The sequence below is a fragment of the Carcharhinus amblyrhynchos genome, chromosome 10, assembly GCF_965287045.1.
Source record: "Carcharhinus amblyrhynchos chromosome 10, sCarAmb.v2.hapA, whole genome shotgun sequence".
Classification (NCBI taxonomy): Eukaryota; Metazoa; Chordata; class Chondrichthyes; order Carcharhiniformes; family Carcharhinidae; genus Carcharhinus; species Carcharhinus amblyrhynchos.
In genome coordinates, this window is record NC_137333.1 from 24,173,551 (window position 1) to 24,317,729 (window position 144,179).

General features: G+C 44.6%; 1 protein-coding gene and 1 long non-coding RNA gene across 2 annotated transcripts; one reads left to right on the forward strand and one right to left on the reverse strand.

Annotated features, from left to right (window-relative positions):
• Positions 1-3,145: 3,145 nt before the first annotated feature.
• Positions 3,146-63,058, reverse strand: LOC145349550 (uncharacterized). Its single transcript, XR_013888086.1, has 3 exons — positions 62,999-63,058; positions 60,120-60,167; positions 3,146-3,258 (listed from the first exon to the last, which is right to left on the reverse strand). It is a non-coding gene; the product is annotated as an uncharacterized LOC145349550 (long non-coding RNA).
• Positions 62,331-118,754, forward strand: LOC145349549 (uncharacterized). The gene is made up of 3 exons (XM_080198139.1): positions 62,331-63,149; positions 108,192-108,455; positions 116,604-118,754. Exons 1-3 carry the CDS (start codon positions 62,722-62,724, stop codon positions 116,608-116,610), a joined length of 699 nt encoding a protein of 232 aa, XP_080054265.1. The 5' UTR covers positions 62,331-62,721; the 3' UTR covers positions 116,611-118,754.
• Positions 118,755-144,179: the final 25,425 nt, after the last annotated feature.

Genomic DNA, 144,179 nt, shown 5'->3' on the forward strand with positions numbered 1-144,179 from the left:
AGAATGCTTGGGCAGCAGGATTTTCTGACATCTCTGGAATGCTCCAGGTCCAGGGGGCAATCAATGGCACCCTTATCACCCTAAGAGCATCATTTTAAAATGAGTATCTTTCATTAACATGAAGGAGTTTCTCTCCCTTAACATTCAGATAGTGTGTGACCAGCAGCTTAACAACATGAACATCTGTGCATAATATCCTGGGAGTGTGCACAATCCCTACATCCTGGAGCACTCAGAGATACTAGGCATCTTCAACAGTCAACCTTGGCTAAAGGGTTATCCAATGGGGTACAAGGGTTACCATTAATATCATGGCCAATGAGATTAGTGTGGAGGCCTGAGGCCGAGGGGGAAACCTGATACAATAAGACTTTCTTTGCCACAAGAAATATCAAGCAGTGCATAGGGCTTCTCACGATGCACTGCTGTCTAGACTGCTCTGCAGAACACTCTAATGCAGTCACCAAAAGGTCTCATGGATAATGGTCACATATTTTGTTCTACACAACCTGGCATAGCAGTGGGGCACATTATGGAGGAGGAGAAGGAACATGTGGCCTTATGGTAAGAGGAGGATAAGAATGGGGTGAAAGAGGAGCCTAAGGAAGACCTAAAAGCGGTGGCCATAGTCAAACAGGGCCGGAAGACCAGGATGGCCTTCATAGCCTCCTGATTCACCACCTAGAAGGCAGGTTATCTGCAGCTCAAACCCTGCCTTGCTCAATTCCTTGTTCCCACTTTCCAAAGATATATTCTATTCCACTCTCTGAACCTTGCCACCCCTTTCCTTCATCCTTTTCTCCCTTCACACAACCAGTGCTCCCCCTCTCCCCTTCAAGGGTTCATATATATTTACAGCAGGATGATGGGCCTGGGTCTCTTTTCAAGGCAAAAGGGTGATAATGACTCACTGTGAGGACAACTATGGAGCTCCTCAGATTCTGCTGAAATCTTTTTCCTGTTTTTGTCTTGGCAACCCACTGACTCATACCTGACAATGGGATGGCGGCACACTTATCTAGGCCACAGTGAAAGAGGGGAAGAGATTCAGGTGACGCTATCTGGGCTCATGGACTGGCAAGGTTGATCTGCAAGGATGTCCGCGACTGGTTGTATCACAACCTCTCACTTCTGGGTGAGGATTGTAGATGTAGAAAGAATGGCCGCAACAATTATTTAACAATATTGGCAATAGAGGCTTGAAAATGGCTATTCTGGCTGAGAGTTACGTAAGCTAGGATTTTTGGTCAACTTATAATTAAAACCAGATGCAAGTCATAAAGTTACTCTGGTCTGGGAGCTGTGATCTGAAGCTTGCTTTGTTGGCCAAATAAGGGAAGTTGTTTACATTCAAACAGACATCGTACCCTTGACTTTTATTGCTGTTACGTGTGGTACATGTCATGTGAAGAAAGCATAATAGCATTGTTCACAAATAATTTTATTGGATGTTCAAGCCATGTGATCAGTTTCTGATTACACATCTGGATGAGAGAGAATGGAGAATGTGTGGATTAAAGTCATTGCAGTCCTTTGTTTGCCAATGAAAACTTCATAGAGACTAAACATTGTAAGATATGTGCCCTGAAGGATGCTTCAGCGAAGAAGCTAGATTCTACATCGGGGATATTTCTTGGCCAAGATTTGTTCCTAAACTCAGTAGTATCTATTTTCAGTTAAATAATTAAAGTTAATGTTCAGTTAAAGTTAATGTGTAGCTAAGAGTTAAAGTTCAGTAAAAGAGTTAAATGAGTTACAATTGTTTATGTTTGAGCTGGTATTGGAAGTGTTAAATAAATAAACTGTTGAATTAATTAAAGAGATGACTAATGTTGTTATCTCATTAAACTGGAAAGCTTGGAAAGTGTTTAAATTAAAGGTCAAATAACAGGATGTTTGGGAGGTTCAGAGGTGAAAAGGAGAAAACTGCTCTCCTCCACTCCCCCATCCCACTTATTAACAATCAGTGCCCTCATCTCCCTAACTACACCTGCGTGCCTTTACACATGCCAACTCAGTGGTCCTCTATTTTCTTCATTTTCCATGACCTCCTACTCTTTCTAGGTACAGTCACAGAAAACACAGAGGTGGAGGGGACCTGCTGCTTTCTGCATCCTCTGGCCTGTGATGTCCTAGCTGGGCATCCTCTGGAGGGCCTAGGTCGTCGACCTAGAAAGGCTAGGGATTTCTGGGGCCTTCTTGGCAAAAAGTCTCAGAATGGTCCCAGTGCATCTTCTCTCTCTAGGTGCTCACTGATCCTTGAGCTACATATGGGTTGGGCGGGACAACTGGAGTGAGCTCCAGAAGCCACTTTGTCGTCATCTGACACTGCCCATCAAGAAGATCCATCAATTTCTGAAACATGGCAATGAAACCCTCACATATGGTCTTCTATGACTGGGCTATGCTCGTGATGCCCTCAGCCATGAACCTCAGTTGCTGGGTCACGGTCCTGTGTGACTGGGCAACTCTGGAGCACCGCACAAATACCCACCAGTCCCTGGGAGATATCCTTATGTGACTGGACTCTGCGGTCTTGCATATCAGCTACAGACATCATAAAGTGGGCCAAGCCTTGAACGTTGTCAGACATGGCACAGATATCTTCCAAGGCTTTCCACTGTGATCACCACCCTTGCAGTGTTGGCCTAATTTCTAAGCAATGCCGGCACCATCTCCTGCAAAAGAAGGCTTTGGGTTCCTTCAGCTGGTCTTGCATCTGTTGGAAAGTCACAAAACCTGGCTCTACATTTGCATCTCTACCACTGATGGGATAACCTTTTCTAGTGGGCTGACATCTGCCTTGGTATCAACTAGTTCCTAGGAACAGGGAGACCTTTGATTGCTCACTCTCTTGGAAATTCCTGCTCCGCCTGATGTGTTTCAGCAGCTGTGTAATGTCCACCAGATAGCAACCCCAGGACTCTGTGCTCCGAGATGTGCGTGTCAGCTCTGGTGGATGGTGCTGGTGAAAGTAGTGACACGATTTTAGTGTCCTTCCCGGAGCTGTGAGGGGCTGGGCAGGGGATGGCGGGGGGTGGGGTGGTGCAAATGCAAATTGGCTGGCCTCATCTGATGCAGATCCTGAAAGACAGCATATGGGATCAGCATCTGGCTAAGACAAGGGAATGGGAGAACAGCAACTCACTTGAGACAAGGCCCAGCTTGCTTCAAGGGATCCCTCTTCAAAAAGTGAATCAGCACCCTGATTTGTGGCATCCTGGCCTCTCTTCTCCCACTCTCGTGGATGATCTTCACCTACAGGGACAGTAAGAAGACATTGTGAGGCATATGTCTAGCAGGTATGGGGGGGGGAGGGGAATGTTAACATCAGGTGATATTTGTGTGGGCTTGGTGCCCAGCAAAGAGGGATTGTGAGGGCATGTGATGAATGGGGGATGGTGTTTCTGAGGTGGGTTCTGAGCTGGTTGGTGAGAACGTGGGATAGCTGTTAGATGGCACGGAAGAGGTTAATGGTGAGACACTAGGGTTCAGGGCCAGGATTGATGCCAGGAATAGACAAGTGGATACCTACCCTTGCAGCTCTAAGGAGGTCATTCATCTTCCAGAGAACTCGAGGCTGACTTCCTTGCTGCCATCTTGTTGCCTGCAGTGATAAGACAGTGCTGTGAGGAGCATTTAAACGGTGCTCCTGCTTGTTAGGGGCTCACAGTTGACTCCCAATTTCAGCGAATCACTTGCCTGAGAAGTCAGGGACAGTGGGACTCACATGGAAGGGGATGGCCTATTTAAATATGTTGAATTGGGCCTCTGCAGCACTGCCAGTATCAGCAGGAAACACTCCGGGCTTCTAACTGGCAACAAGTCTTCTGTTTTTATTCCAGAGTATTACAATCTATTTTCAGGAATAAAATGTCTTACTCCTTCGACCGGTAACAAATGCTTTTCAAGTGAAGAGAATCATTTGAATTGCAAACTATTCTTTGCTTATAAGTTTTAAAATGCAATATTCCCATGAGTGAGTGCGTGAGTGATGCGGTTTTAGATTTTAGATGAACACATGAATAAATAAACCCAAGAGAAGCTTGCTGCTGTTATTCAAATTGTCCACGTGCTCAGAGGTTAAGAAATACACACCTCTTCTTTTTCAAAAACAGCACTGATTACAATATTAAGGGAACAGAGGTTTCAATTCTCTCACATCCCTCTCTTTAACAGGAAACCAGAAATAAAACAGGCTCAGGTTTTCACCTGTGATTAGTGACATGCAGAGAGACACGAAGCACCTTCGGATAATTCTTTTGTGTCTTAATATAACGATATTGGATATCATTTTAGCTGATGAAAAAATGCTTTCTAGCCAGTCACCTTTACACAACTCACAGACAACGTAGCAGGGTTGACAATCTCATCATCTGCTGAATTGAGGATGAAAACCTCTTTCTTTATGTTCCATGGATGAATACACTACTAAACAGTTTATACATTGTTGGTATGCCTAATAATGTCTCACAACACTGGATTAAACTGAATGTCTTTTTTTTTCCACACAAAACCCAAACGTGTCTCTGAGAAAGATTTCTGTACAGAAATCCTCAATCCACCTGAAATATTTCAGGCCTAACTCCTCCAGCCTAACAAGTTAATTTTCAATGATCAATCAACTCCTAATTGGTATTATTTTAACCCTAACTTCTTTCTTCCTCGTTACGATGACTAAGGCCTTTTAGGATGGTGGGAGCTCTGCCATCAGAAGAATCAGACTCAGAATCTCACTGGCATTTTACATCTTAACATGCATTGGTTGGCATAAGGCAGCACTTACTCCCTTAGTTGGGAGGATGTCCCTCTTTGGAGAGCTATTGAACAATTAAGATTGGTTAGAAGAGACACTGCTCGGAGTTGCCAGAGCTTAATCTTGGAAACAGGGATACCCAGGTAAGTGTCAGGTTCTCAGAGAAGGAATGGGATTTGTGAAGGGTGGGATCAGAGTCTCAAGGGATAGGCTGGGGTGGGGGGGGGTGGAATCCAGAGGCCACCTGATTTTAGGGGGATGGTGCCTCCAGTCAGAAAGGGGCTTCTGATGGAAGTGCCTCTCACCCGATCCCTTCTCACCCCAGTCAAATTCCTTCGTTTCCAGTTTCCCCCCCAAACACCCTGAGCTGTCATCCACCTGCCCATGAGCCTAAAAATTGAGGCTAGGCAGGAAACAGCCATGAATTGGCCACTTAAGGGCCTTATCTGGGGCAAGAGTGAGTTTCACCTCTGAGGCCCTGCCCAACCCAGCATAAAATTGCTGCAAGGTCAGGATGGGTGTGAACCTGAGGGGGGAGGGAGGGAGGGAGGGAGGGAGGGGAGGGAGGGAGGGAGGGAGGGGAGGGGGGGGGGGGGGGGAGGGGGGGGGGGAGGGGGGGAGGGGGGGGAGGGGGGGGGGGAGGGGGGGGGGGGGAGGGGGGGGGGGGAGGGGGGTGGGGGGGAGGGAGGGGGGGAAATCTCATGTCCAATTTCATGTTCCCACTATCAGGCATCCCTCTAAGCCTCTCGCCATGAAAGAAGTTTTGGGCCAACAATCACTTGTTCCATAATGGCTGCTGATTCAGTTTTAATGCATCTATTAAATGCCAATTGTTTCCCACAAAGCCGTCCATGCTTCAATTCAAATTTCTCTTCAGGCTCTCCCTTTGTCCCTCTTCCTTACCATCCCTTCAATGCTTCATTCCATGTCTTCACCCTACTCCCTCTGTTGCAGGACTGCCATCAATTCCTGCATCCCCTCCACTTTGCCACCATTAGTTTCCACATTCTAATCTTGCTTGACCTGAAAAGAAATCAAACTGGTCTGATGACCCTTTTCTCAAATATCAGAGACCAGATAATACTATTCGTCTTAGCATCACTGTGTACTCTCCATGTTTGAAGACATTTTATTGTTACATATGTTATACTGTGTCAAATTTCAATGTCTGTATTTATGATAGACCAGAACATCAGGTGGCACAGTGGTTAGCACTGCTGCCTCACAGCACCAAGGACCCAGGTTCAATTCTGGCTTCGGGTCACTCTCTATGTGGAGTTTGCATATTTTCCTCGTGTCTGTGTGGGTTTCCTCCGGGTGCTCCAGTTTCCTCCCACACTCTAAAGATGTGTGGGTTAGTTTGACTGGCCATGCTAAATTGACCCTAGTGTCAGGGGATTAGCAGGATAAATATGTGTCGTTATTGGAATAAAGCCTGAGTGGGATCGTGGTCAGTGCAGACTCAATGGGCCAAATGGCCTCCTTCTGCACTGGAGGGATTCTATTCTATTGCTGTCAAAATAGCAGTGAGGCTAATGGCACTTGTCATTAATTATGAGTAAATAGCACCAAAATTTTAGGCAAGGGACAGGTGTGCTGTTAAACTCAAATATCCTAAATTGCTGTTTGAGAGGCATTTCTCCATCATTGCTTTCACAAAAAAAAAATTTTGGAGCAGAATTCTCCCAAAAAAATTCTAAGTGTTGAATTCATGAGAAAACTAGAGTAATTCATGCTGTTTTTTAACTGGGAGTTCAGACAAGAATGTCCCACACTCTGTGCACTGCAGAGGCCACCAGCCTGCATATCATTAAATTTCAGGGGGCCTATTCCAGCTGACATCAGCATGATGAGTGGGCCACTACATATAAAAATAGGAGCAGGAGTAGGCCATCTAGCCCCTCGAGCCTGCCCCGCCATTCAATAAGATCATGGCTGATCTGTCGTGGTTTAGTTCCACTTTCCCGCCCTCTCCCCATAACCCTTAATCCCCTCGCTTATCAAAAACCCATCAACCCGTGTCTTAAAAATATTTAGTGAGGCAGCCTCCACCACTTCAATGGGCAGGGAATTCCAGAGATTCACCACCCTTTGAGTGAAGAAGTTCCTCCTCAACTCCGTTCTAAACCGCCCCCCCTTTATCTTGAGGCTGTGCCCCCTAGTCCTACTGTCTTTTCTGAGCGGGAAGAGTCTCTCCACCTCTATCCTATCCATCCCATTCATCATCTTATATGTCTCAATGAGATCTCCCCTCATTCTTCTAAACTCTAACGAGTACAAGCCTAGTTTATTCAGCCTCTCCTCATAGCTCAACCCCCTCAACTCTGGCATCAGCCTAGTAAACTTCCTCTGCACTCCCTCCAAGGCCAAAATATCCTTGCGTAATACCCTCCCCCCTCAGGTTCACACCCATCCTGACCTTGCAGCAATTTTATGCTGGGTTGGGCAGGGCCTCAGAGGTGAAACCCACTCTTGCCCCAGGTAAGGCCCTTAAGTGGCCAATTCATGGCTGTTTCCTGCCTAGCCTCAAAACTGCACACAGTACTCCACCTGCGGCCTCACCAGTGCCCTATACAGCTGCAGCAAGACTCCCTACTTTTATATTCAATCCCCCTCACTATGAAGGCCAGCATCCCATTCGCCTTCCTGACCACCTGCTGCACCTGCAGGCTGGGTTTTTGCGACTCATGCACAAGGACCCCGAGGTCCCTCTGCACCGTCGCCTGCTGCAGTTTTTTGCCAAGTAAGTAATAGTCCTTCCTACCAAAGTGGACAACCTCGCAGTTGCCAACATTAAATTCCATTTGCCAGTTCCTGGCCCATTCGCCCAGCCTATCTAGATCCTTCTGCAGACTCTCCACACCCTCTGCGCAATTTGCTGTTCCACCAATCTTGGTGTCATCAGCAAATTTCGACACCATACACTCGGTTCCCTCCTCCAGATCATCTCTATAAATGGTAAATAGCTGAGGCCCCAGCACTGACCCCTGGGGCACTCCACTAGTCACCAACCGCCAATCCAAATAGCACCCATTGACACCCACTCTCTGCCTCCTATTTGACAACCAATCCTCTATCCACGCTAACACCCTACCCCCAACTCCATGCCCCCTGACCTTCTGCAATAACCTCTTGTGAGGTACCTTGTCAAACGCCTTCTGAAAATCAAGAAAGACCACATCCACCGGCTCTCCTCTATCCACCGCCCTAGACACATCCTCATAGAACTCCAATAAATTTGTCAGACACGACTTCCCCTTAACGAAACCGTGCTGCGTCTGCTCTATCAAGCAATTCCCCTCAAGATGCCTCGCTATTTCCTCCTTGATAACGGATTCTAACATTTCACCTACAACAGACGTTAAACTAACCGGCCTATAATTCCCTGTCTTTTGCCTGCCACCCTTCTTAAACAACGGCGTAACATTAGCCATTTTCCAATCTTCCAGCACTTCCCCGGAATCCAGCGACGTTTGGAAAATAACCGCCAAGGCATCCACTATCACCTCCGCCATTTCTTTCAGAATCCTTGGATCCTTCAGAATCCGGTCCTGGGGACTTGTCCACAATCAGTCCCTCCAGTCTGTCGAGCACTGCCTCTCTAGTAACAATAATGTCATTGAGACCCATATGCACCAATCTGCCAGTGCCAAGATTGGCACATGCGCAGTAACCCCACACTGACAGCTTTGCCAATTGCTGGCCTCACAACAGAGGCTCTCCACCCCCCTCACGGCCCAATCGCTAGCACCCCAATCATTCCTGGGCCCAGCACTGACCCTCCCCTCTCCACTGTAATCTCCGGCCCCTCCACCTCAACAGTAACTGTAACCCCACCTGCAGTCCCAACCCCTCCATGCAGTGCTGACTGTCCCCCCTGCAGGTTTTTCTACTCCCCCATCTTATCCCACCCCCAAGCCCATCCTAATCACTGGTCTCCCACCTTCTCCTACTGATCCCTTAGTAGAGTGGCAGCAGGACCCCTTCCATCCCCACTAATTGCTTCCTAGATTCTGCCCCCAAGGTCCACCCCTCACAGGCCCACCCCCTTGGCACTGACCCATGCCCAATGAGCAGTGCCAAGGTGCCCTTTGGGCAGGTCAGGGGCACAGGCCAGTACTGCTAAGGTGCCCATACCCTGGGGGCACCAACCCCGTGTGGCCCAATCCCCTGGATGCCCTGAGTGGGGAACTAGTGCAATTCTTGCTGAAATGAAACACTCTGGTGGGGCTGAAGATTCTAACAGACCAGGAGACTCCTGTACTTACCCCACTAATCTCACCTAAATTACATGGATATATTTAAATCATTTTGATTCTCCCCGATAATTTCTGGAGCACAGTGCGAACATGCACACAAACCCCACAAATCAGCCGACACAGGGTTCTCCTGTGTCCCCATAGTGGCATGGGAGAATCCTGGCCTTGTTTGTTTTACCGCCAGAAGAAAAAAAATCTGTTTAGACCAGTTCAATGCTCATTCACCATTGAAATGGCCTGAACTGGGAAAAATTTGTTTTGGTTAAGTCTCAGCTGGATTCTACTGGAGCTGTCCACCTAACTGGTAGGTCTACTGGAATGATCAGAAATCCAGCTGGGACTCCCAGTTACAGAATTGGCACTAGTACTTTTCAGTCAACTTCATTTTGAACCAGTTCACCTGTTCTCCATTGTACTAAAACCAGTTCACCCATGCAAAGTTCTCTCGCTCGTATGCCTCCAGGTCTCTCTCTCTCTCTCTTTCACCAATCACCGAACAACACCTCCCCCACCGTCATTTCATTTGCTCCTTCATTCACTCCCCTCTATCTCCCCCTCAACTTCATTTTATATTGTCATTCCTTGTTTTGGAGTATTCTCTTAATTAAAATCCATTTGAAAGGATATGTTCATTTCTTTATTTTTTGTGCAGCAGCAAAAGTGCATGAATTACATCGGGAACAATTTCAATGGACATATTCACATGTTGAAATATATACCTGGCATTTATACAAACTGAAACGTTAGCAAGATTCCAGCGGAATTTTTTGATTGTTTTCTAAGTGTTGCCTCTGGCAGGAGAAACAGAGAACAACTCACCAGCTGCCTTGCTAGGTTTTCCCACTGTATTTTCAACACTTAGAAAAAACACTTCAAAATATTTATTCAAGTGACAATACCAGCATGCCACCGCCTTCCTGGCATGGGGCAGGCATCATTTCAATGGGAAATCCCAACACGTCAGTTTGGTTTTCTGTCCGAAACTCTCCCACATACATTCTCATCTTGGACTTAGAATTTTTTTGGTAAAATTCCCCCCATGGGGGTCAGTAGAATCATAGAATCCCTACAGTACAGAAGGAGATCATTTGGCCATTGAGACTGCACTGACTCTCTGACAAAGAATTTTATCCAGGCACCCTATACCTTTATCCCCATTTATTTATTCCTCTAATCCCCCTAATCTACACATCCTGGGACACTAAGGGGCAATTTAGCATGACCAATTCGCCTAACTTGCATATATTTGGACTGAAAGATGCCTTTGTAAGAAGGGGATATGGCGCCTGATTCATCGATTGACAGTTCCAACATGCCACAGCGAAAAACCACACTGACCTCTTCAGAAGACAAATACATGACGTGACCAACGAAGTATCCTTCGTCATCCTATATTTCTCCAGACTGGAGAAACTACAACATCATCATCTTCTGAGCCTTCAACATGTCATCGATGAAGAAGAACATATCACCAAGGCCATCCACTTCATGCCTTCAAACGTACAACCTCAAACAGACCACTGTATGCAGCAAACTGCCCAGCCTTCAGGAGAACAGTGACCACAACACCACACAACCCTGCCATGCAACCTCTGCCAAGACATGCCAGATCATCGACATGGATATCATCAAAACATGTGAAAACACCACCCATCAGGTATGCGGTACATACTCATGTCACTCAGCCAACGTTGTCTACCTCATAAGCTGCAGGAAAGGATGTCCCAAGGTGTTGAACGTCAGTGAGACCATTCAGACACTACAACAATGGATGAACAGACACCAAGCAACAATTGCCAAGCAGGAGTGTTCCCTTCCAGTCAGGAAGAACTTCACCAGTCAAGGCATTCAGCCTCCAATCTTCAGGTAAGTGTTCTCCATGGCGGCCTTCAAGACACACAACGCAGAATCGCTGAGAGGAAATCGATCACCAAGTTCTGCAAGCTTGAGGACGGCCTCAACTGGGATCTTGAGTTCAATTCACACTACTTGTAATCCCCACCATACCGCCTGGGTTTGCAAAATCCTACTAACTGTCCTGGCTTGAGACAATTCACATCTCTTCAACCTGCAGTTATCCCTTTATCCACACACATTGTTCATACCTGTGAATATTTGATTATTGTAAAGATTCACATTCCAATCATTTCTTACATTCCAATCTGTAATTATCTTACAACTGTGTCTTTGTGTAATAACCTCCACTCAGCTGATGAAGAAGCAGTGCTCCAAAGGCTCGTGATTCCAAATAAACCTGTTGGAATTTAACCTGGTGTTCTGGGATTCTTACTGAGCCCACCCAATCCAACACTGGTATCTCCACATCATGGACATCCGTTTGAGAGGGGAATGACCACAGGGATTCCTGCACTATCTTCTGGGCTCTTTTGCTGTTCCTGATGGTCACCTATTCTCTTTCTGCCTGTGCAATCCTCACCTATGGTGTGACCACAATACTAAACTTGCTATCCACAACTTGCTCAGCATCGCAGATTCTCTACAGTGAGTCTACACGCAACGCTAATTCTGAAATCTGGTTAGCCAGAAGCCGCATTTGAACACACCTCCTGCATACATGGTCACGAGGGATACTGGAAGCATACCTCATTTCCCACATTGTACAGGAAGAATGTGTCATGGGTCAGTAGTCTCCTGCCATGACGTCCTTCTCTATTAAGCTAGTTAATCACTTAAAAAATGTGATCTTATTTATGATGGTTAGGAACCTTGCTTCTTACCAAACACTTGTATTATAATTGTACAGTCCTATTCCACACTTTCGTTTCAGTCTCTACCTCAATGTTGTGCACATGACACAAAGGTTGGCCAGGTGGTTAACAGTGAAGCTGAGCTTGGGCTACAAAAAGATATAGACGGAACGGTCAAATGGGCAGGTAAGTATAGATGGGATTTAATCCTGCAAAGTTTGAAGTGATACACTTTGAATACTTCCTTGTCAAATTACTCCTCCCAATGAATGGCAGGCAACTAGGGCTCTTGGGGTGTTTGTCCATAGATCTCTGAAGGGTAGGGTAATTAAATTAGTAATTAATGTAAAATGTAATTAGTAAGGTAATGAAAAAAGCATTTGAGACACTTGCCTTTATCAATGGATGCATAGATCACAAAAACAGGCAAGTCATGTTGGAGTTGTATGGAGTTGTATTGGTGAAGCCACATCTAGAGTACTGTGTGCAGTTCTCATCAATATAGAAAGGATGTGATTGCATTGGAGGGAGTGCAAAGGAGATTCACTAGGATGCTGCCTGGGATGGAACATTCAAGTTATGAAAAGAGGTTGGATAGGCTTGGATTATTTTCATTGGAGCAGAGGTGTCTTGACAGGGCAGAAGGGGAGGAGCAACCTGATCGAGGTTTACAAGATTCTGAAGGACATGGACAGACTCGATAAAGAGCAGCTGTTCTGTTTAGTTGAAGAGTCACTCATGGGAGGCATAGGTTCAAGGTGAGTGGAGGGAGGTTTAGGGGGGATGCGCGGAAAACTCATTTACCCAGAGGATGATGAGGGTCTGGAATGTGCTGCTTGAGAGAGTGGTAGAGGTGAGTTGCCTCATATCCTTTAAAAAGTACCTGGATGAGCACTTGGCATGTCATAACATTCAAAGCAATAGGCCAAATGCAGATAGATAGGATTATGTGGGAGTTCAGGTGTTTCTAACGTGTCGGGCCAACTCAGTGGACTGAAGGGTCTCTTCTGCATGATTCTATGATTAAGCAATGAATTACTTCAATAGGTTGAAAATACTCACCAGGACATGCTCACCAATGAGCTGCTTTGGGTGATTCCACATTATTTTCTAAATTGTCGTTTGTTTAAACATCAGGTCCTCTGAAATCCTTTCCGTCATTATGGTGACCCAGCTGGGTCTTCTCATATGCTTACAGAGCACGAACTGCACTCTTCAATCTGCTCTCAATCTTGCTGTTTCTCATGCTATTTTATCCTCCCAACTGCTCTATTTAACAGCTCTCTCCCTTGTGTCCTCTACACTTGCAGCAGAGCAAGACCATTCTGAAGATTTAAAAGTTAGAAAACGAGGAGAAAAATGAAAAAGCACCTCTTTCCCCTCTCTTGCAATCTTATCGGTAGCAGATATCTGGCCCATTTCTGGCATGAGGCTGAATAAATTAGTTAAAATTGAACTTAAATAGAATTTACATGGAATGAGTGAGCACAAGACTCAATTTTCGAGCTCACTTGCTGCTGTGGCCTCACCAGGAGGGGCTCTTTCTGGTGAAGAAAATAGTTTTTCAGAGTCAGAGGCCATTGAGGTGCTTGGGAAGGCCCTAGCCTGGCACTCTGGCACTGCCCACCAGGCACCCTGGCATTGCTCATAGGGCAACAGGCAGTGTGTGAGGGGCAGAGCCTTCTGGGAGCATGGCCTACTGGGAACCAGTCTGAGGTGGTGCGGGGACTGCTGCATACTCTGCAGTTGCGATTGATGGAGAAGGGAGGGGTTTGCTCTGCTGTCACTCCATAAGCAATCAATAGGGGAAGAAGAGGGGTCCCACTGCCATTCTGCAACTAATCGGTCTGGGCGGCGGGAAGGGGGAAGCGGGGGCTATATTTCCAGGTGGTGAGAGCTTGCCTGGTTGAAGCGTGGGGTGGGAGGCTGGGTCAAGGCCAGCTGCAGCAGTAGAGGCCTGATAGATCTGTCTCTCAGCCCTGTCAAGCCTAAGTTGTCAAGCCTAAGGATTGGGAGACGTTTAAATGTCCACAAAGAATGACGAAGAAGTTGATAAAGAAGGGTAGGATGAACTATGAAGCTGGGCTAGCGCTTAATATAAAAAAGGATAGCAAGAGTTTTTATAAATACATAAAAAGGAAGAGGCTGGCTAGGGTGAACGTTGGACCCTTAGAGGATGAGAGGGGGGACTTAGTGGTAGGGGATGGGGAAATGGCTGAGGCCCTGAATAACTTTTTTGTTTCGGTCTTCACGGAGGAGGACGTGAATAATTTTCCGGGCGTTAGCGATGGAAAGATGGTAGGAGTGGAGGGCCTGAATGACATTATTGTTACTAGAGAGGCAGTGCTCGACAGACTGGAGGGACTGATTGTGGACAAGTCCCCAGGACCGGATGAAATGCATCCAAGGGTTCTGAAGGAAATGGCGGAGGTGATAGTGGATGCCTTGGTGATTATTTTCCAAACGTCACTGGATTCTGGGGAAGTGCCGGAAGATTGGAAAACGGCTAATGTTACACCGTTGTTTAAGAAGGGTGGCAGACAAAAGCCAGGGAATTATAGGCCGGTTAGTTTAACGTCTGTTGCAGGAAAAATGTTAGAATCCGTGATCAAGGAGGAAATAGCGAAGCATCTTGAGGGGAATTGTTTGGTAGAGCAGACGCAGCACGGATTCGTTAAGGGGAAGTCGTGTCTGACAAATTTATTGGAGTTCTATGAGGATGTGTCTAGGGCGGTGGATAGAGGAGAGCCGGTGGATGTGGTCTTTCTTGATTTTCAGAAGGCGTTTGACAAGGTACCTCACAAGAGGTTATTGCAGAAGGTCAGGGGGCATGGAGTTGGGGGTAGGGTGTTAGCGTGGATAGAGGATTGGCTGTCTAATAGGAGGCAGAGAGTGGGTGTCAATGGGTGCTATTCAGATTGGCGGTTGGTGACTAGTGGAGTGCCCCAGGGATCGGTGCTGGGGCCTCAGCTATTCACCATTTATATTGATGATCTGGAGGACAGAACCGAGTGTATGGTGTCGAAATTTGCTGATGACACCAAGATTGGTGGAACGGCAAATTGTGCGGAAGGTGTGGAGAGTCTGCAGGAGGATCTAGATAGGCTGGGCGAATGGGCCAGGAACTGGCAAATGGAATTTAATGTTGGCAAATGTGAGGTTGTCCACTTTAGTAGGAATAATGGTAGGAAGGACTATTACTTACGTGGCGAAAAACTGCAGCATGCAACGGTCCAGAGGGACCTCGGGGTCCTTGTGCATGAGTCGCAAAAACCCAGCCTGCAGGTGCAGCAGGTGGTCAGGAAGGCGAATGGGATGCTGGCCTTCATAGTGAGGGGGATTGAATATAAAAGTAGGGAGGTCTTGCTGCAGCTGTATAGGGCACTGGTGAGGCCGCAGGTGGAGTACTGTGTGCAGTTTTGGGCACCGCACTTACGCAAGGATATTTTGGCCTTGGAGGGAGTGCAGAGGAGGTTTACTAGGCTGATGCCAGAGTTGAGGGGGTTGAACTATGAGGAGAGGCTGAATAAACTAGGCTTGTACTCGTTAGAGTTTAGAAGAATGAGGGGAGATCTCATTGAGATGTATAAGATGTTGAATGGGATGGATAGGATAGAGGTGGAGAGGCTCTTCCCGCTCAGAAAGGACAGTAGGACTAGACGGCACAGCCTCAGGATAAAGGAGGGGCGGTTTAGAACGGAGTTGAGGAGGAACTTCTTCACTCAAAGGGTGGTGAATCTCTGGAATTCTCTGCCCGTTGAAGTGGTGGAGGCTGCCTCGCTCAATATTTTTATGACGCGGGTTGATAGGTTTTTGATAGGCAAGGGGATTAAGGGTTATGGGGAGAGGGCAGGAATGTGGAACTGAGCCACAACAGATCAGCCATGATCTTATTGAATGGCGGGGCAGGCTCGAGGGGCTAGATGGCCTACTCCTGCTCCTATTTCTTATGTTCTTATGTTCTTAAGTTGGTTGCCCTTGCACATGTGCAGACAGAGGTCTGCACATGTGCAATAGTGCTGCCACAGAGGTCTGCACATGTGCAATTGTGCCATCTGCTGCTACAGCAGACTGGCTGACTGGTGATTTAAGTCTCACCCCACCACTACCGCCCCCCCCCCCCTTCCCCTACAGGTGAGGAATGGTTTCGCCCATTTTTTCATGCAATGAGTGCATAAAATTCTGGATTTGAACTTGCCCAAAAATCGGGTGAGAAACTCTCCCGTTTTCCACCCTGCCTGGATTTAGAATTTTTTTGGTAAGATCATCTCCAAAGTTTATATCTTGTTTCACAACTATACATTTTATTTGATAAAGTTACAAAAATTTAACCAAGCAAAAGTCAATATAAGTACAGGTAGTATTGATAGGATTTAAACATCACAGAATCATAATAACTCAATGCTTATGTTTCTCCTCCTTCTTATTCTCAGCCTTTAACTCAGCAAAGTATGTTTTGCTTCAGTCTATAGTACAATTGTCCTTTTCATTAGCTCTAAGCTCATTATTCTTTTCATGATGAAGCTTTAACGGTTCATCAATTTTGGTTTTTAATTTATCATTCAACCAACTGTTCTCATTCATCAGGAATTTCTTTTTACATTCAAGACAATAATTCATAAAGATTTCTGATGCTTGAAATTCATCAAGATTAAACCAAATACCTGCCTTTGTTTAATTTGCTTCAATGAGGTTATCATCTAGATATTTCAAATCCTCATTCAAATGTTTTACTTCCTGTGACTGATACTTCAGTGTTCCTACCAGTTCTCATTTTTCACCAGCAGGCTCATCTTTGATGTATGAGATTTAGAGGTGTACACTGAGCAGTTTTTCCTTCAATTGCTTGTTGTTGGAGGGAATGAACAAACTGAGTCTTCAGGGACTGTATAAAACTTCAACAAAAATGGCTTCATTCAACATGCAGGAGGGAGAGCAGAACTTGTGGCTGAAATTCCAGCTTGCTTCCAAGCTACTCCACTACTCATTGGTTCTTACATATTGTAACATGAAAATGTATAACAAAGTGCTCCATTTTGATTAGGTCATCAAATTGTTACTTTGAATTGGTTACAGTTTTGTTTTTGATCACATTATATGGATCAATTGTCCTTGTGTATGCTTTAGCTTTAATCATTTTCTGGACACCCTGTCTACCTGTCAAACTGTTGTGTTTGTCAAACCAATTTCAATGGTGTGTTAATTATCCCATCTCCCTGACACTTGGTTAGTTTTCCAGAGGCACAATGGCTAATCAAGACATTGTGGAGCCTCAATAAGGTATCGATTCTCTTATTGTTGCTGTAACCTCAGAAAGATCTCACCTAGTGTGCGACTGTATTAGTGCTGTCCAGGGTATGGTAATTTGTCATGTCTGCCCAGTGAGTGTGATTACTATAGTCAGGCTGTCTGTTTAACCCTTTCCATTTATTCCATGCCAGCTGCAGCCCACACTCCCTGGGTTTGCCCTACTATACCTGTTATCGACACAAAGCTTTTTGGGCTGACCACTGTAATTTTTAAAGAGTTGGTAAGATCAGCATGATCAAATGCCTGCTGCAGTCATGATAGCCGCATTACTATCTCTATCTCATTCGCCAATTTAAAATCTACCAATTCTATCGATAATCTCAGATGAATTCCCTTCATAACAATTCTGTTTACTAGGTCATTTCATAAATTGGCCTTACACAAGGGAATAGGTTCATAAATTCCATGAATATCTCGTATCAATACCTTTTCCTGCATAAAACCATCTGGAATGCAAATTGTATCAGCAGCCACCATCAATGACTGATGTGCCCAAGATCTCTCAAGATGTTAATTGGTTTACTTACCTTTTTGGAGGGCTAAGGAAACAGGTCTCCTTGAAATAAAATATTTAGAACACCAAAAGCTTGACTTACTTTGGCAGTAGCCAAGGAAGAATTCTCACAACTATCCAGGGCCATATTATCCTCTCCAGTCTGTTCTAACAGAACACGTTTCACCTGCACCATAAGTTTTTTAGTATCCATTTCCTCTTCTCACAAGGCCTTTTCTAAAGATTATTAAGGTATTTTTACCACTGCCATGGTTTTATCTTTCAGCTTTCAGTAATGAGCTTTGAGATGCCCTGTCTTGTGGCAATAGAAGCATGCTGATGCATCATCACCTCTTATTCTTTCTACCATCAATTTTCTTCACTGGGATATATTCTGCTTCTTCCATAAAGCTGGACCATCCATGTTCCTTCAGATTCCTTGTTGGTTTCCAGATGGAGATCTGCTGCCCCCTAGCTACTGATGTGATATATCATACACACTTCTTTGAAATGTTTCTTGCCGTACTTTAGAAACCGTACAGGATTCCAGGTGCGACAGAACAATGATTTGGATGCTATTTTAAAGTTAATAGAATCATTGCATCCCTGACAGTCTCAAAACCTTGCACAAATTTTAGTGATTGAAACTATCAGCCCCAGAACGTTTCCCTTTCTCTAGCAAATTCAGCAAGCATTTTGTTCGATCTTTTCTTGAAAGCCCAAAATTTCAAGTGATATGCTTCAGGGACAAACTCATAAACATTAAGTATGTAGCTATAGCTATCTCATAATCTGAAAATAGTTCTTCAGAAAGACTAGAATACAAAAACAAAATGTTTTGCTCAATTGGAGTCTATGGGGACAATTCTCAAACCTCACTGTGCCATTACTAGATCACACCGGTCCCAGACAATAGTGCATGGGCCTGAAAGTCCATTTTACACCCAGTGCCAAACAGGCCCCTTCCTCATGGTACAAACTGGATCATGCCCAGAAAGAGCACGAGGCCTACTAGCATACTTAAAGTAGCATTTAAATCTGCGTAGCCTGTTCAAGTCCCAGTGCACAGAATTCACCGACCTTGGGGCACAGCAAAATAATGGTGCGAATCACAGCCACGATGGTCACACTGGGGCACTTGGAGGCCACTGAAGCCACCGGGCAGTCAGGAGCATGGCTGGATGGCACCCATCAGGCACTATCCACCTGCACTCAACATTCTGAAAAACACACAAGGTGGTACGGGAGGCGGAGCTGTTTTATTGGTTAAAGATGACATCAAGGTTGCATTAAGAAATGACGTTGGTACTAAGGGCCAACATGTTGAATCAATCTGGGTGGAAATAAAAAACAAAGGAAAAAATATCTTAGTAGGTGTAATTTACAGGCCCCCCAAGCAATACTTTTGAAGTGGGGCACAGTACAAATCAAGAAATAATGAGAGCTTCAGAGAAGGGTACATCGGTAATCATGGGTGATTTTAACATGCAAATTGACTGCATTAATCAAATTGGCAAAGGAAGTCTTAAGGGAGATTTCATATAGTGCATAAGGGATTGTTTTTTAGAGCAATATATAATGGAACCAACCTGAGAGCAAGCTATTTTAGATTTAGTACTATGTAATGAAGGACACTTGATAAATAGTCTTGTTATCAAAGATCCTCTTAGAAAGAGTGATCACAGCATGCTAAAATTTCAGATTCAGGTTGAAGAAGAGAGTGCCTTACCAGAGTTTTGGCATTGGATAGAGGTTAGTACATAGACCTGAGGAAAGAGGTGGCCCAAATAAACTGGGCACAAATAATTGAGGGCAGGACTGTTGAAGAACGATGGGGGATGTTCAGAGAGATATTGAATACCTCACAATTGAAGTATATTCCTGAGATGAAGAGGAATTGTAAAAGGAAGAAGAACATTCCATGGCTAGACAAGGAAGTCAAAGAGGACAAAAAAGGTGAAAACTAAGGCATACCAAACGCAAAAGCTCATGGCAAACTGGAGGATTAGGAGAACTTTAAGGTTCAGCAAAAGGATATTCAAAATAAAAATAGAATCAAAAGATGAATTATGAAAAGAAACATAGCAGAAAACATAAACGCAGATACCAAAAGCTTCTACAAGTATACAACGAGGAAGAAAATAATTAAAGCAAAATTTGGCCTTTCAGAGGATGATGCATACTCATGAGGTATTAACAGGAAAGCCATAATGTGGCGATGCCAGCGTTGGACCGGAGTAAGCACAATAAGGAGTCTCTCAACACCAGATTAAAGTCCAACAGGTTTATTTGGTAGCACAAGCTTTCAGAATGTCGCTCCTTCTTCAGGTGAGTGAAGGGTTGTGTTCACAAACAGGACACAAATAAATAGACGCAATTTACAAGATAATAGTTGGAATGCAAGTATTTACAGGTAATCAAGTCTTAAAGATACAGACAATGTGCGTGGAGAGAGGGTTAAGCACAAGTTAAAGGGGTGTGTATTGTCTCCAGTCAGGACAGTTAGTGAGACTTTGCAAGCCCAGTTAAGTCGTGGGGGTTACAGATAGTGTGACATGAACCCAACATCCCGGTTGAGGCCATCCTCATGTGTGCGGAATTTGACTATCAGTTTTTGCTTGGCAATTCTGTGTTGTCGTGTGTTGTGAAGACCGCCTTGGAGAAAGCTTACCCGAAGATCAGAGGCTGAATGCTCCTGACTACTGAAGTACTCCCTGACAAGAAGAGAACAATCCTGCCTGGTGATTGTCGAGGTGTTCATTCATCTGTTGTGACCAGTGACCACATCACACAACCCTGCCACAGCAACCTCGAGGACATGCCAGATCATCAACATGGATGCCATCATCTCTCATGAGAACACCATCCAACCGATACACGGCACATACTCTTGCAACTCAGCAAAGGTTGTCTATCTGATACACTACAGGAAAGGATGGCATGGTACATTGGTGAGACCATGCAGATGCTATGGCAACGGATGAATGAACACCGCTCAACAATCACCAGGCAGGAGTGTCCTCTTCCTGTCGGGGAACACTTCAGCAGTCACAGTCATTCAGCCTCTGATCTTTGGGTAAGCGATCTCCAAGGTGGCCTTCACAACACATGACAATGCAGAATCGCCAATCAAAAACTGATAGCCAAGTTCCGCACACATGAGGACAGCCTCAACTGGGATCTTGGGTTCATGTCACTGTCTGTAATCCCCACGACTTGCCTGGACTTGCAAAATCTCACTAACTATCCTGGCTGGAGACAATACACACCTCTTCAACCCGTGCTTAACTCTCTCTCCATTCACATTAAGAACATAAGAAACAGGAGCAGGAGTAGGCCATCTAACCCTTCGAGCCTGCCCCGCCATTCAATAAGATCATGGCTGATCTGAAGTGGATCAGGTCCACTTTCCCACTTTCTCCCCATAACCCTTAATTCCCTAGTCTGTCAAAAACCTATCTACCTGTGACTCAAATATATTTAGCGAGGTAGCCTCCACCACTTCAACGGGCAGAGAATTCCAGAGATTCACCACCCTTTGAGTGAAGAAGTTCCTCCTCAACTCTGTTTTAAACTGCTCCCTCCCCCTTATCTTGAGGCTGTGCCCTCTAGTCCTGCTGTCCTTTCTGAGTGGGAAGAATCTTTCTACCTCTACCCTATCCATCCCTTTCATTATCTTATATGTCTCTATAAGATCCCCCCTCATTCTTCTAAACTCCAACGAGTACAAGACCCAGTCTATTCAGTCTCTCTTCATAGTCTAACCCCCTCATCTCTGGTATCAGCCTAGTGAACCTCCTCTGCACTCCCTCCAAGGCCAAAATATCCTTGCGCAAGTGTGGCGACCAAAACTGCACACAGTACTCCAGCTGCGGCCTCACCAGTGCCCTGTACAGTTGCAGCAAGACCTCCCTACTTTTATATTCAATCCCCCTCGCTATAAAGGCCAGCCTCCCATTCGCCTTCTTGATCACCTGCTGCACCTGCAGACTGGGTTTTTGCGACTCATGCACAAGGACCCCCAGGTCCCTCTGCACCGTAGCATGCTGCAGCTTTTCGCCCTTTAAATAGTAATCCCTCCTACTATTCCTGCCAAAGTGGATAACCTCACACTTGCTAACATTGTACTCCATCTGCCAGGTCCTCGCCCACTCGCTCAGCCTATCCAGATCCCTCTGCAGACTTTCCACACCCTCCACACAATTTGCTTTTCCACTCATCTTCATGTCATCAGCAAATTTTGTTACCCTACACAGCCCCCTCCTCCAGATCATCTATACAAATGGGAAATAGCTGAGGCCCCAGCACCAATTCCTGCGGCACTCCACTAGTCACCAACCGCCAATCAGAATAGCACCCATTGATACCAACTCTCTGCCTCCTATTAGACAACCAATCCTCTATCCACGCTAACACCTTACCCCCAACTCCATGTCCCCTAACCTTCTGAAGCAACCTTTTGTGCGGCACCTAATCAAATGCCTTTTGAAAATCGAGAAACACCACATCCACCGGTTCCCCTCTCTCTACCACACTAGTCACATCCTCATAGAAATCCAATAAATTTGTCCAACACGACTTCCCCTTAACGAATCCATGCTGCGTCTGCTCTATCAAACCATTCTTTTCTAGGTGCCTCGCTATTTCTTCTTTGATGATGGATTCAAACATTTTTCCAACTACAGACGTTAAACTAACCGGCCTATAATTCCCTCTCTTTTGCCTGCTACCTTTTTAAAACAGCGGCGTAACATTAGCCGTTTTCCAATCTTCTGGCACTTCCCCTGAATCCAGCGAGGTTTGGTAAATAATCACTAAAGCATCTACTATCACCTCTGCCATTTCCTTCAGAACCCTGGGATGCATTCCATCATCAGTCCCGTTAGTCGGTCAAGCACTACCTCTCTAGTGACAGTAATCGCATTCAGGCCCTCAACTCCTACCATCCTTCTATCTTTAATATCCGGCAAACTATTCGCGTCCTCCTCCGTGAAGACCGAGGCAAAAAACTTATTTAAGGCCTCCGCCATTTCCTCATCTCCCACCACTAAGTTCCCCCTCTCATCCTCCAAGGGTCCAACATTCACCCTAGCCAACTTCCTCTTCTTTATATATTACTGCAGACATGGTCACTTCCAAGTGACCATGTCTGCAGTAAGTGCTGTTTGCTTGAAGAGCTCCAGCTCAAATTAGATGAGCTGAACTCCGAGCTTCAGACACTGAGGCTCATCAGGGAGAGGGAGTGTAACCTGGATAATGGGTTGCAAGAGAGATTCACACCCCCTAGTCTGGCTCACTCTGAGGGTCAGGAACAGGAGGGTGCTGCTGAGGAAGGAGGAAGGAGGAAGGAGGGGGGCAGTGGGGAGAGGAAGGAGGGGGGGAGTGGGGAGAGGAAGGAGGGGGGGAGTGGGGAGAGGAAGGAGGGGGGGAGTGGGGAGAGGAAGGAGGGGGGGAGTGGGGAGAGGAAGGAGGGGGGGAGTGGGGAGAGGAAGGAGGGGGGGAGTGGGGAGAGGAAGGAGGGGGGGAGTGGGGAGAGGAAGGAGGGGGGGAGTGGGGAGAGGAAGGAGGGGGGGAGTGGGGAGAGGAAGGAGGGGGGAGGGGGGAGGGGGAGTGGGGAGAGGAAGGAGGGGGGAGGGGGGAGGGGGGGAGGGGGGAGTGGGGAGAGGAAGGAGGGGGGGAGTGGGGAGAGGAAGGAGGGGGGGAGTGGGGAGAGGAAGGAGGGGGGGAGTGGGGAGAGGAAGGAGGGGGGAGTGGGGAGAGGAAGGAGGGGGGGAGTGGGGAGAGGAAGGAGGGGGGGAGTGGGGAGAGGAAGGAGAGGAAGGAGAGGGGAGTGGGGAGAGGAAGGAGGGGAGAGGAAGGAGAGGGGAGTGGGGAGAGGAAGGAGGGGAGAGGAAGGAGAGGGGAGTGGGGAGAGGAAGGAGGGGAGAGGAAGGAGGGGGGAGGGGGGAGAGGAAGGAGGGGGGGAGGGGGGGAGTGGGGAGAGGAAGGAGGGGGGAGTGGGGAGAGGAAGGAGGGGGGGAGTGGGGAGAGGAAGGAGGGGGGGAGTGGGGAGAGGAAGGAGAGGAAGGAGAGGGGAGTGGGGAGAGGAAGGAGGGGAGAGGAAGGAGGGGGGGAGGGAGGGGGGAGAGGGGGGAGGGGGGGGAGGGGGGAGAGGAAGGAGGGGGGGAGTGGGGAGAGGAAGGAGAGGGGAGTGGGGAGAGGAAGGAGGGGAGAGGAAGGAGGGGGGAGGGGGGAGAGGGGGGAGGGGGGAGGGGAAGGAGGGGGGAGTGGGGAGAGGAAGGAGGGGGGAGTGGGGAGAGGAAGGAGGGGGGAGGGGGGAGTGGGGAGGAAGGAGGGGGGAGTGGGGAGGAAGGAGGGGGGAGTGGGGAGGAAGGAGGAAGGAGGGGGGAGGGGGGAGGGGGGAGGGTGGAGGGGGGAGGAAGGAGAGGGGAGGGTGGAGGGGGGAGGGTGGAGGGGGGACGGGGGAGTGGGGAGGACCCAAAGGCCTCAGCCTCTCAATCTGCACAACAGGTTTGAGGTTCTTGCTCCCAGTGTGGACAAGAATGAGGGCTGTAAGGTTGATGAGCAAACTGCCCACGGTACAGTGATGCAGACACAGGACAAAGGGGAAGAAATAAAGCCGAATGTAGTGGTAAATGGGGATTGTACAGTTAGGGGTATAGACACTGTCTTTTGTCACAATGATAAAGAATACAGAAGGGTGTGTTGTCTGCCTGGTGCTCGGGTCCAGGATGTCTCATCTGGGCTGCAGAGGAACCTGGAGTGGGAGGGTGAGAATCCGGTCGTTGTGGTACATGTGGGTGCCAACGACATAGGCAAAATGGGAACTAAGGATCTGCAGAGGGAGTATACAAAGCTGGGAATCAAATTAAAAAGCAGAACCGACAAGGTAGTTATCTCTGGATTACTACCTGAACAGCGTGCAGATGGGCGTAGGGTAAATAGGATTAAAGAGATGAATGGGTGGCTCAGGGATTGATGTGGGAGGAATAGGTTTGAATTTATGGGGCATTGGCACCAGTATTGGGGCAGGTGGGACTTGTTCAGATGGGATGGTCTACGTCTGAACCGTGCTAGGACCAGAGTCCTGGCGAATCGTATAACTAGGACTGTAGATAGGGCTTTAAACTAATTGGGGGGGGGGGGGGGAGAAATTACGATATCTAAAGTAAAAGAGAGGGTACGGGCGCGGGAAAATGTTGAGGATGTCCCAGTAATAAAGGGAGTAGGGGGCATGAGAAAGGTTGGTAGCGTTCCTTCAAATAGGGTACAGATAAAGGCTGGAATAAAGACACTTTACCTGAATGCACGTAGCATTCGGAACAAAGTGAATGAGCCGGTGGCGCAGATCAGCACAAATGGATATGATCTGGTGGCCATTACGGAAACATGGTTGCAGGGTGACAGGGACTGGGAGCTGAATGTCCAGGGGTATCAAGTGTTTAGGAAGGATAGACAGGAGGAAAAAGGGGGTGGGGTGGGGTAGCTCTGCTGATTAAGGATAATATCAGGGCAGTAGTAAGGGAAGATATAGGCTCCAAAGGGCAGAATGTGGAATCGTTGTGGGTGGAGATAAGGAACAGTAAGGGGAGGAAGACGCTGGTGGGGGTGGTCATAGGCCTCCAAATAATAACTTGGAGGTGGGGCGGGCTATAAACAAGCAAATAAATGATGCATGCAGAACTGGAGCGGCGATAATTATGGGGGATTTCAATCCGCATATTGATTGGTTGACCCAAGTCGGACGCGGTGGGCTTGAGGAAGAGTTCTTGGAATGCTGTTGGGATAGTTTCCTTGAACAGTGTGTGACGGAACCAACAAGGGAGCGAGCTATCTTAGATCTGGTGTTGTGTAACGAGGCAGGAAGAATTGGGGATCTTGTTGTGAGGGATCCTCTTGAGACGAGCGATCATTGTATGGTTGAGCTTTTGATACAGGTGAAGGATGAGAAAGTAGGGTCCCGAACCTGTGTCCTCCATTTGAACAGAGGGGAGTACGATAGGATGACAGAGGAATTGGCAAATGTAGATTGGGGATGCAGATTGGTCAGTAGGACTGCTGAAGAACAGTGGAGGGTCTTTAAGGAGATCTTATTCAGTGCTCAGAAGAAATAAATTCCGACGGTAAAGAAGGAATGTAGGAGAAGGGATAACCAGCCGTGGTTATCAAAGGAAATGAAGGAGAGTATTAAATTAAAAGCTGATGCGTTTAGAGTGGCTAAAAGTAGTGGGCAATTAGAAGATTGGGAGAGGTTTAAAAATCAACAAAGAATGACTAAGAAGTTGATAAAGAAAGGAAGGATAGACTATGAAGCTAAACTAGCACTAAATATAAAAAAGGACAGTAAGAGTTTTTACAAATATATAAAGAGGATGAGGCTGGTGCCGGATATTAAAGATAGAAGGATGGTAGGAGTTGAGGGCCTGAATGCGATTACTCACATTGTCTGCACCTTTAAGACTTGATTACCTGTAAAGACTTGCATTCCAACTATTATCTTGTAAACTGAGTCTGTATCTATGTATGCCCTGTTTGTGAACACAACTCTTCACTCATCTGAAGAAGGAGCGACACTCTGAAAGCTTATTGGACTTTACCTGGTGTTGTGAGACTTCTTACATTAACAGGGAACACAGAGATGATAGACAATAATGAAGAAGATTTTCCAAAAACTGTAGTTAATGCAGAGTAAACTGGTGCAACAACCAACACGACAGAGAGGGCTTTGATTAACCAGCAGGATTAAAGGCAGACAAGTCTTCGGGACTTGATGACCTGGGCCCAAGGGCATGAAAGAAGACAGCAACAGAGATAATGGATGCACGAGTGCAATATTTCAAAATTCCTTGGATCCTCATCAGGTCCCAGTAGATTGGAAACTCGTTAATGTGACACCCCTGTTCAAAAAGAGAGAGAGGCAAGAAGTAACTAACTATAGGCCAGTTAGCTTGACCTCTGAGATGAGGAAGTTGCTGAAATCTATCATTGATGACTGAGCATTTGGAAAGACAAAGCTCAATCCACCATTTGAGTGGATTTTATGAAGGGAAAGTCGTGTTTGACAAACTTGCTTGAATTCTTTGAGGGTATAACCAGCAAGTTGGATAGTCGAGAATCTATGGATGAGATTTATCTATACTTCCAGAAGGCATTTGACAAGACACTGCATAAAAGATGAATCCAGAAGGTGAGATTGCAAGGGGTTGAGGGTAGAGTACTAGATTGGATTGAGGATTGGCTGACTGATAGAAAGCAGAGGGTTGGGATACATTAGTCCTGGTGAATTGTAACTAGCGGGATGCCGCAGGGGTCCGTCCTTGGACCTCAACAGTTTACAATCTATTTAAATGATCTGCAAACAGGGACAAAGTACAACATATTAAAATTTGCAGACAAAACTAAAATAGATGGGAAAACAGGCAGTGAAAAGGATCTTAAGATTCTACAGGTAGATATAGAAAGGCTAGGAGAATGGACCAAAACTTGGCAGATGCAGTTTATTTGATTTGATTTGGTTTGATTCATTATTGTCACATGTATTAACATAGTGAAAAGTGTTGTTTCTTGCATACTATAGAGACAAAACATACCTTTCATAGAGAAGGAAACAAGAGAATGTAGTGTTATAATCATAGCTAAGGTGCAGAGAAAGATCAATTTAATGCAAGATAAGTCCATTCAAAAGTCTGACAGCAGCAGGGAAGAAACTGTTCTTGAGTTGGTTGATACGTGACCTCAGACTTTTGTATCTTTTTCCCAAAGGAAGAAGGTGGAAGAGAAAATGTCCAGGGTGCATGGGGTCCTTAATTATGCTTGCTGCTTTGCTGAGGCAGTGGGAAGTGCAAACAGTCAATTGATGGGAGGCTGGTTTGCATGATGGATTGGGCTACATTCATGTCTTTCACTACATTTATAGTTTCTCGCATTCTTGGGCAAAGCAGGAGCTGTGATACAACCAGAAAGAATGCTTCCTATGATACATCTGTAAAGGTTGATGAAAGTCGTAGCTGACAGGCCAAATTTCCTGAGTCTTCTGAGAAAGTCAGTGGATAGGTTTTCTCAATTATAATGTCGGCATGGGGGGACCAGGACAGCTTATTGCTGATCTGGACACTAAAAACTTGAAGCTCTCGACCCTTTCTACTTCGCCCCCATTGATGTAGACAGGGGCATGTTCTCCTTTACACTTCCTGAAGTTGATGACATGGGGATACGTGTAAGGTTATCCATTTTGGTAGGAAAAATAGAAAGGCAAATTATTACTTAAGTGGAAAGCAGATTCAGGTAGAGAGCTCTGGGTGTCCATGTTCATAATTTGCAAAAAGTCAGTATGCAGGTGCAGCACATAGTAAAAAGGCAAATGGGATGTTGGCATTTATGCAAAAGGACTGGAGTATAAAAGTAGAGAAATATTGTTGCAATTGTATAGGGCGTGATGGGAGCACATCTGGAGTACTGTGTCCAGTTTTGGTTGTCTGACTTGAGGAAGGATTCTGATGGCATTGAAGGCAGTTCAAAGGAGGTGCACCAGATTGATTCCGGGGATGAAGGGGTTGATGTATGAGGAGAGATTAAACAGGTTCATAGAATCCTAGAATCTTGTGGTACAGAAGGAGGCCATTCACCCCATTGAGTCCGCATAGACCACAATCCCACCCATGCCCCATCCCATGTATTTACCCTGATGCTAAGGGGCAATTAATTTAGCATCACCAATGCACCTAACATCTTTGGATTGTGGGACAAAACCAGAAGACCTGGAGGAAACTCATGTAGACACGGAGAGAACTTGCAGACTCCCACAGTGATCCAAGCTGGGAATCAAACCTGGGTCCCTGGTACTGTGAGACAACAGTGCTTGCTAATCACTATGTCATCATGCCGCCCTTGGGCTTGTACTCGCTGGAGTTTAGAAGGATGAGTGGGGATCTGATTGAGGTATATAAAATTTTGAAAGGGATTAACAAAGTAAATGTAGACCAAATGTCTCTTCCTATGGGGGAATCTAGGTATAGGTTGTGAGGCGGTAAAGTTAAAACTGAGATGAGGAGAAACTTCTCGTAGAACATGGCGAATTTGTGGAACTCACTGCCCCATAGCACGGTGGAGTCTGAATTGTTGAATGATTTCAAGAAATAGATAAACATAATTCGAATGAAAAGGGAAAGAGGGATATGGGGAATGGGGGGAGATGGATTTGAGACCAGCCATGATCTAATTGAATGGTGGGGCAGGCTTGATGCGATGAACTTGCCTACTTCTGCTCACAATTCCTTTGTTCCAATGTTCACCTGTCACACTGAAGTTGCCAAACTGGCAGCGTCCACCAAGCAGTGTCAGTTGGATACTGCCAGTGAGCCAGGTGGGCATTGCCAATATGTAAGGACAGCAACACAGGGTTATGACCTGAGTAGGGGGAGGGCTATCTGCGGGGGTGGGGAGGGCATCTGATGGAGGGAGGATGCATGCAGAAATGGAACGGCGATAATTATGGCAGATTTCAATCTACATAATGATTGGTTGACCCATGTCGGACGCGGTGGGCTTGAGGAAGAGTTCTTGGAATGCTGCTGGGATAGTTTCCTTGAACAGTGTGTGATGGAACCGACGAGGGAGTGAGCTATCTTAGATCTGGTGTTATGTAACGAAGCAGGTAGAATTAGGGACCTTGTTGTGAGGGATCCTCTTGGGATGAGCGATCATTGTATGGTTGAGTTTTTGATGCAGATGGAGGATGAGAAAGTAAGGTCCCAGACATGTGTCCTCGATTGAACAGAGGGGAGTATGATAGGATGAGAGAGGAATTGGCAAATGTAGATTGGGGGCGCAGATTGGTCAGTAGGACTGCTGAGGAACAGTGGAGGATCTTTAAGGAGATCTTTTTCAGTGCTCAGCAGAAATTTATTCCAATGGTAAAGGATCGCAGGAGAAGGGGTAATCAGCCGTGGTTATCGAAGGAAATAAAGGAAAGTATTAAATTAAAAGCTGATGCGTTTAGAGTGGCTAAAAGTAGTGGGAGGGTAGAAGTTTGGGAGAGGTTTAAAAATCAACAAAGATTGACAAAGAAGATGATAAAGAAAGGAAGGATAGACTATGAAGCTAAACTAGCACTAAATTTAAAAAAGGATGGTAAGAGTTTTTATAAATATTTAAAGAGGAGGAGGCTGGCTAGAGTGAATGTTGGACCCTTAGAGGATGAATTTAGTGGTGGGGGATGAAGGAAATGGCTGAGGCCTTAAAGAAGTTTTTTGCTTCGGTCTTCACGGAGGAGGACGCGAATAGTTTGCCGGGTATTAAAGATAGAAGGATGGTAGGAGTTGAGGGCCTGAATGTAATTACTGTCACTAGAGAGGTAGTGCTTGATCGACGAGCGGGACTAATGGTGGACAAGTCCCCAGGACCGGATGGAATGCATCCCAGGGTTCTGAAGGAAATGGCAGAGGTGATAGTAGATACCTTAGTGATTATTTTCCAAACCTCGCTGGGTTCCAGGGAAGTGCCAGAAGATTGGAAAACAGCTAATGTTACGCTGCTGTTTAAAAAGGGTAGCAGGCAAAAGGCAGGAAATTATAGGCCGGTTAGTTTAACATCTGTTGTGGGAAAAATGCTTGAATCCGTCAAAGAAATAGCGAGGCACCTAGAAAAGTATGGTTTGATAGACCAGACGCAGCATGGATTCGTTAAGGGGAAGTCGTGTCTGACAAATTTATTGGAATTCTATGAGGATGTGACTAGTGCGGTAGACAGAGGGGAACCGGTGGATGTGGTGTTTCTCGATTTTCAGAAGGCGTTTGATAAGGCGCCGCACAAAAGGTTGCTTCAGAAGGTTAGGGGGCATGGAGTTGGGGGTAAGGTGTTGGCGTGGATAGAGGATTGGTTGTCTAGTAGCAGGCAGAGAGTTGGTATCAATGGGTGCTATTCTGATTGGCGGTTGGTGCCGCAGGGATCGGTGCTGGGGTCTCAGCTATTTACCATTTATATAGATGATCTGGAGGAGGGAGCTGAGTGTAGGGTAACAAAATTTGCTGATGACACAAAGATAAGTGGAAAAGCAAATTGTACGGAGGGTGTGGAAAGTCTGCAGAGGGATCTAGATAGGGTAAGCAAGTGGGCGAGGACCTGGCAGATGGAGTACAATGTTAGCAAGTGTGAGGTTATCCACTTTGGCAGGAATAATAGTAAGAGGGATTACTATTTAAAGGGCGAAAAGCTGCAGCATGCCACGGCGCAGAGGGACCTGGGGGTCCTTGCGCATGAGTCGCAAAAACCCAGTCTGCAGGTGCAGCAGGTGATCAGGAAAGCAAATGAGATGCTGGCCTTTATAGCGAGGGGGATTGAATATAAAAGTAGGGAGGTCTTGCTGCAACTGTACAGGGCACTGGTGAGGCTGCAGCTGGACTAGTGTGCAGTTTTGGTCGCCGCACTTGCACAAGGATATTTTGGCCTTGGGAGGAGTGCAGAGGAGGTTCACTAGGCTGATACCGGAGATGAAGGGGTTGAACTATGAAGAGAGGCTGAATAGACTGGGTTTGTACTCGTTGGGAGTTTAGAAGGATGAGGGGGGATCTTATAGAGACATATAAGATAATGAAGGGGATGGATAGGGTAGAGGTAGAGAGATTCTTCCCCCTCAGAAAGGACAGCAGGACTAGAGGGCACAGCCTCAAGATAAGGGGGGGGTGCAGTTTAGAACGGAGTTGAGGAGGAACTTCTTCACTCAAAGGGTGGTGAATCTCTGGAGTTCTCTGCCCATTGAAGTGGTGGAGGCTACCTTGCTAAATATATTTAAGACACGGGTAGATAGGTTTTTGGTAGGCAAGGGAATTAAGGGTTATGGGGAGAAAGCGGGAAAGTGGAACTGATCCACTTCAGATCAACCATGATCTTACTGAATGGCGGGGCAGGCTCAAAGGGCTAGATGGCCTACTCCTGCTCCTATTTCTTATGTTCTTATGAGGTCAGGTAGCGATGGATCATGAAGGCATTTGTGATGAGGGGCCATGTTGAGAACCCTGATTGGGGACAGGCATGCCATGGGTCAGGCAGAGGGACCCACTGAGAGGGCCCCAACAACCTGTGTCAGGGAAAGGTGGAGGTATATGCGCCAATGAGAGAGGGAATCTGTGGGGGGAGGAAGGGATCGTCCCAGTGTACTCTGAGATCAGGGCAACACTTGCAAAATGGCACCCAAGTGATCAAGGGCCGCTGTTATGAAATAGACTGGATCTCCCTTTCTGAGAAAGGACAGCTAACCACTCAAAAAGGAATACCTTGCCCCATAATCTGTAAAGAGTGAGTGTGAAGTGGTATGATCTGCTCTTCAACAGCGTTTAGTGGTTAAATCAAAATAACTTCTTGGCACTCGCTGTTCCTGGATTACGCATATGCACTTAATCACTCAGACGTGCACCTAGACTTCAAAACCAACTGAGCCAGGAACTGAATGCTGCCTATTCCAGGTCTGTTAGTTTAAACCAGTGGAGAGGAACAGCTAGCACATATATTATGCTACACAGCAGAGAACCCGCTCTCCCATCTGACTCCAGGTCTGTAGCCAACTATGTTCATTCCACAATGCAGAAGGCTTCTTCATGTGAATGTATTGGGGTTTGCACAGAATGTTTGAATTAGTCAAACCATTCCTGCAGGTCAGATAGTGGATGTGAAGTTAGGGTGTAACAGCAGATAATGGAAGGCCTTACCACACGCTGGACTAGAAAGATCATTTGCGCCAACTAGTTGAGTTTAAATAAAATGTTTCTCCTTTAAAGTTGTAGCCTTGACCTTGGGTCCTTGATCCTGTATAAATGAATTTTTGACCTCCAAATGAAACAAATAGCATAATATTCCAAACTAACTAACCCACTAGAGTATAATAATCAAGGAAAACAAATTACTATTGCAGAACCTAAGATAAAGGACCTTCAAAACTGACTATCTTCCACTAGAATACCTTCTTCAAGCATACTGTAGAATCAGAGCAGCAGACTGGTCAACCTGATACTGAATCACCTTCTCTTCTGAATATTCTACCAGCAGCAGTCTAAAGCTAGTCGTATACAGGAAAGATTATTAAAAGGACCTTCCTCAATTTTCTTCTCCTGGTAGCTGAAGAGCTTCTTCCAGAGTTGCAGTGCAGTTTTCACCTAACAAAAGGCACCAGAGACATAGGGCGAAATTTTCCCGTACCACTTAGCACGGGAATCGTAGCGGGTGGGACTGAACCATGCAAAAGTCCATAGACTTTTCCAGTTTTGGGAGAAGTGAGGGCAGAAAATCCCACCCATAGAATGATAGAATCCCTGCAGTGCAGAAAGAGGCTATTCTGCCTATCACATCTGCATCAACTCTCTAAAAGAGCATCTTACCTAGGCCCATCCCTCTCATCCTCGTAACCTCTCACAATTACCATGGCTAATCCAGCTAACCTACACATCCTTGAACACCTAGGAGCAATTTACCACGGCCATTCCACTTACCTTGTACATCTTCGGACAGTAGGAGGAAATTGACGTAGACATGAGGAGAACGTGCAAATTCCATCTGACATCTAAAGCTGGAATTGAACCAGGGTACCTGCTACCGTGAGGCACCAGTATTAACTGCTGCACCACCATGCCACCCATTCAATTTTTGGCCAATCCAAGAAAAATGCAAAGAACAGCCCAATTGCTTTGCATTGACCTTTTGTAACTTCACAAAAACCTTTGACTCTGTCAGCCAGAGACATAATGAGTATCCTTCTCGAGTTTGGCTATCTTTTGAAATTTGTCACCTTCCTCTGCCTACTCTTTGATGGCATGCAAGTCATGAGCCTCACTGATAGAACCACAGACTGTGATCAAACAGGGCTATATTATCACACCAGTCCTCTTCTGCAACTTCCTTGTGGCAACACTCCAGCAAATTACCCGCAGGCATGGAGATAATTTACAGAACAGATGGAAAACTGTTTAAATATGCAGACAGAACATAGAACTCAAGAGGGGTAGGCCAGCCTATCAAGCCTGCTCCACCATTCAAAAGATAATTGATCAGATTGTGATCTCAACTCCATTTCCTTTCTTCTCCTCAAATTCTTGAATTCCTTGAATATCAAAAATCTATCTAACTCAGCTTTGAATAAATTGAGAAGTATGAGAAAATGGGCTTTTCACAACACTTGGAAAACTAAGAAACTCTTCCAACCAGTTCCTACAGCAGAATACCTTCCACCATCAATGAAGAATAAGATCAAAAATGAGATTCTGAAAAATGAAGACTATTTCCATATCGTGGAAGCCTCCTCACAATGAAAATCACAACAGAAATTGGCAGAATTCATTACTTCCAACATGTCAACTCAGCCTTCATCCAACTTAAGAAAACAAAGATTTTGAGGACATGCATCTCAAATCTGAGACTAAGGAATAGTCTACCAGGCACTCCTATCTGCTTTGGAGACATGGACATCTTACAGCGGGTACCTCAAAACCACTGGAGAGATGGAGGCAATATCCAGTAGCAAGATGGGCAGCCCAACAGCTTCCTTTTCTCCTAAGCCAGCATGCCTACCATCAAGGCGCTAATTACTCAAAACCATTTTATTTGAGAAAAACACGTTGGGCGCAATTTTCCTTCCCCACTACACTGGATGAGCAATACAACGAGACAGGAAATATAAGCAGGAGTCAGAAAAATCGAATTTTCACCTGGCAACCAGCAGCCAGCAGGTCACAAATCTCCCAGGCTATTTTTTTTTATGCGTAATCAGCCTTTTGCCAAAGAATGGCACGGGGCTGATATAAACATTCATTCCTTAATTTAAATCATTTTAGCGAGCTTCAGACAGCAATGTCCGGCCTCAGCTGGCTCTCTCACCTTGCCAATGAATGTTCTCACCAGCAGGGGTCACAGCTGGCCCCCAGCAATAGGGACCAGATGTGATGGCCACACTGGTCGAGCCAGAGGCCATTGAGGCCTCCAGGAAGATAGGGACAGGGTGGCAGTGGCTGTTAGATTGTGTCAGCCTGGGACCCTGGCATTGCCCACCAGGCACCCTGGCACAGCCAAGAGATGGGGCCTGATAGGACATGGGCTCATAGGGGCAGCGGCAAATGGAGGGAAAGGGGGAACTCTGCATTCGGGTGGAGGCTTATGCTAGCACTGGCCAAAAGGAGGCCGGTGATTGGGGTGGGGCGAATGTCAACCAATCTCTCAGTATGTCCGATGGCCCTCTGAGCACTGTGCTGCTGGCCTCTCCAGAGGATTTGGACTCTGCCCCCCCACCCCACCACTCCCCCACCCCCTTTTACTGACATGAATCATCTGATGGCTTCTGTATTGCACAGGCTGCTGCAAATTCATGAATCTCAGTTCACCCAACACTTTGATTTTGGGGGGGAAAATCATCCCCTACATTTGCACCACTCCCTGCCACCCGTTCCCCCTGGAGTCCCCAATTGCACCCCCTTCACTCCAGCAGGGTAGGAGATGTTATCAGGCCCAGAGAATTGTGCACCAGGCCAATAATCACATTTAAAATATATTAAAAACAGGTTTAAAAGACATACCTCTCTTCCAGCCAGTTTCCAACTGCGCCTGGGACCAGGGCACCAGGCTCTCAAAACAACTGCAATCGTCAGAATTCAGTCATGGGAAAAGACTCCCAGTAAGACTGTGGAAACGCTTCAGGGATTTCCTCAAAGAATCTCTGAAGAGATCATACAACTCTACCAACTCAAGTGACGCCTTGGTATGTGATCGACCAAAAATGAAGAAGGTTCATTTAGAGAAGAACAGAACATGGAAAGACTTTCTTGAAGAACATTGAGACAAAATCAAATTGTCAGACAGTACGCACAAACCTGCAAACAACTCATCATCTTAACCCTTCAAGCACCACCTGCCATGTGTAAGGCAGAGGCTGCAGCCCATCACCCAACACAGAACCCAACAAATCAGAGTGAAAGCAAGTCATAACATACCCAAGGCACTACCAAAGGAGTAGGGGCAAATTGCAGAGATCTTGAGTTATGCAGTAAACCAGATCAAATTGCACATTCCATACAAACTCAGATGTGTTTTGTCCAAGGAGACCAAACCAGAAATCTGGGGCCCAATTCTCCCATAAGTGCTGAATTGGCTAGACAACTGGTTTAAATCACTTCTTTACAGCTCAACTTCAGACCCGAATCTCCCATACTCTGTGCAATGTAGAGGTCACAATTGTGAATCTCATTAAAAGCTTTGGGGGCGGGGAGTGCTATTCATGCCAGAATCCGACTGTTCCGGAATTCTGCACATGCGCAGTGGCCCCAAACTGTCAGCACTCCCATTTGCTGGCCAGGGCTGCCCCCACAGCCTGATCATGGCCTGCACAAGCATTCCTGGGCCATATCCGACACCCCGCCCCGAAGTGACCCAATCTCCATCCACCCCCACCCGCCCAGCAATGGTGAACCCCCCAACTTCATCCCTGGCAGAACCCATGGGTGGAGGCACCCCTATGGGAGGCAGACCTCCCCTGGCAGGCCATCACCCCGCCAGACCATCACCCCGCCAGACCGCTCTGATCGCTAGCCAGGTGTGACCAATCCCAATGCAGAGTGGTAGCAGGACCCGACCCCCCCCCCCCCCACCCCCCACCAATTGCCCACTAGACCTCACGCACAATAGGCTCCACCCCATTGCCCCACCCACAATAGGCTCCACTCCTCCACTGCCCAACCCCATGGGGGGCTCCCAATTGCCCCCCTTCACTCCGGCAGAGTGGAGAATTCCGTGCTGGGCCCAATAATCACGTTTAAAATACATTAAAAACAGATTTAAATGACTTACCTCTCTTCGCACTGGTTTCCAGCATGGTTCCGACTGCACCTGTTCTCCGGCTTTAGGAGACGCGCGTGCATTGGGAATGCATACACGAATCCAGCAAAATGGCTCACATATGATTCTCCCATCCCGATGCGCTAAAAAACTTGCACGTTGGGATGGAAGAATCCTCTCCCTGGTTCCATTAACTTGCATTATGAATTGAGAATACCGGATAGCCTTCCCAGAGATGAGGTGCTCAAAGCTAAATACAGTACTTCAGATAAGGTCTAATCAGATAATCAGAGCAGATAACGACTTCCAGTCTCCTTTATCAGTGGCTAACAATGAGTCTTGGGCTACAAGAACATGTAGATGGAATGGTCAAATGGGCAGATAAGTGGCAGATGGAATTTAACCCTGAGAATGTGAGATGATACACTTTGAAAGGAGTAATTTGACAAGAAAATACCCAATGAATGTAGAACACTAAGAAATTATGTGAAACAAAGAGGCCTTGGTGTGTTTGTCTACAGATCTCCGAAAGTAGAAGGGAATGTGAGTAGGGTGGTGACAAAGGCATTTGGGACATTTTCCTTTATCAATCGAGGCACGGATTACAAAAGCAGGGGAGTCATGTTGGAGTTGTACGGAACTTGCGGGGACAAAGCTGGAGTATTGTGTGCAGTTCTGCTCAGCACATTATCGGAAGGATGTGATTGCACTGGAGGGGCGCAGACGAGATTCACCAGGATGCTGCATGGAATGGAAAATTTAAGTTGTGAAGAGAGGTTGCATAAGCTTGGGTTGTTTTTGTTGGAGCAGAAAAGATTGAGGGCCAACCTGATTGAGGTGTATAAGATTATGAAAAACATGAACAAAGTAGATAAGGAACAGCTGTTCCCCTTAGTTGAACAGTTAGTCACAGGGGACATAGGTTCAAGGTGAGGGGCCGGAGGTTTAGGGGGAATGCGAGGAAAAACCTTTTTACTCAGAGGGTGATGACAGTCTGAAATGAGCTGCCTAGGAGAGCGGTAGAGGCAGGTTGCCTCACATCCTTTAAAAAGTATCTGGATGAACACATGGCACATCATAACATTCAAAGCTATGGACCAAGTGCTGGCAGATGTGATTAGGTGGGACTTCAGATGTTTCTAATTGTTGGTGCATATTCAATAGGCTGAAGGGCCTCTTCTGCGCCGTATGGTTCTATGATTCTATCTAAAAGGCAATAATCCATTAACCTTAAATTAATTTTTGTACGTGTTCTTGGTGATATTTGCATTTGCACCCATAAATCTCTGCTCATTTACAGATCTAACTTCACCATTTAGAAAATACTCTGATCTATTTTTGGTATGGGAAAGGAGTTAGTGATTTATATGAATAGAGGTTGAGGTGGTGACAGTCCTTGAGAATGTTCAATAGCATGGGGGAATTAGGTTGTCGAAAGTGGACACAGGGATAAAGTGAGCTTGGAGGAGGTACAAGGAGAGATTCGTAGACACATACTCCTTTTTTAGGGAGGCATTTGAGAGAAAAGAGGTAAAGGTAGGAGATGCAGCAAAGACAGCTAAACAGACAGTGTCAATCATAATGACAAATGAAGTCAGTGGATAACTAGCAGGTCCCAGCTGTGGTTCAGTGATAGCACTGCCTTCAGAAGAATGGAGAGGTTCAAGGCCCACTCCAAAGACTGAAAATATAATCCAGGTTGGCATGGATATGTAGCACTGAGGGAATGCTGGAATGTCAGAGACATCATTCTTTTGAATGACACATTAAACTGAGGCTTTGCTTGTCCTCTTGTATGAGTGTAATATGTTCACTGGCATTATTTTGAAGCACCAAAGAATCCATAGAATCTCTACAGTGCAGAAGGAGGCCATTCAGCCCACTGAGTCTGCACTAACTCCATGAGAGAGCATCTGATCCAGCCCCCGGTTGCCTATGAAGCTCTAGCAATCTGGCTTTAAATGGTCTAAACTGATGCTTAAAATTTATTACTGAGGAGTGCTACATTGTTGGAGATGAAATTTTAAACAAGAGCCCCATCTGCCTTTGAAAGTGGTTAAAAGATCTCATGAAGAGCAGCAGAGTAATTCTTCATGTCGTGACCAAGATGCACATCTCAACTAATTACATTAAAACTGATCTGTTGCTTAATTGCATTGCTGATTGTGGTTGTAATCTTTAGAACTAGGTCATTCAAGAGCAAAACCATAAATTATTTGTAGTTTAAAATTCAAATAGTCATTCTTTTTTCCTTCAGAGCCATCGCTGATCAACTAGTCTCAGTGATGATCATAAAATTACCTGATTAGTGAGCCATTGGGAATTACAACGTCCTTTAGAAAAGGAAATCTTGTGTCCTTACTCAGCCTGGTCTATGTTACTCCAGAACCACACCAATGTGGTTCCTCTTCACTATTAATTTGAAATACCATGCAAACTATTCAGTTATATCAAACTGCTCCATAACAGTGGAACAAGAATAAAACCAGACAGCAGATTTCCACTGAAACTTCAACTGCACACCCCACTGGGTTAACCCTTGCTAACATCTGGCAGCTTGTGCTAAAATTGGGAGATTTTTAAAGTTTATTTATTAGTCACAAATGAGGCTTATATTAACACTGCAACAAAGTTACTTTGAAATTCCCCTAGTCGCCACACTCAGGTGCCTGTTCAGGTCAATACACCTAACCAGCACGTCTTTCAGACTGTGGAAGAAAACTGCAGCATCCGGAAGAAACCCACAGAGATATGGCAAGAACATGCAAATTCCATACAGACAGTGACCCAAACTGGGAATCAAACCTGGCTGGGTCCCTGGCACTGTAAGGCAGCAGTGCTAACCACTGTGCTACTGTGCCAACCATATCTGTCCCACAGACTAGCTAATGAATAGCCAGACATAATCATCCTCATTGAATCATATCTTAACAGCCAATATCTCAGACTCATTCATCGCTCTCCATGGAAAATCCTTTACCACCAACAGTACAGGCCAACCAGAGGGAATGGTCAGGTGGTAGACCTTTGGGAGGGAGTGACATTGGAAGTCCTCAACAATGACTCTAGACACCATGAAGTCTCAAGGCATCATGATAAACATGATTACCACCCTTACACCAACCTCAGCTAATGCATCAGTGGTCCTTGATGTTGAACAAAGGACACAGAATGTACTCTGGGCAGAATACTTCAATATCCATCACTAGGTGTGGCTCGCTAACTACTATTGACTCATCTGGCTGAATCCAGAAAGGAATGAAATAAATATCTGCCAGATTTTTTTCTCTTGGGCCTGCTGCAAGAGAACCACTTATTTGACTAGTCTCCCCATTGCAAAAGCATCTGTACATGAGTAGGAGTGACCACAACGCAGTTCATGTGGAAATGGTCCCATCTTCACACTGGGAACATTCTCCATTGTCTTACAAAGAACAAAGAACAACCCAGCACGGGAAACAGGCCCTTCGGCCCAACGAGCCCACGCTGCCGCATCCTCCTACACCTACCCTGCCCTGTGTGTATGTGAGTGGAACCCCTAACTTAGCCAGATTCAGGGGAGAATAGTGTCAATTTGGTATACCAATCAGCCTAAGAGCACATCTTTGGGGTGTGGGAGGAAACCGGAGCGCCCGGAGGAAACCCACGCAACCACAGGGAGAATGCGCAAACTCCCACAGACACAGGCCCAAATCCATGTATCTGCACAGCTAGCAGTGCTGTCACTGAGCTGTTGCGGCGCCCATCTACTGGTCCAGGATTAAGAACACACACAGACACGAAGTACTAGGCCACTCCCGGAACCTCCAAGAGCAGCCCACGCACGACCCACCATGTGCATGCCCCTCATTTGACAACAAGGTGGACCGACACCTGCAGAATAAAAAGACAAAAATGGTAACATGTAATTCTACATTTCTGGTGTCGTCCCGAGGCTCTGACCCTATTTAATACCCTCTACTATAACCCTCCATCCTTGTTTCGCTCATGTGTCTAAGTAAACCTTAAACAAGTCCAACGTGCCTGCCTCCACCACCCTACTCGGTAGTGCGTTCCATACCCCCATGACCCTCTGCGTGAAGAACCTTCCTCTCATATCCAAATTATACTTCTCCCCACTCACCCTTAGATCGTGACCTCTCGTAATTGTCCCCAATCTAGGGAACAGCCTACCACTATTGACTCTATCTATTCCCTTCAGTATTTTACATACCTCTATCATGTCCCCCCCTTAATCTCCGTCTTTCCAAGGAGAAGAGTCCCAGTTTCTCCAACCTTTCCTCGTAACTCAGTCCTTCCACGTCAGGCAACATCCTGGTAAACCTCCTCTGCGCTCTCTCCAGAGTCTCCACGTCCTTCCGGTAGTAAGGTGACCAGAACTGGACGCAGTACTCCAAATGCGGTCTAACCAACGTTCTGTACAACTGAAGCATTAGACGGCAGCTCTTATACTCTATATCCCACTTACGTGGCACATCCACTGAGTGTCAGGCAACACAGCGGGATATAGATAGGCTGGTGTATTGGGCAGATAAATGGCAGATGGAATTTAATCCTGATAAATGCGAGGTGAAGCATTTTGGAAGGAAAAATGTAGAGGGGAGTTACATGATAAAGGGTAGACCTATTAAGAGTATAGAAATGCAGAGGGACCTGGGAGTGCAAGTGCACAAGTTTCTGAAGGTGGCAACACAGGTGGAGAAGGTTGCAAAGAAAGCTTATGGTATGCTAGCCTTTATAGGAAGGGGTATAGAGTACCACAGCTGGCGTCTAATGCTGCAGTTGTACGGAACATTGGTTAGACTGCATTTGGAGTACTGCGTCCAGTTCTGGTCACCTTACTACCGGAAGGACGTGGAGACCCTGGAGAGAGTGCAGAGGAGGTTTATCAGGATGCTGCCTTGTATGGAAGGACTGGGTTATGAGGAAAGATTGAGTAAATTGGGGCTGTTTTCCTTAGAAAGACGGAGATTGAGGGGGATCTAATAGAGGTGTATAAGATAATGAAGGGTATAGATAAACAGTGGCAGGCTTTTTCCTAGATTGGAGACAAATATCACGAGAGGCCACAGGCTTAAGGTGAGGAGGAAGAGGTATAATTTGGATGCTAGAGGGAGGTTTTTCACACAGAAGGTGGTGGGGGTATGGAATGCACTGCCAAGTAAGGTGATGGAGGCAGGCACGCTGGACTTGTTTAAGGTTTACTTAGATAGACACATGAGCGAAATAGGGATGGTTATAGGACACTGTTTTAAATAAGGATCAGAGCCTCGGGATGTTCCTGGAAATCAACTATTACATGTGTTGATGTTTTTCTCTTTTACTCCGCAGGTGCGTTGGTCCACCCTGTTGTCTAACGAGGGGCATACACACGGTGGGTCGTGCGTGGGCTGCTCTTGGATGTTTCGAGAGTAGCCTAGTATGTCGCGTCGTTTGTGTATGCTTAATACTGGACCAGCAGATGGACACCACGACAGCTCAGTGACTATCACTGTTTGCTGTGCAGATACATGGATTTGGGCCAGTGTCTGTGGGAGTTTGCGTATTCTCCCTGTGGTTGCGTGGGTTTCCTCCAGGTGCTCCGGTTTCCTCCCACACCCCAAAGATGTGCTCTTAGGCTGACTGGTGTAACAAATTGTCCCTAAATTATTCTCCCCTTAACCTGGTTTCCAATGGAGGTACCATAAGCATAGACATGGGTCAAGGGTGGAGGAGGAAAAACACATTGTTAAGATAGCAGCGTGGGCTCGTTGGGCCGAAGGGCCTGTTTCCCATGCTGTTGTTTTTTGTTCTTTGAGCAGCTAAAAACTGGGCATCTGAGACACACTGTGGGCCATGAGCAGATCTAATCTCATAGCCCAGCATTTCCCTCATTCTAACGTGACTATTTAAATCAGGGACCAATCCTGGTTCAATGAGGAATGTGGGATGGTAGTCAAGAGCAGCACAAGGCCTTTTTGAAAAAAGGTGAGATGTGTTGTAAAACAATGCTTAGTGGAAAATAGCTATGAACATACTGGCTAGAAATTCCCTGAGTTGTTCAAAAGACTAAAGCCACATTTTAAGTACTTGAGATCACAGTCAATATGACTGCACAATAGCATCACTATCTTTTACATTCCAAAGCCATTATATGGAACAAACCTGTCTGCAAAGCCTCACCAGGAATAACTACCTTGAAGGATTATAAATGGAGGCCATTTCTAATCACCTCATTACTTAATTGGTTGAAGGCAAATAATTAGATATAAATCAATTGTACAATGAGCCCTAACTAAGATGGGAATGCCCACCCATGATTTAATCAAGTTACAACTGGAATACTCTAGACATAACCATATTTGGGTCATGGGACAGTCATTGAGAGAGGGTCACATGACAAGCAAACCCTGTGTCTGTTCAAGTATCTGTTTTCTCTGTAGGCGAGCATAAGATGTTGAAGGAGCAAGCAGGATCACCCTCCCTCTCAGTCTCTCTCCAGCCAGCTTGCAAGTTTGGAACCATGTCAGCTAATTTTGACTATTCATGTGCTCTAGAGATTTTAAAAAAAGAACTCAGCCCTGCAACTCATATTCAGAAGAATAAATAAATCATGCACCTTCATCTTTAAATTGCCCTTACGCCAACCCAAAAGGACAAGTTCAGCCTGAAGCCAGACAAGTCACAAGCTTCAATAACCTCTTGGATGCTAAATTACTTAGTCTATCTTCCCATTCTAATCTATTTGTGTGTGTATATTTTTGTGTGAGAGATAATCACAGTGCCTTTATTTCACATAAACCAGGTTAAGGACAATAAACGCAATTCTCTTTTTCTTTTTAAGAACACAGAGGAAACCTACCTGCATATGTCTGTTGTAGTCACAGAGTGGACATAGTTAAACACTCACTGAACTGATGAGCACATCCTTTTTTTTCCAAAACCTGTTGTGGTCAAATGAGGAGTGGGGAAAGAGGATAGTCATTCAACCCGTCCTCATGTGATCATAAAAGATGCCACCCTGATGAAGTTACAACATAGAACTACTTGCATGCTAAACAGTAGAAGCAGCATTTGATAGAGCAAAGCAATCCTACAACTAACGTATGTTAAAGTTCTATAATGCTACTACATGCAGTCATGAATGGTGAACAATTAAACAACTAATCAGAATGTGATTCTCCACAAACATCTCCATCCATAATTATGAGGCGGCACAGCACATCAGTGCCAAATACAAGATTGACGCATTTGCAACCAACTTCAGCCAGAGTCAAACTATTGAACCAATAGTTTCTTCCCAAGGTGCCATCACAGAAAGCAGTCTTCAGCCAATGTGATTCACTCCACATAATTTCAAGGAACTGAAGACACTGCATAAAGGGTTATTTACTTTGAAACATCCTGACTGTAATACCATTTCAGAAAGAGTTGTTCCCCTATGCAAACTGTTCCAGTATGTCTGCTAGATATTTGCACTATAGCCAATGTAGAAAATGTCAAGATATGTCCTGTCCCCAAGAAGGACTAATCAGTCCTTTGAGCAACCAGGCTAAAGGGTAGCATGGTGCCACAGTGGTTAGCACTGCTGCCTCACAGCGCAAGGGACCCGGGTTCAATTCCAGCCTCAGGTGACTGTGTGTGGAATTTGCACTTCCTCCCTGTGTCTGGGTGGGTTTCCTCTAGGTGATCCCGTTTCCTTCCACACTTCATTGACGAAGGAAGTGCCGTGGACGTAGTGTACATGGACTTCAGCAAGGCGTTTGATAAGGTCCCCCATGCAAGACTTCTTGAGAAGGCGAGAGGGCAAGGGATCCAAGGGCCTTTGGCCTTGTGGATTCAGAACTGGCTTGCCTGCAGAAGGCAGAGAGTGGTTGTGGATGGGGCTTTTTCTGAATGGAGGTCAGTCACCAGCGGAGTGCCTCAAGGATCTGTTCTGGGACCCTTGTTGTTTGTCATTTTCATAAATGACCTGGATGAGGAAGTGGAGGGATGGGTAAGTAAGTTCGCTGATGACACTAAGGTCGGTGGTGTTGTGGATGGTCTGGAAGGATGGCAAAAGTTGCAGCAGGACATAGATAGGATGCAGGACTGGGCGGAGAAGTGGCAGATGGACTTCAACGCGGATAAATGTGTAGTCGTCCATTTTGGCAGAACCAACGGGATGAACGAGTACACTATCAAGGGCAGAAGTCTGAGTAGTGTTGAAGAGCAGAAGGATCTTGGGGTCCGGGTCCACAGGACTCTTAAATCGGCCTCGCAGGTGGAGGAGGTGGTCAAGAAGGCATATGGTGTACTGGCCTTCATTAATCGAGGGATTGAGTTTAGGAGTCGGGAGGTAATGCTGCAACTTTATAAGACCCTTGTCAGGCCTCATTTAGAGTATTGTGCGCAGTTCTGGTCGCCTCACTATAGGAAAGATGTAGAAGCTATTGAGAGGGTACAGAGGAGATTTACAAGGATGTTGCCTGGACTGGGAGGCATGCCTTATGAAGTTAGGTTGAAGGAGCTGGGACTCTTCTCCCTGGAGAGACGAAGGTTGAGAGGCGACCTGATAGAAGTTTACAAAATGTTGAGAGGAATAGATAGGGTGGACTCTCAGAGGCTATTTCCCCGGGTTGAAATGGTTGCTACGTGAGGACACAGATTTAAGGTGCAGGGAGGGAAGTTCAGAAGTGATGTTAGGGGTAAGTTTTTCACTCAGAGGGTGGTGAGTGAATGGAATCGGCTGCCGTCAGTGGTGGTGGAGGCGAACTCGCTGGGGTCTTTTAAAAGACTTCTGGATGAGTATATGGGGTTTAATGAGATTGAGGGTTATAGATAGGTCTGTAGGTTGGTAGGTGTTGATGTGATCGGCGCAACTCGTGAGCCGAAGGGCCTGTCTGTGCTGTAGTGTTCTATGTTCATAGATGTGCATGTTAGGTCAACTGGCTATCTAAATTGAACCTAGAGTGGGAGGATTGTGGTCAGCACAGATTTGTTGAACCAAATGGGCTCCTCCAGAATGTAGGGATTCTATGATTCTAATCCAATCTGGTCAATAATTATCACAATCAGTCTACTCTCAACCAGCAAAATGATGGGCAGTAGCATTGATGCATTATCCATCAGCATTTGCAAAACAAAAACCTGCTCACCAATGTTTCGTGATTTCCACCATGTACTCTGCTCCAGACTTCTTGGTCAAAACATAGACCAAAGAGCTGAACTCATGAAGTGAGACAAAAGTGACTGTCTTTGACATCAGGCAGTATCTGATCCAATGTGACATCAAGGAGCTCTGACAAAATTGATATCAATGGGAATCAGTGAGAGAACTCTCCACTGGTTAAACTAATACCTAGTACAAAGGAAGGTGATTGTAGTTGTTGAGGCCAATCATTTTAGTCCCAGGGCATTGCTGCAAGCATTACTCCAGAAAATGTCCCAGACACAACCACCTTCAGCTGCTTCTATGACCTTCCCTCAGTCATAAGGTCAGTAATGTGATGTTTGCTAATAACTGTATTCCTGGAACCAATCATGTCTGCACTGATAAGTGACAAGTAATGCAAGTCACACAAGCTTTAAGCAAAGACCATCTCATGTAATATAATCATCTAAGGTTCACAATAATTGCAAGAACGTTTTGTGGACTTATTTTTGACCTGAAACTGAATCAGTCATGTAAATCCTGTTTTTATATGGGCAGGTCAGAAAAGCCAGGAATTCTGCAGCGAGTAATTCTCTAAAACCCGTCCATCATCATCTGTGAAGACACAAGTGAGGACTATTGATTCCAATTACCTGTATGAATGTAGCTCCTCCAATACCCAAGAAACTCAACATCATCCGAAAAAAAACAGCTCACTGATGGACACCCCTTTCACCACTAGTGTATAGCAGCAGTCTATACCACCTACAAGATGCACTGCAGCAACTCACCAAAGTACTTCAACGTATTTTCTACCACCTAGGCAAAGAAAAGGACAGCAGACGCATATGAATCATCACCTGCAAGTTCCTCTCTATGTAACATACCATCCTAACTTGGAAATATATTGCCATACTTCATTTTCATTGGGTCAAAACCCTGGAACTCCATCCCTAATAGAACTCGGGTGTGCCTATATAAGCAGACTGCAACAGTGCAATAAGGCAACTCACCACCATTTTCAAGGGCAATTAGGGACGTGCTGCAAATGCTGGTCTTGAGGACGACACTTGTATTGCATGAACAAATAAAGCAAGTTCTCACTATAAGTTGTGTTTGTGTCCCTGATAATTGCAATTTTAAGTGAATCGACTTTGTGAATCGTGGTTTCCATCCATCAGACATTTCTTGCCTGGAAAAAACACTAGAAAAGCTGAAATACTATAATATACATGTGCTGCTCATTCCTGGCTGAAATAACTTGCAAAATAAATTCTTAAATACAAAATAAACCCTGTAAAATTTCAAATTAGGTAACACACACCAGTCTCTCTCTTTTAGACAAGTCCCTTGGCTTTGTGGGTGACTTGCTCCCACTCTGGCTTGATGTGTTGGGAAGACGTTTTACTTCTTCAGAGATGCTTTCAGGACACTCCTAAAGAATTTCAAAACAGGTGACTGAGTAATTTAAAGTCTTGATGCTCTGCATGTTGGCTTGGGGGAAGACCTGGCTATTGCACCACAGAAGGTAACTCAAGCACTCTAGCAATATTGACTGTTCATTCTTCAGCCTCAAGGTATTTTAAAACATTCAATTTCAACTGGTGGGCTGATTGCTTTTTGTTTTGCAGCATCAGCCATGCTACAACCACTTACTGGGTGTTTCTTGCTCATGTTTAAAAGTAATTTAAAAGTCTTACCCATGATAAAACTCCAAGGTTTAATTATTCTTCTTAGGCAGTCACTTGCAGTTCAGGATGACTTTAAATTTAATAAAGTCTGGCTTCAAATGCTTCTTTTTTTTTAAAAAAAGTAGATTGATGTTGCCTTAAATACCACACTATTAACAATGGCACTGACCCAGCAGGACCTGATGATGCATGGAGGGAGCTGACGTACACCACATGATGATGTGTGAAATGAGATTGCACCATGGGCGGCAATAACACATGCTGTGCGATGATGCATGGGATGCAATGATGTGAGAAAAAAAACTTTATACCGAAAATCAAAATTTATAATGGGGAAATGGGGCTTAAAACATCTACTTTATAGCAAATCAACTTAAACCGAGGTATCTTAAAATGGGGACTTACTGTACCAAAAACCGTGTTGGTTAGGACTACTCATCTGAAAGTTGGAAATAAGCCTAATCTCCTGACATTGGTTAGCCTTGCAATAAAATTTGCACCCTAGTTTCAAACTCAACCAATTTGTGCAATTGAGAATGTGCAGTACAAACAGATCATTCAATCCAACTATGGCCCAACAAGCCTCTTCCTGACTTCTTTATCTAGCTTTGTCAACATAACCTTTTATTCTTTTCTTTCTGATGATTATGTAGCTTCTTCATAAATACATTTATGCTATACACTTCAATTACTCATGGTAGCAAGTAAGATGTATTAATTACTCTTAATGGTTAATTCCCCCTTAATTTCCTACTGGATTCATTACTTACAATCCTTAATTTTGGACTTTCTATTCGTGGAAACATTTCTCTATCAAATCTTAAGATCTTTAAAACCTCAATTTGCACATTCCCCAGCACCTCTGTAACTTTTTGCAACATGGAGACCAGAATTGTGCACAATATACCAAGTGTGGTCTAACAAAGATCTGGTATAAGTTTAAAATAACTTTTATTTTGTTATTGTCAATGTGTATATAGACTCAAATTGTTGCTATTGAAATCCATTTCCCAATTATATACCCATTTCCAAATTGATTATTTCTGTATGATCCTCAGTATTAGCAACACTGAATTTGACGCCGCCTACAAATTTTCCAATCGTTTGATTAGAGTACAAATTAATGGTAAATGGTGAACAATAGTCCCAACACCAGGCTCAGTGGAACAGCATTTCCTACCTTTTGCCAGTCTAAGTTCAATACTCTGAACTGTTGTATCCAGCTCATCAATCCTGCTACTTGCCCTAACTCTATTACCTGACTGAAGTCATGACCCCATTAAGAGGTACCTTATTAAAAGACTTCAAGATCTAAAGATTGTACTGTCTTAGTTTGCTATTACTTCCAAGAACTCAGTAAGGTTGTCAAGCATGGCCCTTCCTCTGAAATCCATGCTGACTTGTTTTTGAGGTTTGCTCATCACAGCTTGAAATGGACCAATAGTTCTCAGGACTTGTTACATTAAATATATAAATCATGCTAGCTGCTTGCCAGCTCTATTCCCTTAAATTTTGTGATGTATCTAATAATAATGGCTTTACTATATCTTCCCAGCTTCTGTTTGCATACATGAATGCAAACCACCAGAATGCAAGACACTTGACTAGTACACTTACTTTATCCATGCCACACCCCCACCCCCTGCTCTCATCTTAAAATGTATTGTTCCCTTCTAATACCATGCCCATCTTGTTTGCCTCAATATTTATCCAGGGATTTTCTGCTCCCATTTAAGGTGACCGTTATGGCAGGTGAAAGCAGGAAGTTCCAAGTGATCTCAGAAATCAGGTTTACATTGGCATGAAAACAGTTCATGCTCGTCAGCGCCTCCTGCTGTTGGCAAGTCTTATTTCCCACTTCTGAACATCGGGATCATAATTTCCGTTAACTTGAATGTAATTATAATCACTGCTTGCAGGAATCATCCCACCATGCTGGACGAGGCAAGTCAGCATGTAGTCACAAAGGTGTGTTTCACAAAGGTACATAATTGACGTGCAACTGGAAGCATGCATTTCCCTCCTCCATGCAACTATCTTGTCTTGAGCAGCGTGCATGGAATTCAGTGTCAGGCTTTGTTGGTAGGGGATATGTCAAAAGTCTGATACTATCAGACCAGCAGTAAGGCTGGGGTGTCTTCTCAGCAGCTCAGGACAAGGGTAGGCTTGATGAGTGGAAAGATGTCTCATACAGGTTCAGAGGCTTTAGGGTGAAGACAGGCTTGTTGGAGGGGGGAATATTTTCATTTGTACAACAAATAATTGTTACCAAATATTAACCATATTAAAGAAGCTTTTTTCCAATTTACAACAATCAACTTGGGAACTCAAAAAAAACACAACTGATGTTCAGCCACCATGCAACGTCTGAGGTGTCAGGGTGAAGGCAGACTTAGCAAAGGGAGGGGGAAATGCTACGGTGCTAGGGGCGGGGGGGGGAAATACGTTTAACAGTTTAAGCAGCCTCACACTATTGAGGGCTGAAGTGGAAACGGGGGATAGACCACATCACTTCAGAATACCAGATAAGCACTACAAGAGAAATGTGATCAAGGATACAGGAGGAGTGAGAGGTCTACGAGAGAGGGTAATCTTAAATGTTCATTTCCTTGGTGACAAAGTCAGGTTTCATTCTCACATAGGGTAGGTGCAAGCTGATTTGGCATTGAGAACTATCCACCACCACTATTTTGCCATCAAATGTGATTGTGCTCATGAAAAGTATCAAAACCATGCTGCTGGTGACACTGCAGGTGCCTTGGATGCCAGTTGACTTGAAATCGGTGGAGGTACAATTAAAATGCCATCCAACAAAACTATGCATTCCTACATGAGCAAACAGGCACAGCTGAGATGTTATTGGTCTCTCAGTGATATTGCTGGAAATTATGATTGGAGCCTGTGAAGTGGCACTAAGTGATCTCCTGGGTTTAACTCCTTGCCAACAGCGTGGTAATCTCCATATTGTTGTGGGAAAGTAAGTGGAATTGAACAAACACATAAGCTTTTGAAACATATTGCATTAGTGGTGTTTGATAGATGGTCCTAAGAACACAAGACTCAAACCATGCTTCATGTTGTGCATTGATGGTGTATATCCCTGTATATCCCATATACTGTAATCTCATAGTAATGTGCATGAGGATGCCAACGCCTGGACTGAAAGCAGCACATTCAGGCATGAGCCAAATTAACCTCATCTCAGAAGCTCTTGATTTGGGGAGGGGGAAGTCACCTGGTTATGCACGCCTCAGTGTAGGTAGATCGTTTATATGGCAAGCAGTTGGCAGTATGGAAACCAGGACATTTAATCCACAGGTGTTTGAGTTATTGACAAAAATATTGCAGGCAAGTTCTGACTCCCATGTATTTATCATGTATACTGAGAGGAGGCCACCAGGTAGATGGAGCCTTCATTATTGCAGACAGAAAGGAGAGAAACAGAGGAGGCTGGTTTGCCAAAGGCAGGAGTAAAACCCTGAAGAGCAAGGATCAGCAGTGCCCCTTCTAGGCACAGGGGTTTAGGTAGGCAGAAACATTATGCCTGGACGCCTCATGCTTGGTCAGTGGCTGTGAAAGTCACAGCCACACTCAATGTTTTTACCACTGGCTCCTTCCAGTGTTCAGCTGGGGACGTCTGCAGAATCTCTCAGGCATCCACACGCAAAAGCACCAATGTCCTTTTTTCCAAGACCCACAATTACATCTACTTTGACAGAGATGAAGCACCCCAGGACACCACAGCACTGACCTTTGCTGAGATTTCCAGGTTTCACCAAGTGCTGGGAGCCACTATCAAAGTGGCTAGCAAAGCTTCCTGGGAACAGGCTCCGCAATACATAAACACTCAGGACGCCTCTGCTGTTTGTAACACTCGTCAATGGTGTGCAGTTAAAACAAACAAATTCTACAAATCTGCAACAGATACTCAGAAAGTGTCCACAACTCATATCTTGAATAAATCACAGACCCCGGAAGTCTTTGGCGGGACCATCCAAGGCTGGCTCCTCAAGGGCAAAAGGTACCCGCAAAGAACACAATTGACAATGCCTGTGCAGTGGCTTCAGACTTCCTCAGAGAGAAGGTACAATAAGGTTATGCTACTGCCTGGGTATTGAGCAAGACTACCACAGGAAAGAGACCATTCAGCCCATTGCATCTGCACCAACAATACAGCTCTATTCCCGTAACCCCATGTATGTACCTTAACATTAAAGCGGGAATTTAGCATGGCCAATCAACCCAACCTGCACATCCTTCGACTCTTCAAACGACAAGAATTTCAAAGGGGATGATAGCTATACTGTGGCAATCATCCATGCCAATGGGGGGGTGGGGGGGAAAAGGGGTCAAAAATGGGCTGTGTTCAAAGGAAGGTGATGTGCTTTGAATAAAGGCAAGAAATATACCCAACACAGACAGCTGACTGTGTGTGCCTGACATCAAGCTTTGATTAGATCATTAGTATCCACACACCAAGTGCCCCTATGTGCTGATTTTGATTTGATCTAGTCACATGCATTAGCATACAGTGAAAAGCACTGTCTGTATAATGTGAGAAACAAAACTAACCATTCAGAGAAGTGAGTGCAGAATGTAGCGTTACAGACATAGCTAGGGTGTAGAGAAAGATCAACTTAAGTGCAAGGTAGGTCCATTCAAAAGTCTGGTGGCAGCAGTGAAGAAGCTGTTTTTGTGTTAGTTGGTACATGACCTCAGACTTTTGAATAGACTTACTTTACATTAAGTTGATCTTTCTCTACCCTGGCTATGACTGTAACACTACACTCTGCACTCTTACTTCCTTTTCTATGGTATGCTTTGTCTGCACATCAGGCAAGAAACAATACTTTTCACTGTATGTTAATACATATGACAATAATAAATCAAATTTAAAAATCAAATCCCATCCCCTCCAGAAGAATGAACGTCCAGGGTGCATAGGGTCTTAATTATACTTGCCGAGTTGGCAGTAAGTGTAGACAGAGTCGATGGGTGGGAGGCTGATTTGTGTGATAGGTTGGTTACATTCACGGTCTTTTGTTATTTCTTGTCGTCTTGGGTGGAACAGGAGCCATACCAAGCTGTGATACAACCAGAAAGAATGCTTTCCATGGTGCATCTGTAGAAACTGGAGTCACAGCTGACATGCCAAATTTCCTCAGGTCAGAGAGAGGCATTGGTGGGCTTTCCTAACTATAGTGTTGGCATGGGTGGGGAGGAGTGAGGGGGTGGGTGGTTGGAAAACAGGACACCAAAGAATTTGAGATTTTCAACCCTTTCTACTTTGGCCCCACTGGGATATGCTATGTTTCCCGATGTTGTCGGCACACAAGTTCACCAAATTGAATTCTTGTATGCTGTTTGAGATCTGACCCACTATGGTGATGTCATCAGCAAACTCGAAAATTGAGTTGAAGGGGTGGATAATGAGGTGAGTCATCTGAAAAAAGGAGCAGCACCCATAAAACTCTGATATCAAATAAACCTGCTGGACTTTAACACAGTATTGAGACTTCTTACTTTGCCCACAGTCCAACGCCAGCATCTTCACAAGTATAGTAAGAGGCTCAGAACAGCTTTGTGGGCACTGGTGTTATGATTGTGGAGATTTTATCTATCCCAATGTCACAGATGATGGGTCTGGCCATGCTGCAGTGGTGATGTGGAGATGCCGGTGTTGGACTGGGGTAAATACAGTAAGACGTCTCAACATATCATTGATGAAGACGAACATCTCACTGGGGCCATCCCCACACCCCCATTTCTTGCCTTCAAAACAACCACACAACCTCAAACAGACCACTGTTCGCAGCAAACTACCCAGCCTTTAGGACAGTGACCACACCACCACACAACCCTGCCACAGCAACCTCTGCAAGACATGCCAGATCATTGACATGGATGACACCACAAACGAGAACACCATTCACCAGGTACACGGCCCATACACTTGCAACTTGGCCAATGTCCCAAAGCATGATACATTGGGGAGACCATGCAGATGCTTCGACAACGGATGAATGAACATCGCTCAACAATCACCAGGCAAGACTGTTCCCTTCCTGTTGGCGAACACTTCAGTAGTCACAGGCATTTGGCCTCTGACCTTCGGTTAAGTGTTCTCCAAGGCGACCTTCATGGCGCATGACAGCGCAGAGACTGATAGCCAAGTTCCACACACGAGGCTGGCCTCAACCAGAATCCTGGGTTCATGTTGCACTATTTGTAACCCCCATTATTTGCAAAACCTCACTTACTGTACTGTCTGGAGATAATACACATCTCTTTAACCTATGCCTAATGCTCTTTCCACTCATTGTCTGCAACTTTAAGACTTGAATAGCAGGTAGGTTGTAAAGACTTGCATTCTAATCAGTATTCTGTAAACTGTGTGTGCTCTTATATGCTGAGGCCAGAACTCTCCATTCACCTGATGAAGGGGCAAACCCCAAAAGCTTGTGAGTTTACTATCAAATAAATTGGTTAGACTTTAACCTGGTGTTGTGAGAATTCATGCTGCAATGGAACACTCCAGGTAGCTGGACTATGCTGTAGCACTAGTTCCTCAAAGAAAAATTATACAATACGTTTGACTGCAAACCCACCAAGCAGTGAACTACATGTAATGCCCTAGAAACCCTATATGAAAAGGTGATAAGTTTCTTGAGTAGATGGTCAAGATCATTTGGCAGAATGCCTTGCCACTATTTTCTAACAAGCATCGAAACAGAATTTGTATAGGAGGTAAGAAAGGTCCTTCCTGTCAAATCCTTCCTACATGCCCAGTCTCACTCCATCTGCACGTTGCACTACTCTTGACTGTATTGAAGAACATCAGTGCAGCATACTGTATATAGAATACCTGATTATTGTACTGAGTCACTAAATATCCGCATGTTCTTCCAGCTATTTTACAAAGTACATTTGTGAAAGATACTTTCAAGTTCTGCTGAGTACATTGATCCCTTCCTTACCCTCATGCTTAAGTTTCTCCTTGCTGTACCCATTTCTTCTTGCATGTGATTTTCCTGCAGATTTGCTTCATTGTCCACTAGAAATTACCCCAGTTGCATATTTTTCTTCCAATTCTAAAAAAGTGCCTCAACTTCTCAGAACTCCCTTTCCAACATGCAGCTGGCTTTTTCTGTATTTATGAATATTAAGCATTTAATTCTCCATTATGAAGTCATCTTCCATTATTGAAAGATTGCTGTTTTGCTTTTAGGTAACCACCCTTTTTCCAGCATAGTTTACAAACACATTCTAAATCTTGTCTGTATTTCTTGGGGGTCTCAATACTGTCAAGTCCTTAGTACCAGTTTTTAAACCCTGGACAGCAGTGGCCAGTACTGCTGCATCAATGCCTGGGACTCAGGTTTGATTTCTGGCTTGGGTCACCATGTAGTTGCACGTTTGCTTTATGCCTGCATAGATTTCCTCTGGGTAGTTTGGTTTCCACCCTATTCAAAAGATGGGCTGCTAATGTGCAACAGTTAAATTATTCTCCCAGTGTACCCAAACAGGTACTGTAAATGTGGCAACTAGGGGTTTTCACAGTAACTCCATCGCACTTTCAGTGCAAGTCTACATGCAATTAATTTATACTTTTTCTACAATGTTTTGTCACTCATTTCTCCACCAATTTAGTTTCCATCCTCAAGTGAACCTTGGCAGAACATCTGTCCCAGCCAGGTTGAAGTGCAACTTGTACTTTTCAGATAAGGATTTGGAGCAGGAGGCACCAGCCAGTTAACACCAACATCACCCAATCCCCGATGTCAAATTACTCAATTGTTATGGTTCCCTTCAATTCAACTTAAGCAAAAAAAAAGGGATGCTGTTCCCAGATCAGAATGTTGGGGTTAAACAGAAGTGGTCAAGAGCTTCAAGTTTAGATGCTCAGATCACCAACCTATCCTGGTCCATCCTTGCTGACACTAACGAAAGTTCAAGAAAGCCCACCAATGTGTCTACTTTGAGGCTGAAAAATTCAGTACATCTAGTCAATGTTTACAGATGTAGCATGGAAAGCATTCTCTGGTTGTATCACATCACAACCACAACTTTTGTATGTGCCTACCTTGTTGATCTTTGTATTGTTACTGTCATAGCTAGGGTATAGACAGTGTATTCTTTGCTCTAAATGTTTGTATAGTGCACAAGAAATACATGTGACAATAAATCAAAACTATGAGTTGCAAGACCCTAAACTGGCTCTTAAGTCAGGCAGACCAAATTAACTAACCACTTAACCCAAGGATTTTTGTTCTTGTGTAATCATTCACTTACATGCAATAAAAATGAGCTGAAGTTCAGAAAGGTAAAGCTTGGTTTAAGTTCTTCCCTCCCAGGTGGTAGTTAAAGAGATTTAAATGGGATCTGTTCAGGATTTTTGTTGAATGGCTTCTCAAACTAAACACTGAAAGCTAAACTCATTTCTTCACTGAAGATTTGACACATTCTAAAGCATTTGCAATTTGCCAGCCTGCCCTGAAATAATTCATCCACTGCATATTTCCAAGATTTTGTCCAGTAGTCTTTGATGGATGTCTAGACTATAGGCAATTAGTCTCAAGTTAGGGCATACACTAGGGGTAATGTGACCCAGTCAAGAACAAGCATGCTGCTAGTGCCAGAGTAGATTCTAGAGTTGGAAGTGTGAACACTGCAAGTCTTCACTGCTTGTAAACCATTACTTAGTTGTATACTAACTGGTGGTCACTAGTCCTTCCAATTCACTGGTTAAAATGTAGGACATTAAGATTCTGCTCCAAATAGTCTGCCATTTAACTTTGACCCTGTGACTAAGACCCTAGTTGATCTGTGACCTAATGTGCAAATCCACATTTAACTTCAGGGCCATGTTAAATTTGGTCATACAAATCTGGCTCATTAATGCAATCCCTGGGGCTGTCACGTCCTACCTAAATACAAATTTAGTGGGCTACTCATTCTGAAATTCAAGATTCATGGTGGGAGATGAGGGATGACTGAAGTAGGTTCTTTATTTGGAGTGGTTGGGGTGTGGGATGGACTGCCTGCTGTGATAGTGGAGTCAGATACTTTAGGAACTTAAGTTATTGGATAGGCACATGGAGCATACCAGAATGATAGCAAGTGGGATAGCCTGATCTTGGGTTTGGATAAAGCTCAGCACAGAAGGCTGAAGGGCCTGTGCTATGTTTTAAAATTTAGATTAACAAAACTTTTCAGTCAAATTGCAACTTCCTGTAGTTAAGTGGTTCCTCAGACATCCTCACCAAGGCCAACACAAACTGCTATTAGGTGAGATAACCCAAAAGCTTGCAATGAAATTTCTAGTGCTTCTATTCAAATTTACTTCACTCTAGTTACATTGTCCTCATTCAAGTAGAAAACTTGAAATGGCTTCCATTGCCTCTCCTTGGCTATCTGCTACTTTGCCTTTGTTTTCAGTTGGAGGGATTAGAGCTTCTAATCCAACTGCCCAATTTATGTTGACTAGACTTTGGAAAAATTAGCTTCACTCCCCACAAATTGACTCAAGGTCTGTTCAGTTTCAACCTCAAAATTCCAGGCCATTTCCAGACACCTATGGAGCCAAGTCAAATCAATCCAAATCAGTTTGAGCAGCTGAAACAATTTGGTCACTTGTGATAATAGCCTGAGTACCTTCATGTCAACTTTTAACAACTCAATTCTATAAATTCCTTCTTAAATGTCCATACTTAGTATACCTTTTTGCTTATCCATGGAGTGCAAGATGTGATACCTCTGGATTCTCTCATCAACCGCCCCCCCCCCCCCCCCCCCCATTCTTCAGATGTTTTATAATCTGTCATTGGCCTTCAGAGTAAAGAAAGACTGTTCTATTGCAAAAGATGCTCCCTTGGCTCATTTCCCAGAATTCTCACTTGTTACATCTTACTCACTTTTGCTAGTTCTTTTCAGTTCAATTATAGTATAGGATCTCAGTTTAATGTATTTAGCAATCTCAGGTTTAGTCACCACTACTGGCAAAATATCTGGGTGGCACAAATTAAAAACCAATGGAGGACTTCCTCAAACAAAAATCTCTCCAAACCACTGGATAATAGAAACAAAAGCTGGAAAAGGGCACTGGACAATGTAAAAAGTCTCAGATAAAACAGTAGCTTTGTACAGTAAAAATTATGCCATTGAATTCAATTAATATCTGCTTAGATCAGATCCAAGATTTCTATCTTACAAGTTGCCCAAACATTTAGTCCTAAGAGCACATCTTCCTATTCTACAGCATTGCAGTCCCAAAACTTTTATTTAAACTCTACCCAAATCTTAATTTGCAAAAACTGTGCCAGTCCAATTTCTTTCCTCAAGACACTGCTATATTCAAAAGGCATTTAAATGTACTCCTCAACTAAACAGTGCTGTTAAAAGCCTATTAAAAGATATGGTGCAATTGCACTCCCTCAAATGTTGAGGCTTATTTTGTCTTACGTTTTGGATCAAGCCTCTTGATCTGAGCATCTTTTGCTACTTGTATGCCAGTTTAACTCTAGGACCACATTGCACAACTCCCAAAATCAAGCCCAGAAGAGAGTTAACTGCCAAAATGACATGAATTCCAAGGATTTTAAATGTGTGGCCTCAAAGCAAATACTGTTTTGCAATCTCATTGAATGCAATTACAATTAAAACTGATCAAATGCTTGTGCTTATGAACACCAGTCAGTGTTGCACAGAAATCCACAAGTGTCTTTTAAACAGCGTGGTATCACCCAAGATATTGCATGACTGAAAGAGCCACTTATGAATTCAAAACACCAGTTCTCTAGAACTAGTCTTGTAAATAGTGGGTAAAGTTTTTTGATTTGACTTTTTCAAAAATTGCATACTAATGGTCTTACTGAACTTGTTATTACAAACTTGCCCACTTAATGGTACTAAACAAATACACAATTACACAAGTAGACAGTGATAGCATAGTTTTATTGTATTTAGTCAAGAGGGCATACATGTCAATGAGAACTAATAAAGTCCAAATGAAATGACTGATCTAGTAGGAATGCCCAGGTATTTCACATCTTAAGTGGAGGGAGGTGTATTTTAATATGACAAGCCTTCCCAGCATCTTATTTCTTCAAAGTCACGTGTCTACAAAAACTGATGCAGACCTACTGTATCCAATCATACCTTGTGTTAAGACTCACAGAAATTAATGATAAAAGCTTTTTGTACAAAAATTCGTCAGCAAGGCAGTTAAATTACACAACTTGGAGTATAAAGCAAATTTTAACCCTAGTCATCTATAAGTGTATAATTGCATTAAATGGATGAAAAGCCAGCCATTAAGATTTTGGCTCTGAATTCAGACAACATCCAAATGTGACCAAAAGCAAACAGTTTTACTTGCACTATTACCTTTAAGATTCATCCCAGCATGTGCAATTGACAAGGGGGGGTAGAAAAGGCAAAGAATGTTGCGATGCCTGACCTTCAAAGTGGCCCAACACTGCATCAGTCAAGTTTCATTCATGTGGATTGAGTAGTGTCATTATTCACCTGTGGAATTCAAAACAAGCCAACCAGGAAGTAGGGAGGCTCAGCAAGCATGGTCAAAGCTCAAATGAGGGAAAACTGTCATATGCATTCCTACTAATCAACCCAAGACAGTCACTTTGCAGATTTGCAAGTGGAACAGGGCAACTTGACACCCCAGTTAGCATCTCAAATGCTTGCATCCAACAATAATAAAATGTGCTTTGCAATTCAATTAGATTCCCTACTCAGTAATTCCATACTTGAGATGCAACTGATTGGTGATTTTGGCCTGCAGGCCAAATCACCAATTTCTCCAAATCTCTCCATCCACAAGCATAGAAAGATGAGATTGTTGCTCCAATATTGGATCACCCAGGATAGCAGTCTGCTTGGTTAACACCAAAACACCCCTTGCTAGACAGTACATTGTGCCAGATGATACACCAAACTCCACAGTCCCATGACCCCCACTAACAATTAAGAGCAGTAATGGGACCACCCACAAGTCATTCTTATCTGGCAGAGAGAGCAGCATCAAAACAATAGCATTAATTCAAGCAGCTCCCATCACTGGGCAACAAGCTACAATCCCAAAATCAAAGACTAGGCAACTTACCTAGAGAAAATAGTCTTTAAATACCCTTCAATGAAATGTAACTGCAAACACTTTAGGTTCAGCTATTTGACACTGAAGTTGTTCTTGGTTGTCTTCTTGCTTCCAGAAGCTTGCTGCTATTTCCAACTATGCCCACCATCCTTAACAGGCCGGGACAAGTGCAATACCAAGTGCATTTGTCAGCATTGCAATAAATCCCAACCTATGCAGGACAGGGTTGCATGTAGAGAAGATACATGAATACTAGTTGTATTTTACTTCTATAGTCAGTTTTGCATGGATTTGCACAGCAATATTTACTAACAGCTGGATGCAAACCTGCAAAACTAACTAGAGAAGCTTTCCATGGTTAAAATTTATACAGCTGTAGTCTGTTAGCTAGTAGTACTCAAGTGCTTATATTGCAGTAGATTACTACAACACTACCTGCACTATAAGCACTTTAATACTTCTTGAGCTTTAAACCTCAAACAGCAAGGATTCAGACCACTTAACAGCCAACCCAGTCCACCATCAGTTTTGCATAGATTTGCACAACTAATTTCTTCTTGTGGTGCAACCATGCAAAACTGGTCGAGAACTGCAATACTAAAGATTCAAGAAAAGAATTAGTACACCCAAGCTGATCAGAGTTACTTATGCCAGAAGGAGCACTTAGGGCAGTAGATTCTACTCTACTTCACTATCTGCACTAGATGCACCTTAACACAAGAGACTTTACTAAAGACAAAGTAGCAAGCAAAATATTCTGAAAATGTCAGGTTCAAGGAGGGGTTACTGTCAATATAATGCTTGAAGTGCCTCCACTGCAGTAGATTTTAGACACTACCTGCACTGTAAGCACTTTGACATTACTTCTGACCTGGGCCACAGCAGCAAATAATTCCAGGTTCTTTCAGCCATTTCACACCTGCAGAAAAACAACAGTTAGTTGGCTGCAAAACCATTACAAAAAGTATAACTTACTTCTCAAATACATGGGCTGCACTGGAATTCATACCAACAGGAGACTGAAGTCATAGGGGTCAGCTAATTTGAATGAAGCATTCATTCACCATTTTGGAATTCAACCCATGTAATATAAAAGCAAATTTGAGGGATTTTTGAGATTAAACAATCTCAAAGGGAATCAATAGTCAAGCCTGGCTTTTGCATCCTTAAGTAATGAAATTACAGTACAAATTCAATATTGAACTGATATGCGAGAGATCATTCCCCCAAATTGCTCTGATGTCCTCTTTTCTACTGCATGAAAAATCATGCAACCAGTTTCACTATCAGGTGAAATCATTTTTTCCTGTATTAGATTTGCAAGTCCCATATCATCCATGCTGGTTGGACACAATTTAGCCAGTGAAACATTTGCATTTTATAATGTTTTATTGAAATGCTGGTAGTAAGCCAGGCTATGTGTAAACACTTAAGTGTTAAAGAACCACACAAGTTGATCATGTCCTTACACAAGGCCATAACACTTGAGAATAGCACAAAATGCAGAAAGAAATTTTTTCCAATGATTAGAAGGCCAATTAAAAGGGGCAACTTTTAAAAATGTGCAGGTTAGGTAGATTGGCTAGGCTAAAATTGCCCATTAGTGTCCTGGGACACTTAGGTTAGAGGAATTAGTGGGTAAACGTGTAGGGGTATGGGAATAGGGCCTGGGTGGGATAGTGGTTGGTGCAGACTTGATGGGCCAAAGGGCCTGTTTCTGCACTGTAGGGTTCTATGTTTTAACTCAAACCTGTCGATTTCTTCCATTATAATGGATTGAAAGTAGGTGTTCATTCTGCACAAGTTTTATAAAGACAAGCAGGATGTAGTTGGCTTTTTTTTTTGCATCAGCTAGTGTGTAGAGCAGATAAACTGAAGTTAATCTAGATTTAACATGGAATTTCCATGCACTAATACTTCCTTAGTGGCAAGAACTTGAAACTACAAAATGAAGTGGGCGAAGCTGGCAAAATAGATGCCTTTAAGTAAGGGCTAGAATGAAATCCATCAGTAAGCAGTACAGAAGTAAAGTAGTGGCGTTTATGCTGTAGTGGTGCAACAAATGCAAGTGAAAGATAGGCATACAGCAGACCTATGTACCTCAAACAATAACCAAGTTACATGTTCTCTCCCACATTTGGGAGAGATTGTACTGTCTCTGCTCTGCCCCATACCGCCAGGCAGGGGAGGACATGCAACCTGCGCTCTCGCCGCTTCTGCTCCACGCTACCGGACGGGTGGTGGGGGGAATGTGCCGACGGTGCACCACGCTGCTGGGCAGGGAACAGGCTGTACCCCATGCAGCAGAGGACAGCGTGTGCGGCAGCTGCTCCCACACCGCCAAGCGGGGGGGGGGGAGGGGAGGCTGTACCCCACTCTGTTGGGACGGGGGTGGGCTGGACGAGGGGAGGCTATGTCGCCGCTGCCCCACGCTGCCGCCACATTTCGCAGGAGCCGCCACTCGACGTCGCGGGTCAACGGTCGGTCAGAAATGACGCATTCGCCTAACCTCGAGCACATTTTCTTCATCGCGGTAGCTTGATGAAAAATGCCGGACGACCACAGGTGCCGGAAAAAACATAACAGAATAGCGGCATCAAATCATTGAAAACCCGCGGACAAAAAAAAGGAGACCCCCGACCCGCGAGGCCCGACCCAAAAACCCCGCTCCAAACTGAAAGGCCGGAGGCCTACACGCATGGTGCACGGCGCATGCGTATATACTCTTCCCCCTCCTCGCACAACATGGCGCCGCTGAGGCTAGAAACCTTTTTCTAAAATAAAATGAAAAAGACTCAGACGGCGGGGAGCCCTAAAAAAACCAGAGCCGCGCTCACCTGGCCACCGCCGACGATCGCGGAGCCCAGGAGCACGACCCCCCGCTCAACTCCCCCTCCCCCTGCAGAGCTGCGCGCGCCGCACACGCGCCTGCCGCTCCAACCGTTCAGATTCAAATTTTTCAAGAACCCCCAACACGCGGCCGGGAGCCAGGCGAACCCCGCGGGGCGGGCTTTGGGAGGGGGGGGGGGAAGGAAGGTAGCGCGTACCCCCCCCCCCATAGTCCACTGGACGGAGGGGGGGGCGGAAAGAAACACTTACACCACTCCCGCTGCTCCGCCTCCGGAGCTGCGCGGCCTAGGCCCACTCAGACATGTGGCTTTTTGTTCTGAAGCAATTCAGGAGGGGAGGGTTGGAATAGGATTTTGTTTTTTTCCCCAGGACCAACGCCGCCACCAACCGCCCAACCCAGAGGCCGGCCCGAAATGAGACACCGACCGAAGCAATGTGAAGAAGCAGCAAGCGAGCCATCGGCTCCGAGAGACAGAAGCCCTGAGACCCTCCCCTCCCCCCGCCTCTCCCAGGCTTTTGTGACCCAGTTCATGGAGGCGGCCCGACCCCCATCGCGCTAACTCCGCACCGACCACCGTCTCCCTCTCGCAAACCGGGCTGAAATCTAACTCAATGCGAAAAATATGTTTTCTAAAATGCCAGCGGGATACACTACTATAGTTAGCAGCGGCACCCAACTTGAGGGAGGGGGCGGAAAAAAAACCACACGCGCGAGTAACCGACGCACAAGACGAACAGCCAGGCCCCAGGCTGCAAGGAAAACCCGGAGAGGAGCGGCCCACGAAAGGAGAGAAAGCCGAAAGCGAGAGAGAATGGGGAGGGGAGGGGGAAAAAAAAAGAAAAACGAACCCCCCAACCGACCGGACGGGCCCACCGCACGCAAGCCCTTCCTTCACTCACACTCGGTGCGGCCGACGACCCGGCGCTGCAGCTCGGCTCCGGGGGCGGGGATGGGGGAAGAAGAAGAGGAGGAGGAGGGGGAAGAGAGAGAGAGAGAGAGAGAAGGAAAGCAGCCGGATGGTTTCTGGTCCACGGAGAGCAGCGAGAAGAGGTGAGTCCCTCCCGGGCCCCGCTGCTCACGGTGAGCTCCTCGAGGGAGCCGGAGCGCGGAGACGGTTGAAACTGCTGCGATTTCTCGAAAGTGGCGCGAATGCAGCACCATGTGGGTGAATGAAGGGCGGTTCCCGCTTCAACGTAAATATACTACACACAGGCTCATTAGCATGTGCCGAGTGTCAATCAGAGCCGCTGCTATGCCAACCGCGCAAAAAAACTATCTGCCTGCCTGCAAGTAGCCCCAACCAACTCCAAACTAACTTTAGTTTATTTCAACCTATTTATATTTTGCTTTAAATTTCTCCTTCCCTGTGAATCGGCAGCGACGATCAACGGTCATTAATTAATCCAGTTTATTGAATCGGACCCGTTACAGGAGAAATCGCAAATCGATCGGATTAATTGGGGGACAAAAACTCTTGTTTGCCTGCCGTTTGCGCTTTTATCTTTTAACCTCAGACACATTTTCGGTTAACTCAAACAAAAGTTCAACAATCGCCCGTGAGAGCGTAGGGGTAACTAGGGTAAATTTACTGGAGGTGACTTTAAAGAAACGCTGGTTGCCCTCGTGCTCTGAGTCCTCCCCCCCCCCACCAAATAAAACACATTTACACGTGCCCGCCTTTTTTTAAGGCACTGCCACAACATTGAAGGAACGTAAACATAAAAGTGTATATTTCAACTAAGCGAATGAAAATGTCAAGTTGGTTAATAACAATCTTAATGTAAAATTAATTGCATTCATGGAACACGATTAACATTTCTCTAGGATTATCAATGTACAAATAGACATTTTGTGAAGGCTCTGGAAATTAATAGCATTTAACACATTTCAAAAGAAAAGGCACTTATATATATTTTAGATGTACGGCACCGGCATTGAGTGATAATGAAAGGTAAAATATGCACCTTTTAATACTCAATGAATCACTGAACGTGCATGGTGATCATTACCAATTAGATGCTATTATCAATATATTTTGATTCTATGTTGAGCTGAAGTTACGTTTAAACTGGGAAACAATTCACCTGTTTTGGACAAGATTAAACAGCATTTTGATTCATCGTCCGTAGTATCATTCGTTGAACATTATCAACTATTGATGTCAGCAGGTAATAAGAAAATACCGTTTTTTCAATTTTTTCATCAGTTGAGCAAAGTGTCTTTACCATCTTGGTCCCAAGATATAATAACTAAAATCAAATTGCATAGTAACAAAGATTACATTTTTTACAGCAGCAGTATGACATTTTAATATTCAAACAGTGGCAAAAAAGATCATAAAATATCTACTCAAAGATAACAAAAAGTATTCAGAAACTATAATAAAGAACATCATACTTTCAAAATTACATGACTGATCAACTTTATTTTTTGAAGTGACAGAAAGATTAGACTGAAGTGTTGTCTAATATATTTCGGACTTTCAAAAGGTATTTGATAAGATACCACACAGTAGACTTCAATCTAAAGTTAGAGCGTGTGGAACAAGTAACAAAATCAAGGGAAGAGGTCAGGAATGGCCACTATCAAGTGACAGGAGATTGGGAAGGGTCACTGTCAAGTGAGAGGAATTTGGGAAGGCCGCCATTGAGTGAGAGGAAATCAGGAAAGGCCATCCTCAAGTAAAAGGATGCTGGGAAGTTTGGCCAAGTGTGAATTGTGGACACATGCTGCAGCTGCTTTACCTTATTCACTTCAACCGGGTCTGAGGAAAGAACCCACTGCCACAATGCACAATCAAAACAGAACAATCCACACTTAAGGCAAGAAAGAAAGGAGAGATTAGGAAATCTGGCATGTTGTATTCAGCCAATGATTGCTGCTGTTCTGGCAGTATCCAAAACAGCCAATCTGGCACATAAACCATCATTCCGATTGAAAGGCTACTAGTCCAGATTGTTATTGTTCTGGCAGTGAGCCCAGGGCCTCTTTGAGCACAAGCCCTGGTGTTTTGCACCTTGTGCACCCCCTCATTTGGGCGGACAGGATAGCAAGCTGGCTATATAACAAAGCAGAGAAAGGAGCTAAGAGTACTTACTCAGATTGGCAAAAAGTGGGAAATGATGTTCCACAAGGATATGACATGGCCACTGTTATTCACCATGTACGTAGAGAAATTGGATTGAGGAATTGGGAGAATACTTTCAAAATTTAAGGGTAACACCAAATAGATGGAATAGTTTATACTGATGAAGACCGTGAGAAAATTTAAGAGGATGTTAATAAATTTACAAAATAGGTGTATAATTTTCAGTCCAATTTCTGTTTAGGTAAATTGGAGGTGGTGCATTTCGGTACATAAAATAGGGAAGTAACATATCACTCATAAATTAAGAGTCTAAATGGGATAGAGAGTCAAAGGGCTCTGAGGGTACAAATCAGTAAAAGTTACAACACAGGTAAATAAGACCATTTAAAGCAAACCAAGCACTGGGATTTATTTCTAGAGGGATAGAGTTGTAAAGAGAATTTAAATTTACATTGAACCTTGGTTACACTGCATTTAGAGTACAATGTACTGTTCTGGTTTATAAAAAGAATGTAGCGACACTGGGAAAATGCAAAAAAGATCAACAAGGATGATATTGGAACTGAGAGGTTATACCTTCTTCAGTTCTCTGGCTGAAGGCAGGTGTGTCCTACGGTGCCACAACCTCCACCATGGGTCAGGCAAGGAGGCAGGATCTGAATCCACCCCATGCCAGAATCATAGAATCCCTACGGTCCATCGGTCTATCAAGGCTGTACCGATCACAGTCCCACCCAGACTCTATTCATGTGACCCCACCGACTTACTCTGCTAATCTCCTGACACAAAGATCAATTTAACAGGATCAATCAACCTAACCGACACATCTTTGGACTGTGGGAGGAAACCCACAAAGACACAGTGAGAGTGTGCAAACTCCACACAAACAGTGACCCAAGGCCAGAGTTGAACATGGGACACTGACGCTGTGAGGCAGCAGTGCTAACCACTGTGTCACCGTGCCGCCTGACCTGAATAAGGTTCGAAACTAGTTATACAATCATAGAATCCCTGCAGTGCAGAAGGAGCCATTCGGCCCATCAATTCTGCACCGACCAGAATCCCACTCAGGCCCTACTCCCATAATCCCACATATTTACCCTGATTTGATTTCATTTGATTTTATTATTGTCACATAAGAACATAAGAACATAAGAAATAGGAGCAGGAGTAGGCCATCTGGCCCTTCGAGCCTGCCCCGCCATTCAATAAGATCATGGCTGATCTGTCGTGGCTCAGTTCCACTTTCCCGCCCTCTCCCCATAACCCTTAATCCCCTCTCTTATCAAAAACCCATCAACCCGCTTCTTAAAAATATTTAGCGAGGCAGCCTCCACCACTTCAACGGGCAGAGAATTCCAGAGATTCACCACCCTTTGAGTGAAGAAGTTCCTCCTCAACTCCGTTCTGAACTGCCCCCCCTTTATCTTGAGGCTGTGCCCCCTAGTCCTACTGTCTTTTTTGAGCGGGAAGAGTCTTTCCACCTCTATCCTATCCATCCCATTCATCATCTTATACGTCTCAATGAGATCTCCCCTCATTCTTCTAAACTCTAACGAGTACAAGCCTAGTTTATTCAGCCTCTCCTCATAGCTCAACCCCCTCAACTCCGGTATCAGCCTAGTAAACCAGTGCAAAGTATTGTTTTGTGTGCACTATACAGACGAAGTACACCATTCTTAGAGAAGGAAACGAGAGACTGCAGAATGTAGTATTACAGTCATAGCTAGGATGTAGAGAAGGTCAGCTTAATGCGAGGTAAGTCCATTCAAAAGTTTGATGGCAGCAGGGAAGAAGCTGTTCTTGAGTCAGTACGTGACCTCAGAATTTTGTACCTTTTCCTGACAAAAGAAGTTAGAAGAGAGTATGTCGGGGATGCATGGAGTTCTTAATTATGCTGGGTGCTTTGCTGAGGCAGCGGGAAGTGTAGTCAGAGTCAGTGGATGGGAGACTGGTTTGCGTGATGGATTGGGCTACATTCACGACCTGTTATTAATCCCCCTGACACTAGAGTCAATTTAGCATGGCCAGTCAACCTAACCCACACATATTTGGGATCTTTGGATTTAATGGTTGCCATAAATCTGATCCACACCAACTGTCCTGCCAACTGAGTCAACCAGCCGTCCAAGCAGCCCGAGTTGTGGCAACATGAATTTCTACATTCATGTTGTACACTAGAGCTGTGTATACTGATAGTAGAGGCTCCAATTTTCTATCCATCATATGGCTGACCAGAATGTCTCCAATTCTTAACCTTAGGTTGGAAGGATTCACTACATATAAAAAAAAAGACTTAGAGAGGACTTCATAAAGACCTTTAAGGGAGATGTTTCCACTTATGAAGACAAACAAAACTAGGGGCTGTATAAGCAAGACTAAATAAATCCAATACAGAATTCAAGGAGAAATGTCTTTACATTAAAGAGTGGTTAGAATGTAGAACATGTTACTGCAAGGGGTAGTAAAGTGACTGACATAGATGCATTAAGCAGAAGTCAGATAAACACGTGGGGGAGAAATAAATAAAAGTAATGTTAATTACATTGGAGGAGGTGAAAGGAGGCTCAAGTAGACCTTAAAGACCTATGTGAACCTTTTTGATCTTTTTTCTTGCTCAACATTTTACGTAAGTAATAAAGGTAAAATGCTTACCCCATTGAAATCAGCCACATTGAGAACTAATAATAAGCCTATGAGAATTCTCTGTACAAGATTCTTTTTTGAAAATGTTGTCTAGGTTAGGGAGAAATGGAACATGGCATTATATTTTCACCAATAATCAGTAATTATACTTGGCATTACCAATATCTTTGCACATAAATGCACACCCACATATTCTTCATTTGTGACTTTTTTTAAAAACCTTTTTAAGATTAGTATTTCATAATCTTGCAGACACCATGATTTTCAGCAGTAATATTAAACATATGTGTTAAAACAAAGCTGCCATAAGAAAATGTATGAATATAGTTGAAACATTTTTATTGTTTTACTGCCTATCTTGGCCAACTGACATTTGTGCCCAGCTGTTAATGAAAAACAAATTAAGCAATAATGGATCCACAGGAGTACAATCAATTGTAATTGAAATTAAAACACTCAGTTCAAGTCCTCCAATCAAGCTGTCTGTTCTTAATTTACTATTTATTCCACAATGATAAGTTTACTACTCTTTTTCAGGTATAATCACAGCCTTACCTTAGGTGTTCTCTTGGGTACACTGATACACTCCACTAAGAGGTCTGAGCATCTTTTTGGGTATACTCATGCAAACCAATATCTAGCCAGATGATAGCATAACACAGGATTGTAATAATATTTCAATGATCTATGTTAGATACTTGTGTATTTCTTATATGTTCCATAAACACCTCTAAAATCTCTTGAAGGTAAACTGAGAAAATATTTGATAAGACAAGGTCAGTTATTAATTATTACACAGCTTCATTTTACAGCAAGTGAATGGATGGAGCAATAGTTGGGATTGGGATTAGTTCAATCAGTATAACTTGTCTAATTCATTAGTACAGATTAATCAACGTTCTAGTAATAAAGTAGCTCTGTTTACAACCATGTGTTCGAACCTTTGAATCTTTGTTTAGAAATCTGACTTTATGTCCCTGTCTATCTATTATGATAAAATTATTTCTAATAATGTCTTATTTCACTGTTTTCACAACCAGAACCAAATGTTGGCCGGTCCTCCACCAATTACTCTCATCTCGAGGCATCCCAGCACAATTTATTTCTATTTTTTGCATTCGTTCTTGAGATGTGAGCATTGCTGACAAGGGCAGCATTAATTGCCCATTCCTGATTGCCCTTGAGGGGGTGGTGGTGAGCTGCTACCTTGAACTGCATGCAGACTGTTACTGTTGCTGCTAATCCTATTCCTTGTCTGAGATCCAAAATAAAGTGACATAAGCAGCACCCATGCTGAACTGTTGTTTGACAAAAAGTGAAAATGAGATGTACTCAACTCAGAAGATGTAAAGATGACCTCCAAAGTAATGGCATGCACCTTCCAAGTAGAGAAAGCACATATTCAGAAGAAATCCTTCAAGCTAAGGTCTTTCACCTGAGCAAGGAAAAATAACTTAAATAATGTTTCGCCTGTCATTTGTTCAGGCCCCTCATTCCCACTTTCTTGATCTTGTTGGTGAGTTCCATGAAGTCTAAAAATCTGTGTCTGCACACAGTTAAGGTTCAAATCCGATAAAACAGCCCTTTGTGATCACTTGACATGTTACAATTAGAAACCCGCTTCTCCCATGAGAGTTTCCCACACACAGCCAAAAATGCTGACCTTAAAGGTAGACATCGATGGGTTGCTGCAGGCTTCTTGACAGGCTATCAATTCCAGCTCATTTAACCAGCCACCAGCTCCCAAAACCCACTCTTTTCCAGGTTAAACGTTCCTCCTTATTGTCCAGAATTCAAATTATGAATGTTGTCAGGTTTAAAATACAGTTTCCATACATGTGTGTTTATGCATGATGTGTGGTAAATAAGGTGAGTGAACCATAAGTGCAGATACTCACATGGAACTATAATATTGGAGTGATACCAGGGATCTGTGTCAAAGGTCAGGACTGGATACCAAATATTCCAAGAGACAAGGGCTGGAATCTTCCAAGCCCTCCTGCAGCAAGAAGCTCGGAACCCAGGAGAACCTAATTCAACAGGAGGCCTAAAACTAGTTTCCCAACAGCATTTGCAATTAAGGAAGGAATTTTTCCTCACAAATTCTAAGGGTGTGATCTTACAAAAGACCGAATGAATGAGAAAATGGCAGAGTTTCAGACCTGTTTTTTGAGTGAGTTTAAAAATGCAATCTTATAACACTGACACTTTTTTTTGGACAAAAGTGTGATTCTCACCAGAGGGCAGAACCTAAGCTCACCAGTGAAGTTGGCTGCACTGGGAGAACTCCAGCCATTCCCAACCACCCCTCCCCCTCCCTGTGGACATCACCCCACCTCAACATTTGCAGCTGTGTAACCCTTATGGCAATATTGATCGCCAACATAGCGTTATTGGGACCCTGCTGATGGGTACCCCTTTGTCAGCCCGCCCTGCATGCCCCTACTCCATGCCAGTCTCCTTACCCCACTCCCAATGGCGGTCACTCCTTGTGCTGGTCTCCCCTGCTAATCACTCTCTGTGTAGAGATGCCGGCGTTGGACTGGGGTAAACACAGTAAGAAGTCTCACAACACCAAGTTAAAGTCCAACCAATTTATTTGATAGTAATCCTACAAGCTTTCAGAAACAGTGTTCCTCCATCAGGAGGATGGAACACCGTATCACCGTAACATCAGAAGGAACACCCTATCCGAAAGCTTGTAGGATTACTATCAAATAAATTGGTTGGATTTAACCTGGTGTCGTGAGACTTCTTACTGTAATCACTCTCTGTGCCAGTTTAACTCCTCTCCTGCTGATCATCCTCTAAAGACCCCTACCAATCATCCCCCCCATGCATGCCCATCTCCACCCTCTCACCCCCTTCTGCAGAGCTCATCTCCCTTGCAGTAGTCCCCTCTTTCCTTCCCCACTTACAGATCTTCCCACCCTTGCAGAACTCCCCCCCACAGAACTCCTCTCATGCCTCCCCCCTTGCAGAGCTCCCACTTCCTTCCCCCACCTACAGAGTTGCCTTCTCCCCTGTAGAGCTCCCCCATTGCACCCTCTCACCTTGCAAAGCACCACACCCCTGTGGAGCTCCCTCTTTGCCCCCCTCAAATGCAGAGCTCCCTCCTCACCTTTTCAGGGCTACCTCCCTGGCCTCCTATCCCTCCTTGCCTCCTGCCCTGCGGAGCACCTTGCTCTTGCTTCCCGCCTGCTGAACTCCCCCAACCCTGCAGAGCTCCCCGCCCCTGCAGAGCTCCCCCTTGCCCCTCCCAATGTCATCTAGGACTTGCTAATGACATGCTAAACATGCCATTAATTAGCGATGGCAAAACAGAGCCTATACAACTGCATGAGGTGAAAAATTGAGTGTGAATCCAATTTTTGGTTTCTCACACAATCTTACCGGCTTGCTGCGTCAATCAACCAATGCAGTGAGCCAATAACATCACACTCCAAGTGCCATAAAAATCTGAAAACAGGACTGTTCCACACTGATTCTTGGGCAGGTTCAGCACTGCAATCATCTCACACTGGGAGCTAGGCACCACAAGTAGTGGGTGGAGTATAAGTACACCAGAGAAGCCAACATCTGTGCTTGGGCATCATTGCATAAGGTGCCCTGATCACAGGTGAACTAGAAGATTCATCCCACCTGTCCCTACCCCCTCACGGACATCAAACCCCTGACTCCACTATTCACCCTCATCATTGGTGATGGTGTCACCCCCACTGGTTGCCAGGGTATTGGGATTCTCCCATTTAGTCCTCTGACAAACCCATGGTATGTCCCCCCATCACAAACCCCCCTGCTGATCCACACCGCACCCCCCCCCCCCACCACACTTGCAGAGCTCCCCTCTGCATAAGGCCCTCCCACATATCATAGATCCATCCCCACTCTGGCCACACCCCAACCCAGGCCCCACTCCCTTGGCACTGCCGCAGCAAACTTAATGGTGCCCAACCAGGCACTTTCAGGATGCCAGCCAGGCACTGCCAGATTGACTGCCCGATGGACACTCCCCAGCCATGTTCTCCATCACCCAGGGGCTTGAATAGCCTCCAATCCCAAGTGTGGCCTAGCACCTGGTCGTTGCCACTTATTTTCAGTGGTACAAAGTCTTGCCAGCAAGGAAGAGAGCAGCCATGAGGGTGGAAGCAGCCATCCCAAATGCATAAAATACATTTATATTAAAGCAATTGTATGCTAATAGACTTTGCACCCTTTCTGAGTGCATTCCCACCAGCAGAACCAATCTGGGAAGATGCGAAACCAGTTCACATCTGGCGTGAACTGGACTTTTGGCAATGCACGCATTCTTCCTGGCAAGTCGTGCTGATCTACCAGCGCACAAGCCAGTAATTCGCACCTTACGTTCTTGGGACTTTAACACAGGTCAAGCTTCCCAGTAATCAATGTTTGTAAGCCCTGCTACATGTATTTGTATGTTATGCATGCATGTTAAAAGGCTAGCTCACCTGAATTAAGAGCCCCCTCCAAGCTAAGTTCTCTGCCAGCAAGAAATTCAAAAGTTTACATTTATGACTACGTATAAGTGATATGCACTTGTGCGAGGTAGATTATTCATGATTACCAATGAGTAGCCATGGCATTTTTCTCTTTGGCTAGCATCTGTAAATATCAGCCTATGCTCAAGACCAGGTGGTGGTAGTACAAATTGTGTGGGGATGACCAAGGGAGGAAGGAAGGCAGGCAGACTTAACAGGATTGGTGGAACAGTGGCTGGACCAGGTGAAAGGAATAGCAGAAAAGGGTGGAGCAGTGGACGGATAAGACAGACAAGGTTGGTGAGGTTGTCTGCAGAAGATAGTGCAGGTTGTCCATTGTCAAAAGAGGCAGGCTTACGTGCTGAAGTGGGTATTGGTCATGCTTTTAGTTGTGGAAGGAGCTGCTTGGGTGGAGATGAAGGCAGAGAAAACATCAAAAGTATGATGCCGTGAATGTCGAGCTTTGGGTTCTGAGGGTTAAGATTAAGATACTTGGAAGCCGAGGGTAAGGTCATGGTGACGGTGACAGGGGGAGAGGAGGAACTGGGAAGGTGGCAGTGGCAGGGTCACGGTCAGGTACCATATGGTATCATGGGGTCAGTCAAGGAAAGTCGGATTAACAGGGGCTTCAGGGACAGAAGGGGTCAGAGTCAGAATGTGTATCTGCTCTTGGATGGTTAAGGGCTTAATAAGGAAAGCAGAGATTGAGGCACAAAGCAATGTAAGGTCAAGGGTAACGGAGGAAGGTACAAGGTGAAAAGGAGCATATGAAGGTATTGGTGAGGAAGATGATGGGAGCTTTTTGGGTGAGTAGAATGGGCTGGATCTTCACCAATATAAGACGCACATCACTGTTTTACTTGCTATATCACAATGCAGTCCCACGGTGAGAGCCAGGACTCAATGGGATGAGTGTCTTCAGCAATGGCTAGAGTTACTGGTATACTTAGTCTGCCAACTAAAGGAGCACCCTGATAACCACTAGTCAACTTGGTACAGGGCCATGCTTAGGTGTGTTCTTATCTCTATGGTCAAAGCCCCAAGACAGCTGCATTCCTCCTAACTCATGGGTCTCATTGCAGCATAATTCCAGGGAAGTCTGGAGCAATGATGGAGTTTGATCGGAAGGCAATCTCCTGTTGACTGAGGCAGGGACATCCAAAATGACAGAGGAAAGCGGAGCTCCACATGTCCCAGGTGAGGGATGTTCCCAATCTGCCAGTTAGAGTCTGGAGGCACGTGGATAGATAATAATGGTGGACAAGGAGGTGAATGTTATGTCTCCAATACCAAGTGCAAAGTTTATTAAAAGTGTCAAGAGTTTTGGAGGGTATCTAAATACTGTTTGAGTAAGGGTGCACATTATTTTAATGACCCCAATTCAGTGACATATATCCATGCACATGGATGTCTGAATGAGAGGAGCACTCATCTGTGGTCCTCCAATATAGGCTGGAGAGTGGTAATGGAGAGGGTTTGCAGGGGTAGATTGATGTTAGGTACCAGCCTCACGTTAACGGAATTAGTCAGGAATAGAGGGAAAATTTCAAAGTGTGATGACTACATGGGTCACAGTGTTGACAAAGCACCTCATGCATACCGGATAAATATTGAAGGCAACATTGCTGCTTTGCTAGCAATGGTAAAACTGACAAGGAACTGGCACAGAATGGCCTAGTGCCAGGAACAGTAAAGCCAAAGTAATAAGAAGCAGCAGCTGCAGAAGCCACTCTCATCATCTCTGTCCTAAACTGTCTAACACAGTAAGAAGACTCACAACACCAGGTTAAAGTCCAACCAGTTTAAACTGGCTGGACTTTAACCTGGTGTTGTGAGACTTCTTACTGTGTTTACTCCAGTCCAATGCCAGCATCTCTACATCTAAACTGTCTACCCATTATCCTCAGACTGTGACCCCTGGTTCTGGACACCTCCATCATCTGGAATGTCCTCCTTGCATCTATACTGTCTAGTTCTGTTAGAATTTTATAGGTTTCTATGAGATTCCCTCTCATTCTTATGAACTTCAATGAATACAATCCTAACTGACTCAATCTCCCCTCATACATCAGTTCTGCCATCCCAAGAATCAGTCTGATAAACCTTTTATGCAATCCCTCTCGAACAATAACATCCTGCTGCAGATAAGGAGTCCAAAACTGCACACAGTATTTCAGGTCTGGCCTCATCCAGACCCTGCATAACTCTATACTTGAATCCTCTTGCTATGAAGGCCAACATACCATTTGACTTTTTTACTGCCTGCTGCACCTGAGTGACTAATGAACGAGATACCCCAGGTCTCACTGCTCGTTTCCCTCACCTAGTTTATGGTCAATCAGATAGTAATCTGCCTTCCCATTTTTGCTACCAAAGTGGATAACCTCATATTTTCTCAAATTATGCTGTGTCTGTCAATCATTTGCCCACTCACTCAACTGTCCAAATCACAGTAAAGGATCTCTGCATCCTCCTCACCTCCCACCCAACTTTGTGCCACCTGCAAATTTGGAGATATTATAGCCTCATTTAAATCAGTAATACATGTACCTGGAGCGGAGAAGAAAAATAATTAATGGACGCTTAAACAGGTTCACTTATTAAAACAATATCTCAATGCCAATGCATCTAACAAATTCAGACTGGAGGCAGCCCCAGTGACTTCCTGGTCGGAGGACTGGTGGGAGCGGTGGTTTGGGGGTGGATTCCAGTCTTGCCTTCAGCATCCACAAGTTCATACTCTTCCCAGCCTAGTCCAATGGCTTTCTCTTCAAATGTGGTGAGGAATCTGAAGTCTTGGCCCCTCCGCTGTTGTGAGTTCGCTTGTTCTCTAGCCAGACAGAGGATTGAGTGGCAACCTAATCAGTACATGACCAGTTTGGAACAAACATACCAATGTTAGCTCCTGAGCCCTCCCCGGTAAGTGACTTACAAGCAGATGCCTTGCAACTGATAAAACATTGAGGGAATGAAATGGCTGCCACACATTCAGTGCACATGCTGCCGAATCCTGCAGTCTAAACCTCTTTCTGACAATCCCCTGTATTTGCACACTTACATTGCCTGATGACCTAATCACTTTGAAGTGAGTAGACTTCATTTACCATGGTGGAGGGCATCAGTTCATTCATCCTCTTACTGCTGGGTGGTTGTTTTGTGGACCCACATGGGTGCTAACCTGCACTGCAATTTCAGTCCAAGCTGCCATACTCAGATGGAGGATCTCCTGACATCTCTGGAAAATGGAACCTCCCAATCTTCCTGGACAGCCTGGAGGAGAATCTGCAGGGAAGCATCACTGAACCATGGGGCCATGTGTTGTCTGCTCTGGGAATTCTAGATGAATAATCTAGAGCTCCTGGCTTGCAGTGAGTGAACAGCTGTACAATAGCCCTTTAAATTTGGTGGCAGGATATTAAACCACCTGAGGTAAAGATGGAGACAGCAACTTCCTACCTGCCCCCACTGCAAGATTCTCCAAGCTTCTCATGTATGCATATGTAATGTATATGTATGTAATGTAATGTATATGAACAACACAAGATCATGCATGGCCAACCGTCCTGCCCCCATGCGCAATTCACTCATTTCTGCCACCAAACCTAATACAGAAGATGCCACCCAAGTTGTTCATAAAATATAGGGAAGGAAAGAAAAGAAGAGGAGGAGGAGTGGGATTGATTAAAAAGAGAGGATGTCACAGGAACGTCAAGGACAGAATCAATTTAGTTAGAGCTAAGAAACGATAAACATACTATCACATTGCCAGGTGTATTCTTTAGGCCACCACCTATGGGAAAGATGCAGAGAAGCAGATTTCCTTGAAAATTACAGGGAGTTGCAAGGATTACCGGTCAGAATTTTGCACACACTGTGTGCCTGGACATTGGTGCAGCGTTGCCAATGCACGTGGGAGCTGGGTCTAATGGGGACCAAAAGGGGGAGAGGAGGTGGGTTTAAAAACTGCACATGCAGCTCCCTGAAGTTGTTGAGAACTCTCTGGGACCTGTCCACTAGAGTCTAAAATCTAGCAGCATATATGGCCTCAGCAGTTGCTGAGTGGGTCAAGCAGGCGGGGCACTCTGCCCCATGATTCTCTGAGTGCCTGCACATTCTTGAGGAGGCCATGAGTCTGGACATGATGTTCTTATCCTGCAGGATGGCAAGAGGAAGCCACTTCACCAGATGAAGAAGGCCTGGATTGAGCTGGCTGCCCAGGTGAGTGGGCATGATGTAGTATATTACACATGGATCCAGCGCTGTGAAAAGTTCAATCATCTTCTGCAATCTGCAAGGGTGATACTGACTTTGCATGGAATTGTGTATAGATGTCTTGGAGGGTAGCATTTCATCATGGCACTCAGGTTGTGAGATGAAGTGTGCCAAATGGCACATATTCCTGTGCCATCCAAGGCTGGAAGATGTATCTGCTTTAATTGTGTGTATAGAAGAGTAAGGTATGCTGGCTGACCTGTGGCTTGGTGGAGGGCAGGAGAAAATGGTCAGTGAGGAGACAAGTCTGGTATGGTGTTGCATGTAGAGGCTGGACTAATGAATGCACAGGAGAAGAACAGCCATAATGTGCTGGAGCACACACAAACACCAACATCTTAATCCTCTCCAGGATTGAGATAGATGCCCAGGACATGGAATGTGAGCAAGGAGCAAATCCCACAGGTCATGGCGAAGCAGGGGTCTCAGAGGATGGTAAGAGTCCAATGGACAGATAAGAGATTGAGGGAGTGAGCAAGAAATGTAGGGTTGTGGCATCTGCAGTAGGAAGTTAAAATCCTGAGTACCCATTGATGGTCCAATCACAATGCATCAGAGAGCAGTTGTCCTTTGTAATAAGCAACCATTGTGTACGCACTGTCATCTGATAATGATGCTTGCAACTGACATATTCTATTCCTCCCTTAGGTGTGCCATCCTCACAGTGCACCACACATCCGAGGACCCTTCTTGATCCTGAGAAGGAGTCGCTAACTCGTGTGCCCATGTCAAATCCTCTCTTTCAAGCAACCATACAGGCATGTTGATAGGCAATAGCGGGTCACCTCAGTTGGTAGTGTACAGTGGTAAAGGCACAGTACACTGAAGTGAGGAGCTGACAGAGGCAGAAAGTGCCAAGGGTGCAAGCAGTCAGAAGACTGCTGGAGACCAGGACCATGTTAAATCCAAGACTGGTGATGAAGCCTCGGAGTTGGACATCAAACAGCAGATGCAGCAGTATGTGCATGAAGATCGTCAGTGACCCCTGAAGGTCTGCATGTCATGATCTCTGTCTTGGAGGAGTCCATGCTTAGCACGAACTTTGAATCAGAGCTCCAAGCACGCTACTTCTTCCATTGAGAGAGTGGAGACTGTCATGGAAAGGCAGCCCCAGCAACAAAATCATGGCTTTCTGGAGCTGCACTCAGACCTGCAAGTTCACACATTGGCAGCGATCTTAGTAGGTAATGCTGGTGGATGAGCTTAACGTTGCTCATGCTGATCCAAATGAAGGCAGCAGCTCTTCTGCCCCTCTATCAGTGCCTGTGGCATCTGATAGGCTTCAAAGACTGAGGGGTACCCAGCCATAAGGAGCTGGACACTCGTTACCAGGCAGTGTCTGCACAGGCTGTGCTGGCTAGACAACATCTACCAAGGTCATTACTCCAATGCTTGTGCCAGTGAATAGGGGGCGGTGGCAGCAGTGTTGGGCACACCAAGACACATCACTCATTAGCGGAACTGTAGGCACTGTAAACATTGTTGTCTTCACTGGTGATATAACTTTAGTTGGTATGTCCTATATTCAAAATATGTTATGGCCATTATTTAAAGACATTGGGGTGAATTGATCTGCTTGTCATGACAATTGTGGTGAGCAAGGGGCAGATCATGGAGAGGTCCATTGACCTTGGACAGGATTTTCTGGTTTCAGGGTGAGCATGGCCAGAAAATTCCACCCACCATGTGTCATGTCCTGAATGTGCTTCATGGTTTTCATTGGTGCTGAACATTGGAGTGGCTTGTGACATATGGAAAACATTGCAAATTTTACTTTAGGGGTAGTAACTTGACATAAGCTCACAGGATGGCTTCATCAGGAGCAATCATTAAAGACGCCTTCATCCCTTGCCCTCATCTTCAAGCCATGCCTTGGACACTTGGATACCAGAGAATCCTTGGTTAATTTGCCACCTAGAAGGTTCCTCACTTCTGCATCCGTGTCCTCATCCTGGGGCTCCTCTGCGTCCTTATCAGACCCATCATTTGAGTTGTCCTCTGTGGCCGACACGTACTCTAATGCATCTCCCCCCTTGACAGAGCCAGAGTGTGCAGAGTGCTGAGCACAACAACAAAAGTGAAACCCTTCTGGAGGATGTTGCAGTGCTGATCCTGATTAATCCAGGCAGCAGAACCTTGTCTTGAGCAGCCTAATGGTCCCTTCAATTATTGCCCTTGTAGAGGGATGCCTTTTATTGTACCTCTTCTCAGCTTTGTCCTTGGATGCCAAATTAGTGTTATGAGCCACCTTTTCAGTGGGTAGCCTTTGTCACCCAGGAACCAACTGAGCTGGAGTGATTAAAAGCTTTGGCACCTGGGAGAGTCACAGGATGTACACATCATGAGGGCTGCCAGGATCTCTGGCACAGATTGAAAAATCTGTGTTTTGTATACACAAACAATCTGGATATTCATGGAGTGGAACCCATTTGTATTGACGAAAGCATCTAGCTCACCTGCCAGCACCTTTTATGGCCAAATGTATGACATTTCTGGCACGCAGGATGTCAGGAAACCCAACAATTGCAGTGAAGCCTCTGGCTTGCTTAGCCTCACTGGCATCATTAGCCAGAAATGAATGAAGTTCATGACCCTTCTGAATAGCGTGTCAGTGACCAACTTGATGCACCTGTGGGCAATAGACTGGGAAACACAGAATAGATCTCCCATTGACCTTTGGAAATAACCAAAGACATAAAAGTTCAGGGCCAGTGTAATCATAAGGGCCTCAGGCATTGTGTGCCACCTGCACAGTTTGAGACGATCTCTGGGCCTACTATCTGGCATATGGAAGTAATAATGTCACTAGGGAGACAGTATTTCCTTCGGTACTGGACCTCAGACATGTTAAGGTAATTGGAGTGCTGCTTGTAAACAATGCTTGCAGGATAATGGCATCTTCTGTGGATCATTCTGCCTTGCAGTTCCTGCTGGACCCCTGGCTCCACCTCTCTTCCCACCCATCACTCTCTGGGATGCTGCCTGCAAACATCAGCCCTCTTCTCCCTTCTGGCCCTCTCCCCCTCTTCAGAGGAGGTCCCTCCAGCAGAGTAGACAATCCTCATTTGCTGGAATATAGATGCCACAGAATTGTGTACTGAAGATTGCATTTACAGAATCACAGAATACTACAGTGCAGAAGAGGCCCTTCAGCCCATCAAGTCTGCACCGACACACAAAATGCCCAATCTTCCCCACTTAATCCCACTTGTCAGCACTTACAGAATCACAGAATTTAGCAGGAAGTCGCTAAGAAAGCTTGCAAGCCAGAGTCTTCCTGAAAACAAGATCTATCAGTGATCTATCAGAAAACCACTTGCAAACAATTCTCATCTAAACTCCTAATCTACCCATAATGCCACAGCTTTGGTTGATTTTTATCCCTCCCTGGATTGAATTTGAATTAAAAACAGGAAGACCTCCTGCCCATGTGTCCCATGTGCCAACTGCAAAATCCATGTAAAATTTACATGAGCCACGTAAAATTCAAGACAAATGCTTTTTTAATGGGCTGAATTGACCTTTTAATTGTCAGCGGGCATGTGCACTTGCTGAACATAATGTGGCGCAATAAAATGATGACATTGGGATGCTCACCCAACATCTTGTAGATTGACTCCACGCATGCCCTGTGACTGATATTCTGTAAAAAGTCTGACAACACCAGGTTTTATTCCAACCTATTTATTTGATAATGTACTCACAAGCTTTCGGGGTTAGCCCCTTCATCAGATGAATGGAGAGTTCTGGCCTCAGACAGAGCATATAAAGCACAGACAGTTTAGAGATTACTGATTAGAATGTGAATCCTTACACCTAACCTGCTGTTCAAGACCTGAAGTGGCTGATAATGTGAGTGGAAGGAGCACTGATCACAGGTTAAAGAGATGTGTATTGTCTCCAGACAGTACAGTAAGTGAGGTTTTGCAAACCCAGGCAAGTCACGGGGGTTACAGATAGTGCGACATGAACCCAAGATCCCTGTTGAGACCGTCCTCATGTGTGCGGAACTTGGCTATCAGTCTCTGTTCAGCGACTCTGCGCTGTCGTGTGTTGTGAAGGCCGCCTTGGAGAATGCTTACCCGAAGGTCAGAGGCTGAATGCCCGTGACCACTGAAGTGTTCGCCAACAGGAAGGGAACAGTCTTGCCTGGTGACTGTCGAGCGATGTTCATTCATCCGTTGTCGTAGCGTCTGCATGGTCTCCCCAATGTACCATGCTTCGGGAAATCCTTTCTTGCAACGTATCAGGTAGACAATGTTGGCTGAGTTGCAAGAGTATTTACCATGTACCTGGTGGATGGTATTCTCACGTGTGATGATGGTATCCATGTCGATGATCCGGCATGTCTTGCAGAGGTTGCTGTGGCAGGGTTGTGTGGTATTGTGGTCACTGTTCTCCTGAAGGCTGGGTAGTTTGCTGTGAACAATGGTCTGTTTGAGGTTGTGTGGTTGTCTGAAAGCAAGAAGTGGGGGTGTGGGGATAGCCCTGGCGAGATGTTCGTCTTCATCAATGATATGTTGAAGACTCCGGAGAAGATGTCGTAGCTTCTCCGCTCCGGGGAAGTACTGGACGACGAAGGGTACTCTGTCCACTGTGTCCTGTGTTTGCCTTCTGAGGAGATCGGTGCGGTTTTTCGCTGTGGCGCATCGGAACTGCCGATCTATGAGTTGAGCACCATATCCTGTTCTTATGAGGGCATCTTTCAGGGTCTGGAGGTGTCTGTCACGATCCTCCTCATCTGAGCAAATCCTGTGTATACGGAGGGCTTGTCCATAGGGAATGGCTTCTTTAACATGTTTAGGGTGGAAACTGGAGAAGTGGAGCATTGTGAGATTGTCTGTGGGCTTGCGGTACAGTGAGGTGCTGAGGTGACCGTCCTTAATGGAGATGCGTGTGTCCAAGAATGCAACTGATTCTGGGGAATAGTCCATGGTGAGTCTGATGGTGGGGTGGAATTTGTTGATATCATCATATAGTTGTTTCAGTGATTGTTCACCATGAGGCCAAAGGAAGAAAATGTCATCGATGTATCTAGTGTACAGCATCGGTTGAAGATTCTGTGCAGTGAAGAAGTCTTGTTCGAACCTGTGCATGAAGATGTTGGCATATTGAGGTGCAAATTTCCCTGACTGTTGGCGAACACTTCAGTGGTCACGGGCATTCAGCCTCTGACCTTCGGGTAAGCATTCTCCAAGGCGGCCTTCACAACACACGACAGCGCAGAGTCGCTGAACAGAGACTGATAGCCAAGTTCCGCACACATGAGGACGGTCTCAACAGGGATCTTGGGTTCATGTCGCACTATCTGTAACCCCCGTGACTTGCCTGGGTTTGCAAAACCTCACTTACTGTACTGTCTGGAGACAATACACATCTCTTTAACCTGTGATCAGTGCTCCTTCCACTCACATTATCAGCCACTTCAGGTCTTGAACAGCAGGTTAGGTGTAAGGATTCACATTCTAATCAGTAATCTCTAAACTGTCTGTGCTTTATATGCTCTGTCTGAGGCCAGAACTCTCCATTCACCTGACGAAGGGGCTAACCCCGAAAGCTTGTGAGTATATTATCAAATAAATAGGTTGGATTAAAACCTGGTGTTGTCAGACTTTTTACTGTGTTTACGCCAGTCCAACGCCGGCATACCCACATCATGACTGATATTCTGGCCATTGAGTAGTTGTAATAGGGGATTTTAATTATCCTCATATAAACTGGGATAGTAACAGTGTAAAAGGCAGAGAGGGGCAAGAGTTACCACAGGATATTCAGGAGAATTTTCTGCATCAGTATGTTTCTAGTCCAATGAAGAAGGAGGCATTGCTAGATCACGTTCCAGGGAATGAGGTAGGTAAGATGGATCAAATGCCATTTGGAAATATGTCTCAGATGATGGCCATTATATAAGGTTTAGGTTGGTTATGGACAAAGTCAAGGAGCAAACCAGGATAAGAGTGATTAATTTGGGGAAAGAACAACTTCAGCAAAGTGAGAACCAATCCAGCCTAGCTGAAACAGAATCAAAGATTGCCAAGAAAAATTGTAATTGAGCAATAAGCCTTGAAAGAGGGGATTGCTCATGTACAATCAATGTACCTTTCCATGAGGAGTAAAGATAGGGAAAGTAAGTCAGCTGCTACATGAATGTCGAAAGACAGTAAATTGAAACAGAAAAAGTTTGCATATGACTAATATCAATTGGATAACATTGAATCGGTGGAGTGAAAAAAACAAGAAAGAAAAACAGACAGAATATGAGATGTGAATGGCACCTAAAATGAAAGGAAATCCAAAAGTCTTTTATAGTCATATACATGGGAAAACAGTGATAAAGAAAGGAAGAGGCCTATTATGAACTTAAAAGAAATGTATGCATGGAGGCAGAGGGCATGACTGAAGCACTAAATGAACACTTCATTTGTCTAATCAAGTAAGAAGCTATTTCCCAAAGTAAAGTGAAAATAGGTAGCTGAGACTGCCATTGGAATCACTCGATCACACTGAAGCCCTACTGAATACCCTGTCGCCTTCCCACAGCACCTTTCAATGCAAGGTGGCATGCTGGCACTGTAGTTAGCACTGCTGCCTCACAGCACCAGGAAGCTGGGTTCAATTTCAGTGTCGGTCATTGTCTATGTGGAGATTGCACATTCTCCCCATGTCTGTGTGGGTTTTCTCCTGATACTCAAATGCCACAACCCGAGATAAAATAAATATAAACTTAGAAAAAGAAATTAATACTAGGCAGTCAACATGGTTTTGTCAATGGTAAGTCATGTCTTACAAATTTATCTGAGTTTTTCAGCAAGGTGACTCAGGCAGTGGGTGAGGATAGTGCCATGGATGTTGTATATTTGCACTGTCAGGAAACATTTGATATGGTGCCACACGGCAGATTGGTTAGCAAATTAAAAATGTATGGGATTGATGGGCCTATGGCAGCATGGATTAAAAGTTGGCTAAGAGGTAGGAAACATAAGTTAAATATAGATGGGCATTTGTCAGACTGAAGACAAGTTGAAACTGGTGTTCCTCAGGGATTAGTGTTGGAACCCTTGCTTTTTCTGATTGATACAAATGATTTAGAGATGGATGTTGAGTGCAAAATCTCTAAATTTGCGGATAATGCTAAGCCAGGGAGAGTAGTGAATTGTGAGGATGATCCTCAGTGACTTCAGAGGAAAAATGACAAGTTGGCCAAATGGGCAGATAACTAGCAGATAAAATTAAATGCAGCAAAATGTGAGACAATGCATTTTGGCAGACAAAACATGGGGAGACAATACAGGCTCAATGATACAACTCTGAGGAATGTACAAGAGCAAAGGGACACTGGGGTTCAAGTGCTTAATTCTCTGAAGGTGGTCAGGCAAATGGAACCAGTTGTTAAGAAGGCTTATAGGATCCTTGGGTTTACAAATAAGAGGCATAGAATACAAAAGCAAGGATGTGATGTCACACTTCTACAAATTATTGGTCAGACCACATTAGGACTATTGTGTTCAGTTCTGGGCACCTTATTTAAGGAACAATGATAAAGCCCTGGAGAGAGTGCAAAGGAGATTTATTAGAATGACACCAGGAATGAGGAATTTTAAATACAAGGAAAGGTTAGAGAAATAGAAGATTAAGATGTGACTTTTTGATGCATTCAAAATTATGAACATTTTTGACAGGGTAAGGAAGACATTCTGGTATGTCAGTGACTAAGGGTTCACAATTTCAAGATAGTCAACAGGAGAACTAGGAATGAGATCAGGCTAAACTTCTTTACTCAGAGAATTGTTGGGATCTGGAATGCCCTGCTGGGGAGAGTGGTGGAGGCAGATGCCATAGGAGGTTTCAAAAGCAAGTTGGATACGTATTTGAAATTTAGAGAGCTACGGAGAAGAAGACTGAGAGAAGACTGGAAAAGAAGAAGACTGGAGAAGGGGACTAGCTTGATAGCTCTTTCAGGAGCTAGGGCAGACATAATGGGCCGAATGGCTTCCTTCTGTGCTGTAAAATTCTATGATTCCACAAATAACCTAAACAAACTAGATAGCAGACGCACTACTACATATATGTAATAATTCATTAGAAAAGGGTATAGTGTCAAAGGGCTAGTGGACAGCTAATATAATTCCTAGAGTTTAAAATGGGACAGAAAATGCACAGTATTTATAGAATAGTCATTTTAAAATCTGTGATTTTAATAATAAAATCCCAACCAAAGGAAATAATAGAAGTATATCTGAAAAATAAAAATATGATAATAAATAATCAAGATTTCAAAAGGTAACATCTTATTGGCCAACCCTCTTGAGTTTTTTGAGGCAGTTATAGAGTACAGACAATGGTCATGCAGTTGAGATAATTTATCTTTTCAAAAAGATTTTCAAAAGACTTTCATTAAGGTGGCCCTTAATAGATTAATTAATAAGTTTGGACAATGTGGAGTCAGGGGACAAGTCACAGAATAGTCTTCTAACTTGTTTCAAGATGGAAAGTAGATAGTGGGAGTAAAGGGAAAGTGGTAAGCGGTGTTACACAAGAATCAACGATGGGATCACAACTGTTCACAATTTGCATTTACAATTTGGACTTTGGAATCAAAAACACAGTTTCTGAGATTTCAGATGACACTAACTTGGAGGCTGATCAATAAAGAGAAAGACTGCAACAAATTACAAGAGGACATTATTAAATGTACAAAATGGGCAAGTAATTGGCAAATTAATTTGAACACATAAATGTGAATTAGTACATTTTGGTAGGAAGGTCACTTATTACTTGGAAAGTGCAAGTCTAAATGGGATTGAGGAACAAAGTGATCTCAATACAAATACAGAAGTCAATAAAATTTGCCCCACATAGCAAGGCCACAAAAAAAAACAAACCAATAACGAGGCTACATTTCTAAACCAGTAGAATTAAAACATAGAGATGTTTAACTGTATTAAACCTTTGTTCAACTACACAGAATACTGTATACCATCCTGAACCCCATATTATTAAAAGGGTCTAGAGGCACTGGAGTGGATGTAGAGAAGATTGACAAAGATGCTAGTAAAATATGTGGGTATATATATCAAGAAAGGATTGACAGGCTGGAGTTTTTTGTCTTGAAAGAAGAAGCCTGAGAGATAACCTAATAGAGTTTTTCTTTTTAATTACTAAAGGTTTTGATAGTGTGGTTGCAGACAGAATTGGACCAGAACTTCCATGGGCTGGCATCACCGTTACGCTATCAAAACCTTTTACCAATTACTTGCCCATTCTGTACATTTAATAATGTCCTCTTGTAATTTATTTCAGTCTTTCTCATTATTAATCAGCCCCCAAGTTGGTGTCATATGAAATCTTAGAAACTGTGTTTTTGATTCCAAAATCCAAATTGTAAATGTAAATTGTGAACAGTTGTGATCCCATCGCTGATTCTCGTGTAACACCGCTTACCACTTTTCCTTTACTCCCACCCTGGTACTTTATATTTAACTCAGTCTGCAGCTGCAGACTTCTCAACCAGACATCAGATCCAAGCCTGACGAGAAATGTGCAGAGTACCTGGTTCCCGAATCCTTCCAGTGCACAGCAGTAGCAGATCCCTTTTTAAGGCAATAGCAGCCGTAAGCCAGGTAAGTTTTAAGGACTGAGCCACATTGAGAAGCCAGGGAGAAAGTAGGTGTTAGGATGGTCAGGCTTTAGGCCAGAATGAGGGCAGCATCAGGTGGTTAGGGGGTATCGGGGCAATTGAGTGATCAGGGGAGGTTGGTGGGGTGGTCAGGCAGAGGGTAGTCAGGGTGTCAGGGGTTTGGGAGGGTGGTCACTGAGTAGCAAGATATTCGAAGTAGGTGGGAGAGTATTTGGGGTTTAGGCGGTTTGGGAGGGAAGCCAATGTGTCAAGAGGGTAGTCAGGGTTTTGGATGGAGAGGCAGGGTGTTGGGAGTTTAGTCAGTTGTCAGGCAGGTAGTTGGTATGTTGTGAAGTTTGTCTGTGTGTTAGGAAGGTAGGCAGGGTGTCGGGAGGGGGATCAGGCAGTTGGGAGCATAGGTGGGGGTTGCTTGGGTCATTGGTGTCTTGGAAAGGTAGTTAGTGTGTCAGGAGGGTAGCCAGGGTGTCAGAAGGGGGCCAGGGTGTTGAGAGAGTAGTCAAGTATCAAGATGATAGTTGTGGGTGGAAATTAAAGATTGAGGGTAGAGAGGGTTCATAATTTTCCCTGAAAATGTCAAAGTACAGTATCAGTGTTAAAGACTGGTATTCAACCTGCCAGTCTCAATGGTGGGTTGAACGCCAGATGTGATTCAGGCATCATTAATTATTTATCCATGGGGTTCTTGTCTTATTACGAGCAGGTGACCTGATTCACCCGCCCCGCCGTGATGTCAGAGCTCCTCAACTCCAGGCACACTGTTAACATTCTCCCAGCTGCAGAAAGCTCCACGTAACAGATTGACATGCAGCAACTACATTTGGCAACACCTCATTGAAGCACCTGTTGAACACAGTGGAGGCGCACTGCAATGTCTTCTTGCTCACTCTGGCCGTAGGAGTTCCATTACAATCACCAATCGAGCTTGGGAGGTGGTCACAACACTGATCAGTGCCAATACCCTGCAATAAAAGTCAGCCAACCAAAGCAGGAAGAGAATGAATGATCTCTGTTCCACCAGGGTAAGTAAACATCTGAGCACTTCCAACTCACACACTCAAGAGTCACCATTTTCAAGGATCTCACTCACTGTCACCTCAAGGGATATCACCACTCAGTTTCACAAACACCCTCACATCTCCGTATGCCTCTCTGCAGCTTGTCTTCTTATCCTGTCAATGACACCACTCACATCTGTGCATTTGCATGTATCTTACACTCTCTCAGTCTGACTTCATGCAGGACAAGCTGACTCACAATAAGAAAGAGAAGACCCATACTGGTGTAGGCTTTGCCTAGATCAGGGTTTTGTCAGACTTTGAAAACAGAACCATCCTACTGGATGTGAACATGGACTGTGCCTGTTCTGACAGTGAGGTTGACAACACAAACACAATTGAGGATCTGCAGTAGAACATCCATCAGACAAAAAACTGTGAGTGATTTCTTCTGCTTCACAGTTCCCTGCCATGCACTAATTATCTATCCTTTCTTTCATTGGCACCTCAGGAAATCTTCTGAGATCAGCCAGAAGCCAGGCCATTGACTCCAGCCCCAACAAGACCTTAGATTAGGATTCTAAGAAAAGCAACATTGTAGACCCATCACAGCACTCAACATATGCTCCACCAATACAGAGATGCACACCTCAGTGGGATCTACTGATATTGTGGCATCAGGCTCACAGGCTCTGATGAATACAGCACACACTCTGATCCACAGCAGGTGGAAGCAGGGACATTCCAATTTGCTGGCACTCGGAGGATTACTGCAAGTCGGGAAACGGATGAGTCGGGCCAGATAATGAACCTCTGGACTTGGTCCTAAATGTTGGAGCTCCAAAGATACGGGAACATCCAAAAGGGATGTCAGCTGCACTTCTCAGATTACAAGGCACAATGGAGGAGTCTGTCTGCGTGCAGTCCAAAGTGATCATGCCAACATGGCATTACACCGAGATGAACACTGGCTGTGTGGTGCTGCCATGGAGAACTTGGTCCAGGACATTGGGTCTCCACTGCTCCTTCACTGAGGAACTTGCTGGCATCCATAAATGTCAATGCAAGAGGGCTGTGGAGCATTTCAATCTCACTCCAGTTGCCCGTCTTTCACAAGCAGTAAGCCAGCGATCCTCGGGCACCCATAGGGAGGAGGACCAGCAGCTTGACACCCCGAGGACATCCACCTAGGTGACTCCTGGAGTGCCCAGCCAGTACAAACCCTTCTTCCTGTGATCCCATCAGTTCCAGCTCCATAGCCCACAGCAGGGCACCCAAAGTAGGCCAGGGGCCTCCAGATCTCAGCCCTTCAGAGGATGCCTGCCAATACCAGCACAGACAACAGAGTGTTGCAGCCAGAGGCTGCCTCCACCTCTGCTGTGGATGCACTGGGGGCACCAAGACTGAGCCACCGGGTAAGAAAAGTGAAGAAGATACTGTTGCACACCTGGGCACAGATGTTAACTGCTTGTATATACTGTTCACAAATGTAAATACATTTGCAATTATTTCATGTGTCTTTGTCTATATCTCCTTCTTATGATGAACTGCGTTAAAGACAATCAGGTGTGAACCTTGCTTCAGCCTTCACAAACTAATGGAAATTGCCTGTGTCCTGAGCCCCTCTTCTGTGCAGTGAGTTACCATTTGACCACGGTGAATGTCCCATTTCCACATCACTCTCCACTTCAGTGATGCCTGCTCCTTCATGCGAAGTGTTTTTGCTGCAAGAAACAAACACATGCATCACAGAATCCTATATGCTTTATTGGCTCCATGCCATTGAGGCCAAGGTATCCCCCTATCACATCTGCAATTTTGAAACGAGGTGGTGCAATGTTTAAGGGAAGAGATGATCATGCTTGCAAAAGGCTCATGTACTCTCATCTGCCTGCTGTCTCTCAGCAATGCCTCGATGATACAAGCCTTGTCAAAGAACCTATGTGTGTTGCTATCAGCTAAACAGGTGCCAACGTTCTTAGGTGCCAATATGCTGATCTCAGCTAAAGTTGAGGCATTTTATCACATCAAGTTGATGAAGAAGTGGTACACTCATATGCAGGCATTGAGACACCCAACCTTGAGCGTCTGCAACACTGAAGTTGTGACTATTGCAGGAGAAGGTCTCTTCACTAAATTAGGTGAACAGTGATGTTCTTCCCACTGCCTTGACTCTTCAACAGGTTAGTGGTGTACGTTCCAAATGGTGATTTCTGATGGCCACAACAACCTTTAAGTATACACTGGAATTGCACATTGTCTTTTCATAATGTGCCATAGAGTAATATGATAGGAGCGAGTATGTGATGAACCAGAATAAGGCTCCTCATTAGCAAAGACCCATGCCCCAGAGTGCTTCACATTGTCTGATCATCTTGTAGCTCACTGGGCAAGCACTAACCGTAAGAACATACTACTTGTGTATCAGAGGACACATGCATCCAAGTATCTGGCCATATTATTCTTAGGTGTCCCGCCTCCTTTGTAGAGTTGGGATTAATGTATTTCAAGAACCCATCTGAAACTGCTGGATGTAAATGTTATTTCACAGCGTGTGCCGCAGACAACTGAGGCATATTTAAGGGCAGTCACACCAACATTTCATTGGCTTCTTTGTCCCAAGTGTAATGTTTAAGTTTCACCATTGATGTAACACATTGTGCGTGGCTGCCTGGTCACAATGGATCTCATTATGGAGTCTTTCCAGATGGAGGGTTTGTAGTCAATGTCCCACTCATGATAGTACAAATGGCTATGCATGTTGTAGGGTGATGTTGTAGGGTGCTATTGCAACTAGGAAGCTGGATGAATGTGTAAGGATGCAGGACTTTCTAATGCCTGATGTTAGGATGACCTCCTTGAGGTAGCAGCACCTCATGTTAGGATGGACACATGCCCGTGAGGCATACTTGTTATTCAAAGGATCAGGGCAATATGAGTGAGCTGTGATATAATGCAGTGTCATCTGGAAGCACATGGCAGAAATTCGAGGAGTAGCAATGATCATGTTCATGCTGTCCCTTGATGGAGGAGACTTGTCCAGGAGGGTCTTCAGTGCATCTTGTCACTCTCCTCCTTGAATCTGCTGGCAATGAGTGCCTAACAAATATGCCAGTTTCTCTTTACCTGCCTTCTTGACTTCCAGGAATCATTACCATCAAGAAGTCTTTGCAGGAGACATGGAGCACCTCCAACTCCTCATTTGTCAGGTCATCCTACCTTTGTAGCATCAGGTTGTGTAGAACACAAAAAGCCACACTGATAGTCATACCCTCTGGGGAGCGTACTGGAGTGCTCTGCCAGATCTGTCCAGGCATTGTAATTTGCTTTTCAGGATCCCTAGGGTGTGTCTGGGTTGTGACATTAGCCTTGTCATACCTCCTCTCAGCAAGTGTCTGAGGCCACCACATGAATGTTATCACAGGCAAATCCTTTTTGCAGATAATTCTTGTTACTGAGGAGTTAACCTTGCATCCTGTATGGCCTCTAGAAGATGTCAAGGATCTGAGACCTACTGAGGATGTATTCGTTGATGCTTCAGGGGTATCTGGCACAAACCTGCATGAGACATTTGTTATCACCAGACACTCACTGAACCTTGAGCAAGTGAAAGCCTTTGCGATTGATGTACTGGGCTGTTTGTTGCTGGGGAGCTTTTAGAGCCACAAAGATATAGTCACCCTGCAATTGTGGAAATCCAGAAATATCAGGAAAAGCCCAGTGCCCAGCTTGCCTGATCTCTGTTGACATTGACAAAATTGTGGGCAAAAATAGCAGCTGTGACCCCCTAAATGTATTTGTGGGTGAAGGTTTGCCAAATTCTGCAGATACAGATGTCCCCAATGGAGTCCTGGAAGAAGTCATTGTTGAGTATGATGGTGACTTTCCCTGCGACTGGCAGTAAATGCCCTCCAAGTCCTCAAGACTCAAAATTCTGTAGCAGATGGCATATGTGAGTGACCAGATCGCTTGGCATGAGCTGGTATGGGCAACACTGGTTCTCACTCATCTGCAGGTAGAACTTGTGACATCTATACACCCTTGCTCCAGCAAGACACCTACAAATGACAGCTCTCAGGGGACCATCTTCTGTATCTGGAGGATGCCCTGTTGCTTGTTGGTCTTGGAGGTTCAGCTCCTTCTCTCGGCAAACTAGGTGCCTTCATCTCCTTCGTCTCTCCTCCCTGTAAGCCGTTATGCAGGCAGCAATAACACTAGCCACCATTTTCCTAATGATCTTCTTACTGCAGTATTAATGAGGGAGACAAAAGATTCAGCATTTGTATCCAAAAGTCTCTACTGTAATGCGAACTTCTCCAATACATCGTCACTAACTGTCCCAGGTTCCCAAGTCTTCATGTCTTTCTTCACAGTAAACATAGAAGAGAAATATTCATTGAGAACTTTGCCCATCTCCTGCAGTTCCTCACATGTGTGTCCACTTTGGATCTATTTTCTTTCTAGCTCTTTTTCCTTTAATACACTTAAAGTATCCCTTTGGATTCATCTTAATCCTCACAGCCAAAGCTACTTCATACTCCCTTTTTGCTCTTCTAATTTCCTTCTTGACTGTACTTCTGTATCACCTGTACACCTCCAGAGAATCCCTTGATTCCAGCTATTTTAATACACTCAATGAGTGCCTTATTCGAGTCTTTACGTCGCTCGGCGACGGTTTGGACTACCTCTGGCGAAACCACATTCAAGGGCTCGCTGATCTTAATTGAGGAACGTAAGCTGTTGTCTAAGCTAGAGATGTTATAACTAGCTAACTAGTGTCATCCCGATCTAATAGGGACCTACTGATGAGCCATTTTGTTGGTACCGAGTGCACAAGAACCCTCATAATGATGAGGGTGGAAATTTAGAGGGTTATTTATGCCAGATTAATGGGAATCCAATTACAGGACAATTTATTGTCGCCAATCAGCCTACCCTGCATGTTTTTGGAATGTGGGAGGAAACCGGAGTGCCCGGGGAAAACCCACGAAAACACAGGGAGAATGTGCAAACTCCCACAGACATTAACCCAGGTCGGAATTCATTCCTGGATCTCTGCTACTGCCCAGCATACAGTGCTAATCACTGAGCTGACGTGTTGCCCATTGACCAGTCCAGAATTAGCACACACTAACGGCCATGATGCACTGGGCGCCTCTCGAATCAACACCCAAGAACCATCCAAGTATGACCTGCCGAGTGCACGCCCCTTGTTGGTTAACAAGGTGGACTGCAACACCTGCAGATGGAATTAGGTATTAATCAATGAAATACAAATAGACAGTACACAGACAGTACAAACAAGTATCAAAGCCCACCATATAATTTCATATGGCCTCCATGTGGGCTATAAGCCCGGTGGTCTGACCAGTGGCCATCTTGTCCAATGGTCTCGTGCCTCTCACCTGTTGTTGAAGATCCCCAGTAGCTCCAACGTTAGCGACAAGGTGAGCCGTGAAATTTGTTGGGCGAATGATTGGAATCTCTTTATTCCCAGGAAGGACATGAGGCTGTTGTTCGTTTCCAGCCACTTCCCCCGGGCGCCAACAACAAATCCAAAGAATTGGGGATTCAGGCATCCAGTTAGTTTTTCAACCTCCGGTCCGAGGTGTTGGTATTTTAGGCACTTTTCCTGCCACGCCTTCTCCAGACTGCCGCAATTGTCTTCGAACCGGACTGTCACATCTACCACTGCCACCTTTTGGCCTTTCTCCCTCTTGAAGATGATGTCAGGTTTCCAGAGGGTGCCGTCCTTGGCAATCAGTTGTGGTTCCAGGTAGGATGTCCAGCCGTATTTTCCGACATAGTTGCGCAGCTGTTCTAGGATCTTATTGTGGCGCTTAATCCGGTAGTTCTTTACAAATGGGCACCGTCCTGAAATGTGGCTCAGGGTTTCTAAACCTGCCTCACACCTTCGGCAGGGTTTAGTAGCAAAGGGATTCCCTCTTGACAGGGTCACCCTTGTTGGGTACAGATTGCATCTGAGTAGTATATTGTTTATGAGGCGATGGGATTTAAGCTGGTATGTAGTCTTCATCCAACTGTTTGAGATTTTATCGTTATTGTAATAGTGTGTATCAATGCCTTGTGAGGGTAGCTGTTTCCACTTGCAGAACTCCCATTCCCTCCACCCTGCATACTTGTTTACTGGTTTCTTGCGGCCTGCCTCTTCCGCATTGAGTATGGGTAATGCGGCTCTGATCATGTTCAACTCTGCTTCGGCACTGCTGCCCTCTTTGTTTGCTGGCATGAAGTCCTCGATATCTCTCAACGCCCTGAGAGACCGCAGTCCTTCGATGTTCTCACCAATGTTCTGTTTGCAGAACTGGAAAGAGGCGCGAATGACTCGGCCAGTTGAGGCAGACAGCGATTCCCATTTCCGGATCACCGCAGATGGTATTTGGATCTCCAGCTTGGGAATCCCCAGACCTCCATTCTGAACCCGTGAATAGAGGATGCCATCTGTTGTATGGGGTGGAAGGTGCAGGAACTGCTTGACAGCATTGCGGATCAATTGGTCCAGTTTTATAAGCGTGTTCTGGGACGCTTCCGATAGGATCAAATGAAAGTATAGCCTTGGGATGACGTGGACTGTAAGCAGCTCTACTCGTTGCCTCGGCCTAAGAGCTGCTGCCTGTAAGCTGGAAATCCAGGCCTTCAGCCTCTCTTCCCACGCACCTTCTTCTACGCCAGCCCATGGATTGATTCGGGCTCCCAGGTATTTCTCGGCCTCTCCTGGGGGGATGTATGCTATATCTTCCTTCCGAATCTGCCAGTTTTTGCACTGATTATATATGAAGGTCTTCTTCTTACAGGCAAAGTGGAAGCCTTTGGTCTTGTTGGTGTTGACAGTCAGGCCAGTTGAGTCGCAAAAAGACTGGAGAATCTTCAGGTTACGGGTCATCCCGACGTATGAATCGCTTAGAAGTGCGATGTCATCAGCGAAAGCTAGGGCTGAGCAGTCGACTCTTGCTCCATCTAGCGTCATGCTGACACCAGATCCCGCTTCCTCGAGGCTACATAGGATCCATGGATCCTCGAGGATCCATTGCAATGTTAAATAGTATGGGGGAGAGCGGGTCTCCCTGCTTGACACCCCTCTCAATTTTTATTGGTGCAGTCTTGGATTTGTTGCCCTCGACCACAGTTGTATTGCCAGTGTAGAGGTCCTGAATAAGCTCTACAAAGGCCTTTGGCAGCTTGGTTCTTTGCAATGATTTTATGAGTAGCTTGTGCCCCACCGAATCAAATGTTTTCGCCAGGTCCACAAAAACAACGGCCAGGTCCTTGTGATTTCTCTTAGCTCCCTTCATGATGTTTTGCAACACTGCGATGTTCTCGTTGCATTCGGGAGTGGCTGCTAAAAACCCCTTCTGCCGTGGGTTTATTTCGACTGTCTCACTCAGTCTTTTCACCATGATCTTTGTAAATAGGCGTAGCAGCATTGGACCAATCGTAATAGGGCGCCAGTTGTCTATGTTTTTCAGGCGTTCCATATCCTCGCACTTGGGTATAAGGACAGTCCGACTCTGTTTCATACAGTTCGGGATCTTTCTAGAGGCCAACCACGGTGTGAAGAGGCGAGGTATACGGGTGTCATATGTCTCATGGATATCACGGATGTCCTCCAACCTTTGACCATCCGGACCCGGTGCACTTGCCTCCTTAATACCCTTGATGGCTTGGGTAACCTCTTCAGTAGTGATTGGCTTCATCAACTCTCCGTTATCTATTCTCCCGCTGTATGCAACGAATTTGTTAATGTTTGCCTTATTATCCTGGCTGGAGAGTTTCTGCCGAAAGCTTGCCTCCAGCTCAGTTACGGATAGTGGACAGGTGATCTGTGATGGCGCGCCCATAATCTGTCGGGCCAGCTGACGCCTGTTATTCTTGTAGAGCAGTTGTGTTGCTCTAAAAACGGATTTTTGTTTTGCCTATCTCTTTCTGGCTCTGCTGTTGACCTCGTGCCATTCTTTCCAGCTGTCTTTTTCTGGTACCTTTGCCTTCGGACCGTTCTTTTTCTGCTTGTTTGTCTCACCGCCCATCAGAAGGTCAGTGATGCTCTCAACTATTCCCACTGCTAAGACATGATTGTCGGCATTGTTCCTCGCCTTCAGGAGCTCCTCCGCCTTGACCAGGTGTTCGTCCACGTCCCTATGTTTAGGAACTTGGGCCGGAGGTTTTGCAGCGATACTGACATGAGGGACTGGGCTCCCGACAACTGCCTCTACCGGTTCCTGTTCTTGCTCGGAATCCAGCTGTGCCTCCACACCTTCCTGTGGTGCAGTTTTGCGTGCCATTGCAAGCAGCCTGCGCTTGTCTGAGATTTGCTTGGCAGTTTTAGATGTTAAAATACTGCCAATCTCTTTATTTATGAACCGGGCCCCGGCAAATCTCTTTTCAAGCTCTACAAGGAGTGATTCCTCCTCCTCAGACCATACGCTCTTATGTTTACCCTGTTTGGTGGTGGTTTTAGGCAGTGCTTTCTCCGCACGTTTCTCATTGCGAAGAACTGGATGACGGTGTCTCTCATGTTGGCTGAGCCCACTCTCTGTTGTGAAGGCCAATTCACACGCACTGCACTGGTATTGCCCGACTGTCACGGATCGACCCTCACCCTGACATTTCGGGTAGTGGCAGGCAATAGAGTGGAACTCCCCAGACTTACCGTATCAAGAATATTTGGTCTTAATGTTCTTTGTCTTATGCACTGTTTTGAGGTGGTTTCTAAACGCACCGACCGTGGGGAGTATGGTATTACAGGGCTTGCAATACAACGCATCAGTGGGATAGTGGATCACCACCTCCTTAACCTCTGAGCGGTCATTTGTTGGTTCGATTATTATTGTCTCAATGAAGGTACCTTCATCCTGGGTACCTCCGTTGCTTGCGGTATTGGCGGTGTTAGCCATATCTCCCGTTCCCTTCATTAGGGTTTGGTAGGCTTTGTTATAGAAGGTACAAGTAGTTATCTCTATCTCCTAGGCTGGATGGACAGTCCTAGCCGGCTCTTCTACAACGGCCTTTTCGTCTGCACATATTGGGACGACAAGTTCCTCTGGCCTAGGACCCGAGTCTATCACCCAATAGTGACCAGCGGTTATGTTTTTGTCTCAAGATCATCTCTTCTGTCTGGGTCGAGACTGATCTTGTTACTAACTCTTGTGAGTTAGTTACTGTGTAACCTAGCTTTTTTAACTTTTCACAGAGAGCGGTTACGGACTCGTCTGCGGGGTTGTTGTTTGTCCGGTTTACAACCCATCCGGTAGCATGCCAACTTGACAACACACTCATTTTTTGCGCACGTAGTTTTTTATCGAAAGGGTCTTTGGCCCTCGGTCCTAAAGTACCGAGGTTACCAGCGGGGCCACGGGGAGGCAGACCCAACGCTTTTGATCGCCAAAAGTACACCAAAACGATCAAAAACGGTAAATATCACCGATCGCTCTCAGTGAGAGATCTCACCTCGAACAATTAGTCATAGTTACTCCCGCCAGTCATAGTTACTCCTGCCAAGTCATAGTTACTCCCGCCCTGAGTCATGCCTCCTCCTTTTTCCTGGCCTCAATATGTTTTGTCATCCAGGTTTCCCCACCCCTGCCAGGCTTGCTATTCAACGTAGCAGGAACTTGTAAACCCTGAACTCCAGCTATTTCACTTATAAGGCCTCCCACTTGCCGGAGGTCCCTTTGTCCTCAAGTCAACCCTTGCAAGTTTCTGCCTAATTCCATCAAAATTTACCTTGCCCCAATTTAAAAATTGCACCTGTGGACCAGTTTTGACCCTTTCCAAACTATTTTGAAAATAGTTCTTTACATTATTATAACTGTGATTGGATAAAACTTCAAACTTCCAATTGCAGGTGAATGCAAGCCAAATTTATACAACCTGTCTTCATTGCAGAGGCAGATCGGCGACTCATCCAATACCCAATCAAGCCACTTAAGTAGCAAATTACAGGATACTTTTGCCTCAACAGGAATTTTGTCAAGATCACAAAGGGCATGCAGTTGTGTGATTTGATTGTCCAATGAAGCTGATAGCCGACCAGCAGACTCTGAGGTATGGCCCTCCTTTTTGGGCATTCAATGGCAACAGAGGGTCTCTAAATTGCTACTGTCTGCCTTCACAGCTATGGTGCCACTTGTGGACCATGAAAACACCCCTTCCAATTTGTCAGGCCTCCCTTCTGAGCTGCAACTTCCCTTAACCCCACTTAACTCTCTTCTAGGATCCCACAGCCTCAGTAATGATCAGCAGCAGCATTGCTGAACTGCCAGCCCTCTGATTGTGTTTGCAGATCTTTGACATCCTTGGGTATATGCCTTGCCTAGCCCTGCCACTGGCCAAAATTGGGCCACCTTCCACTTTTAGCCCTTATGATAGGACTTCAGCTGCAGTGGAAAAATTGTCTGTCTAAAATATGAAGCTTCATATTCATGGACAGATTACTTACTGCATGTCACCAATCGGTGAACACATCATTTATCCCTCATCTTAGTCTTCTAGCACTGAAATTTCTCATTATAGTCAGTCATCTAATGAATGTGTGCCTGTCCTGTATATTGGCTGATATTATATAGGTGCCTCATGGCTGCCAATGGCTGACCCCATGCTATTAAATATGAGTGCGGTCATCGCTTAATGGCAGAGAGAGCATATGTGGAGTCTTTCATCAGGTAAGTGTTGCTGGAGAATTACATTGTGTAAAATGACAAGTGTAATGTGGTGAAGAATAGTTATTATCAAGGAATGTATTGGTTCAAAGTATCAGTGCTACCCGATTATTATTACTGAAAGTCATGCGCACATTACCCAAAATTTTTGTGTAACACTGGTCTGACTTTCTCATCTTTCTGCCATTGTGAGGCAAAGAAGCCTCAGTTCTCAGCAGGACATAATGAGCCAATTAATGCAGTCCTATTAAGGATGGTGGGCAGGTTCCCATGGCTGAAGGCCTTCCAATCTGCCCTCCAGTGATAAAACTAAGGCGCAAGCTGCCGATGCCTATAGGCAGGGAGGAAGACCAGATTTTTTAAAAAATTATTTATAGCAGTCATAGCTGCCAGGCCAGAAAATTGGATGGGCAACCCTCCCACTGGAGAGGAGGGTTTACAGGGTCCCCGAGCATTTTCCATCTGGAGCTGCCTCCTGTCGTTTATTGTGCTTTGGCCATATCCTGCTGACTGGAGTTTTCCAGTTGATTTTGGAACAGGGGTCTTAATAGGCCACTTAATTATCTGACCCCTACCTGGCCTTCTCAAAAATGGTTCAGAGGCAGGATGATACCAGCAAACTATCAGATTAACAAGCAGTGCAAAATTCCAAGGTGGCCTGAATCTGGCCCTTCCCTCATTGGCCTTTGAAAGTCCTGCTTTGAGAGTCTGCAATGGATATATCATAAAGGGGTGATAGATTGATGTTGAGAAGCAAAGTCTCACTATGCATCTATTATTGTTTCATTCAATAACTTAGTGCCTGTATACTTCTCTCCTAATGTGGCCTCCAGATTAATCCCAGGAGGTAATGTTTAGGCCTTATAATTGTTAGGTTGTGGGGGATGCAACGTACTACCACAAATATAGCGATCATCTTGAGAGTGTAATGCAGAGATCCCCCAAGGAATCTAGACAACAAAATCTCTCAATGTGGTTGAAAGCTCTTTGACCTCATTTGGTGAGGTGAAAAAAGGGGGTCCGAAGACATGTGTGAAGGGTCATCCCATGTCTCTTAGCAGTCATCCTGTTCTGCCTAGGAAGCCCCAAAGACAGCAATGTTACAGAATAATAATAGTCGCCAGAATTCTTCCACTCCACCCACCACGGAATCAGAGTGGACGAGGAGTGAACAATGGAAATGTCCGTTGACCTCGGGCAGGATTTTCCAGTCTCAGGTCAAGCGAGGCCATAAGATGTGTCTTATGGGCCAGTGTGTCTGCTTCCAGGATAGCAGGCATTCATCCGAGATTAATTTTTTGGTGTAATCAGACTCCAGTTGACAGAATGATAGCGCTTGCACTTCAGGTATTACTCCCCATTGGCATAGGCTCTTACAGAGCCAATGTGTGTGCAGTAAAAATCACTATCCTAGCAAACTCACTTGCCCACTCTTGGTATTTCCTCCTCATGGAGAAGAGGATGAAGTATCTTCTCACATCAAGTGCCTTTATTCATCTTCTGTGGATGACAAACTGCAACATATTGCTCATATCTCTAACTCCTGCATGGAAAGAACTGGTTGAGAAGAATGAAAAGGACATGGCCATCTACACCATCACTGGAAGGACCATCCTTTCCCTGATTTGAGGCTCCAGGTCTTTGTGAAAGAGTTGATACAACTCCTCACAGAGTTTCCGCTCTCTAACTCCTCCTCAACCTTTCCTGCTCAAGATCACATGGCACTGCAACTACTGCTCCGTTCTTATGCAAAAATGTAATTATCTGCCTTCCATGTTCAGCAGAACCTTGAAATTCCTTGAGCAACTCCTGTGTGTTTCCACCAATTCTGCTTGAGCAAAAGAAAATCGAAAGCACCTCAGCTGCAGTTTGTTATGTAGCCCTTTAAATAGCCCCAGGAAGGAGTCAATCTTGCTTGCTAATGCTTGTTGTTTCAAGAGTGATTAAGAAAAGCATCCCCTATGACTGAAGAAGTTGAAACGACAAGATCATGATCTGACTGATGCATTGTATGCGTGTTAAAATTGGGCAATGTGTGTGCAGAGAAGGCTTTCCTTATTCACTCTTGAAACAACAAATAAATATGATGGGTTATTATAGAATCATAGAATACCTACAGTGAAGAAGTGGAGAACTATAATGCAGAAGGAGGCCACTTAGCCCATTGAATCTGTACTGACCACAATCCCACCGAAGCCCTATTCCCATAATGGCACATATTTACCCTGCTAATCCCCTGACACTGGGGTTAATTTAGCATGGCCAATCAGCCTAACCCCCACATCTTTGGATTTTCTGTTCAGCTACAATTGGGGCTACATAAATGAATGTCACACTTGCTGTTGCTGTCCTCATACAAGAATTGTGAATTATTTACCCTTACAGTTATCACAGGTTTAATTTAATGTACCACTACAGGACAGGTAAAAAGGAGTTTGCTGAGCAACAATAACCCAATCATATTTATAATTTCTAAATCAGCAGCAACAATGAAATGCAGGAACAGTAGTAATGAATATCTTAGGGATTTAAACTTCCTTTTTGTGTGTAACAATCATATTTAAAATTAATAATCATTCCTCAATATTGTTTGGTACAAGATCCAGAGAGAGAAATTTCGTGTGTGTCGCACTACTTCTTGCAATACCAGGCAAACTTAACTCTTGGGGCAGATAGTACAATGGACTGTAACCTGTGTGGCATTCTTCACTATATCATGCGCAGACAGCAGCACATGGCACTGTTTCACAGGTGAATCAGTATAAATCTGTGTAGTGTTACTAAGACAAACAAATTTCACACCCCAAAATTCCAGTAGGCATAAGTAGGTCAATTAGAAAAGTGAATCAAGTTCTGTAAGACCTAAAACCTGTGCTTAGTTGAATTAGGTTTCCAAGGTTATTTGGCACTTATAAGTATATGAGAGAACATTACAATAGCCATCTATACTTTGGCCCAGAAATTCAGCCATACAGAGCACTCTTTCCAGCAATAATGGCCCTATTGATCCCCAATATAGTGAGAGAAAGCATATGCACATTTTCAGCTGGAAGTGTGTCACCTGCCAACACCGGAATGCAGCCTTATTTATTGGTCATGCCTGAAACAGGCATTAGGACCTTTGCATGTGCAACTAAAAGGCCTAGGGCTTAAAGCTGTTTTCTCCTATCATTGGATGTAGGGATCAGAATTTGCAATTAGCCCGCGCAAGTCCTGTTGAGGCAAATAGCACAGGAAATTCAGCAACATGCCTGGCTAACATCATATTCCAGCTAGTCTACATCTCTTAAAGGCAACAAGTTCCCTGATGCAGCCTTGGATGCTGAAGTCATGAGGTTAACAGGAGGAAAACGGCATATTTCTATCAAGGGGCCAAGAAGCCTTTAAGGTTGAAATAAAAAGGGAGAAGTGCCAAGGATGTCAATTACAGTGACTGGCCCTAGGGATCTGGCCAATTGAAGTCTTTGATGGGTGGCTTATAATAGAACACTAGTGAAAATGCACAGAAGATACTTGGTTCATTGCTAGGCCCTGATTGATCCAGGCAACAGAATTGCTGCTTGAGAATATCAATGCTCTGTTCCATGACATCCACATTCATAGGGGGTGATGCTACCAAAAATATTCCAAGTGCCAAATGAGTGTGAAAACGAATTGGCCTCACACCTATTTTTTGGGTAAGCTCCCATATGCTATCTTATGAATCTTAACAAAGAAGAGATCCCAGATGTATTTCTTGCCAGTAGAAGGAGTGGACAGTGTTTATTCATGCCAAGAAGCTGACTGCACACATGCACCCAAATTTTCCAGTGTAATATACAAAGAACAAAGAACAACACAGCATGGGAAACAGGCCCTACGGCCCAACGAGCCCACGCCTCCATCTTAACAATGTATTTTCCCTACACCTCCCTTGACCCGTGTCTATGCTTATGGTACCCCCATTGGAAACCAGATTCAGGGGAGAATAATTTAGGGACAATTTGTTACACCAATCAGCCTAAGAGCACACCTTTGAGGTGTGGGAAGAAATCGGAGCACCCGGAGGAAACCCACGCAACCACAGGGAGAATGCGCAAACTCCCACAGACACTGGCCCAAATCCATGTATCGCACAGCTAGCAGTGATAGTCACTGAGCTGTCGTGGTGCCCATCTGCTGGTCCAGTTTTAAGCGCACACACGACGCGAAGTACTAAGCCACTCTTGAAACATCCAAGAGCAGCCCACGCACGACCCACCGTGTGCATGCCCCTCGTTAGACAACAAGGTGGACCGACACACCTGCGGAGTAAAACATGTACAATATGTACAAGAATACACAGTGCACCAGGAATCTGTGACACCGCCTCCCCCCCCCCCCCCCCCCCCCCGCCACCCTGTTCCCCTAACTGCCCCACCAAACGTGGCCAACCGCAATCTCAACCCCCTCCCCAGCCAATCACTAGGCCCAATTCCCTCCCAGCTGATAGCTAATCATGACTCCCCACCCCATGCTACCATTCATGTTCTCCCTGGCCGATTGCCTCTCCCGTTCACCCCTCACAGTAAATCGCCGTCCCAGCTATCTCCGATGCAAAGTATGCATCTTCCGTATCCTGTCTCCCCTTCTGCCCCAACCACTTTAGGCCCCACCCTTGCCCCTTGGCACTACCAATGCCTGGTTGGCACTGCCAGGGTCCCAGGCTGGCAGTGCCAGGTTGGCACGGTCCAAGGGGCACGCCATGCACTTTCCCTGATAACTTGGGGGGCTTCAGTGGCCACTGGTCCTCACTGGTGAGGCCGATAAGACAAGTGAGCCCAGACAATTGCATCCGGGGCTCACTAATAAAATTAAAATTGGATAATATTTAAATCAACTGTTTGACCAGAATGACGAGTCAGTTAGATCACTCCCTTAAAATCATTTACAGCACAGTAGGAGACCATTTGGCTTTCTGGTCCATTCAGGCTTCCTGTGGAGCCATCCAGCCAATTCCACACTCCTACTGTATCCCTGCAAATTTATTTCTTTAAGTGTCCATCCAATTTCCTTTTGAAATCATCAATTGTTTCCATTTCCACAACACTCCTGGCCTGCCAGTGACTTCCAGTGATTGCCAGTGACTTATGCACTGCATAAAAACTTCCTTCTCACATTCCATCTGCATCTCTTATCAAAAGTCTTAATCTGTGTCCCTTTCAATTTCCTTTCTACCCTAGGCCTTGTACAACCAAGTAATGGGAAGAATTTTGTTTTTCCTTGTCTTGTGCATGAGTCGCAAAAACCCAGCCTGCAGATGCAGCAGATGGTCAGGAAGGCTAATGGGATGCTGGCCTTCATAGCAAGGGGGATTGAATATAAAAGTAGGGAGGTCTTGCTGCAGCTGTATAGGGCATTGGTGAGGCCGCAGCTGGAGTACTGTGTGCAGTTTTGGTCGCCGCACTTACGCAAGGATATTTTGGCCTTGGAAGGAGTGCAGAGGAGGTTCACTAGGCTGATACCAGAGTTGAGGGGGTTGAGCTATGAGGAGAGGCTGAATAAACTAGACTTGTACTCGTTAGAGTTTAGAAGAATGAGGGGAGATCTCATTGAGACGTATAAGATGATGAATGGGATGGATAGGATAGAGGTGGAGAGACTCTTCCCACTCAGAAAGGACAGTAGGACTAGGGGGCACAGCCTCAAGATAAAGGGGGGGCGGTTTAGAACGGAGTTGAGGAGGAACTTCTTCACTCAAAGGGTGGTGAATCTCTGGAATTCTCTGCCCGTTGAAGTGGTGGAGGCTACCTCGCTAAATATTTTTAAGACACGGGTTGATGGGTTTTTGATAAGCGAGGGGATTAAGGGTTTTGGGGAGAGGGCGGGAATGTGGAACTGAGCCACGACAGATCAGCCATGATCTTATTGAATGGCGGGGCAGGCTCGAAGGGCTAGATGGCCTACTCCTGCTCCTATTTCTTATGTTCTTATGTACTATATTTAGGCCTGTCATAACGTTGTACACACGTATCAAATTTCCTATCAATTTCCTTCACTCCAAGGAGGAAAACACCAGACTTTCCAACCTAACCATCCCAGGAACCATTCTAGTAAATCACCTTTACAACCTTTGAAGTCCATGGAAACATAGAAAATAGGAGCAGAAATAGGCCACCTGGCCCTTTGAGCCTGCTCAACCATTCAGTATGATCATGGCTAATTATAAAACTCAATAGACTGATCCTGCCTCCCCCCATATCCTTTTTGTCCTAGAAAAATAAAAAATAGGTGCATGAGTAACCATTTGGCACTTTGAACCTGCACCACCATTCAATATGAATATAGTTGATCATGCACTTTCAGTATCCCACTCGCTTTCTCTCCACTGGTTCACCCTTGTCCACTCTACTAGTCACATACTCAAAAAATTCCAGAAGATTTGTCAAGCACAATTTACCTTTAGTGAATCCATGCTGATTTAAACTGATGCTGTCACCACTTTCCAAATGCTCTGTTATTACATCCTTAATAATTGACTCCAGCATTTTCCCCACCACTGATGTCAGGCTAACCGGTCTATAATTCCCCATTTTCTCTCTCCTTTTTTAAAAAGTGGGGTTACATTAGCTACAGTCCAATCCACTGAAACTATACAGAGTCTACAGAATGCTGGAAAATGATCACCAATGTATCCACTATTTCTAGGGCTACTCCCTTGAGGATTCTAGGGTGCAGAGCATCAGGCCCTAGGAACTTACCAGGTTTTAATTCCATAAATTCCCCCAGTACAATTTCCTGATTGATAAGGATTTCCTTCATTTCCTACTTCATGCTGACCCTCTGTCCTTTAGTACTTCTGGAAGGTTATTTGTGTCCTCCATAGTGAAGACAGATCCAAAGTATTTGTTCAGCTGGTCTGCCATCTCTTTGTTGTGATGTGGATATGCCGGCGTTGGACTGGGGTAAACACAGTAAAAAGTCTGACAACACCAGGTTTAAGTCCAACCGATTTATTTGATAGTAAACTCACAAGCTTTCAGGGTTTGTCCCTTCGTCAGGTCTTTGTTGCCCATTATGAATTTACCTGATTCTAACTGTAAGGGACCTACATTTGTCCTCAGAAATCTTTTTCTCTTCACATAGCTATAGAAGCTTTTGCAGTCAGTTTTTATGTTTTCAGCAAGTTTACTCTCGTATTCTATTTTTCCCTTCAAATTAATTCTTTTGTCCTCCTCTACTGGATTTCAAATTTCTCCCAGTCCTCAGATTTGTTGCTTTTTTGGGCTAATTTATATGCCTCCTCTTTGGCTTTAACACAATCCCTGATTTTCCTTGTTAGCCATGAATGAGCAACCTTCCCTGTTTTACTCTTACACCTGATAGGGATGTACAGTTGTTGAAGTTCATCCATGTGTTCTTTAAATGTCTGCCATTGCCTATCCACTGTCAACTTCTTAAGTATCCTTTGCCAGCTTATTCTAGCCAATACACACCTCATACCATCAAAGTTAGCTTTCCTCAAATTCAGGAACCTAGCCTCAAACTTAACTGTGTCACTCTCCATCTTAATGAAAATTTCTACCATATTATGGTCACTCTTCCCCAAAGAATCTTGCATCACAAGGTTGCTAAATAATCCTCTTTCATTACTTAATACCCAGTACAGGATAGCCTACTCTCTAGTTGGTTCCTCGAAATATTGGTTGAGAAAAACATCCCTCATACATCTCAAGAAATTCTCCTCCATTGTATTTCTACCAATTCGGTGAGCCCAATCAATATGTAGATTGAAGTCACCCTTGATAACTGCTGTACCGTTATTGCACGCATTTCTAATTTTCTTCTTGATGCCATCCTCAACATCACTACTACTCTGACTTTCTGCATCAGTTCCCATCCCCCTGTCACATTAGTTTAAACCCTCCCCAGCTGCACTTGCCCTCAGAGCTATATGCAACTCCTTCTTGAAAACGTGCAATATTTTGGACTCAACTGCTTTCTGTGATAGCAAATGGTAACAACACAGTGGCACAGTGGTTAGCACTGCTGCCTCATGGCACCAGGGACCCAGGTTCAATTCCAGCTGCAGGTCTGTGTGAAGTTTGCATGTTCTTCCCTTGTCTGCATGGGTTTCCTCCAGACGCTCCGGTTTCCTCCCATAGTCCAAAGATGTGCACGTTAGGTTGATTGGCCATGCTAAATTACCTCTTAGTGTTCCAAGAAGTGTAATTTAGGGGGCAATAGCAGGGTAAATACTTGGAGTTACAAGGATAGGGCCTTTGTAAGATCCTCAGTTGGAGAATTGATGCAAACTCAATGGGTCAAATGGCCTCCTTCTGCACTGTATAAATTACCCCTTTCCCAGGAATTGAGGCCTCAGTGGTTAGGGCACAAAGAATAACAACAGTGAAATCATTTGTAAATTCCACACATCAGCTGCTGTCTGGGTGAAAAAAATGTTCTCATCTCAGTTCTGGGCACCCCCACCATTGGAACATCCTTCCTGCATTTATACTGCCTAGTCCTATTAGAATTTTATAGATTTCTAAGTGATCTCCCCTCATACTTCTGAACTCCAGTGAATATAATCCTAATTGATACAATCTTTCCGCATCTGTCAGTCCTACCCTCCTAGGAATCTGTCTGGTAAACCATTGCTACATTCCCACTAAAGCAAGAACATCCTTTCTTAGTTAAGGAGAACCTAACTGCATACAATATAGCAGGTGTGGCCTCAACAAGGTACTGTATAATTGGAGCAAGACGTCCCTACACCTGTACTCAAATCCTCTTGCTATGAAGGCCATCATACTATTTGCCATTTTTACCTGCAAGATTGCCTTCAGTGATTATATACAAGAACACTCAGATCTTGTTGTACATTCCCCTCTCTCAATTTATGGCCATTCAGACAATCTGTTTTCTTGTATTTGCTACCAAAGCAGATAATCTCCCATTTTTCCACATTATACTGCATCTTCTATGCATTTGCCCACTCATTCAGCTCTTCCACTGAAACATCTCTGCATCGTCTTCACAGATCACCCTCCCACCCAGCTTTGCGTCACCTGCAAATTTGGAGATAGTACATTTAGTTTTCTTATCTAAATCATCATTATTTATTGTGAAAAGCTGGGTTCCTGGCACTGATCCCTGCAGTACCCCACTAGTCACTGCCTGCCATTTGGAAAAAGACCCGTTTATTCTGACTTATTGTTTCCTTTCTGAAAACCGTTTTCTTTCCATCTCAATACACTAACTCCAATCCCATGCATTTTATTTTTACATGCTAATCTCTTATGTCTGACTTTGTCTAAAGCTTCTGAAATCTCAAATAAATTATATCCACTGGATCCTGCTCATCAATTCTACTAGTCACTTCCTCAAAGAATGCCAGTGGATTGTCAAGCATGATTTCCCTTTCGTAAATCAATTATAACTCTATCCAATTCTGCCACTGTGCTATAAAATTCTTGATAATGGACTGTAATATTTTCCCACTGCCAATGTCAGGCTGACCAAGTATAATTCTGTTATCTCTCTATCTCCCTTTTAAAATAGGTTATATCAGCTACTCTCCAATCTGTAGAAACTGTTCCAGAGCCTTTAGAATCTTGACAGATGAACACTTACGCGTCCATTATTTCTAGGACTATAGCCTTAGGTATTCTGGAATGTAGATTATCAGCCCCAAGATTTTTCATCAGCCTTCAATCCCATCAATTTTCCCAACACTATTTCTGTACCAATATTGATTTCCTTCAGTTTCTCCCTCTTATTGAACCCTATGTTCACCAACTTTTCTGGTACTTTGTGCTCTCTTTTGTGAAGACAGAAGCAAACTATTTGTTAAGTTGATCAGCCATTTTTTGGTTCCCCATTATAAATTCCTTCTGACTGTCAGTGACCTACATTTCTCTTCACCAATCTTTTTCTGTTCAAACGCCTATAGAAATTTTTACAGTTTTTATTTTCCCCACCAATTTACTATTGCGCTCTATTTTCCCCATCTTAATCAATCATTTAGTCCTTCTTTGCTGAATTCTTAACTGCTCCTAATCCTCAGGACTTTTTTTCTGACCAATTTGTATGTTTCTTCCTTGGATCTGACACTATCTCTAATTTCCCTTGTAAGCCATGTTTTGGCCATCTTTCCTGTTTTAGTTTTGCACGAAACAGGAATAAACAATTGCTGCAGATCACCCATGTGTTGTTTGAATAATTGCCATTGCCTACCCACCATCATCCCTTTAAGCAATATTTTCCAATCCATCACAGCCAACCTCATACTGTCAAAATTTCCTTTATTGAAATTCAGGATGGTAACCTCAGAATCAACTACGTCACTCTCCATTTTGATGAAGAGTTTTATCATCCTATGGTGCTCATCCTCAAAGGATCTCACTGAACTTGGGGCCCGATTCTCCCATTGCAACCTGCAACTTTTCTGGCGGATCCGGTCGAGAGAATTGCGTCATTGGTCTTTGTCCAGGATTTGTGCATGCGCCGGGAATGCTTGCATGTCTCCCAGAGCCAGAGAACAATGGAGTCCAGACCACGCTGGAAACCAACGGGAAGACAGGTAAGGCATTTGAATCATTTTTTATTGTAGTTTAAATATGATTTGCATGTCATTATCGGGAAAATGCCGGTCCTGATAGAATCTCCCACCCTGCCAGGAGTACTTCATTCTGGCAGGGTTTAGAGTAGCTCCCCATGTTTGGAGAACTAGCGGGAGACCCCGTCCGAAAGAAGAGGGGGGCAATCAGGGCCCCTCAAGGGGTTGAGCAGCAGGGGAGTGGTGTCCCCTGGGCATGGGCACTCTGGCAGCACTAGCCTGTATCTCTGGCGCTGCCCAAGGGGCAAAGTGCCCATGCCCAGCAGGTGCCTTGGCTCACCAGGCATTGGACAGTGCCAAGGGGGAGGGGTTGATTGTTGGCAGGGCCTAGAGGTGATCAGTGGGGGTAGGGGATCCCGCTGCCATTCTGCATGGGGATTGGTCTGGACTGGAGCGAGGCCAGTGATTGGGGTGGCCTGGGAGGAGGGTGGTCTGCTGGGCAGGGTCTGTCTCCTGGGCTGGGGAGTCTACCTCTCGGGGGATCTGACCCCAGGGGGAGGTGGTTAGCGGGGGGAGGTTCTGCTGGAGTGAGGGGAGATGGGGAGATCACCTCTGCTGGGGAGGGGGTGGGCTGGACATTGGGGTGCACCAGGGGGCGGGGAAGTCAGGGCTGTTATAGGAATTGTCGTTGGGGGCCACGATCAAGTCATTAGTGGGGCTGGAGGGGCAGCACTGCAAGGGTCCTGGGCTGGCCAGCAACTGAGCTGGCCAGCAAACAGGGAGACTGCCAGATTGGGGCCACTGCACATATGCAGAGTTCCAGAGCTGTTAGACTCTGGTGCGAATAGGCCCCACCCCCACGGGTTTTTAATGAGATTCCCGATTGTGAACTCTTCAGTGCACAGAGTGGAGAGATTTGAGTGTGATGCTGCACTGAAAGAAACAGTTGTGATCTCAAACAGTTTTCCCACCAATTCAGCACTTTTGGGCAAATCGCCCCCTAGATTGCCAATTATTCCTTTCTCATTAGACAATATCCAGTCAAGGATGACCTGTTCTCTAGTTTCTTCCTCTACGTATTGGTCCAGAAAACCATCCCGTGTCCACACCTGGAATTTCTTCTCTATGTTATTGTGACTAATTTGAATTGCCTAATCTATATACAGATTAAAGTTACCCATAATTTCAGATGTTCCTTTATTGCATGCATCTCTAATTTCCTGTTTACTGCCATTTCCGACATCACTAGTATAGTTTTGAGATCTATACACAACCCCCACTAATGTTTTGTTCCCCTTAGTGTTTGTCAGCTCTACCCATACAAAATCCATATTGTCAGAGCTAATACCTTTCTGCACCACTGTGCTAATTTCCTCTTTAACCAGCAATACAACTCTGCCATCTTTTCCTTTTTGTCTGTTATTATTAAGTTGCATATGTAGCTCAAAACTATGGTGTTTGAAAATGTAAATAGTGAAAAGAAATGCTAAGAAAAACAAAATAAATCATATTGCATTGTCTCTCTGTGCATGTGTCTTTCTGTGGATTTTAAACTGCAGCAGTAGGTTTGCAACTTTTGTACCCAAATCAGAAGTTGGTGTTCCAACACAGCAAAACAGGCTTTTGAATTGAACCAATGAGTTTAAAGCAAGCATGCTGAGACACAGGACTGATGGAATTCAAATGTGAGGTTTGTTGATAGCCCCAAGCCACTCAGATCACAGGAATTCTTGAGATAATTCCAGATAAGGGGGGATAACTGTAAGAGTAAGCTTGCTACCTCTTTAGTTGAAAAGGGGAGAGGTGAGGCTCTCATACAGAATTCTGCAATAACATATATATCTTCAGAAACTCACCATCTAAATTGAAGGAGATACTAGCCGAGAAAGTATTCCAAAAAAGAGCATTACCAAAGAATGTTCATACTTCCAAAAGATGCCTGGCTGTATATTTTTTAAGAGTGACTGTATTCTATAAGGATTTGTTTCATTATTTCAGAATGAGCCTTGTAAAATTGGACAGCATTCTATTGGGATTTTATTTAATTTGTTAATTGTTTCATGAGGTTGTCACCAGTTTCTAAAAAGTAACGACCTGTTAATTGTTCATGATAGAGAGTGGCAGATCCTGCTTTAATTTACCAAAATCAATGGCTTCCCATGACCTCACACATTTTTATATAAGATTATGAAATGAGATAAATCTCTTTGGGTGATTCTAATATCACGTAGAGGGACACATCATTTCTGTGTCATAACACTGTCCTTCCTAAATACTAAATACCCCTGAATTTTTCATTTCCCATTCCTGGTCACCCTGCGGCCATGTCTCCATAATCCCATCTACATTTTACATGTTTCCATCTATTTGTGTGATTAATTCATCCACTTTATTGCAAATGCTCGCCGCATTAAGGCACAAAGCCTCAGGGTTTGTCTTTTTAATATTACTTGTCCCATTCCCATTATTTTTCACTGTGGCCTTGCTTGATTTTATCCTTGATTTCTCTGTTAAGGACCAGATCAGAAACTGGGTACCTTATGAAGTTTGTGTAGACCCTAACTTTTTTACATTTGATTTTGGTATGAGAGTGAGTACAAGGTGTTCACTCCAGGTATGATTCAAGTTACCCACTAGGAAGCTTCTGTTAAAACAAGCTTTATTTAAGAACACAGTTAGAACATAACAAAAAGAATTAGCATAACTTCTATCATTAAAACTACTTAAATATGGCAAAGTATAATTCTTAAAAGCTAGCTATTTCTATTGTTCCAATTTAGCAGATAGGAATCCCTTCTTTAGAACCAATTAGCACAGGAATCATAAATGCTTATTTAGGACTAGATTTCCAGCCTTTTGATATTCTGGACAGTGATCTAAACAGACACTTATATTCCAAATCTGATGCAGCAACATCCAGAAAAGCTTTACCCCCAATAGTAGAATCTCAGAGACAAAGGCTTATTTCTTGGCAAATTCCTGTTTCCATTTCAAGCAGAGCAAGAGAAAGCAACCTTTCTCTAAAAAACACAAAAGCAGATTGCTTTGAGTTCTCTGTGAAAGCCTAGCTGTACCCAATCGTATGATGTTACCCGTCATCAACATAATCAAGAATAGTCTGCAATACCCCAATGGAAAACACAAAACAACAGAACCCTGCATTAGTTCAGGTTAAACAAACATTGGTGCAAGTAAGATCAATTATATTGCTGCAGTAACAATACAGTTCTTCTGGGTCTAACCAAAATGGCTCCGATAAAATGGAAAGGACTAGTAAACACATTCAGCACAGAAATGTGACTGAAATGCATTTCTTAAAGGCACAGTATCATCACTTTTGCCTTCCACTTTTCTTTTTTCCCTTACTATCTTTTGTTCTTGTCCTTGATTTCCCTCCTGTAACTGCTTGAGAAGTTTTCCATCCCCCTGCCATTTTAATTTAAACTTCCCCAAACCACTCTAGCAAATACTGCCCTTAAGATATCTGTCCTGGTCCTGCCCAGATATAATCTGTCCATAGCACCATAGAATCCCTACAGTGCAGAAGGAAGCCATTCAGACCACTGAGTCTATGCCAAAAAACACACCAACCTGGGCCCATCCTCCACCCTATCCCCGTAATCCCACACATTTACCATGCCTAATCCGCTTAGCGTATAAATCTTTGGACACTTAGGGGCAATTTAGGATAGCCAAAGGGCGATTATGAGGCTATCAGGAGTGAATTAGGAAGCATGGATTGGATTAGGGGATTACAGGGACTGGGAACGTCTGAAATGTGGAGTTTTTTCAAGGAGCAGCTACTGCGAGTCCTTGATAGGTATGTCCCTGTCAGGCATGGTGGATTTGGTAGATCTAGGGAACCGTGGTGCACTAAAAGAGTTGAGTCGATGGTTAAAAAGAAAAAGGAGGCTTATGTTCGGATGAGATTGGAGGGCTCAGATAGTGCACTAGAAAGCTTTAGATTGGCTAGGAGGGAGTTGAAGAGTGAGTTGAGAAGGGCTAAAAGAGGACATGAGAAGAATTTGGCTGATAGGATTAAGGAGAATCCTAAGGCGTTCTATAGGTATGTCAAGAACAGAAGGTTGGTCAGGGCAAGATTAGGGCCAGTTACAGACAGCAGGGGGAAGTTGTGTGTGGAACCGGAGGAGATTGGAGAAGTATTGAACCAATATTTCTCTTCGGTGTTCACGCAGGGGGACATGAATATAGCTGAGGAGGACATTGGGTTGCAGGGGTGTAAAATAGACAGTATTACGGTTGATAAAGGGGATGTGCTGGAAATTCTTGAGGGGCTGAAAATAGATAAGTCCCCTGGTCCGGATGGGATCTACCCTAGGATTCTCTGGGAGGCTAGAGAGGTGATTGCAGAGCCTCTGGCTCAGATCTTCAGGTCGTCATTGGTCTCTGGTGTAGTCCCGGAGGATTGGAGGATAGCGAATGTTGTCCCATTGTTTAAGAAGGGGAACAGAGACTTTGCCGGGAATTATAGACCGGTGAGTCTTACTTCTGTTGTGGGCAAGGTTTTAGAAAAAATTATTAGGGATAGGATTTATAGTTATTTGGAGTGTAATGAATTGATTAGAAATAGTCAGCATGGTTTTGTAGCGGGTAGGTCGTGCCTTACTAACCTTATTGAGTTTTTTGAGAAGGTGACCAAAGAGGTGGATGGGGGCAAGGCAGTTGACGTGGTATACATGGATTTTAGTAAGGCGTTCGATAAGGTTCACCATGGTAGGCTTCTGCAGAAAATGCAGATGTATGGGATTGTGGGTAATCTAGGAAGTTGGATCAGGAATTGGCTATCAGATAGGAGACAGAGGGTGGTGGTGGATGGTAAATATTCATCATGGAGTACAGTTACGAGTGGTGTGCCTCAGGGATCTGTTTTGGGGCCACTGTTGTTTGTAATTTTTATTAATGATCTGGATGAGGGTATAGTTGGGTGGATTAGTAAATTTGCTGATGACACCAAAGTTGGAGGTGTGGTAGATTGTGAGGAAGGGTGTCATAGTCTGCAGGGAGACTTAGATAGGTTGCAGAGCTGGGCCGAGAGGTGGCGGATGGAATTTAATGCGGAGAAGTGTGAGGTAATTCACTTTGGTAGGAACAACAGATGTGTCGAGTATAGGGCTAACGGGAGGACTTTGAATAGTGTGGATGAACAGAGGGATCTAGGTGTGTGTGTACATAGATCCCTGAAAGTTGGGAATCAAGTAGATAAGGTTGTTAAGAAGGCGTACGGTGTCTTGGCGTTTATTGGTAGGGGGATTGAATTTAGGAGTCGCAGTGTAATGTTGCAACTGTACACTACTCTAGTGCGGCCGCACTTGGAGTACTGTGTGCAGTTCTGGTCCCCGCATTACAAGAAGGATGTGGAGGCGTTGGAGAGGGTGCAGAGGAGGTTTACTAGGATGTTGCCTGGTATGGTGGGGAGGTCCTATGAGGAGAGACTGAGGGATTTAGGGTTGTTTTCGTTGGAAAGAAGGCGGCTAAGAGGGGATCTTATTGAAACATATAAGATGATTAGAGGTTTAGATAGGGTGGATAGTGATAGCCTTTTTCCTCGGATGGAGAAAGCTAGCACGAGGGGGCATGGCTTTAAATTAAGGGGGGGTAGCTACAGGACGGATGTCAGGGGTAGGTTCTTTACCCAGCGGGTGGTGAGGGATTGGAATGCCCTGCCTGCTGCAGTTGTAAATGCGTCTAGTTTGGGGGCGTTTAAGAGATCTCTGGATAGGTTTATGGACGAAAAGGGATTGGTATAGGCTAGTGGGTCATTGTTTTAGTAACTGGTCGGCGCAACATCGTGGGCCGAAGGGCCTGTTCTGCGCTGTAATGTTCTATGTTCTATGTTCTATGTTAACCTGAAGCACCTAGAGGAAGCCCACATTAACACAGAAGAATATGCAAACTCCACACAATCACCCAAAGGCTGGAATCAAACCCAAGGCCCTGGCGCTGTCACTTAAAATTCACATAGTCAACATTCACCACATTCCGTTCATCAACATTCTTTGTTATTTCATCCAAAAATTCAATTTGATTAGCACAATCTTCCATTTTTAAAAATCTCTGCTGGCTCTCCTTAATTAACTGAAACTTCTCCAACTGCCAGTTTATTTCTCACATGATTAAGGATCCCAAAACCTTACCGACCATTAATATTAAACTAACTTGTCTATATTTGCTAGAATTGTCTGTGCATGATTCCTTGAATAACGTTATCATATTTGCCACTTTTCAACAGTCTGGCACTTGCCCCATATCTAAGAATGTCTTCACTCCACTTCCTTCAGATAACTGGAATCTGGACCAGATGACTTATCTATCCAAAGCGTTGCCAGCCTTTCCAATTCTCCACTATTAATGTTCACACTATCCATTGTTTCCATTTATCTCTGCTTCTACCAATACTTTGTGAGATTTCTCTTTCTTAGTAAACACTGATACACAGAACTCATTGCAAACTCTAGCCTTGCCCTGCATCTCTAAGTATCTATGACCCTCTTTGTCCCAAATAGAACCCACTTCACCTCTTAATAACTACATACTATTTATTTGTCAGAAGAATCTTGAGTTCTCTTTTATGTTAACTGCCATTTTGTTCTCATACTCTGTCAGTCTTATTTTTCTCTTCATCTCCCCTATCAGTCTATTGTAGTTGACTTGGTTTTCATTTGAAGAACTCACCTTATAACCTCATTTTTTTGTATCAACATAACCTCTATCTCTCCCATCATTAAAGGAGACCTGTTTTTTGGTTCCCTAACCTTTCATCTTCTTTTGGAATGTACTTAACCCATTCTTAAAGCATCTCTTCCTTAAAGATCACCCATTGTTCTGATAACAGTTTTTTCTGTCAGTCTCTTGTTCCTGGCTAGATCCCTTCTCATCACATTGAAAATCACTCTTTTCCAATTTAGCAGTTCTATATTAGATTGTTCTTTGCTGTTATTCATTACTAATCTAAAACATATGATATGAAGATCACTCTTACCCAAATGTTCCTCCACAGGCATTTGGTCCACTTGGCCCATCTCATTTACTAGCACCAGAACCAGAAATGCATCCTTTCTAACTGAGCCAAGAGCATACTGATCCAGAAAGTTCTCTGAAACACAGTTCAGAAATTCCTTCCCCTCCTTACCCTTTAACATTATCCCCATTGATATTTTGGTAATTAAAATCCTCCAGCTTTCACATCTCTGTGATTTGCCTACAGATTTGTTCCTCTATCTCTCCCTCATTATTTGCAAACTTCTAAAAAATCTCAGGTTGCATGATTTTGCCTTTTTTTCTTCTCAACTTTCACCAAGTAGACTCTTGCATCCTCAGGGAAATCCTTTCATTTCAATACAGCAATGTCTTCCCTAATGATTTGACTTGATTTATTATTGTCGCATGTATTAGTATACAGTGAAAAGTATTGTTTCTTGCTCGCTATATAGACAAAGCATACCGTATATAGAGAGGGAAAGGGGAGGGTTCTGAATGTAGTGTTGCAATCATAGCGAGGGCGTAGAGGAAGATCAACTTAATATGAGGTAGGTCTGTTCAAAAGTCTGATGGCAGCACGGAAGAAGTTATTTTTGTGTCGGTTGGTACATGATCTCAGACTTCTGTATCTTTTTCCTGACAGAAGAGGGCGAAAGAGAGTATGTCGGGGGGTGGAGAGTTGGTGGGGGATGGTTTGCATGATGGACTGGGTTTCATTCATGACCCTTTGTAGTTTCTTGTGGTCTTGGACAGAGCAGGAGCCATACCAAGCTGTGATACAACCAGAAAGAATGCATTCTATTCTAATGATTACTGCCACCCATCTCTCCTTTTACCTTTTCTGTCATTCCTGTCTTTTATATCCTCCCATATTAAGAATTCTGTCCTCACCTTTTTTATCAATTCCTTTATTGCCATTGCATCATATTCCCACATTGGTATTTGTGCTTGTAGTTCACCAATCTTGCTCACCACATCTGTGCATTTACATACGTGCATTGTACCCTACAATAAAGCCAAACTACTGTCAAGGCTTGAAATCTGAAATAAAAAGAGAAAGTAGTAAAAAACCTCAGCAAGTCTGTAAGCATCTGTAAAGAGAGAAACAGAATTCTGAAGTGCCAAAGAGTCAGCTGAGACTCAGAATTTCAACTTTTTTTTATCTCTCCACAGATGCTAGGCATCAAGGAGCCCAAGCAAAACTGAAGCCAATGGAAACTGGGGAGAAAACTTTCCACTACCTGGCACAAATGAAGATGAATGTAGTTGTGGGAGATCAATCATCTCAATCCCAGGACTGAGCCCCTCAAGGTGGTATCCTGGACCACCATCATCAACTGTTTCATTAATTATCTTCCCTTCACTACAAAGCCAGAATTGGGAATGTTCACTGATGACTGCAAAATGTTAATTACCATTCACAACTTTTCACTTGCTGAAGCAGTCTATGTCAATATGCAACAAGACTTGGACAATATTCAGCTTGGGCTAATAAGTGGCAAGTAACAATTTTGCCACACAAGTGCCACTCTGACCACTGACAAGAGGGAATCTAACCCCTCCTCTTGTTATTGAAGGGAATGACCATCACTGAAGCCTCTATTATCAACATCCTGAGGGTTACCATTGACCAGAAACTGATTTGGACCAGCCATATAAATACTATGGCTAGAAATGCATTCAGTGGCTAGAAATTCTGCAACGAGAAATTCACCTCCTGACTCACCAAGACAAAGCCCAAGTCAGGAATTAAGTGGAATACTCTCCACTTGCCTGAATGAGTTCAGCTCCAACACAAGCACAAACCACTTGATTGGCAGCCGGAAGAACAAGGGCAACATGGGAATACTGTTTCCTTCAAGTTCCCTCCAAGTCACACATAATCCTGACTTGAACTATATAATTGCTCCTTCACTCTCACCACGTCATCCTGGAAATATCTAACAACACTGTGGGTGTTTCTACAACATATAGACTGCTACAGTTCAAGAAGGCAGCTTACCACCACCTTCTTAAGGACAATATATTGATTTAATGATGTGCACATTCTATGAATGAATTAAAAAACCTATTTATGAAATATCTTCAAACGTTGTATGGTATTAATAGCATTGTTGGAGTGTTGTGGACAATGAGTATGCAAAACCCTCACTAATAAGATATGTAAATCCCTGATTAATCCTATACTGTCAACACACCTCATCTGAGAATACAATGATTACAAGTTATTACAACTCTTAAAAAATGTTTTGTTGCCACCTCCATCGACAATTTGCCACTTTCCTTGACTTTGTTGCTTCCAAAAGCTTTGGTGGCTTTCCTTCAATATTATTTGGTGTGACTAAGAATTTGTACCAGAGTAAAATCCTATTGTTTTATTGTTAAAGTGAGATTGAAGTTTAAGGTTGGCTAAAGTTGAGGGTTACGTGAAAGGTTCAATTTCTGATGAGGGTAAATTCTGATTTTGAGTATCTGGTTGGGCATTGTGTGGGTGAATTAATTTCCTTGCAGGCAATTGTTTATTTCAATAGTTGAGATTCTGTATCAAGTGGATTTACTAAAATAGGACAAATCTGTTACCAAATTTATATATTGCCTGAACTTGTTGCTGGCATTGCTTTCCCTCATCAATAACTATGGTGTGCTGCCTCCATCATCCCATTAACTATCTATCGCTTGGGTAGTGACAGCTTTTGCTTAAACACGTCAATGGTACACCAATAGAAGAAATGGGAAGTGAGCATCTTCCTTAATAAATTTCAATTTACCATTGATATTATTCTGAAGAGCAACATGAAGTTAGTGAGTAAGTCAGTCAACCATTTAAATTATATCAACATAAATCTACAATAATTTCAGTGTTTTTTTTAGAGTGGTGACTTATTGGTGGTGCTAGACATGCAAATCAATCCAAAGTTTCAATTAAAAATCTTTTCCAGGCAGCTCAAAAGATACAATTTTCATACGCAAAATTTTCTATAATGGTTGTTTCATTGAAACTGTCAAAAAATCTTCCTTGTTGAAGTCGAATGGACATGTATACACAATGTCTCAATAAAATATTCACACAGCTGTCATCTGTCAAAAAAAAGGTCTCTGATAAATACCTGCATTTCATTGTTCAAGAGGTTAGAATTTGCATAAACCTAAAACCTTTTGTCAGTGAACATAAAGGAACTAAATTAGTCCTGGAACTTTACTTAACCTAACCATGTAAATTTGCCTTTTTTTTAGTGAAGCATTTATATAACAGTCCTGATTACTGTCAGTCAAGGTGATGAAATGATATTCTTTCAGCTTTGTTTCTATTTACCTGCATGTTATCGTTCAGCACCTTTCCCAGTCTGGAAGCAAAAGGTTTACCAAAAAAATTAAAATATGCACTAAAAGCTTGCACTGTACAATTATATTTTTTCTACATTTTCCATTGCCTATTTACAATTGCATCTAGAGGCCACCTGAGGACCAGAAGACTGTGATGTTATATATATCTTAAGAATGGTAGCTGCCTTTCACTCTCAGCCACTGAACCCTGACTTGTACTACTCATTTATCTGTAGTCTGATCTTGCTTTCTTTCTTCCACATGTGAAATAATATGGGTGGATTATGTAGAAATTGCAGATGAGCTACTGTCCACAGGAAAGAAGCCTCCTGAATGTGCTTTTCAGCTCTCACCTAATCTGGAAACAAGATACCAACATCCAATAATGTGCCATAAGCACTAATTTCTATCAGCCCCAAGACAAAGTATACTGTGTCAGAGAAAGTGACCCTGTGGGGCAACCATACCAGAGACCAAAAGGCATAAGCTGTGCTGGAGTGTTAAGCGAAACATTATAAGAACAAATCACAAGAAAAGATCAAGGAGTGACATCATAAGACAGCAGGAAGGTGACTGGTTGTCCAGAGGTAAAAAGTGTTACCTAAAGGAGCCTGGGTACAGAGCAGAAGATCAGATTGAACGCAATCACCAAAGAGAAAGATAAACTAAAGCTAAAAGCGACATCAGCACAAGAGAAGGTGCTGATTGCTGATTAGCTGGCGAGTTGTTATATATAGATTTTTGATAAATCTTTAGTTTATTTCTGTTCAGTTTCGCTGGTCTAATAAATATAGGCAGAAGAGGGCACATCAATGCTGTGAAGTGCATGTTCTGTTCTATTTGAGAACTCCTGGACACTTCTAGTGTCCTGGACAATCATACATGCAGGGAATGTTATTAGCTGGAGAAGCTCAAGTTTGGGATTTCAAAGCTTGAGCAGCTGCTGTATCACCATGAAATAACAATGGTGTTAGAACTACATGGAAAGCACATTTCTGGATGTGGCTTCCTTGCAACTTAGGGGTATGCAGCAGAGAGAAAGAATGGGTGACTGCCAGGCAGACAGTGAGGAACAAACAGGTGGTGAAAAGGTCCCTTAAGTGCATGTTGTTATCCAGCCAATATTCAGTTCTAAATATTGGTGAGAGTTAATGTTTTCTCTGAAGAGTACAACCACAACTAAATCTACAGCACCATGAATAGCTCAACTCTACAGATGAGCAGGAAGAAGATAGTTATAAGAGGTTCTACAAACATGAATCCAAGATAATCTGTTGCCTTGCTGGTACCACGGGTCAAGTATATCACTGAATGATGCAGAATGTTTTGAGGGAGGAGGGTGAACAGCCAGAGGGTGAATGCCAATACGAACCATTGTCCTGCTTAATAGTCTTTCCTGGCTCCTTAAATCTGTTTGCAGAACTTTATCCTGCTTTCTACATATGTCATTGGTACCAATACGAGCCATTGTTTGTATTGGTACCATTGACATATGTAGAAAGCAGGATGAAGTTCTGCAAACAGATTTAAGGGACCAGGAAAAAGACTATTAAGCAGGACCCCAAAGATGGTAATCTTTGAATTACTCTCTGTGGCACACACCACAAAGTATAGAAATAGGAGGACAGAGCACTTGAATGCATGCTTCAAAGATGATGCAGGAGGGTGGATTTAGATTCCAGAGGCATTGGGGCCATTTCTGGGGGAGGTGAGACCTGTACAGGCTTGGCGGGTTACACCTCAACAGAGCCAGGCCCTCATGGGCTAGGTTGCTAGGTCTGTTTGGGGGGGTTTAAACTAACTTTGTGGGGAGATGGGAACCAGGATGTCATATTAGGAAGGGTAAAGATGGTGCATAAAAGATTGGGAGAAGCAGAAAGCATTAGAATAAGAGGTAGCAAGGTGTTAGGTAAGACCAGACTAAGAAACAATGTGATAATATCTAAATTAGCTTTGCAGTGTATGTTTGTAAAAACACAAATAATATTAAATAATGTTGGTAAGGTGCATGTACCTATATAAGGATTGGATATCGTGACAATAACGGAGATCAAAAAAAGTACTAAGTATTCCATAATATCAATAATACATGGTGTTCAGGAATGATCAGTCAGGAAAGAAAGACATCATGGTATTGGTAATGCTAAGGAAAATATTACAGTGCTAGAGAAAGAGGGTATCCTGTAAGAGTCAAAGATTGACTCTGTTTGATTACAGTGAAGAAATAATAGAGACACTGTTACTCTACTGGATGTATGCTACAGGTTATCAACAAGTGGGAAAGATATAGGTCGAGATTCTCCCAAAACAAAACTAAGTACCCAATGGATGGGAAAACAGAAGAATTTGCCATCTGCTTTTTAGGAGTACTTGCCTAAAGTGATCTTCAACACTGTGCAATGCACAGTGCCTCAGAGTGATAAAGGCTGAAAAGTATGGGGGGGCTAGGGCCTCATCCCCCCTGAGAGGGTGGAAGCATTGCACTGAGTGGCTGCTGCACTTCTGTCTGTGGGTAGATTGGTGCATATGCACTACCCCGTCCTTCCCCCCATCGCTGGCCTTCCAATCTCTGGCCTACCAGACCCCAACCCCTGATCAGTGGCCAACCCCGATCTATCCCTCAGTGGACAGCCCTGATCACCCTGACCACCACTCTGCAATGGCCAACCTTGATCCCCTCCATGACCAGCCCCATGCCCCTCAATGACCAACCCCGAACCCGTCCATGACCAGTCCCGATCACCCTCCTCCCTCTCCCACTTGCCTGGTGGTCAAGTTCCAAGATGCCTGGTGGACAGTGCTGGTGTGCCCTTTGGGCACTGCCAGTACTGGAACTGCCAGGCTGGCACTACCCAAGGTGCAGCCCCTGCCCCTGAACTCCCAGGGTGGCCCAAATGGCCTCTGTCCCTACCAGCGGGGTGAGGACATCTGTCCCCAGTCAGTGGAGAGCAATTGTAAACTCCATTGGTGGAAACCACTCCCGGGGGTCGGGGGGGGGGGGGGGTGGGGGGAGCAGATGCTAGCGGGCCTGGAGGCTACCATCCTGAGCCTGCTAATCATATGGAAATTCAAATTTCTGGCATAGAACTGACGCTGACACAAAGTGCATCTTGGAGATTTGCGAACAGCTAGATGCCAGTTGTGAATCTCAGGAAAGACCCCCACTATTGTCTCCTGGCTTGCTGTGCTATTCGAGCAGCGCAGCGGGCTGGGAGAATCCTGGCCATAGAGTGGTAAGTTTGCTGAGACGTTGCAGAGAGGTTCAAGAATTATAGGCCGGAATTTTTCGCTCATGTTTGTAGCAGCTGTAATGGTGGGCACGAGCATAATATTTCCTGGGAAGGCCAAAAATCAGTTTTATGTCATCATGAAACCAGGTCACAATTGTGCACTCCAGTCACCTGTGACAGACGTTGTTTCTTGCCGTGGCACATCAGGAATGTAATTTCAATACATTTGCATCTCATTATAAGGACTTCTTAGTGAAATCATCCTCCCATGCTGGATCATCAGGGTATATCGACGTGCAGTTAGAATGACGTATTTTACAACAGTGCATAAAGGATAAGCTTCTGACAACATGCATGTTGCTTGTATCTTTGATGTTTGCATTACAAAGTGTTTGTTAAAATGAATGTCAGGATTTGAGGCAGCACCATTTTACTTTCAGAGATTATCACAGGCAAATCTCTACCAATCAAACCGTTGCTAAGAAAGGAATGGCTTTAAATAGTATGCAGGTCTGGAAACAGAGGCAACTCAAGCAGAAGTAGGGCTGGGGGTGGGGGGGGGTGGTGGTGGTGGCTGGTGGGGGTAGTGATTAACGTCTTTGGCACCAGGTTGGAGAGAAAGAATGTTGCAGATTGACACACACCAGTAAGGGAAGTGTGCTGAATGAAGATGTGCTTCAGCTGATATTATTAGACTTGCAAAGACTGTCCTTGTCCCAGTTCAGAGCTGGGATGGCCATGTCAGGCCTGTCTGAGTCGTGCCAGTATGTTGTGTACAGGACATGGTCATAACATCACGCACCTCAGTCCGTGGGGTTTCTTGCAATTATAGTGGGCTGCAGATGGCACACTTAGTCACAAGGGACATCTGCATTCTACAGATTGGGAAAAGGCATTGTGGAGGTGTTTATAGGAATATATGTTTAACTGTGTAAGTAGCCTCAAGATAGGAAGGGGTGAGGCCCACACAGGGAAACCCATTGCGAAGTATTCAGAGGTTAACAAATGAATATGCACTAGAAGCACGGTAGATCAAGGAATACAGGGAGTGGATTGAGAGGTCTGTTGAGGGAGAGAAGCCTGAATATTAAGCTCCTCCAGGATGATGATACAGCTTTCCATATTTACATAGTGAGGGGCCAAGCTGGTTTTGCAGTGGGGAGTTCTTTACCACCATCTTCCAACCTACAGTGATAGTGAAGTACAAAACTGAAATGATAAAAAGCTCTGCTGTTGAAATCTCTGCAGGCAGATTGGAGGGCAGATGCATGCACTGTGTGGGGTGACAGTTGAAGGGGCATGCAAATCTACTGTGCAATGAGGAGACAGGTACAGCCTAGCCATGTTAGGAACTTTTCACTGACGGCGCAGGGAATCAGGGAAGTGAAGCAGTGATGCCCATTCAGCCAAGACTAATCCCCCAAAGTGGAATTGATCAATCTCCTTGTTTAAACTTGTTATACACAATGTGGAAATTCCCCAGGGTGATAACAAACTCCAAAATAATTGGGCAACTCGTAAAGGACTAGAATCTTGTTCGGAATTTGTCACTGGATGGTTCATAGAAAGGAAGTCTCAGGCCCCTTCAAATAATCTCAGCTCCTGACTAAATATTTCTCATCATGTTAATTCCCAAGGCTCAAGGGTATCATACTAGAGTGCATTGAATAAGGATCCCAGCATTTGGACTGAAAACAGCACAGTCAAGCGCTTAGCCAAAGCAATGTCACAGCAGTTGATCATGTTGGGGAGCAGGCATGGATCTTGATACGCACCTCACAGTGGCCATCATTTCAGAAGCCAATATTCTTTGAAATAGGGACAAAGTCCTTCAACCCACATTCACTAATGAGTCATTGATGGAAAGTAAATCTTTGGAGACAAATGTTGATCCTTCTCTGTTTCTCATTATTGCTGAAGAGAGGAGACCACCAGGAAGATCAAGCCTGGCTTTGTTACTGCCTGTATTATGAATTACAAGCAGGAGAGAAGAAGAGAACATTGCAATGTAGATGCCTAGATTGACAAAGGGAGGAGCAATACTCTCAAAACTAAGGGACAGCAGGGCACCCTCCAGATTCAGAAGATGATATCATGCGTAGGCATTCTGCAATAACCAGGATGTACAGAACTCTTATCTGCAAGTGAGTGACAGCTAGTGTCACCAACAGGTCTGCATGTCCAGGGATCTAGTCATTCATATTTGCCAAATTCTCCAGGATGCAATTCCTGGCATCACAGGAATTGAGAGGGCATCCATTACCACACTGTGAAAGTAATCACCAGACTAGTGACTCCTTCCAGAGCTCCACTGGGAAGCTGTGTGGAATCTCTCAAGCATTCATGCACAAATGCATTCATGAGGGCACAGACTCCTTTTCTGCAGAAGCCCACAATTACATCAACTTCTTATAGAGGTTGAGCAAACTAGGATGCCAGAGCACTGGGCTCAGCTGACATTTTTGGATTTCCACAGGTGCAGGGTGTCATCAATGACACTAATGTGGCATTCCACTACAATCCTCAGAGGATCTCATGAATCATTGTGGCTTGCTGCACGCTGCATCAACTGGCACTGCAAAGGGGGGAGGAATTGCCAGATGACAAGATGGAGGAGCTGCAATCTCCTCCAGTGATTTTCCCACCCCACTGCACTGTTCATGTAACGCAATGGGACTTGAAACAATAGTGGCAGCCATTTTGCAGGATTCATGTTGGGCGTCCAGGCTTCCGCAGATCTCCCAGCCTAAACTTTTCAGCATCAATGGATTCATGCTTAAATTCAGCTTGGTGGCGATTTGCAAGCATTATCATAGCTTACCATATCATTAGTGAATCCATGACTAGCGTCTCCCACCTCTCTGGCATTACATTGTTCATTGATGTCTCTTTTTTACATCCACAGGCGGTTTATTGATGTCTCTTTTTTACATCTCTTTTTTACATCCACAGGTGATTCAGTCCTCCTTGTTGGCCAACAAGGGGCATACACGCGGTGGGTCGTGTGAGGGCTGCTCTTGGATGTTGCTTCGAGAGTTGCCTAGTGCTTCACGTCGTTAGTGTACGCTTAAACTGGACCAATTGACGGGCAACACGACAGCTCAGTGACTATCACTGTTTGCTGTGCAGTTACAGGGACCTGGGTCAGATCTCTGGCTTGGGTCAGTGTCTGTGGGAGTTTGCACATTCTCCCCATGCTTGAGTGGGTTTTCTCGGGGTACTCCGGTTTCCTCCCACACCCCAAAAACGTGCTTTTAGGCTGATTGGTATTAATAAATTGTCCCTACATTGGATCTCCCTTAATCTGGTGCACATATAATTCCCTAAATTTGCACCCCTTTATTATGGAGTCCACTAGATGTAGACAATAGTCATAGGTAGAAGAAGGATTGGAATGAGGCACTCACTGAGTGTTAAAATGGGCGGCGTGGATTTGTAGGGCCGAAGGGCCTGTTTCCTGTGCTGTGTTGTTCTTTGTTCTTTGACATCATTTTGATGGGGTTTACAACATCTTTAGAAAAGTTGGGATCTGGCATGGCAGCATTGAACAGGAATAAGGAGGTAAGTGTTAACGGGCTGCAGTCCCTGGCCTGCAGGGGAGGTTGGAGGCAGGGGCTGGAAAATTTCTCCTTGGTGTGTGGAAGTTCCTGGAGAAGTGAAAGTGCTGTCCCCAGGCCCAGGGATGTTCCATGTTGTTTCTGTGGGTAGAGTGGGGTCCTTAACTGAGTGCTGATCAGGTTGCAGTCTGCACTGGGATGTGCCATTGTTCTGGCTGTGAGCGTGATGAGGCACTACACTGAGTGCTGGGGTTTTAGGGACAGCAGTGGTGCTGGGATGGTTACCAGCATGACCTGTATCTTTCAATCTCTTTTTTCTCTAACCCCCACCATGTAGAATAGATCTCGGGCTTATTGATTTAGGGCTGGCCATCATGTTGACAGCTGAGGAGGAGGCCGCAGCTCAGGAGATGGAGGGAATAGCTAGGCCACTCCAGGAGCAGCCAGTAGTAGACCTGGAAAGAGAAGGGCATGGGCTGCCGGTGATGCCCATGAAGTGGGAGTCCTGATAGGGGGGCCAAGAGAATGAGGATGTGCAGTCCAAGGCAACATTTGACCAGGAGGTCCTTTGAGGGCCTATTGGAGGCCAAGTGCCATCGCTGGCTCCACCTGTCTAAGGATACAGTCCAATACTTGTGTAGTTCCTAGCACACCTGGCACCTCAGGGGAGGGGAGGCCACCCGTTCCCAGTGGAACTTAACGTGATGGCAGCACTCAACTTCTATGCCACAGGATTGTTCCAAGCACTCAGTGGGAACATTTGTGGAATCTCGCAGGCTTCTGTCCACAAATGTGTTAGAATATCGAACATAGAACACTACAGCACAAACAGGCCCTTCGGCCCACAAGTTGCGCCGATCATATCCCTACCTACCAGGCCTATCTATAACCCTCAATTCCAGTAAATCCCATGTGCTCATCCAGGTCTCTTAAAAGACCCCAACGAGTTCGCCTTCAACAGCACCGACAGCAGCCAATTCCATTCACTCACCACCCTCTGAGTGAAAAACTTACTCCTGACATCTCCTCTGTACCTACTCCCAAGCACCTTAAACCTGTGTCCTCTCGTAGCGACCATTTCAGCCCTGGGAAATAACCTCCAAGAATCTCCTCTGCACCTTTTCAATAGCTTCCACATCCTTGTAGTGAGACCAGAACTGCGCACAGTACTCCAAGTGGGGTCTGACAAGGGTCTTATAAAGTTGCCAGGTGTTCGCCAGGTCACAGATGCCTTGTATGCCCGGGCAGGCCAATATATCCATTTTGATATTGGTCAGGCACAGCAGGAGGCCTCATTGTCATTCCTGGGTTGCCCCATGTTCAGAAGGGAGTGGATGGGACACACATCACCCTGCAGTCCCTATGAGGTGAGGAACAACCTTTCATTAACAGGAAGGGGTTCCACTCATATAAAGTTCAAGTTGCCTGTGACCATCAGCAAATCATCATGCAGGTCTATGCACGCCACCCAGGGAATACCCATGACAGCTATGTGCTGAGGCAGTTGGACAGCCCAGGACTCTTCGAAGACCAACCCAGGCTGCCAGGGTCGCTTGTGGGGGGCAAGGGCTACCCACTCAGGCCATGGCTGATGACACCAGTGCAGAGGCCCGAGACTGTGGCCGAGACCCAGTCTGTTGTTGGGCATTGCATTGACCTACTGAAAATGTAGTTCTGCTGCCTGGACCTAGGGATGCCCTACAGTACAACCCCATGTGGGCCTCGCACATCATTATAGTCTGCTGCATCCTGCACAACATTGCACAGCAACCGGGAGGCAAGCTAGAGGAGGAGGAAGATAAACACTGGCCAGATGTGGAGGGAGTGCCATATGAGGAGCCGGAGGATGGAGGACAGATGGTGATGGCAAGGGTCCAGCAGGGAAAGTTGCAAGGGAGGCCGTAATAGCAGCCCATTTCACATAATTGATGCTGTGCATTCTGAGGGCTGTGCCCAATCCTTCCACCGCACCCCAGAAGCCACTGCAACTGCTCGCCCCCCAACCCAAGGCTGCCCCCTCAACCCACATGGACCTTCTCCTCCCCCACTCTCTTTCAGCCCATCCCCCACCCTCTTTCACCCTGCCCCCCTGACTCTGAGTAACATCACAACAAGGTAATGGGTTTGGGCTGACCATGCTAGCAAGTCTTTGGCGAAGGCTGGAAAATGATGATGACTCACTATAAGGTACACTGGAATCCTGCCCCTGATGCCACTCAAGTCTGACTCCCACCTGTTTTCTGACTGTGCACTGACACCTGGGTCAAAGTAGCAGTAAGGATTGGGAACACAAGCATGTGGGGCAATGGGTCAGGGGGTTCAATGGGGGGGGGGGGGGGCATGGGGTGGCGTTGGTGGGTTGGTGAGTTGGTGGAGGGGAACATGCCAGTGGTGATGTCTGATTAAGGGTCTGGGAATGCTGTGGAAAGCAGGGCAGGGGGTCTATAACTTTTGGCTGAGGTGCTGATATCGCACAGCACAGCAGTTTATATCTCGATGTGTGGGAGGGGTACATTCAGCTCTGTGGGGGGAGAATCAGAGACAGATTATTCACAACTGTGAGGTTCAAATAGCATTTAATGGTGATCTTAACATTTGCAGAAACCTTAACCCTCACTACTGCTGGCCTTCACCTGTGCCCCCTTCCTAACCCTACAACTTTCTAATCTTATGTGGCCTACTGCTTCATCTTTGTGCACCCCCATTGCAGTGTTGCCATTAGTGGCTGTGCCTTCCACTGTCAAGGATCTTCTGCATCTGGAGGGTGCCCCACTGGCCCTTGGTTTTGAGGGTATTGCTCCTCCTTTTGTCAAGCTAGGCATCTCTATTGCACTGTTCTGTTCTTCTCTCCTGCCTGTAAATGACATCAAAGGTAGAGGTGTCCAGCAGTGATCCACACACACCCCATTGCCTGTGATGCCCCGGCGGTTGTCCCCTGGATGGAACTGATGATTCTGTGCCACCCTGCTCATCTAGCTGGCCCGCAGAAGCCCCAGTGTGAAGAAAAGGGGAATAGGAAGCTCTCAAGACATTCAGAATCTCTGGGTGGAAGGCCCTGGCATTGGCTCTAGTCCTTCCTCCTTCTTCGGGATGCCCATATTCCCCAGGGACGTTCCATTGGATGCCAGGGTAGCTGGACTGATCTCCAGAAGCTCTGGCATCACCAGGCTGTGCCAGTCCTAGAGGCCCAGATGTGTTTGTTCCTAAGTCTGTGATCCCTCAGCGCTGGCCCTCTGAGAGTGAACCAAGCTCTGGAATCCTTCTGCTACAGCATTCTGTGAGCAAGGCAAGCTCTGGAGCCCTTCACCCATGAGGCCAAATCCCTGTAAGAAGTCTCACAACACCAGGTTAAAGTCCAACAAGTTTACTTGATAGTACACAAGGAACTTTCCACTCACCTGACGAAGGAACAGTGTTCCGAAAGCTTGTGGGTTTACTATCAAGTAGACTTGTTGGACTTCAACCTGGCGTTGTGAGACTTCTTACTGTGTTTACCCCAGTCCAATGCCGGCATCTCCACATCATGACTGCCAAATCCCTGAGCCAGGCTTTCCACTGACGGCACCACCCTTGCAGTGTTGGCTTGGTTACCAAGCTGTGCCAGCACCACCTCCTGTGACAGCACTCTGTTTGACTCCTCTAAACAGCCTTGCAGTCGCAGCGTGGTTGTTGACAGCCCATCCACAACTCCCAAGGTTTGCTGATGCATCTCCATCAGCTTCAGGATGAACGAACCCTGAGGCGTGGCATCTGGCTTGAGGCCAGCTGAATCCTTGCATCCGGCAGACTTCTGTATGTCCAAGCCTTCTGATCTGCCTGCCTCCACCCAATGTGTATCAGCAGCTGTGATGTGCTCACCAGTAAGTGACCCAGAAGGCTCAGCACTAACATGACCCACTATCATTATTGCCTCTGTGTTGGTGGATTGTGTGGTTGATGTCTGTGCTGGTTGATGTCTGGTTGATGATCACTGGTGCTATCTTTGGAGAATTCCTAAGGGCATCCCTCTGAGGTGTCATCCAAGGTGTCTAGGAGAGTTGGTTCAGGAGCTGCAAGGGGTGGGGTGGGGGGGTACCGGGGCACCAGAAAGGCCTGGTGCATCAGGGTCCAGCATTGTAGGAAAGAACACACATTAGGGGAAGGGAGGGAAAACAGCCTACGCAGCATGGCACTTACTTCAAAGAAAACCTTAGGAATAGGTTTTAGCTAATGCTTGCTAGCAAGCCAGATACCAACTTGACTGTGTCGGTGATCATTCTAGGTGTATTCCCTCTGCCACCTCCAGAGCATGCTGCTCAGAGCCCATCAGCAGCTGCAGCTCAGGAACACCCCCACCAGTCTTTTCCCTCTCTTGGGTGGTTGTGTGCATTTTTCTCCTGAGGGGATATAAGAACGACTGAAAGCATGATGTATGGAAGGGCATGGGGTGCAATGTGTGTGAGGGTTGGGGAGCTCATGTTGGTCATTTCAGGGAAATGGGTCCCCACTGGGGGATGCTGAATGGGTGGTGCCACAGGTGTTAGAGGCCATACTAGGGGGGCAGTTGGTGGCTGCCCTTGAGGCATCTGGGGATGGTTTGACATTGTAAGCACAGCACTTATACAGTTTTCAGAATGGGATGCACACTCAACCCTTGCTGTCCAAAGAAGCTCATTCAGTTTCTTCTGGCACTAGTCTCCGGACTGAGGCATAAGTGTCCTGGCATTCACAATTGCACCCATTGTTTCCCATAACGTGCTTGCTGCACAACCCCTTGGGCAATGGCCTTGATTGGGGTACAGAAGCTGGCACATCTCCTCCACTATGTCCAGCAGGCAGATCTGCTCACTCTCGGAAACTTTGAGACACTTTTCTTAGGTGCCATCTTCCTGGCGTGACTGCCTCTGTGTCCATAATTGCAGCTTGTATACAACTCTGGCTTGTTAAAGGAGTGTAGGTACAGTCAGTTTGGGTCAGTCATGAGCCCATTAGTTAAATTTCATCATGAATAATGTACAAGCAGCCTGGTCTCAATAGAGGGTGAGCCAACTCCAAAGTTGCAGATTGGGTTAACTCAACAACAGACGCCAGGAGGTCCGTCTGGGTTAGTGTGGGATGGGGAGGCCAGTGATGCCTGGGCCACTGGGGGATGGGGAGGTTGGAAGATTAACAATGTTCTAGTGGGGGGAAAGGGGGTGTGGTGAGAGGCCAGCGATTAGGCCAGCAATGTCCATGAGGTGAGTGCTGGCCTGATCGCTGGCCTCTCAGTGTCTGTGGGAAGAATGAGAGGCCATAGCATGGGCTAGATAAGTCAGGCATACACACAAGGCCCTTATTGCCACCAGATTCCACCAGGAGAATGACAAGTTGTATTCAGTATCCTCTTGGATAAGTTTTTAAAAAATTATTTACAGGATGTGGGCATTGCTAGCTAAGGCAGCATTTATTTGCAAACAGCATCCCTATTTGTCCTTGAGGAGGTTGTGATAAATTACTTTCTTGAACTTTGCAGTCCCTGAAGTGTAGATACACCCATTGTGCTGTTCGGGAGTGAGGTCCAGGATCTTGACCCAGCAACAGTAAAGGAACAGTAATATATTTCTAAGTCAGGATGATAAGTGATTTGAAGGGGAACCTACAGATAATGGTGTTCCCAGGTGTATACTGCCCTTTGTCCTTGTAGATGATAGCAGTCATGAGTTTAGAAGGTGCTGCCGAAGAAGCCTTGGTAAGTTCCTACAGTGCATCTTATTGATGGTACATACTGCTGCCAGTTTTCATTGGTGGTGGATGTATTAAATATTTGTGGAAGGTGTATCAAGTAAGCTGGCTCCTTTATTTCTTCTTGAATGTTGTTGAAGAGACATTCATTCAGGCAAATGCAGAGTATTCCATTATACGCCTGACTTGTGCCTTGTAGATGTCGGACGGGATTTGAGATGTCAAGAGATGAGTTACTCGCCACAGGATTTCTAGCCTCTGATCTGCTCTTGTAGTCTTTGTGTTTATATGTCTAGTCCTCTCTAGTTTCTAGTCAGTGCTAACCTGCAGGATGTTGATAGTGGGGAATGGTAATGCCATTGAATGTCAAGCAGTGATGGTTAGATGGTCATTGCCCAGCACTTGTATGGTGTGAATGTACTTGCCACTTGTCAACCCAAGCCTTAATATTCTCCAGTTCTTATTGCAGTTGGACATGGAGTGCTCTCTTTCATGGGCTAGAATGAACACTTGCATGGCTATTCCTCTCATTGCACCCCTGTACTTCTTCACTCCTATCCTATTGTTCCCCTCCACAATGTATCAAGCAATAATGTGCATTTCCAGAGTATGCTGAAAAGCTCTATTACCCACCAGAAATCACCATTTGGAATTAGCATCAATGACCCAGCAAGTGCTCAGGTGAGCAGACACAGCACTGCATCCCTGTTTTGCGACAAAAACCTTCTCCCCACAGTACACACAAATGCAGGATGAGAGATGCCCAAGGTTAGATGTCTCAGCAATAGGCCAATAATGTGGCTGAAATGGACCGAGATTTATTGCCTTGAGGCAGGAAGGTGCTGCATTTATTGGAGCTTAGCAGATGTACACTTTGAAAGTCGTTGGCTGGCAGCAGTGCACATAAGCTGAGAATTATCTCATAGTATGAAAATCCTGCTGAAAAATAAATAAGTTACACAATCTTTGACCCCTCTCCATGCATGAACACAACGCTCTTTGTACACTACACCTTTCCAGAATGCTGATGAGATAGAAGAACATCTCTGCCTCAATCTGTCCAGAGATAATATACATCTCTTTAACCTATGCTTAATGCTATCTCCACTCACATTGTCTGCACCATTAAGACTTGAATAGCAGATTAGCTGTAAAAACCTCACATTCTAATCAGTATTCTGTAAACTGTGTGCACCTTTATATGCCCTGTTTCTGATCAGAACTATTCCACTCACCTGACAAAGGAACAGTGTTCCGAAAGCTTGTGGGGTATACTATCAAATAAACCTGTTAGACTTTAACCTGGTTTTGGACTTCTTACTGTGTTTACCCAGTCCAACGCCAACATCTCCACATCAATCTTACATAGCCAAGAATAAATAAACATGACAGGACCCAACAAAGCACGTGAGCAAGCACGCATGACATTAAGAATGAGGCATCATTGATTTTGAGAATGATGTGCAAAACAGCCACACAATGGTGATATGGGAGCACGATACATAGACGAGAGACCCATGATCGTGACAGCTGCAATAAAGGAACCGTGGTATCACACTTTGACAGCAACACAGCTCATTATAAAAAGGAATCAGACAAAAGGAAATGTACTTTATATACTTGTGAACTCCTGTGTCCCTAAATATTTTTCACTTTTTGTACTCTGTTGCTACATCTTGCTGCTTCTCCGACATTCAAACATAGGAGGCGGAGGCAGCTGCTGACTTCTACAACCTGTTATCTTTGACGGCCTTGGAGGATGTCCTCTGGAGAACTAAGACATGGAAGGCCCTGGTCTACTTTGGGTATATTGCTGCGGGACAGATGCACCCTCATGGGCCTGTGTATGTGGAGGTTGTAGAATCACAGGAAGATGGAATTGGGATCAGCTGGATAGTACCAGTGTCACCTGGGTGGATAGCCTCAGGATGTCCAGTTGCTTGTCCTCCTCCTTTTGGGTGCCTGAGGACTGTGGCTGACTCCTTGAGGGGCAGTTGGAGTGAAATCATAAAATCCTACAGTGCAGAAAGAGGCCCTACAGCCCATCAAGTCTGCACTGACCACAATCCCACCCAGGCTCTACCCTCATATCCCTACATATTTTACCCACGAACCCCTCTAACCCAAGCATCTTAGGAGGCTAAGGGGCAACTTTAGTATGGCCAATCAACCTAACCTGCACATTTTTTGGACTGTGGGAGGAAACCGGAGCACCCAGAGGAAACCCACGCAGACACAAGGAGAATGTGCAATCTCCACACAGACAGTGACCCAAGCCAGGGATCAAACCCAGGACCCTGGAGCTGTGAAGCAGCCTGGCTAACCACTGTGTTACCGTGTTGCCCAAAATCTCTCCCCTGTCTCGCATAGCTACAGCTGGATGCCACCAAGGTCTACAACAATGGAGTGCAGCTCCTATGGCACTGCAGGACTGACATTCTGGATCAAGGTCTCCATGGCAGCTACTAGCCTGCCATTGTTAACATTGATGCATTGGCATGGTGGTGTCTTCACCTCAGTTTGAAGGAGGACAAGCTCCTCTATTTTTTCGTTGCAATCTGAGGAATGCAGCTGACATTCCTTCCTGATGTTCCCTTGACTGTTGTTGCAAATCCAGCAACTGACTTGGGGCTAAAGCTGAAGGCTCATCATCTGACTTGGGCTTATCAGAATGGTGGCCTCCACCAGTTTCCGAATGCCAGCGATCTCAAAAATCCCTGTCTCTGCCTCCTTTGAATAAGATTGTGCATTGTTCTTGCCAGATTGTGATCCCAAGCCTCCTCTAGAACTAGGCGCCACTAAGGTGTGTATCTCTGCACTGGTGGAGAGTGTGGGTGAACACAATGATGGGTCTTCTATGGTGATCTCCTCTGGTTATTCATTCAAGATGTCCTAGGGCTAGAGCTGATGGCCTGGCTTGTAGATGGTTGTAGGTCTATAAGATTATGAGGGACAGCTGTTCTTCTTGGTAGAGCGGTCAGTCACAAGGGGCATTGTTTTAAGGTAAAGAGCAGGAAATTCAGAACTGTATTGCAAGCTACTCTAAAAAAAAGAGCAATTCACTCAGTTGTCTAGGGATCCTCACTTGGTAGCATGCCACCCATCTCACCATTGGTACATGAACAATTGATGTCCTCTTTGGCCAGCTCCAAGGCTCGGTTCCCAACCTGAGAGTATCTTGATTTCCAGCATTGCACCTCCAGTCTGGGACCTCTCCCTGCAATTGTGCATGAACTTGTTCTGCAGAAAGACAGACAGAGTGTGAGCAAGAGGTATGCTAGAGCATTTGTGGGTCGTGAGAAGAGCCACGGACAGGATGGGGATGCAAGTTTCAGAGGTTCATGAAGCTAGATGAAGATTGAAGGTATGTATGTGAGAAAGTGAATGGTGACATCTCTTGGGTTGGCAGTTTGTGATATCAATATGAATGTGTGATGAGCTTATGAGTACGAGTTGTGAGTGATGAGATGATTGAATTACTCTGGCAGTATGGATGAGATCATTCATCTTCTTCCTGCATTGAGTGCCTGACCTCTTCTGTACCATTGCTACCACTACCTCCCAAACTGGGTTGATGAGCTTTCAGGACCTCCTGCAACCAAAGCAGCGGTAGGTGATCTCACTATGGGCCTTGATTGCATCCAACAGCCATTCCAGTGAAGCATTACTAAACTTGGGGGTTGCTGTCTCCTTGGGTTTTAGAGTCATGTCTTTAATGGAGCAATCCTAGACTGCTTATTGAGAAGGCTGTGCGCAGCTACATCTTAAATACAGCGCCCTAGGTAAGGAAACGGTGGGGAAGGTGGATCAGCTGGCCATGCACCAGTGATCCAGCATGTTTCCCATGCTTGCATGATTAATGCAGTGAGGAGTGGACAATATGGTGTAAAGACCTATAAATTCAGCCAACGGGTAGAATGTTTTTCACTTCTGCAATTAATATGATTGGACCTTCCGTAACACTAATATAAACTGGGTAATAATAGTCTAAAAGGCAGAGACAGGAAAAAGCTTATGAAGTATATTCAGGAGAGCTTTCTTGATCAGCATGTCTCCACAGAACAAGGAAGAAAGCATTGTTCGTTCTGGTTCTTGAGAATGAGATGAATAAAGTGAAGCAGGTGTTAGTTGGGGAAATTTTAGGGAACAGTGATCACAGTATAATAATTTTTAAAGTAACTGTGGAAATCAAAAAGGATTAATCTAAAATAATTACTTAATTGGAGAAGGGCCTATTTCCTTGGAGTAGGAACAGTGTTTTTCGTGGTATATGGGAATCAAAGATTGGTAGGCAAAACTGTAACAATGGGCTGCCTTTAAAGAGGAGATGGTTCGGGTATATTCAAGGTATATTTCCACAAGGGGGCAATGCAAGGCAAAGAAAGTAAGAGTTCCCGCACGATGCAAGAAATAGAGAGGAAGATGAAGCATAAAAAGTGTTTGCATGACAAGTAATACAATTGAGAACGCACCTGGATATATGGAAAGTTCAGAGCGGAAGTGAAAAACTAAATAGGAGAGACATAGAGAGAGTGTGAGAAACAAGTATCAGCCAACATAAAAGAAATCTAAAGGCATTATTGGATCTGTTTTGATATAAATAATAAAAGGGCACTAAGAGAAACAGCTGGACTGAAAAGGAGGCTGAGGTACTAGTGAATACTTTGCATCAGTCTTTACCAAGGAATAAAAAACTGCCATAGGCAAGGTGAAAGATTAGGTTGTAGTGATCCTGGATGAACTAAAAGTTGATAAAGCAGGGGTATTAGAAAGGTGGAGATACTTAAACTTGGTAAGTCACCAGGAACATATGGGTTGCATCCAAGGATAATGAGGAAAGCAAGAGTAGAAATTGTAGAGGTACTAGCTATATACTTCCAGTCCTCCTCATTTATGAGGTGGTACCAGGAGAATGAAGAATTGCAAGTTATATGTTGCATATTACACCATTGTTCAAAACAAGGTGGAAGGCTAATCTGAGAAATACAGACTAGTCAGATTAATCTCAGCAATGAGAAAGCTTTTAGAGATGATAATACAAGACAAAATCAACAATAACTTGGACAACTGTGCATTAGTTAGAGAAAGACAGCTAAATTGGATAAAAGCAAATTATGTTTAACTAACATAAATAAGATTTTGTTGAGGAACTGAGATGGTTAATGGGATGCAGTGTATACAGACTTCCAGAAAGCATTTGATAAAGTGCTAAAAAGCTGACTTGCAACCAGAATTGAAACTCATGGAATAAAAGGGAAAGTATTATGATGGTTACGAAGTTAGCCAAATGATAGAAAATAAACAGTAATGACTAGAAGGTATACAGTAGAGTTTCCTAGGAGCTGGTAGGGGACCACTTCCTTTCTTGACATGTATTAATGACCTTAACTTAGGTATGCAGGGCCTAATTACAACGTTTGCAGCTGACAAGAAAACTTGGAAATATTGTGAACTATGAAGAGAATAGTGATAGACATCAAGAGGACAGATAGACATGTGGCAGATGAAACTTAATGTAGAGAAGTGTTAAATACATTTTGTAGGAAGAGCAAGGAGAGGTAATATAAAATAACAAGCAACATTTGAAAGAGGCGCAGGAACAGAGAACCTGGGGGTATATGTGCACTGATCATTGAAGGTGCAAATGTAGGTTGAGAAAGTGGGTAAAAAGGCATTAAGAATTAAGATTAAATATGGGTTTAGAAAGTCATTTTATAAATTGAGGCATTGAGTACAAAAGCAAGAAAGTTAGGATAATGATTTATAAAACTCAGGGTCTGGTCTCTACTCAGCTGTTGTATCGATTTCTGGGCACCACATCTTAGAGGCCTCTGAGATTTGAAAGAAAATATAGGTAGTCTGATTAGTAAATTTGCAGATGATACAAAAATTGGGGGAATAGTGGATAATGAGGGGTATTGTCAGAGGATATAAATTGGCTGGAGACCTGGGCAGAAATATCACACATGGAATTTAACCTGACAAATGTGAGGTGATGCGATTTGGAAGGTCTACTGCAGAAGGAGATTCACAGCAAATGGTAGAGCTCTTAGAAATATTAGCATACAGCTGGATCGAGGCGTGAAGATCCCTGAAAGTGGCAACTCAGATGGACAAGGTGATCAAAAAGACATATGGCACGTTGACCTTCAGTCAGTCGGGGCATTAAGGATAGGAATTGGAAAATCATGTTGCAGCTGTATAAGACTTTGGTTAGGCTGCATTTGGAGGATTGAGTACAATTCTGGTCGCCACAGTACCAAAAGAATGTTGATGCATTGGAAAGGGTGCAAAAGAGATTTACTGGGATGTTGCCTGGTTTAGAGGATATGGATTATGAAGAAAAGTTGAACAAACTTCGATTGTTTTCATTGAACTTTGGAAGATGAGAGGGGACCTGAAGAGCTTTACAAGGTTATGACAGGCTTGGATAGAGTGGATAGTGAGCGTCTTTTTCCCCAGGGTCGATTACTCAGGGATATAGGTTGAAAGTGAGAGGGGGGGAAGTTTAAAAGAGATGTAAGGGGCAAATTTTTCCACACAGAAGGTAGTGAATGCTTTGAATGCACTACCGGAGGTGGGTGCAGAAGCAGATTCCAGAACATTCAAGAGGCGGCTGGAAGATACATGAATAGACAGGGAATAGAGGGATATCGTCTACGTACAGGTAAGAAAATATTAGATTAGAGAGGCATCTGTGTCATAGAAACATGGAGGCTTACAGCATGGAAACAGGCTCTTTGGCCCAACTTGCCCATGCTGTCCTTTTGTTTAACAACTAAGCTAGTGCCAATTGCCCATGTTTGGTCCATATCCCTCAATAGGCACTATACCCATGTAACTGTTTAAACAAAGAACAAGAACAAAGAAAATTACAACACAGGCACAGGCTCTTCAACCCGCCAAGCCTGCACCGACCGTGCTGCCTGACCTAAATAAAACCCCTGACCCTTCCAGGGGACCATATCCCTCTACTACCATCCCATTCATGTATTTGTCAATACGCTGCTTGAAAGTCACTACTGTATCCGCTTCCACTACTCCCCGGCAACAAGATTTAGGTACCTCCCACCCACTGTAAAAAAATCTGCCTTGTACATCTCCTTTAAACCTTGCTCCTCGCACCTTAAATCTGTGCCCCCTAGTAAATGACTCTTCCACCCTGGGAAAAAGCTTCTGACTATCCATTCTATTATCCATGCCTCTCATAATCTTGTAGGCTTCTATCAGGTCACCCCTCAACCTCCAACATTTCAGTGAGAAAAAAAAACAAGTTTCTCCAACCTCTCCTCATAGTTAATGCCCTTCTTAGCAGGCAGCATCCTGATAAATCTTTTCTGCACCCTCTCCAAAGCCTTCACATCCTTCTGGTAGTGTGGTAACCAGAATTGAACACTATATTCCAAGTGTGGCCTAACTAAGGCTCCATAAAGCTGCAGAATGACTTGCCAATTTTTAAACTCAATGCCCTGACCAATGAAGGCAAGCATGCCTTATGCTTTTTGAACATCTTCTCCACCTGCATTGCCACTTTCAGTGACCTGTGTTCCTGTACACCCAGATCCCTTTGCCTATCAATACTCTGAAGGGTTCTGCCATTTACTGTATATCTCCTATCTGTATTAGACCTTCCAAAATACATTACCTCACATTTGGCTGGATTAAACTCCATCTGCCATCTCTCCGCCCAAGTCTCCAGCCAATCTATATCCTACTGTATCCTTTAATGGTCCTCATCGCTATCCGCTAATCCATCAACCCTTTGTGTCATTCACAAACTTACTAATCAAACCAGTTACATTTTCCTCCAAATCACATATATATTACAAACAGCACCAACCCCTGAGAAACGCCAGTTGTCACAGCCCTCCATTCAGAAATGCATCCTTCCACTGCTAACCTCTGTCTTCTTTGACCGGTATGATGTGGAGATGCCAGCGTTGGACTGGGATAAACACAGTAAGAAGTCTCACAACACTAGGTTAAAGTCCAAAAGGTTTACTTGTAGCAAACACCACTAGCATCAGATGGGAGTCCCACCCATCTGATGAAGGAATAGACAGTTCCAAAAGCTAGTGGTGTTTGCTATAAGTAAACCTTTTGGACTTTAACCTAGTGTTGTGAGACTTCTTACTGTGTTCTTTGACCGAGCCAGTTTTGTATCCAATGTTTTTAAAAGACAAAAAATTGTAGCCACCTCTCCTACAACCTCTAGCAGCTTGTCCCAGACACTCACCACCTTCTGTGTGAAAAAGTTGCCCCTCTGAACCATTTTGTGTCTCTTCCCTCTCACCTTAAACTTATGCCCTCTAGTTTTAGAATCTCATATTTTGGGAAAAGATGTTGACTATCTAGCTGATCCATATCCCTTATTATTTTATAGACCTCTACAAGATCACCCCTCACCCTTCTACACTCCAGAAAAACAAAGTCCCAGTCAATCCAGCCTCTCCTTATAACTCAAACCTTCAAATCCCAGTAGCATCCTAGTAAATCTTTTCTGCACTCTTACTAATTTAATAATGTCCTTTCTATAGTAGGGTACCAGAACTGTACACAGTATTCCAAGTGTGGCCTTACTAATGTTTTGTATCAGCACAGACTTGGTAGGCCAAAGAGCCTGTTCAAGTGCTGACCTATTCTTTGGCCTTTTTCTTATCTGTTTTGGTTCCTTCCCCAGTACGATACTGAATAGTGAATCTTCCTTTGATGAGCTTTTTGGCCTTGCAGAAAGTGGCAAGGACATAAGCAGCCAAATAACTTCCTTCTGAACCATAACCATTCTATGATTATTCTCAAAGCCCTTCAAGACCCTGATCTGCACTATTTGGAGACATGTAGCGATCAATCTCAGCTTACCATCTTCTAAAGGCCAGTAGCCAATGCCTCCATTTGATATATACTGAATAGTTCCAAGTCCTCATTGTGAAGGGACACAGATGGAGGAATTTCTTGAAATGCCATTCTCTCCAGCAAGCATTGCAGGAAAGAAAGTTCATCATTTTGTGATTGATTATATTGCCATGATACTCACCAAGTTCACATCTTCTAAGAGATCATGCAGTGCCTAAACATATGACTCATAGTAAAGAAATCATGGCATACTTCTTTGCTTGCCGCCAAGGAATTTTTGAGACTTCTGCTCAAGAACTTCATGCTCTAGCACCAAGCATTCATCCTCTGACTTATTTGTTATTAATGACAGTTCCTCAGTTGTACTCATTTGAGTTTTTGCAACTAGTATTAAATATTGACAAACTTGTATTTCATCTTCTGTTTTCTTTCTTGTATCCAATTTAGAACCAAGGATATAAAACACCCAATGATGAATACAATTCTATTATCATTAAATGGACTTTGTCACCTTGCTCCTCCAGTCAATATTTGGTCATGATTTGATTAATTTCCATTATTGTAGCTGTTAATAACACAAGACCTCAAGACCTCCATCTGCCACAGCTTTGAAAAAGCAACTCCCTTGGATTTCCAAGGCCTGCTCCTTCCATTGTATTAAATGCTGGATTACAGGGCTTCCTTCATTGATAATCTTCTTGCCTTGCGCATTGAGTCTAAGAATGCATACATTTTACATGACCATGACTTTCTCATAATTTCATCTCAAGTTCTAGCTTTCAAATTGACAAATGAAATTATGGGATTGTATGGCTATTTAGACATGGATGGTGAGCTTTAAAGGGTAACATGCATGACAGGATGCAAGGGTGTAAGGGAGGGATTTACATGAAATATATATAGTGCATGAAGTTAAATTTCTAGTCCATAGATTGAACCTTTGTAAGATACACGCAGTATTAAATATGATGAAAGAAAAGAGATGGAGATCATGGGTTCATGAAGGGCAGATCATGTTTAATTTGGTGGAATTCTTTAAGAACATTACATATGCAATGGACAATGGGGAACCTGTGGATGTGGTGTATCTGGATTTACAGAAGGCATTTGACAAGGTGCTACACCAAAGATTGCTACATAAGATAAAAATGCACAGGGTAATGTATTATGGGTAATGTATTAGCATGGAGAGGATTGGCTAACTAACAGAAAGCAAAGAGTGGGGGTAAATGGGTGTTTTTCTGGTTGGCGATCAGTGACTAGTAGTGTGCCTCAGGGGTCAGTGTTGTTTCTGATTTAAATAGATGATTTGGAGTTGGGTACCAAGTACAGTGTGTCAAAATTCACAGATGACACTAAGGTGGGTGGAAGAGCAAAGTGTGCAGAGGACGCTAAAAGTCTGCAAAGGGATATAGATAATCTAACTGAGTGGGCAAGGATCTGGCAAATGGAGTACAATGTTGGTAAATATAAGGTCATCCATTTTGGTAGGAATAACAGGAAAATGGACTATTATTTAAATGGTAAAAAATTGCAGCATGCTGCTGTGCAGAGACCTGGGTGTCCTTGTGCAGGAATCTCAAGGAGTTGGTTTGCAGGTACAGCAGGTAATTAAGAAGGCAAATGGAATTTTGTCCTTCATTGCTAGAAGGATGGATTTTAAAAAAACAGGAAGGTTATGTTGCAGCTGTATAAGGTGCTGGTGAGGCCACACCTGGAGTATTATGTATCGTTTTTGTCTCCTTACTTGAGAAAAGATATGCTGACACTGGAGGGGGTGTAGAGGACATTCACTAGGCTGATTCCAGAGTTGAGAGGGTTGGCTTATGAGGACAGACTGAGTAGACTGGGGCTATACTCATTGCAATTTAGAAGAATGAGGGGAGATCTTATACAAACATATAATCGTATGAAGGGAATAAATAAGATAGAAGCAGGGAAGTTGTTTCCATTGGCAGGTGAAACTAGAACTAGGGGGCCATAGCCTCAAAATAAGGGGAAGCAGATTTAGGACCGAGTTGAGGAGGGACTTCTTCACACAAAGGGTTCTGAATCTATGGAATTCCCTGCCCAGTGAAGCAGTTGAGGCTACCTCATTGAATGTTTTTAAGGCAAAGATAGATACATTTTTGAACATTGAAGGAATTAAGGATTATGGTGAATGGGCAGTTAAGTGGAGTGAGTCCACAAAAAAATCAGCCATGATCTTATCGAATGGCAGAGCAGGCTCGTGGGGCCACATGGCCTACTCCTGCTCCTAGTTCTTATGTTCTTAAATGCAATAGCCCTTTATAGCTGCTGCAAGAGATATGATGTGGGGCCAACCTATGCCCATTGGTTCTGATGGAACTTACAGGACTAGAGTACAGTCATTTTTGGGGGCTCACAATCATGGGAGACTTTCATCAGTTTAAATCAGCCTTCACCTTTTAAAACTAAACAGCATTATGGCTAGAGCTGGTACTGAGAGTCATTCTGAAACTGATTTTGACCCAAGATACAAGAATGGGAGAATGTGCGTTCTAAGATTTTCTGATGCTGCGCGAGAGGCCAGGATTAAAGAGATCCAGACCAGAAGAGATATGCACAATCATAGGTGGCAAAGAGACCCTCTGGGCTTGACTCCTGGCATTAACCGCCATTTGGTCTTGCTGCTTCCAGAAAGTGTCTAGATTTAACCATGACAGCAACAACACTGAGGGATCCTATGTGCACTTAGCTCTGTTTGCTTCAGTCTATGCAAAGTCTTCCTTTTTAGACATTTTTGCCTATGTAACTGACTCTGCTAAGTTTAAAAAAAATTAACTAACACTCGACTACATTTTAAATGTCTGAAGACATGCTGAGTTAGCTAAAAATTGACCACATTCCTGAAAAGTACTCAGCAAGCAAAACAAGTTCTGGTAACAGATTTAAGACCTGTGTTTGCCAAACAAAGACAGCTTCAGAAACCATTTTCAGTAATGAGATAATGATTAAAATATGTTTTAGTTTCAGTGCGTGTTTGTGCAGTTTTGTTTTCAAGATGCTGCTCAACTCAGTTCAGTGTGATCAGTGCAAAGGTTGGCAGAAAAAGCCAATCTCTCCAACTTCTCTTTCTTTAATGATTAGTTTTCTTTAGGTTCTGTTCAATGAAAGAAATTCATTTTAAACTTCATACCAATGCTATCTTCACCTATTCAAAGGAATGAAAGGACCTTACAGTTTCTGGTGTCAAACAGGATTGCTACAGGCCCATTGGACTGAATCCAGGACATCGAATATATATCATGACCTGGAGCCAAGGACTCCTCTTGATTAAAAGTCTTTGGTTGATTGTCTAAGTCTCTCCCTCTCCTTTACGCAATCCTTAACAAACAGGCACACTAGTACTAAGGCTCGAGGCCCCACTCATATCTCATTTCAGCAGTGATACGATTCTGATCTGGCTAGAGTAGCCTGTGGCTTGAGGTCCATTAACCCCTTAATAACTGTCACCATGACAGAAGAAAAAGTCAGACCAAAACTCTTTCACAGAATCAATCAGTTACTGACCACAATAAAGGTGAGCAGGCCCCACCTCTTGCTTTGGAGGATGAAATTCTGCAGCAACTAAGAGAGTATGTAGAACAGCAGTTTGACTTGTACCGAGATTGAACAGAAGTATGGCATTGCCAAGGGACAACAGTCCTTGGATAAGATAGAGGGTATGGGGAAAGACGACCTATATGAAGGATAAGGAATGCATAAGATGGTCTTTAGCCATCATGGATCAGATCTGATAATGGAATGAAATCAAAGAATTCCCAACATGATCGCAAATGCAAACCAAGTAAAAACCAATGAATAGTTGGAAAATAAAAAGCAGGACTTAGAAAAGTTACTAACGGAAAATGAGGGACTTAAGACTGAAAATAATACCCTTAAAGCTGAGAACTGAGATTTTTTTTAAAAACCATCTTGCAAAGAACTAACGCCATCTAAAGTAGTATGTATTGAGTGCAGGCCAGGTTACCCTAGCATGCGGCAGGTAGGAAAGGAAGAGTGAGACATGCAGGGGTACGATGCTGGCTTGGAAGCAGTCTCAGGGTCTCTAGTGACTAGTG

What these genes read in the sequence shown, in the direction of transcription:
- LOC145349549 (XM_080198139.1), top strand. Translation starts at nt 62,722, where the DNA reads ATGTTTTCTAAAATGCCAGCGGGATACACTACTATAGTTAGCAGCGGC. An exon ending in ACGGAGAGCAGCGAGAAGAG is followed by an intron (nt 63,150 to 108,191) that starts GTGAGTCCCTCC and finishes ATTGAAATTCAG; the next exon opens with GATGGTAACCTCAGAATCAA.